Source organism: Anguilla anguilla, chromosome 7, assembly GCF_013347855.1.
Source record: "Anguilla anguilla isolate fAngAng1 chromosome 7, fAngAng1.pri, whole genome shotgun sequence".
Classification (NCBI taxonomy): Eukaryota; Metazoa; Chordata; class Actinopteri; order Anguilliformes; family Anguillidae; genus Anguilla; species Anguilla anguilla.
This window is the reverse complement of record NC_049207.1, coordinates 49,343,855-49,482,458: the sequence shown is the minus strand read 5'-3', so window position 1 is coordinate 49,482,458 and position 138,604 is coordinate 49,343,855. Positions and strand designations below refer to the sequence as shown.

Here is a 138,604-nt window from a genome sequence, read left to right as displayed (position 1 = left end):
CGGAGAGGTTCTGCTACCCCTTTGAAAATTATTTGCAATTAATGGGTCAAGATCTCATTTGCAATGCTGAACAAGCTGTAAATTATGTGTGCACTTAGGTGCACCTTCAATTATGTAGCCAGCAAACTGAGCAAGCACAGAAGGTTATGGTGAATGTTTGCTCGCAGCTGCAGAGAATATTCTGTTATTCAGCTGGTGCATCCCCCAGGAAACCATTGTCACCGGGTCTTATTATAAAGAGCACAAGTAATGAGACAGGTACGGTACTGCAAGGTCTTTGCAAGGGCTTTTTTGCCATTAGTGTAACATGTGGCTGAAGCAGGTATGGATTTTCTTTTTGGTTTGTCAAGCGACACATTTCCAATAAGGGACTGTGGGCAGAATGCAGCTTTGACTATGCTGTTCACAGTGTACCAGGATAATGTCAACTTCCCAGTGTGGATATGAAACCTGCTATTCAAGGACAACCAGGATAATGTCAGCTACCCAGTGTGGATATGAACCTGCTATTCAGGGAGAACCAGGATAATGTCAGCTACCCAGTGTGGATATGAACCTGCTATTCAGGGAGAACCAGGATAATGTCAGCTACCCAGTGTGGATATGAACCTGCTATTCAGGGAGAACCAGGATAATGTCAGCTCCCTAGAGTGGATACGATCCTGCTATTCAGAATTGAACCAGGATAACTTCATATTTCATCGTAAAAATAATGAGCCGTGTGAATGTCGCATTCGCTCAGCTGTAAAAGCGCTCCGCGGCGTGTTGCTCATCGAATTCCGAGGCTTCTCCAGTCTCCTCTAAATCATATCAGGATGGAATGTGATGGACCGTGATCACGTGACACAGGGTCACGCAACGCTTGCTTTTATGCGTCCGCACATGGACAGTAATATATGGCTTCTGAATCGCACTGCAACGAGATCAGGATAGAATCAGTGAAAATGATTCGTTTGATTCACTGTGCAGGGAGGAAGTGGCAGACAGTGCTTTTAATACCCTTGCATAATATTACCTGACACTTTTCATTTATACAGATTTACTGCACTGTGTGAATCCTGGAGATTATGTCTGCTAGTTACAGTACATTTTAAGACTACTTTAATATCCGCACGTCTTTCTGCAGTTGCTGCAGTTAAACCAAAGGTTATACTTTTTGCCAGTCTGTTTAAATTATGTTTGGAGAGATCAGGTATTCTTGCACTAAAGTGGACATTGGATCTTCTCATTTTGGTACAGTCACTGAATTCAGCTTGGCAGCTTCTTCAGTACATATAATATTTTCCAATACAAATTCAACAAGAATATTGAATTAGACCTGCACCTTCATTCTTGCATAAAATTGCATTTAGAGAAAAATAGAGAAAAATCTATTTTTCAATTCACTTAACTTCAATGAATTAAATTGAATCCATCTTTAATGGTATCGCAAGCCGTAAATTTGTCTCTATGAATAATTTACAGGAAAAAAAAACGTATAATTCAAAGATGTATACAAAGTTAATGAGTCTTAGGACAACAGTGAAGGAGCACAGCAGTATTGGGATGCCCGTTTTTCTCTGCAGTTTTGGAATGCCCGATCCTGCTCAAGCCACAAAGCTCATCACAACCTGTCACTTCGGGAGGAGTGCAAACAAGCGTGTTCTGTCCTCCGAGGCGCGTGACATCAGCCTCCACTTCTGATCATGCCGCAGTTCGCAAGCCAGGCTCACACAGACACGAGTCTGAGGAAGACGCTTCTTGTGCAGCACAACAGGCGAACTTGGCGGCATTAGATCAATCCACAAGGGGGGTCCCTCGCGATCGTGAGCCATGCTATGCAAATTGTGCATCACCCTGCTGGGCCGTCAGCCACAGTCAACACTGGCAAGCAGCTCTGCCATTTTGATCAGATTGTGACTTACCACCAGCGGCATGGAAATTGCCGGTCTAACATAGAGGGGTGGGGGTTCCACCATATGCGTAGGTTTAGGGGGAGACAGCGTGACATGTCACCCTCGATATTTTCATACAAATTAATTGCTAGACGTGCTAATTTGGCAATGCGAGACTAGGTGGTCCAGCAGCGTGTCTCTCCCAAAGTTGAACTGAAACCTACGCCTACAGGCTCCACACATGAACTGGTTTGTGAGGAACCTGAGCTCTTGTGCAAAAGCGATGATCATGCAAAAACCCCACACTTCTTAAATTACAGATCAGCATCGATTACCATTCAGCTTTCAGCCAGCGGTAAGCTTACAGAAATCCATTACGACAACATATATTTTACTCTTCGCAGTTAGCCTGTTTGAACGATCTGCCACTGCTTTTACCAAAGAAGTGTACATGCAATTACCATATACTGAGCTCTCAACATTAGCATATTACTCCAATTATCTGAAATCCCAACTCCAAAAACATGGATAAACTGTTTGAAGCCGGACAGCGAAACTGCCCGATGGTAAAAAAAACAAAAAAAAAAACAAGCGATGACACTAATAAGGTCACTGAATTATTCAGGCAATCTTTATGTATTTTTTTTCTTTCATGAATTTTTCAGGAGTTCCGTATTGTTCGCCAACAATGCACAGGGGGGTCCGGCCTTCAGGCAGGAACAGATTAACTCTCCGAGGCCCACCATCCCCAGTTAAACTCACCGCAGACCTCCCCGTGAACAGCTCTGGAGCTCTCACTGCCTGCTACCGGCCTGTGGAAGCATGCGGAGGGAGCTTAACTGAGATTTACGGCCCAGCGTTTACCCTCCTCACTCTTTATATGATAATATAATGCACACAGCCAGGTAATTCGCCCATCAGTATTGCGCCTGGAGGCTCCTGGAAGCCTCTAGTAAATTATGCATTCGGGTGTGTCGTTACCCGGAAGCAGTGACCTCATTGCTCCTTCCTAAGATCACTGTGAATTGGGGGGGGGGGGGGCACTTTGGGGGGGAGGGCGCTGGTCAGAGATCCACGTCTTCCTCACATGCTTCTGCCTTGGGGGGGGACGGTCGTGTTATTAAGATGTTCTCGCCTACTTCTGGAAGAACAACGGTGTACAGTCACACTTTCCCTGAGCATCTCCTGAAGGACACAGAGAGCCACACAAATGACAGGATGGGGTGAACCTATCAGGGAAGAGGGATAATAGACATGATATATAATCATCAATAGTGTGTATTTTAGTGTCTATAATACGCAGAGTACGCTGTATCGGTTGTGAATTCATAATAATAATAACTTTATTTTTTTATGTAGCATATTTTCATACAAGGATTGCAACCCAAAGTGATTCACATAGAAATAACATATAAATAAGTCATATAAAAGGGAGGCATGGCAAACCAGTAACAGAAACATAAAAGAGATTTTTTTAAATTATGGAATAAATAAATCTAAATAAAAGAGGAAAATAAACAGAAGTAATAACAGAAGACAAACAGACATTAAAATAGGAAATGTATACTAAAACAAGAACAAAGTTAACTGAATATTCTACTCTGTGTGTGTGTTCACCCATTTTCCAGAAAAAACAATGAAAAGATGATAAGAAGCTGATGGCAGTGGTTTGCTGATTAAATAAATTAAGCATGTCTACCTCATTCCGAGAAAATGTGCCAATTATGTCCACTGTGGTTGTGCCCGTTTGTTTTAATGGCTGTGGACAAACACAGACACAGACGTGACTTCAGGTGTGATGCGCCGAAAGTAAATTGGATATCGCTTCAGCCCAGTGCACCCATCTCAGCTCTGTGTCCCAAGGAGCAACTTAAGAGATGGGGAAAAAAAATGATCTACATATCAACAGTCTCCGTCTATCAGTCCTCAGGTGTGTCGTTTCAGTTTCCAGAAACTTCCACGGTAGTCTGTTTGTGTTCAGTTAATATTTCGGTTATGATATTAACCAGCTTCAGGAGACACAGAGGCCCAGGCCGGGTATTAAATGTATTTTTAGAAACAAGAGGCTGCGTTTTTCATAAACAGACTCTCCTGCACCCTCACCTCCAAAATTGTATTGTAAAAGTGTTTGGTTTTTTTAACCCACAGCACAACAGAGAGTTTTAAGTTGTTGAAGCATTCAGGCCTGTTTGACGACATTGTCTTAAAAAAGTTCCGGGCACTAGGCATACTCTTTGCACCAGATGTGGACCTCCTCCACACCTGTCTCAAGTTTCTTAAAATTTCTTGTTGGGTCAACCACATGCAAACAGTGATGGTCTTGCCAGAAATAATTGGCAATCTCAAAGTTACTGTAAACGCAAATCCCAGTAATATTACCGTACCACAGCAGATTGTTAACCTGAACTGATTCAGTACATGTCCAGCTGGATTCCCTCTATAGATGAAAATTAAGCTGTGTGAGTTCCCCTGGGGGAAATAAAGTGTGAGAAAAATGTACGTTTAACTTCACTAATGACCCATGTTCACGATCAATTATATTCCTACCATTCGTGAACTTGTAAAGGCTTTGAGGTTTAAGCAACACAACAGTTGTGACACATTTTCCACAAATACAGTACATACATTTGCCCTTGACGGTATTGTTTCAGACCAGTCCTCTAAGAAAGTGCCAGGCCTAATTCTTACGCTCGCAGCCGACGGTTCGGTGCCAGCTTTGCTCTGGAAATCTGGTTAAACGGACACCATATGGGCTGCTTCACAGTCGCCGCGCATCGCCCGCTAAAAATTAATCCGGTCAATCCGCCGTCTGCCTGCAGCTATTTTGAAAGGCTGTGACATCACTTCCTGCGCCTGACCCGCGCTCATTGTTCCCTGTTGTGGTCGGCAGGCTCCTCTCCGTGGGCGGCGGCAGCTGGGCCAGGCAGATGAGACGGAGAGCCCGGTATTTGGGCCAAACCACGCTGTTCCTTCATTAACACTGCAACCTTGTGCTCCCGCTGAAGACAAAACTACTGCCTATTTATGTATTTGTTTTCATTTGCTTATTTAATGTGATATTACTACTAAAAATAATTATTTTTATTTTTATTAAATTATAATATTTTGTACTTAAGCGCTTGGGGCTGTGGTGCCACAGTAGTTTTCATCCAAATTTTTTTTTTCTCTCTCATTTTCCTGTTTTCATTTTACCTGTGTTAGCCATGCTTGTTTTATTGTGCCTTCCATCAGATGCAGAATACTGGTGAAATTAAGACTCAGCCCTGCTTAATAGGAATTCTATTACACAACTCAGCATTAAACATGTAAATAGCGTATTAGTATGCAGAACAGTGCATTTTCTTTGTCCCCTTCTCATCTTTTCAACTGATTAATGAAGCAAAAATACTGAATGCAGTAGTATTATTATTACTACTACACATGCTGTAGTAAACTGCACTACATACATGTCCTCTCTCGTTCTCTCTCTCTCTTTCTTTGTCTCTATCTCTCTCATACACTCTTTCTCTCTTCTGCTCTCACCCCCTCTCTCTGTCTTGCTCTGTCTCTTGTGCTGTCACACTTTGTCTCGTGCTCTCTCTCTCTTTCTCTCGACCACAGGTCCTGAGGTAGTGGAAGGGGACATTTTGCAGTCTAATTTAGGCAAATTACTATATAATACAAAACAGAATTTCTGTCAACGACACAAAGTACCTCACAGTATGCCAGTCTGGGGAGATGTTTCACTATAATGGAAAAGAGTAAACTTCCCTATAATGTGGACAAATGGGAAATGGTCTGCATTTATATAACGCTTTTCCCAGCAACTATGGCTACACAAAGCGCTTTACAATGAATGCCTCTCATTCACACACACACATGTACACATGCGCACACACACACACACACACACACACTTACATGCCCACACACAAACACACACTCACACACACACACCAAAGGCAAAAGGCAGCCATGCATGGCGCCAACCAGCTTATCAGAAGCAATTAGGGGTCAGGTGTCTTGCTCGAAGACACTTCGACCCTTTTTGCCCAGTGGACCAGGGATCGAACCGGCAATGTGTTTGACTGCCAGACAACCGCTCTATCCCCTGAGCTAAAGTCGCCCCAAATGACACACATCCAGGTAACTTGCTCAAGTATTAGCACCCAGATTTTGAATCTAAAGTGCAAACCTCAAGTTACGAGACCTGTTAAATACCAACCATAAAATATGTAGGTCTTCTGTGTGTTCACATCAATAAAAACAGATGGCAGAGCTTGCAGTCTAAATTCAGTGTTCATTTCAAAAATCAAACTGCCTCCACAATGTATGGAAACAATGCCGCATCCCAAGATTAATGCCACCCACGCATGGTATGTAAAAACATCTAAATAAGGTTCTTCTCGCATTTATTTGAACCATTAAAAATGACTGGGTTTTTGCATTGAAGGGCCTGTTACAAAACCCTAAGACTGAATTTTACATACCAAAGTAGGACATCACATGGACCCATTTGTTCAGCTATGGAGTACAGTATGCATGGTTTCCAAGACCCGATCAATGAATATTCTCAAGGCTGACTGGATAGCCCCAGATTCAGTATCGGAAAGGTGTCAGGTGACAATCTCTGTTCACTGTGTATTTTTCATTTCCCTGTCTCCACTGGATGTCAGTCTTGCACACCATAAACGTCTATTTTATTTCTCCCAAGAAAAGCTGCCTATATCAGTTCTCTATATCAGCCACAGGCAAGGGGTCAACCCTAAATTTCATCCTGGTCTCATTCCGTCCCAGGGCCACACTATCCAAGAGGTTTTGTCCTTTTCTGTTTACAGCAGCTTTCTTTAATTAAATACAATTTAATTAAATCAGACTGACATTTGCATGCCAGTACAAGCACTACTGCCTCAACAAGCATTGCAAGTACTGCATTCATGAAATCCAATTGTGCTTCAGTGAAACTCATCTTGGAAAAACTATAATAATCTAAATGGCAAATAATACAGGTAATGCATAAATATTACTCATATAACTGAAATAATCAAGAATAAATGTCATTAGGCGATCGACTGAGTCCATTATAGTACTATGCTATTTTTACAACACGCAAAAATAGAATACATTTCCTCCTTCATGGCCGTTAATTTATGGATCAATTTCACCAGGAGATATATATTTTAACTCATAGCCTACATTACAGTGATTTAGATTCAGAGTCATAAATAGTGGTCCAGGGCACATAGGAAGTAATTGATATGCAGTCACTGGAACTTACACTTCAGAGCACAGTGTTAGGCAGTTATCTACGGACGCATTGGCATGTAGAAGATTAAGAGCAATGATGTATTAGTAACGTGTTGGATTTCAAAATGCCACAAAATCTCCATCCCCTCCTCCTTCCTTCCTTCTTCTTCTTTCTTGTCATTCCATCTTGTTGGGTCAACTTGATGGCAGTACTTTTTAACTGTTTCTTTATTTTTAAAAAGCACTAAATAGAGGTCCAGAAGGACTATTCACTGTTACCAGAATGCCATCGCCAATGGCAACGGCCAAGCTTCGTCGAACACTTCCTGACAGTAGAGCTAACTGTACAATACAGCAAGATTTGAATGAATAAACAAGTGTTTTTTCTCTAAATTTGTGTGGAGGGATTTAACCACAGGCCTTCATCAAATCAGCCGAGAGAGAGACAATATGATGAAGTTATTTTTATTATTCTTTTTTTACACTACCATCAATTCACCCACTCCACTGGAGGAGAGATGGTCTTTGAAGTGTGTTTCAGCAAACATGGGGCTCATTTGAATCGCTTATTTTCACACCTTGCACGTCTTCCTCCTTTCTTCCTCATTTCTTCACTCCTTGCTTCATCAATTGTTTTCCATGTCAGGCGAGGGCCGGAGAGACGAGGACAGATAAAATAAGCGATTGAAATGAGCCCTCGGTATTCTCAGGCACTCCACTCCCCTCTATTGCCCCCTGCTGGCTGGGAGTTTCTGCATGCAACACACACACACACACAAACCTGGCTGACAACCAGCAGTCAAAGCTTGGGGGGAATTGGGGGTCTCATCTGGACCAGGCAGCAGGCACCCGGACAGCTGACTGGGGCCCAGACGGGACGTGCGAGGCCAGACTGCCTCTCTCAGCCGAAACACATTCTCCCTCTCCAGAGCCCCGAGGGGACGGGACCGCCCCTCCTACACACATGTCCCATACTCAGGCCAGGGGACATCTGAGCTCATGTGAGTCTGTTCCATCCCGCCATTCCATGTGCTTGACAAATTTCTGCTATGCATACACAGTACTGGCACAAACTACGGGAACACTGCATTTATAAACAGATTTTGACAACTGATTGAATATTAATAAATGTAATATGTAATAAATGCATCGTCAACATAAAACAAAAATGAAAAATAATTAGCATTTCTGTTAAACAGGTAATAATCACTACACCATACACTGAACATTTGTTCATACCTACATAATTAAGCAGTCTATCTTACTGTTGGAAATTGTATTATCAGCTGGAACGTGTATTTCTTTGTCCAGTGTTTTTCCACATAAAATGATCATATTCATGCAAAGAAAATCGTCAAAAGTTTGAACAGTACTAAACTTCTTTAAGCACAGTATTTCCATAATTTGTGTGAATGCTCTAGCTAGACCTCTTCATAAGTGATTCACAGTGAGTCTCTAGTTAGCCTACCTGCATGTATTTGGACTGTAGGAGGAAAAATGAATTTAAGCATACAACAACTCCTGTTGTCTCTAATCATTCATGGTTTATTTATATTGTTTATTTGGCTGACTTAATGATTGTTAATTTATTCAGTAGTGGTCAGACTCATGTACAAATCAAAAACATAATACTGACTTAAATGAGATGCATGTTGTTCTTGATGTAGCGCAAGTTATTAAATTGCCAAAAAAGTTCAACTTTATATCACCATCACTTCACTTCAAATGATTAATGAATGCAATTAAGATGCCAATTTAGATGGCTGACTGCACAACATGCACAAAGTGATAAATTGCAGAATCCTTACTGCGACAAATTCAGGATAGGATAGATCATATGTCACTCCATGGAAATGCCAAACCATTATCAGGCTGTATGCCATTCGGTAAACATACATGATTAAGCAATACTAGGCCTGATAGACAAAACACCTCTCGAGCAGGGGTGGGCAATTCAATTCCCGCAGGGCCAGTGTGCATAAAGGTTTACATTTTCCCCAATTACACTGGCCAAATTAGCCCATTAGCTGAATACACTTAGGCGGGTTAAAAGTAGGTTTCTACACTAAAAAAGAGTGAATTATTAAGCATTAAATACTATTACAGGCAATATGCTCAACCCCAGGGATTAGACCACAATAAGATGATTCATGTTGGAACACAGGAGCAGTCATCAGTTGTCATTCTTGAACTTCATCATGATATGCAGCTGAAACATCCATCCATCTACTACTGTATCTATGGATGCTTCAGTATGTTTCTGTTAAAATAACAGTGATGTATCAAAAATTGATTAGATAACACGATACAAGTTTGCTTGGCTAATTAAGTCACAACTGAGGATCTTGAAGCAAGAGGCTCCAAAAATAATATTTGGGTTGTATGGCAACAACATGACATTTTTTCAGGAGATTCCTTTCCTTCTCTCAGAAATTCTGTTCTGGAAAAGAGCAGAAGACAGCCACCTTCATTTTCTGCACCCACCCCAAGCTCTGCAGCAGCCCGGAGCGCTCTTAAACTGTCACCGCGGTTACGCAGCCACTGTTTCAGGAGCCGATGACGAGCGCTGATCGCTACCCCTCCCCTAGCCGCGCGCTCGCGGTCCGTCTCATCGGCGAAGTTCTCCGGGTCGGCGTCCCGTATCAGGCTTCACCTTGTCTTCCGTCAAACCTCATGACTCAACGCTGACAGAAAATGCTGAAGTCTAATGTTAGCATCCTGCCAAGAGCGGCTCAGCTTGCCGGCAATTATTTTATATATAGAACACGGACCGCTGAGCGCAAACTTCACCCCAGTGCAACTTCTCATTATCCAGCCGGAAAATAACGGAAACAACGACCGTAATAATCATGACTTTATTAGCGCAGCACCTTAATTAGCAAAGTGAAGCGGTTCACAGAGGGTAAAAGGAGGAGCAGTATTTGCAGTGTATGGTAAAAGAAAGACTGGAAAGGGTGGCAAATGGTTTAGGGCCTGAGTTTTTGACAGGGGTTTTGTAGACCATTGGAGGTCCATGAAGGTACTGTAGGGGGTCCCTGGCCAGACTTGATAAGACTATAGATTGGAGAAAATATTGCAAAAATATAAAACCTTTTTTTAAATATAACCCTTTATCTTATGATGGGGTTCCCTTGGATGCCTTTCAGCCTGGATGGGAGTGCCTGGATCAGAAAGGGTAAAAAAAACCCTGTTTAGGGGGCTATTAGGCTTTCTAGTAGCTGTAAGATAGTTGGTTTGATTCCCAAGGAAGTGCACTGCTGTTATACCCTTGAATAAGGGACTTAACCTAAAGTGTTGCAGCAAATATGCAGTTGTATAAACTTATTGTATCTAAAGAAGAAAAGCTGTATAAATTCCTCTGGATAGGAGTGTCTGCTAACACCAGTGAAATGCGGTATGGGGCATAATAATATGCTGCTTTGACGTGATAAAGTAGTACAGTCCAGATGTGTCTGTGTGTGTGTGGGGGGGGTGGGGGGGGGGGGGGGTCAGAGGGACAGAACTGAAAGCACAAACCCAAAATTACACCATTTAAAATGGTCAGTACTTACTGTACGTCCCAGGGAGTAGAGCGTTGGGGGTGTGCGGTGAAGGCGTGCCTCTGGTTAGAAACTGAAATTGGGGGGAGCGTGGGGTTGGAGGGGTCTATTCTCAGTTGGCCCGGAGCAAGTTGGCCCGGAGCAATTATAAATCCGACCGTCTGTGAGGGATCTGAGGCTCGGCATCCGCGGTTCAGCCCCGTCCCGCCGGGGGGCGCGGGAGTCAGTCCTGGCAGATGCGCCCCGCCCCAGTCACCGATTGGGAAAAGCCCAAAGTTGGCTCCGCGGCAAACAGACCTGCCGGAATGTCCGGAAGAGGGATGGGAAGAGCAGCTAATCCGAACCCTTTTCCGAGCCGCTTTTCCGGGGAAGGCGGGAGATCTCCTGCTCGTTAAGCACCAGGGGGCCGGAGTAGGATCAGCAGTGTCCACCTCCCCGTGATGCCCTCTCTGGTTTGCATGCACAGCCATGGGCCATAGGCACACACTAGCACTGCCCTTAGCGTGGTGCTTGTGCAAACTAACTTCAACTGGATCCATTCAATCTATACAAATTGGGATTGATAGAGATTCTCTGATTCTGTGACAAATCCTGAGCACTAGAAAAATGAAAGGGGTGAGTGGTTATGTTTGACATTCCTTTTTGTCGTTTTGTAAACCACTTCTCATTGTAAATGAGCCCAATAAAGAAAGGCGAGAGAGAGCTACACCAGACAGCCAATTAGGTACAACCAGGAAGCAGCCCATTGACCAAACCTGGGTAACTCCTCCCACCTGTTGTTCCTCACAAAGCTGGTTGTGTTGCTTCCTCCCTGTTTTTTTTTTTTTTGTTTATTACACAAAATATTTACCTGAACCTGATTAAATTAATCATTGATATTGCTGAATTTATTTACCTGTCTTCTTCTCCATATTCCCTTAACTTCCTATGGCTTCTGATATGAAGTACGCACAGTCAGCAGTATCCCTACACCCTCCCTGAAATAAATTTTACTTAATTGTCAGGTTATGGCATAGTGACTTATTACCTGAATCCATTAACAATGACACTTCAGTCAATCTAAATAAGATCGATCTTCCAGGAAGCAGTCAGTCGGCGAAGGCACCAAGCTGCCAGTCTAGAGAAATGTGCTCAACAATAAATTTTTGGTGATGGATGTACCTCTTCTATGCATTAATACCCTAGATGATTGAAAGGAGATAAGACAGGAACTGCCTATGCTCATAGATGCCCTGATATTGAACACACAGCAGTAGCTTAGCTTTAGCCATATATTAATAATCAGCAAGAACTGTGGCACACACATAGTGCCTGATTTGCAAAGACTGTTAGCACATGCAAAACCGTTCAGCACAGATAAAACCAATAACATGACCAATGATTGGTACACTAAACCTCTCAATATGGTCTAAGATTGTCACAAAATAATCTGTAATTGTGAGTCTAATGACCAAAAAAAACCTTTCGATTCCCTTTAATTTAAAGTTTCACTCGATTCATTTTCGCTTACTTTACAATCAGTAAAATCACTGATGTAGAGATAAAATTGCCTTGTAATGTCAAATGCTTGAGGAGCATGCTAATTTTTCTAATCTTAAACCCATACGAGCGACCTGTTTCAGACTGTCCTGTGCAACAAAATGAAAACGGCACTTAATTCCTGTATGGAGACACACGAGAGTCCATGTTTAATATTCAATCTAATTTTCCGAACTGTTTCCCAGTTTACTAATGGAAGGTTATCCAGAGGTTTCATCAAAAACCAGGGATGTGATGAAAACACAAATGTATGAAAGTCTTCATTCGTCTATTTTTAAGACTGTTAAATATTTAATGCTGGCCAGCTCAGCAGTTTGTGCTGTTCTAAATGTAAATTTCAACAAAAGGCCAACAGTCAGCAAGACCCCAATGCATTATGTTTTCAAATTAATCTATGGCAAAATACATACGATTTTCCACAGTTGGATAAAAGATTAAACAAACTTGCAGAGAAAGCCTTGCACACATAGTACCCATTGCAAGGAATTTATTTATGGAATTCAACATACTTTAGACGATAAAAATGCTTTTGTGACCTTGCCACGAACAGCTGATTTATATTTCCTGGCCAGAAAACAGGGAAGTGTGAGTGAAGTCATACGTTTCCTTATTACACATTCACAAATGCAGACAAAGCTTTACAGGCTCGCCTAAGAGTGAATTTATTTGAATATGTAGACAGCAGTCCAATTTGTTGCCATTACAAAGTAGTCATAAGTACACACTCAACTTATAACAGAGATTGTATAACAGCTAACAGTCCATCGATGAGAATGGGAGCGTTAATTTAATTGGTCTGCTGGTCAAAGTCTTTCTAAAAAGTAATCGTGAATTACTGTCATTCCTTTATAGCAGGTCCAACACAGGGTGTACAGAATATTTAATACACTACGAATGCTCAGTGAAACGCTAAAGACGTATAATAAAACCAGCGACAAGGATATTCACAGGATATGAATGGAAGCACGGAGGGCACTGAACCAGCACATTAGCGAGATATTTTTCTTCGGTTTTGTTGGCGGTCGTGAATAAATGGGCCGTTCAACAGGGCAGCGCTGAGAAAATACCGTACCCCTGAGCCAATGAATAACGCTGACTTCAGTCACTTCTGCTCATCGTTCTTCCAGTTTCTTCCATAAAAAAGACGGCAGTGACTTGCTGTCGCTGACCTTGGTCCTGAATCCGTAATCCATGCTGTAATATCCATGCATTCACCAATAAAACAAGTCGCTCCAGGTTAAAAAAAAAAAAACAATCTCTGGACTCGTTCCAAATTTCTTTAAGAAATTCATGATTAGTTTAATATTACCATTTAACCTCATTTTAACTGCTGACACCAGACTAGTCATTCTCCTCTGAGGAGTTTTTTTTTTAATTTTTTAAAAACTCACTTACTGTTCTTAGCGGGGATCAGGCCTAATCATTCCTAATTTTCCTATTTTCCTTTTTTGCTGTTTTCCTCTAAAGTATATTTGTGACAGCGTGTCTGTAAAAAGCACTTTAAATATTAACTGAAACTTTTTTAAAAAGTGGACTGTGAGAAATGTTTACACAATGAAAAAAAAAACATACTTCAAGAAACCCATGCACATAACTTCCAATCTGGCTTCATATTTTCATCTTAATGATCTTAAATTCCAGGTATCCACAGAGGCGTCTGGCAGCAGATGCTAAACTGACGTAGCAGAGTCTGGGCGGGTGTCTGTTATGTTGGCACACATTAGCCGTGCACAGGGGAAGTCCCGCTTTTAACTGCTTAATTCCAAAGCCGCTGTGAATGATCTGAAAATCAATGACCAAAGCAAACCTTTTTTTTATGACTCAGAAAGCATGGGTTTCTCCCACCTCAACAGTGCATCTGCTCATTAAAATCAGTGTCACTACAAATAGAACTTCAAATGCTGTCGGGGTACAATCATCAGGAAGGGCTAGGATCTAAACAGATTTGGTTTCTACATATACAGTATTTGCGAATGTAGGCCTACCACTCCCACAGCAACCATTTATTTCAAGCATAACTTCTATATTGATTTAGGTTTTAGTTGTTTGCTACACTACCCTTCTGGGCTTCTCGTTTCGGGTGGATGACTGATATTTCCAAAAATGGCTAAGCTATTCCCTAATACTTTTCAGTCTTAAAGCTCAGTGTCCCATAGACAACTACATACACCTGTGCTATTACATCAAATACGTTTAACAGAGAGAGAGAGGTTTTCAAAAGCAGTTCTGTTCTCCTTAAACCATCAAGCAGGAGACAGCTCAAGCTAAATCTACACTCACTCAAATCCTCAGATGAAAAGAAATATTAGAAAATGATCATGTACTGTAGTTTAAACACTAATAAGGACATGCGGGATGGACACTAACCTTTTTATACTCTATACCTCTCCAGTACTTTTAGAGCACTGACCTATACAGCCATTCTTAATGTCCGGATGATAAAATATTAACATCTCCTCCAACGCTGAATGGTTAGGAACTGAAGGTGCACCATGCATACTAAAACATGTGACACAATTAACATATCCTGTTCTCCTCCTTACAAATAAAAACACAAAGCAGCTAATAAAATAAGGATGCTTCAGAAATAAATGGGGCAAAGGTTATCCCACTTCAAGGCAGTGTTTAAAAAAAGGTTTTAGTAAAAGCCTTCGAAAGACAAAAACCTCATTTCAGTCAATATGATTAGCTACCGGCTACAGACCCAAATTACCCTTGAAACAATACTTAAAATCAATTACTGACACAAACCTCACTTCAGTCAATGTCATTAGCTTTCAATTACCAGTGGTTCAATAATAATTTACAATTCAACAGAGGTGTGTTCACTGTAATAGACTCCATTATTGCTGACCCATCCATTTATTTACAATAATCAAATAAAATGTTAAAGCACTGGCAAACACACTCCGATGAGTCTCTTTCACTTAAATAAAGGCAAGTGACAGTTTCCTTAAGTGTGACTTAAATAGACGTAACTGCATAATATGTTTGAACTGCACAGCTGTCAACACCATACCTGCCAGCTAATGAATGAGAGCTTATATTGACCTTCAATATGAGGAAACAAATCAGGGGTTGACAGGTGACATTAGTCACTGATGCTGAAAAAACAGAAGCAGCTTACACTGATTCTGCACCGTGTATTACCCAAATTCTGCACTGTGTGTTGCACTAATTCTGCACTGTGTTGCACTAATTCTGCATTGAATGTAGCACTGATTCCACATTGTGTGTTACACTGATTCTGCACTGTGTGTTACACTAATTCTGGACTGTGTGTTACACAGAGTCTGTGCATACCTGTGGTTTACAGATTATGCACTGTGATGTAAAAGAATGACGGCGATGTATTCCTGAGACCACAAAGGTCAACACAAGCTTTAATAGCTAAGAATGTGCCGGGGGAACATCATCGCTGCAGATGTAAACGACAGTCACTTGCACTGTCACACTTCTCAGAGCAGACCAGATCTCCTGCATTAATTATGACCATAGGTCTCATAGATCCATAAATGCATAAATGATGAGCCCGTTCATCGCTACCAAATGCATAAATTGGTCTAATGAATATCAAATGAGCCTCTTTTGACAGGAGAAACGATTTGATCAAGTGGAAATGTGACCTGTTTTGTGTCAAGCATCCAAGTGTGTGACATGAAATATGAATCAATCAAAAATATTAGGCCAATATCTGGCATACTGTACAACAGAGACTGCAACAGAGGGACCAAGAATACTGTTTATTCACCAAAAGAGAGAATTACTCTCAAAGCCAATGAAGACAATTGCTTTACATTTTCATGCTAATTAGTATTTTTAACTTCCACAGAGTGATATGTGCGGGGACACCAAATCTGGAAAGAGCTCAAGCTTATTTAGTACATTGTAATGACTGAAAAGCCCAACTACAACCAGAACTACCATGCAGCTTCAAAGCAGACAACCACAACAGATTAGCTGGATTGGGCTAGGTTAGACTATTGCAGAGCTTTCCTCTGTAGTTTATCTGACATACTTATCTCCCCTGATGATAAACACATTATTTCAGTACTGGCTGCTACCAAGATCTCTACGGTGCTAGTGGGTACCACGAGTGAGCAATCATTGCTTTTAAAGAGGCAGTTGTGGACATGCACATCTGTTTTAAACGTAAACGTTAGCTCAGTCAATTAATTGGAAGTGCACAGTGCACACATATCTGCCTTCAATGTAAAGATTCCTCTTGCCAAAATGATAAAATGATTGATTTCGTGTGACTGAAACAGATTTCTAAAGTAAATAAAATTCCCTTACTTTGGCATGTCTCTCCACGACTGTCTTCCAAACTATCAGACTTCACATTAATTCACACAGTTCCCAACTTAATCAGATGGAAATCGACAATAACAACAATAATTCGCAGTTCCACACCGTCAAGAACTTTACGATAGACACGAATACAACCCAATCATGGACGCAAAAGTTCCCGTTTCTGAACCATGTCCCTGAAAAAAACAGGTTGACATGAAGTCAACTTTCTCACAAAGCCGCAACTTCACACCTCCGGCGCCCTCGTTGGAATCCAATCCAAATGTTCTATTAATTCGAGCGATTGACTAATTTTCGCAGTTAGAAGGCAAAAGTACTAAATGACTCGTGCAAAGCATAACTTTTGAAACAGCCTCAACAAGCATGCAGAGGTCGCCCTCCAGCATTCCACACGCATGCTTTTAACGGACAGAAAGTGCACAGCCGATCTCTAAACCAAATGAAACAAAAAGCATGCTCTTTCTGTCCTACCGCCTGCAGAACCTGTTTCGTCCAGCCGAGAAGAGATGCTTTCCACCCTTTTTGAGTCCATTATAATTTTGGTTTAAGCTTGTAATTGCCCAGCTGTGTTTCTTGGAGTTCCAGCGGCGTCTGACAAAGAGCGAAACAGGAATGACGCGCGCTCTTATTTGCCAACTTCCCAGGAGTAGACACCGCGCTCTTGCGCGTTCCTTGTGCGTCAGGGGCGAGCGAATGACAGAGTAGGGGAAAGAACAGTAAGATAACCCAAGCATTCTAGTGTAAAAAAAAAACGATAACTGACTCTGAAGATTTAAAAAACGAATCAAGACATCACCTAATGTATGTATTTGACATTAATTGAAATATTCATCAACGGTTTTATGTCATGTTCTTCTCCTATGTGATTGTGCTCATGTCAATATTATTTAATTATATGGTAACCAAGGACCACGTTTGCATATGGTAATAGTGTGCCACTGTATTTGTCCTTAACGTTGTCTAACACCAAACCAATTGGTAATTAACCAAACCAATGCGGTATACTTGTAGCACATTTCAAACGATTGCACAGCTTCTGCTTGCTTGACAGATTGAGGTTAAGCTTGATAGATAGATTTAATATGTCAGTGTGAAAACTCTTCAGATCAACATTCATCACCAAAAAGACTAGAATGAAACAATTATAGGCGATCTTGCCATAGGACGTAAGAGGGGTCTGTGCAACGGCAGGGAATTGAGAAGGGAACGGAGTCGCTGTGCTAAGTTATGACAATGGCTTATCTGTGCACTCAAGAGGTGCGCTTCTTGGTAGCAGTTTGTGTGCGGTTATGAATAAATACATGAGGAAAGATGGCACAAAGTTAGTTCGCAAAAGTGCTCGGGGGCAGCACGCGGGCACACACATACTGTAGGCACGCGGCGCAAGGCTTATTGTCAAATCAGCCGTGAAAAATGAAGTAGTGCTGAAATTGTTGGAGGGGGCCAGAGAGATGTTCGGGACATTTCCGAACCGCAATACAGACATTATTGCAGACAACTTTGTGTACCGGACCCATTGTTTGTTTTCCCCTTATATTTTACTGAGCAGGGGAAAAAACATACAAGATAAATAAGACTGATGCACTATTACAAGATGGACGATTAGACATTACTGTAGGCCTACTTGTCAGGCTTCAAAAACCTCCAGTAACATTGAAAATCTGCCTACTGAGCTTCACCCTGTTACAATGTGAATAATATAGTGTGCCTTGAGTCTCTTTACGGGTTAGCCTTTATGAAGATTCCCTGGTGAGGCACATTTTTTTCAGTCTTTTTCAGAGAACAGCTGTTTTCCTCCTGATTGGTCAGCTGGTCTGAGGCAAGCTGGCCCATCTTCTTTGATCCTCAGATTTGCATTTTCACCGGCACGAATGCACACTGATGTTATGTTCTGCATGACTAGGCCGCCATGTTGGTTTGAGCACAAAATTTAAGTAACCTATTCCAATGTTCGGATATACAGTACATCTCATGTGTGTTTTACACATAGCTGTTATTGAGATCGTTGAATGCATGAACCACAGACGTCACTGAAGAGCAGCTCTATTGGTATGAACAGTGAGGGCGGATCAACCAGTCTACACGCAGCCGAAAAGCCTGCGGCACAGTCTGTCCTCAAGTCACGGACATGTGCCCCATTGGAGATACACACTTGTGGCGTTAATGGCTTTGCATTGTATTACGTTAGCTGTCTGAAATCTTTCATAACATTTGCAGAGTTATTATAATGAATTCAATTCACTATTGCAGATTTCCCAAAGTAATCCTGATTGAATTTTAGTTGTGAAAGACCAGGGAATATATTGGGGCAGCTATTCATCCTTTCAGGGCATTGAGGTAGTAGAGTGCAGAATATTTTTGACTACATCAGGAGGAGAAATAAGTAGTTATTTTTCCACTTGGAAAATGTGGTGTAAAAAAGATGATTTGTTGGTGTAAGCTATAAAAAATGCTGTGGATAAAATGAACGTCATTGCAGTCAGTGACACTACGCTGTAAAGTGCTCAATGTTCAATTTTTATGGAGTACATTTTATTCTGAACGTTTGATCCCTGGGCTCACAATAACTCTGATAGAGCTGAATTAACGCAGGATATTTTACTATGTACCCAACATTGGTAGTCGTTCATTAAATTCTACATAGTCACTAAAAATTCAGAGATTTATCTTAGGAAACAATATTGACACAAGCAAAGTATGTTTGGTATAGTTAATGGGTACAGTGACCTCGACATTTCAAAATGTTAAAATCCTAGTCTTCACATATGCCCATGATTGAAAAAAAAAAAGAATTGAAGCAATGCTAACATATTAACCAGGTGATATACCAGCAACTTTTATGATTATAAAAGACGTGTCAGGTATGCATTGAACTTAGGTTCATAAAACAAAATGCAAATTTTAGCACATATTACCATGTGGTATCAAAACATGTCAACAAAAAAAAAAAACATTTTCCCTTGCACTGAGATTAAAGTCTTACATTTGAGTTCATCTCCTTCTTGACAGCACTTGCACTTTCTGTACTTCCTGCATGTAAAGATTTGTGAAATCAAAGAAAGAAAGAAAAAATTAGCTGGGTGAGCATTTTCACCCGAGTATGCATTCACAGTCTATAAATCATGAATTAACTCATTTATATGGATTAATCCACAGAGACAGTTGAATTTAAAAAAAAAAACAAGTTTGAATTAGCGTGATGTGGATTTGAACTAGCAATCTCCCAGCTGCCACCCGGGGAGTGGGAGTAGCCTTCGGGCCAAGTAGGGCTGAAACCGAGCGACTGTGAGCGATGGGCTTACGTAACGCTGTTCTGTCTCAGCACAGTTTAGGACGTGGCGCACACAAAAAAAAAGCCACTTACAGCTGGTGTGCCAAGGTCTGCGTTTTCCTCCTCCTTACTGTGTCTACGTACTTTTAATTGTAAGCTGCAGTATTGCTCCTTGCTCAGACATGTGGATATATTCAATGTGTTTTAAGAGAAATTAGGTTCCAGGCACCCCTAAGCAACAAAGAATATTGTATGGCATCAAACCTAGTGCAGTTGTGCATAAGTTTGTAAGGGGTGATGGACCTTATTCTTGGATTATTTCACACCAGCTTCTTCCCTTAAATATTTAATTATGCATCAATGCCAGTTCACTCATAGATTAGAGGACAGTAAAACACCTCATACACGAGCACTGCCATCAGCTGTCATTTGTGAGCTCATCAAACAAATGTAGCTAAAATATCAGATCACATGAATTATCTGGGTAATTGAATATCAGGCAGCAGGAGCTGGAATGAAATCCAGAAACGGACTTGGTCCATCAGGAATGGGGGTTCTCCGCTACTGCTATAACAGTGGAAAAGGACATTTCTGTTTGCTTGCTTGGGAACAGGAAAATTCTTGAAGAAGAGGACAAATGACAAAGACCAGGCAGTATATTAAATAGGCTCCTTTGGGAGTCCAGTGGACCACTTCCTCTTTAGAACGCACAGACTAAAGTAATCCACCACCGAGTGAGAGTCCGAGAGAGATGCTTAAATGAGCTGCTGAGATTAGTGAGGACACAATGTCCTGAATATGAGCGCTCTGAAGTGTAACAATATCATATTTGCAAGCCTAATTCGGGCTATAATGGCCCCAGGAGGGGCTTCTCATTTAGAATAATGCAATGAAATAAAATAAAATGAAAAGGGGAATCTGGCGTGGGAGAGTCAAGCGGAAATGGCGAGGCGGGGCGACAGGCAGTGATGACATTGCGGGGACCTTGCTGTGGGAGAGACTGGGGTGACACAGCGAGATTGAGGGTGGGGGGGGGGAGGGGGTTGACTGCAGATGGCCCCGGTTATGATGGGGGTCATACTGCCCTCAGCTGCAGGAGGGGGCGCAATCTGGCGGAGTCTACCCCATCGGCTCTGCGTCGCGATTGGGGCAATCTTGCTTCAGGAAGTTTCACTTCAGCATGTAAAGCGCAGACAAAGTGGGTCGGTTCAGAGCGCAAGTCGTGACTGACCGTGATTTAAATCACATAGCCTATTCCGGTTGGAAACACTAGTGAATGCACCCTCATATAACTCTTAATTTCCGTTTAGTTCACAGTGCTGAAATTTTCAACGGCGCACAACTTTGATTTAACGTGCTCTAACTGAGGATGCCAATTTATAGGCAACCTGGAGGAGCTTCACAATTTCCCATTGAACAGGAATTTCTTGGAATCGTGTTGATTTGTGTCCTCTTGTTCTTTATATAAAAGCTTTTTGATTCCACTCTGAAGGGCTTTGTTTAAAAATCATGTGTGGGATGTGGACGGTCTAGGGAGCCATATACCTGACTGGGTTTGTGTGCCAGTATTTTTCATTTGGTGTCTCTGGACCTTTGCCTATTGTTTAAAAAATTGCTTTCCTGGAATGACCATCTGTTCAGTCTACCAACTCACAAAAGGCTATAAATCACGGTTTGCTCTCCAAACACCTACACGCATTATATTCAGCAAACTTATTTTCCTGCATGCTTTTTTTTTATTTATTAAGAAAATAAGAATTCATTGTACTATTTTTTTCCCACAGTTAAACAAAATCAGTTACACTGGTCAGTATGTGCAAAAGCACTGTTCGGGGACCTATTTAAGGAACATAACAAACCCACATAATCAAGGCAACTCCATTCAGGTGTTCTCAGACGCACACCACTTTCAGACACGTCACCCCATTACAATGTATCGAGTAAACTTTGCTTCTGTTAAAACAGTTACCGCCATACTATAAGTTATTCCTTTTTGTTAATCGTTCCAAATTCACAGAGTCTGAGCTTCCGCTGTTAGCGTGCATTAGCCTTTCCCCAACAGTTGTTGTGGCTGATTTGAACATACGTGGTGATGTATGTGAGAGTCTCGGAAAAGCTAGCCCTGCTAATTTTATAGTGCACAGATGGCATGGCTTTATGGAAGATATCCATCTTAATTTCTGTGGCGAGGTTCCACCACACAGCCAGATGCTGCACAGGGAGACATTTTCTCCCGATTTAAAAAAAATATAGACGAGATTTGGCTCGGCCCAAAAGTTTTCTGTTGTCTGCTCTAACTTAGCGTCGGTCCTTAATGTGCAATGGTATTTTAACAGAGGCTGACCGTTCTCTGAAGAGCTTATTAAAATTGAGTGAAACTGTTGAAATGATAAACACACGCATTATGTCCTCATGATTCTAAAACAGTTATGTGTTGCCATGACTGCTTCAGCGCCTTCTGTAATTCCCCTTTAGAGGCAGATAAACACCCGGGACGTCTCATTAAAAAAAAAACCTGTTTCCTCAGACAATCTTTTTTTTTTTAAACCTCGGGTGCATTCATGTAGAGACTGCCTCTTGACATTTTAGCCAGGATAAAGTTAGTCCAGTAAAGCAGTCTTATTTTTTTTCACAGATAAATATTCTGAAAGGCTTATTGGAGGGATGGCCAGTCTTATTCAAACAGGGCCGATTTGCATGCAGGTTTTCGCTTTAGCCTATTGCTAAGGCTCGATTCCACTTATCAAGGTCTTGTGTGAAGACCAGGATCAGTTCATTAGTAGAATCAGGTGTCATAGTGCTGAGCTAAAACAAAAACCTGCACCCACACTGGCCCTTCTTCAAATAAGACTGGACATCCCTGACTCATTACTGTAAGCCAGCTGTGTCCACTCTTATCCTGAAAGTGTCAGTGTCTTTTTAACCAGTGTCCTTTTTTCTATTTATACATTTTCTTCTGCAGGTACTACTTCATATGATTAAATATTTCTGCATTCAGTCTACAAAGCACAACGCCAGAAAAAAGCAATGCAATAAGATGAGATTTAATAATCTGAAATAAAATCTCTTTCCTTAACACTGAGTTACGTTCTACTGTACATGCTCACAATAATAAAAACAGGAAGGTGTACATATATTGCCATACATTTCAACAAACGTTGTGATTACATAAATGGTAGCCATGTATGAGCAGTGTGTGTGTGTGTGTGTGTGCGTGCACGCATATGTGTGAATGAATGTGTGTGTTAACCATTTCTAAGACTAGGCAGTGAAATGGAAAGCTTTTTTTTCTCATGGATAATCCAGTCTCTTAAACCAATGTAATAGCAGCCAGGAGGAGTGGCAATCTTCCATGGAATTAATGTGTAATTGCTCAAGCATACAGTACAGCAAAGCTTCCATTTATACACATGACCTTGGAGAGACCCTGCACCACCAGGTGATTCTGTGCAAGCATTGCAGGGCATAATAATAATAATAATAATAATAATAATAATAGGGTTAATAATGGATTGCATTTATATAGTGCCTTTCAGCTCATGATTATAATGAGGATTATTTCAAAGGGGAGGAAGTTGTCTCAATCGGCACCAATGTACAACATCTACTTGGAGCCAGTCAACCAGAACCCGCACCCCATGCCAAGGTCAGGTCAAGAAGTACATTAAGCTGCTCATTGATACATAACATTACACTCTCAAAACGGCCATCTGGAGCCAGCACGGAAAGACAAGGAGAATCCAATGTGAGGTAAATAGGGGGAATAATTTTTATTTATTAGATTTTTCATTGAATGCTGATTGGAATATAAATTTTTCATGGCCTCTGAAGCTCTTTCTGACCAAGCAGATATTACTGCAAACATAAATCAAAGGCTTATTAATTTGCAATATATCCGGGATAGCTGTGCAATACATCTATGTCCTTGTGAAATCTGCATTAGATATATCATTAGTGGGTGGAAAATTGGAGCCCGATTTTCTTCTGTAGTATAGGGCATGGTCATCGCAATGGAAGATGACAGTTATGGATGGGGAGTGTTTAAATGTATTGCTCTTTAATTAATTTTTATCGAATGACCTTCCTGACAGAAAGATTGGGGAGGCATTCACCGCCCACACCGATGACAAAGAGCGAATCAGGACCTGCGATTATCCGTGTGTGGTCAAACCCATTTCAGACACGTGGGTGTGACAACGGAAAGAAATCATTGATGGTTAGGGCAGAACACCTACGTTTCTCTGAGTGTGGCTTGGTCTCTGGTCTCTTATATTTTAAAAGCTAATATGGGACAGCTAGGCTGCTGATCGAGTATATACTTTTACCAAGAATGCTGATTTACAATATACTGTGACCCAGACTGATGATCTATTATGCACTTTAACCCAGACTACTGATCTCGTACATAGTTTAATGTAGATTAATGATTTAGGATATACTTTAGTGTAGGGTTAGGGTTAGGGTTAAACCAAATCAACTGAAATCAGAGCACTGTTGGGGCACGTTCGGCAGGAGCTCGGATGATGATGACTGCTCAACTTCCTGACGATTCACGAGGAATGTCGGCATGGAACTGTGAGCAAAGGACAGAAAAGTAGACTTTCTCGCGGATGAATGGTGTCACATCCCTCCTGCATAATTCCAGGTAACTGATAGACTCTATATGCCACAGTAAATACACACTGTTCTGACCACAGGCCCAATGCCTCATTAAGACACTTCATATTTGTGTTTCCACTTTGTTCTGCTACTACCTGTACATTCACTGAAGTAGCCATCATAACAAAACAATTTTTTTTTTCTCCAGTAAGAAGCAGTAATGTTGTCAGGTGATGAGACCCCAAAGCAGAAGACGTTCTTCTCTCTTACGCGGGCTAATTAAGCGCTTTTGCTGATTTGACCTGAAGTGGAACCACAGTGCACTGGGTTACTTTCCAAAACATCAATCGTGACTCATTAGTACAGGGGAAAGGGGGGCGATCGCACGATGGCCTAAATTAAACTCACAGAAGCAAGCGTCATTCAGCAGCACCTGGCAGAACTCAGCTGAGTTTGGGAATACTTCTGCTAGTTAAAAAGAGTCCCTGTGCCCCCCCACCCCCCCACGGTGTCCCTGCTGTGGGGAGCTCGGAGGGCTTGGCGGAACATGATAGGTGGAGAGATCCCTCCAATTATCCTCTCTCTGCCATCGCCGAGGGCAACCTGGCCCCGCCCCGAGGAGCAGGCTGTCAGTCGATGCTCGACCTTCCGTCCAGACCCAACTCGTTCGGGCCTCCGTTCCCTTGCGCCGCCTCCGAATCGATATGGAGGGCGACCCCGGGCGCAATTAAACCGCGGCCCCCGCACACCTGCGCCCCCCCCCCCCCAGCCTCCCGCAATGCGATCTGCCATGTTGCTCCAAACCTGTTTAAACTGAGCATCTCAGCCAACTGAAACCCATTCCCCAGTTGATGCTAATGCCAACATTGCCACACAGGGCTGCCATATTCCCAGACTGTGGGACTCATTCAGGTACCTCCTATATTCATCTATTACATGAAGGAAAACAGCTTCCGCAGGAATGCATGTCATTTCCATTAGCTTGTAGTTCCATACAGGTATCGGTGAGCTAACATCTAAAATCTACATGGCCCTATGATCTGGACTCATTAAAAGAAGAAAGAGATGAGCTTCATTAGGTCAAATATGAGGCTTCATTAAAATTCAGTTTTGAGCGAGGTTACAGCACTTGCTTTCCATTTCAAGCGCTTCCGCTCCACGACATCCCGGTCGGCAGTTTTCGCCACATCTCTGCGGCAAAATTAATTAAATTCAAAAAAGACTTCAGAGAGTCCAGGCTTCCGAATTGCCCAGTGTGGTTACGCAACCAGAAACAGCTGTCACCGCTGAGGGAGTCTGCTTCGGAGAAAATATGGGCCGCTCGCAAGGTGGCAAGACGATAACCAAAAATAGCTCACCCCGCTGTAATTAGATGCTCAGAACTCCCCAGAAAACTCAATTTTCCCCCATAAATATTCATCATTGACAAAAGCAAACAAATTCAGCTGGCTGATTTAAAAAAAAAAGCAATTTCCCATAGATTATAAATCAAAAATGGGAGATGTGTAAAACTGCGACTGCAAGACACTGCAAATGACAGCTTTTCAACAAGCGAGGGAGCACACACAGTATTATTAGTTACTCATCTCTGTACGATGATGATTGAAACCACAGGGTACCAATGATGGCGCATTAATCTGGCTTCCATAGTTCTCAATGTTAGCTGCTGCAGCCGTGATGCAAACAATAACGACTTTCCTCTACCTATTAAATGGGACCTACAATAAGAAATTAACATTCATTTCAACACCTTTCTGGTCCGCTATCCTCCTCAAACATACTTTTAACAATGTGGTGAGAAAACAACAAGAACAATCCTAGGCACATGGGGAAGGTTTAATCATATTTGGCGTGCAGATAAAAATGGGAAATCTTCATCGTGCCCAAGTAGAATGTATGCAAGAGGAAGAGAGCTGTCAAAGAGAAGAGTCTTCCAGTCACATCAAATGACAGATATGCGTATCTGAAGAGACAAACTGCTCAAATTAATGCAAATGCAAAATGTAAAGTGCACTTTATAAATTTATTTCAGATATGATTTATGAAAACGTATTATAGCTAAATCAATTTGTTATTCTCCTGCTACTGATGGATACTCTTGAATTTGTGTTAAAGTATTGGAAGTAGTAGTACTACATTCTTGCTGCCTTTTTATGTCTCTCTTATAATTAATTTGTTGATTTCACATTTGCATATTCCTTTAAATGTGTTGCATGATTTATGAAGTAATTAACAACATTTGCCTGTCTACAATGTCTGTCAGTTACGTTGGGCAAAATGTGACTGCCAAAATGTCTTCAGAACATGTATACTTTGGATAAGAGAGCACTCTCCCCATCACCAAACTTAAGCAGCCCTATAAGCCTGATTAATTACATTAACAAGCCTTGTTACCATTAACATAATTGCACATTAAGGGTTACAGTGTAGTATAATGGTTAGGTTACTGGCCTTGTAACCTAAAGACTGTAGGTTCAATTGCTTCTGTATACATCCAGCTGTTTAAATGGACACTATGTAAAAATGCAAAAGCTGTGTAAGTCACTTTAGAAAAGAGCATTTGCTGAATGCCTGTTATAATAATTACATTGCAATCACTTAGCAGGTACTTTTACCCAGAATGCAATGGAGACCCCTGACCGAGTCCTACCTTAAGCAGGTCACAGATGCAGTCTTATATAACAAAGCTGATTTCCCTATGAATGGCCAAAGAACATACTAGTAAGAACATTCTAGATTTATTTTCCCGTATCTTGCCCGGTAAAATGACAGCGAATTGGGACTTCTTGACGGCCTCCTAAATTTTGAATGCAAAGACAGTTAAGAATTACGTCTGCAGTACAGAGTGGAAATGGGACACCAAGTAAAAGTTAAGAAATACATTCATGTTTAATTTACAGGAAAAGGGGGGATTTGGAGAGATAGGGAAAACATAACCACTCAAGCCTTTCGTAAGAAGTACACCCTCAAGTCACTGTTCACTTTAAATAGAGAGGTAGACTCAGATCACCTAAAATCGAATGCTTTGTGTTTGACAAATAAAATCCAACACTGGCTGTGAAGAAACCAGTAGGCCACCTGTCAGGCTTTCAGGTGTTTTTTTACTAATGCCTTGTGGCCTAGTGGGCTTATCAGCTTCTCCAGACTTTTGAAATTACAGTTTAGTCACTTAGTTGAAGACACTATCCAAAGTAGCTTACTGCAAATGCATTCAATTAAAGTGGGTGAGGCAACTAGATATGACAATAAGCTCTTCAAAAAATTGCTGCTCGCGGCAACCGCAGTCCTTTTGGGATGCTGTCCAAAACAATCAGCCGTATCTGAGCAGTGGCAATTTGGGCTTTTTACCCGAAAATAACAGTTGCAATCTCTCCTGAGCTCTCATTGGCTCCTTAAGCATCAACTCTAAAAGTTTAGAGACAGAAAACCAATTATTATTGCCAAGGTTATCTGAGGATGTACGCTTACATAATTGACAATATTTACAGGGACATTATGAGCTAGCTGGAATAACCAACAAGGAAGTACTATCCCCTGACTTCTGGTGCATTGTGGGGGATGTAGTTCTGTAATTCGATAAAGACCTGGCAGGGATGTTAATCTAATTACCCCTGCCCTTGCTGGGGCCTGTATCACAAAGCAGGATTACCAAGTTAGCTGGATAACTGCACTTCGTAAAACCCGGTACCCTCTCAAATCTGACCCCCTGCCGCAATGCATTGTGGGAGTGCAGTCAGATGTTCACCTGTGATGGCAGACGAAGATCACGAACAGGAAGAACGGATGACTGGAGGGAGAAGGTCAGCGCCGTGAAAGATGTGCATTCCATTATTAGCCCCTACAGCCAAAAATAAAATGGCCAATTTACTGCTAGTGTACATCACGTCCTGGCGCAAGACATTAATCACGACAGAAGAGAAAATACCTGATGAATACAGTACATAACTAACGGAATGAGCAAATAGGGAAACGGAAGACTCCACAGAAGTGATTCAAAGGGACATGTCTACCATCTTTGATAGCACAGGACTTGAAGATGCACCAAGCATGCCGAAAGACACAAAATAATTAATGGAACATATCCTAATTATCCAGGTTTTTTTATTATTTAAATTCAGGGTAGCAACTATTATTGAGATAATTATGTGTCTGATAATTATGTGTCTTTGCAGTGAGTCAAAATAAGTTTGTTAAATAAGACTGTTGGGGAAAAAAAGACTAAATTAATATTTATTATAATTTCAGGGGTAATTGGTATGTCAATAGGAACAGTACATGGTATAAAATAAATGAAAATGCTCAGACAATACACACACACACAAGCACACACACACACACACACACACATACAGTAGCAGTAATACTTCAGAGTATATTACACAGAAATCTAACAGAATGCAGAAAGATGCACAAGTGAGCCCTCTTGTGGAAAGGTTTAGCAATGGTACAATGAAACATCTGTTTATAGCCCTTGTTTTATTACTTTAGTTTGTGTTTTATTATATGAAAAACAGATTAGTGGAAAAATATTATTATTATTATTATTATTATTATTAATATTTATTTTTATTTATTTATTACAAGGTCACATTATTGTTATTACAGAGTGAATGTTGGCCTGTGAGAAGTTCTGAACAGAGATGATATCGTACTGTAGCTTCCAATAATCCCATAACATTACCTTTTGGCAGCAAACACTCAGACCGAATGCTGCCGGACAGGGAGGCTGGTTGGAAACTTTTCGGCACGTCCGAGCGAAAGCGGGGGAAACAGGAGCCGCTCTGTTTTCACGCCAGGCTCAGGTGGGCCGCGCTTCCCTGCGTCACCTCGGGCCGAGCCACAGGCTTCTAACAGCAGCCGCGAAAGTGGGCGAGCCTGAAGGGAGACAGAGCCCCACAAGGAGCATCTGTGGCTCTGAACAACAGGCTCATTCTTCCTCCTCCCCCCCCCCCCCACGCCGCCGCCGCCGCCGCCACCCTCCAAAGTCTCTTTTCAGCCAAAGGCCCCCCCGCCCTTACCCTGCCCCCCCCAGCGCCCGGTGCAGAAGGACAGCCAGTTGGCACGGGCGATGGCACATGAGCGGTTTCTGAGGAAGATGGCACTGATTAAAAGCCTGCCACCTCCATTAGGACGCTGAGCTGTGAAGCCACACAGATGCCCATTCAGCCCGCCTGGCGGTGTCAAAGCGCCAGCGGGGTCCGAGCGGCCGGCCGGCGGGGTGGGGGGGTGGGGGGGTGGGGGTGCATACCGATGAACAGCAGACACGCTGGAGAGGGTGTTGGGAAGGGGGGGGGGGGGGGGGGTTTGTTTGTGTTTGATGCTCCCCTTTACCACAGAATGGTGCTGTCTGTCTTTTGTCCATTGCTCTCTCTCTCCCTCTCTCTCTCCCTCGTCCATCTCACTCCCTCTCTCCCCCTCCCCATCTCTCTCCCCCACTCTCTCTTTCCTTCCCTCTCTCCCTCCCTCCCTCTCTCCCCCTCAGGCCCAAACGTCCGGATCGGGATCAATTTCGGCATTCACATCCAGTAAAGCATGTCAAATTCATTGCCCTCCTACCCTTCATTTATTTCCAATCATCTCATTTGCTGATTCATATTTTCACTCCAATTTTCTGACCTTTTGACCGATCTTTCACATCCCCATTTCTGCCCCTGTGGATGACGTTTCCTCAACTCTTTATTTTTTTACCCTTACCTGTATTTTTCATTCCCGCAGTTGCAATCCTTCTTAGTAGGAAGCGTTGCCCCATCTTTGACCTTTGCCCCCTGCACAACTCACCCCAGCAATGGCTCCTCTTCCTCCACTGGTTCCGCTGGTCCCAGCCATTTCTGCACGGGATGACTTTTCAATAGTCTTGGTTCACATTCAGGCAGGCCTCATCTTCATCACAACACATTGTGATGTGAAGGTCACCCAAGGTTGCCGGTGGTTGGGAGGAAGTTCTGCTTTTGCAAATTATTTGTGACAAGAGAAATACGCCTCTAGATGAACATCAGATTAACTTTACCGTATGTGACTATAGATATGTATGAACCGTGTTTTTACCAAGAAGCAAAAGTATTTGAATAATAATTTTTCAACTATTTGAAGAATTTGAAGAAAATATTTGCATTTTTATGAGCACAAAGGGCCATTCTCTCACAAAGGATTAGTTGTTGATAGATACCAGTCAAGTCAAATATAGCCCCGTTTTCAGTTCCTTTTAAACGAGCAGCACCATCAAATCGAAACACCTGAGAGCTGAGAGTTTCTAAAAAGGGTTTGGAGAGTTTTAGCTTGACTTTTGGTTTTATGAATAACATTAATTTATCGCCATAATTGTGGCGTAAACGCTTTCCATCTCGGTACTGCTACGTGTGATGCCATCATTAGCAACGATTACATTGAATGTAAGATATAAGATAGTATAGACTAACCTACGTAAAGATAAATGCTGTCTTTCTAAATTAAAATGAGTGGTGGGTTTAAATGTGCATGTGTAGAGGCGTTCACCTTAATCACGTGAAGTGGATTGCATCGTTTTTTTTGCCTTGTAATGTCAATTTATGGACGTCCGTGAAACCTAAAGCCTATTTTGTGAGTTTCATTTCATATTTCTTTCAAATGAAAACGAATTGGTGTGCGCCTTTTTACTTAGGAGGTAGCTTTTAATGTGGGAAACACAGGTGTAAAAGTTCTCATCCATTCCGTATGAACTGAGGTGGTTATTTCATTTTTTTGTGGGGCTAAACACACTGTGGTCTAAATGACGTGTTACGTTCGAACCCCGCTTTATGAACCCCGCTGTTGCTAAGCAGCCGAAGTTTTATTAATAGTCCCGTTTTCAGTTCCTTTTAAACGAGCAGCACCATCAAATCGAAACACCTGAGAGCTGTGACTAATTTCGCAAAATCAAGCATACAGGTGAACATCCAGTTGTATAGTAACGACTGAAGTAGCCAAATAATTCTGTAAATTATATGGTTTACACAGATATTTGTAGCACTCAGGTTCGCCTTACCTTAAAATAACTTACATGTGTAAACAGCGGCTACACTCCGCAGGAAAAAATACGCCCACATGTTAACTAATAACGAGAAATTGTTACGCGTGAGTCAGTTCACTGCAAGAGCTGCGCAGATCCACCGATCAGTATAACAACTGCTTGGCCAAACAACTGACACCTGTCTTAAGAATTGCGAATCCATGCACTATGCAAATTGGTGTAGCCGCGCAATGCCTCCGCTGATTTGATGTTCGTGAATAAAAAACTTTCGCTACTCTATATCAGGGGTAGCACAGAGGGCGTCTACTTTATACTGCAACTGTAGACAATTTGAGCTACATTTGAAAGAACAAGGAAGCAAGTGAAACATGTCATTACATTACTCTTTTGCACGTCCGATTATCCGATTTTCTTTTAATTTGCTTCTTTTTCCCCTCAATATAAATCATTCAACTCGGTCACCTGTATGCGGAATTGGTGCGGACGTATCCTACCGGTATTCTGAAACCCCTGGAATGTGTTGATCGCTCTACGTTGAAGACAAATACTGAAAAAGTAGCTGTAGACCGACAGGACCTACGTTCCCTTTGCTAGCCTACAGATAGAAACTGTCAAACATGGGGGAAAGAGGACGCTCGACGTCGGATGAGGAATTTAGCTTTGTCAGTCGTGTTGTAAAATACTTGCTTTTTCTTTTTAACATGATATTTTGGGTAAGTTTTATAAAGTTTTGTTGATGTTGCATGCTTAACTCAAGATATATATACTGTCGTCGAACTTAGCCTACAACTAGTATGTTCTTATGCCAAAAAGAAGGATCCTTTGCTGCGCAAGCAAATCGCTCCGTTCAATACATTTCCTTTTCATCGTAAAAACTGCCGGGAACTTATTTTAGAACCATCTCAAAAGATTGCACTGAATTGGTCAGACACGGTCTTTTTGTATGAGGCGCTGTTGAGAAGTTTCCGGACAGCTGTGACCAGCTCCAAGTTTAGCCATTCTAGGCTGCATACTTGCGGTCCTGTTAATTTACAGGAGCTTCTCGAACGTCAACACAAAGCATACAATGTATAAATATTTTACCCAGTAGAGGATGTTTCTGTGCTTCGCTCAAAAAATCTGTGATAAACATTAGTACAGTTTAGGCTGTAGTTGTGGTCAGTGTGAAAGATCTAACCTAGTTTCGTTGAATAATATTTGGTACACTGAAATGTGTTTACGCTCCGATATCTTAAGGATTTCGGAAAAGGGTTCAGAGAGTTTTAGCTTGACTTTTGGTTTTATGAATAACATTAATTTATCGCCATAATTGTGGCGTAAACGCTTTCCATCTCGGTACTGCTACATGTGATGCCATCATTAGCAACGATTACATTGAATGTAAGATATAAGATAGTATAGACTAACCTACGTAAAGATAATGCTGTCTTTCTAAATTAAAATGAGTGGTGGGTTTAAATGTGCATGTGTAGAGGCGTTCACCTTAATCACGTGAAGTGGATTGCATCGTTTATTTTGCCTTGTAATGTCAATTTATGGACGTCCGTGAAACCTAAAGCCTATTTTGTGAGTTTAATTTCATATTTCTTTCAAATGAAAACGAAGTGGAGTGTGCCTTTTTACTTAGGAGGTAGCTTTTAATGTGGGAAACACAGGTGTAAAAGTTCTCATCCATTCCGTATGAACTGAGGTGGTTATTTCATTTTTTTGTGGGGCTAAACACACTGTGGTCTAAATGACGTGTTACGTTCGAACCCCGCTTTATGAACCCCGCTGTTGCTAAGCAGCCGAAGTTTTATTAATTCATATGCTGATAGTGTAATTCTGCGCTTTGTAAGCCACTGGCTCCATCTTTTCTTGTTTCTCCCCTTTGTTTTGATCGTTTGATGTGTGCTGAGTAAATGCGTTTTTAAATATTCTGTTCATACCCCATGACCACATTAATTGTTAGAAGTATGGCGATTTCGTCTCCACGACGCAGTTGGTTACCCCCTTTCAGAAAACTTCTGGGTTCACAAAGTTAAGTTAAACCTGAGTGAAGTGGACACAGTCCAAGGTCTTTTGTTACACATTTATTTTCTCTAACATTGAATGGTGTACGCGCTCTAGTGTGGGTGAAAGGGAAAACACGTTTGTCTCCTGACAGGCCATTTAAAATTGTGTTAGCTGTATAGGCCAATATGTCATACTTATACATTTATGAAAACATTGACTTATGTTCAGAGTTGGTAAAACAAATATTTGGCATGTTACCGTCCAACAGTGGAAAGAAATATTTCTAAAAAGAAAAAAAGGAACAGAAAGTGCAGTTTCATAACCTTACTGCAGGACTGCCCAACCCTGTACCTGGAGATCAACCGTCCTATAGGTTTTCAAGGAGCTGATAAATAGTAGAATCAGGTGTGTGAAATCAGGGTTGAATTGAAAACCTAGAGGATGGCAGATCACCAGGAACAGGGCTAGCCAGCCCAGGCTTTCAGCTAGGAGACATGGAGGGAATTAATGCCCAACCACCACAGTCAACCTAAACATACCTCAATCTCGACAGCCCACAAGCAGCCCCCCCCCCCCCCCATTAATGCACCACATTCTTTCAAATGTTGCCATGTCATGCATAATTATAAAATACTCCAATTTGTTTCCTAAGGCACAAACGGAGAGAGAGAAAGATCCTTCTGCAAATACACCTTCTACAAGAACGCTCCTCTACACCCTTCTGCCAATCAAATGGGGTGTATGTGGTAGTCCGCTAAAGGCAAATTTCGCATGAATACCGGGTAGGGTTTATTTACACCCAGAGTTGTCGATGTGTGGAACAGCTTGTCTGGTCTCGTAGTAGAGACAGAGACTCTCAAAGTGTTAAGGTAAAGTCAGTCGTTCTGTGGTGTTGTAAAGTCAGAGAGATAGAATGGTGCCAATCCATGCAAGGCTTTATGTTAAAAGAAGTACTTAGGAGTCAGCTCTAGCTTATATTGGCAGCTAGTGGTGGGAGGACAGGAGTTATATGACATTTTCTAGTTTTTGTTAGGATTGTGGCCGCATGTTGAGTGTGTGTATAGGCTGTCTGTAAGGTTGAGGGTGTATCCTGGAAACAAGATTCGAAATAGTTTTGGGCAGGAGAGAGCATGTATGTTTTGATTCAAAGTGCCGTTGCATCCATTTTCTCATTTGCTATGATGGAATGAGGATCCATTCCTCTGGTTTTGGCGGGTTGACCATAGTCACAATAAAGAGTTTAACACTGCAGGAAGCAGAACTGGCTTTTATTTTCTTGTATGGCTGGGCCTGGCTTGTCCACCTCAATGTAGCCTATTCAAAATCCTACAACGGCAGTGGACCCCTCGGTTAAGCTACAACAAAGCAGGGATTGAAAATTATCCATCTGTACACAGTATTTACTCTTGGCATTTTTCTAGAATGTCAGGTGCCATGGGAACATGAAAACCTTTTTTTTTTTTTTTTAAAGAGATTTCTTATTGAAATCCCCAAACAACGGTTACTGTTGCCTGTGCTCTGTAGGACTGGAACACATTCAATCTAATTTCCTAAAGGGAATGTGGGGGGGTGGGGTGCACAGCGTTGTGTGTTTTTGACTGATGCTTTCTAAAAAAAACTTGCAGTACTATTTACAGGTACAATAATAAAAGTACAGTTACTTGCTTTCATATCATAAGTAAATATTTCAGTGTCCACAAATGCTCACCATAATAGTTGTACATTCCGTGGTGGATTTTACACCTTGTCAAAATTAATTGTGCAATGATCTCCTGTACAGTGGTTTGACAATCAATTCATGGCATATTTCAGCTTTTTTATTGTGAAGTTATTAGGTTCTGTGTTTAACAATGTAGAGATATATCCACTGATGTATATCCCCCACGGTGTAGGTAAATCTCAGCTCATATATAAACCCCGTGATTTAGTGATATATCCACTGATATATAGCTCCCATGATTTAGTGATATATCCACTGATAAATACCCCCCATGATTTACTGATATATCTGCTGATATATGGCCCCAGTGATGCAGTGATATATCCACTGATATGTCCCCCATGATGTGGGGATATATCCACTGATATATGGCCCCCCTTGCTGATGGCCAATGGCCATTTCATGCCAGATCGCTGCCTGCACTTCAGCTGTAGAGCAGTTATTTATTATAGCCAGTGAAACTAGGGAATGTGTGTGACTGATTGGGAACTGGGCCAGGACACCAGAGCTGAAACGCCTTTCCCTTTGTGATGTGGTCTTTAATGACTCAGATGGCCACAGCCCTTATCACTGAACTGCTGATCTAGGGTCAGTTTTGTTTTTAGCTGGTTGGACACGGATAAGGACAACCTGGCTCTAAATAAGCACACCTGTTTCAAGATATGTTACGAATACAGTCTCTGACTTTTCATGTGGCGAAAAAAAACGAATGCCACAGTACAACGCTATTTCCTTCGGCTGTGTTTTGTTTTTCCCTCGCAAATGCAGCTGCCGAACAGGAGAACGTGTTACTTTTCTGTGGTGACTAAGATCTAATCTTCTAGGAGCTCGTGGCCTACTTGTATTGCATGCATGTTGAAAGCTGCAGAGAATGCAGTGATTTTAAAACTTCAAGCCTCTTCTGCAATGCGGAGAATGTGTCCTTTGACATAGTTCTGAACCAGAAGAGCCGTGTAGCATGACAGTGAAATGTAAATATCTCTCGGGAGCACTGTTCCCAGAAATGCAGGCAGGTATACTGGGAAAATGTGTTTTTATGGTAAAATATTTTTTTATGGTAAAATATTTTTTTATGGTAAATGATTTTTTTGCATTGTTAATGTTGATAATCGCCTCAGTAATGGATGTGGGAGCTCACCTGCTGGATGTGTTGCCCAGGTGTGGCTCTCTTATGCAGGTGCTGTGCTACCCTATTCACTACGTAGCATTGTTTTACATTGTAAATCATTGAACCAAAATAATATCCCATCATGCACTTGGAGCACCACACAACAAAAAACTGTGGTTGGGCGGGAAACACAAACACACCTGGGAATTCGTAAATGCCATTTTATTTGATCTTCATTCTGGTGGCCTACATACTGACATTTGAAGAGTGGGTTCTGCTATCGGAACGCAAACATGCACTCCCTTTTCCTGAAAGAGACCAGCAGCACATACAGTGCTGAGACCAGAGGGCTTTTTGAGTGTCTGCCCGGCAGGTCTCTGTGGTAAAGCCGTCTCCTGAAATGTATCTCGCCGCTTTTGTCTGGCTAAATGCGAGCCTTCATTCACGGATATCGGGTGTTGGATTTCCCTTGCGGCCCCCTGCTGTTGCTAGGCAGAAACCGAACACCTGTGTACGGGCTGAGAGGGCCTGTGTTGTGTTTTGGAGGGGTACGGGAGTGGGCCTTGCGCGGTGGAGTCTGAGGACGGGGTGCGAGCGTGTGAAAGATGAAGTGCGGTGCACGTGACGTGCGCGAGAAAGGAAGTGTACAAGGACAGAGGGTCAAGGGTCGCCGACCCTGATTAAGGAAAGAACAACAGGATCTGCTAGTTTTTGTTTTCACCTTAAAATCAGCAATCCAATTTAGAAGTACCTGGTGAGGTGAGTTTATTCTATAACCTATAAGTAGTTTTTAGTTTATGGATCAATTAAGGGCATTAACCATGAATGTGCGTTAACCAGCAGACCCAGTGTCTCATCAAGGAGCAGAGTTGTGGGCCCCTGGTGTACAGCAACAACATTTCCCTGGAATTGGGAAATGAGTCAGTCCAGTAAAGTAGAATATCACAGGTATTTATCTTATCTTGTGCTCAGCTTACAGTCATTTTATGTGCACTTCATTTATACAGCTGGCTATTTTACTGAAGTTACTCAGGTTAAGTACCTTACCTTACCTTACCTTGGAAAGGCTGAACAGCTGTGCCCCTCCTGGGGGGGCCTGCTGCCTGAAACCTTGGAGTTGCAAGTCCAGTTCCCTAACCACCGTGCTACGCCGCTGCCCCCCAAGGGACCTTGATATCACGTAGCGGATAGGCGTGGGCCTGCGTGTGTGCGTGCGTGCTACCTGTGTTTACACGCGCTTCTTTTTGTAGCTCTGTGATTTAAACACACACCCCCCCCCCCCCGGGATGGGGGCGGGATGTGGTGGGTGGGACCGGTTCGACTGCAGCGCGTGCTGTCTTTGCACATCCGGCTGCCGCCCTGCGCAGCCCTGCACACGGGCAGGATGCGGCACGTTTTTTTAAAATGGCCGCATTCCTCCGCTGGAGCCGATGTGGGCGTGTGCTCCAGTCCCCCCCCCCACGGAGGGGGGAGTTCAGTTACACGTCTGTTAGGTCAAGTCAACACGTACGTTACTTTGCGAGATCGGACAGCAAATAATCTTGCAACTGAACATGAAAACTGAGTATTTATAATAGTATTTTCCCCTTCTCTGAAAACTCGGAGGACAAAAAAAAACAGCATTAAATGAAAATGGAATTTACTTATCTTTCTCAAATCTCTCTCTCATCCTCTCTCTCTCTATCTTTGTCCTTCCAGGTGATTTCATTGGTGATGGTGTCAATCGGCATTTATGCGAGGGTAATGAAACATGCCGGTGGGTATTTAAAGCTTTCTCTTACTTGACTTGATTTGCACAGTGTTTTTTTTTTTTCTAATTTTCTTTGGGGCAAACCAAAAACAGTTTACGTGAAGAAAGGAAATTCCTCATGAAATTACAGAAGGATGTCTTGAACCATTATCCCATCGCCCGAGGCTGAGTTTGAGCATTGACTGCTTGTAGGGTGTGTCTTGAAGCAACATATCTTGTGAACACATGCCTTATATACGCCACTTTGGAGCTTCCGAATAGTCCAGAAGGGTAGTACATCCTGTAGCCTACAGAGGTAGAGCTTTATTCCACTGGGTACCTCCCCAGGTTGGGAGAGAAATATATTAAATGGGCCTAAAAAAGTTAAATAATAAATGTAAAATTAATCATTATGAGGGCTGCTGGTTGACCCCCCCAAGTGGTTGTTTTTACAGGAGCGGCCCTGTGCTCACCTGTCTGTGGCCCTGTCCTTACCTGTCTGTGGCTCTGTCCTTATCTGTCTGTGGCTCTGGCCTTACCTGTCTGTGCTGGTTGTTTTTACAGAAGCGGCCCTGTCCTCATGCCTGTGGCCCTGTCCTTACCTGTCTGTGCTGGTTGTTTTTACAGGAGCGGCCCTGTCCTCACCTGTCTGTGGCCCTGTCCTTACCTGTCTGTGCTGGTTGTTTTTACAGAAGCGGCCCTGTCCTTACCTGTCTGTGGCTCTGTCCTTACCTGTCTGTGGACCTGGCCTTACCTGTCTGTGGTATTTGTTTTTACAGAAGCAGCCCTGTCCTACCTGTCTGTGGACCCCGCCATCCTGCTGATGGTCGCGGGGGTGCTGATGTTCCTCATCACCTTCTGTGGGTGTGTCGGATCGCTGCGCGAAAACATCTGCCTTCTACAGACGGTCAGTCGGCCTCCGCCCAAAATGATTTCAATTTTGTTTTTCTTTTATTTTTCCTGATGTATTGCCATTTTTTATCGATTGTGGAACTTGAGCGTTATTATTCTTGCATCTCATCTTGGAGTTGGTCTTGCTCAATTCCCACTACCTGTCTCCTCCCCCCTCCCCCCACAGTTCTGCATCTGCCTGATAATCATCTTCCTCCTGCAGCTGGCTGCAGGCATCCTCGGGTTCATCTTCTCCGATAAGGTACTGGAGTGCACTTCATCAGGACAGAGCTGCACTGCTCCCAATCACACCCCAGCTATATAGCTGTACATCCCTCTCTCTCTGTCTCTCCCTCTCTCTGTCTCTCTCTGTGTCTGTCTCTCTCTGTTTGTCTTTCTCTCTTTATCAATTTCAATTAATTTATTTTAAAGTTAATAACTTCATTTCCTTTAAAAATATTAAATGAGCTATTAAATACTATAATACACTATACTATGCTATGTTATGCTATACTACACTATACTATACTACACTATACAATGCTATATTCTCCATGTGACTCTCTGCTCTGGCCTTTCACTGCAGTGAAAGTGGAAGTGTTGGTGCTCAGGGTGCTGTCAGAACTCTCGCACACTGGGCTGCCAGACGTCGTTTAAATCCCTCAAACAAGAGGAGTAAATAGTCATTATAAGCATAGCTGCAGCTGCGGCTTCCCCCTGCCTTCAGAAGATGAGCGGAAAGCTAGGCACCTGCACATACCCCCGTTAGTGAACGTTTAATCAGGGCTAACCAGGCCGGTCTGCTCTCCACAGGCTTGGCCTGGTTAATTAATGTCCTGTGTATGTCAGCTGACTCTGTTGTAAACTCTGGTTTACTTTGGCTGTGCTCACGATGGTCTCCCGGCTGAGGCAGTTTACAAACCACTTGTTCTGTCCAGCAGTATACACAAATTGTTAGCCTTTTTTTGTTAGCCTTTTTTTTAAAGCAGTGCAGCTTGTGTCTTCAGTCTGACTTTAATTGAACTAAACTCACAGGAATCCTGTGAATTAGTTTGTTGGGCAGGAACCCACTTGTCACAGGAAACAAGGGAAGTGAAAGCGTTTGGCTTGAGGTTTGTCTCTGACGCCCCCTGCTGCCAGTGGCATGTAGTTACACAAAGGATAACTATTCCTGGGCAAACTCCTGTTTTATTGTCGTTGTAGTGCTAAGATCAATAGCAAACCAGAACATTTCAAGGTGACAGCAGGATATTTAGTCCATCCAGGTGTGTTGTATGGTCCTAAGGGCCATTGGTTCTAATGCATATCTTGGTAGATTGATTAACTAGTAAATACCTGAATTAGCATGTACCTGCACTTCCTAGTTTCACTGTGAAATTGAACCTTAACTTTTATACATATCTGCCCTCTTGTTCTGGTGCAATAAAATAATCCTGCCTTAAACTGTTTCGACCTTATGTTTAGCTTTGATAACATTCTACCCGTGGGCAACGATAATGGCAACTTGAAAAAGTTTAACTTAGTTTTCCGGACACCTGCCCAATCCTAGACTCTGTTTAAAACTTCCTGAATTAATTTTCTGTTTTCTTAACCTCTCAGTTTTGTGTTGGCTGCAGTTTTAACTCCTTCGCTGCTGATGTCCTTATTTACTGCTTTCTCTGCCCCTGCCCTTACCACTGCTGTTTACACACACACACACACACACACACACACACACAGGCTCTTCCAGCACATCGCAGTAGAAAATAATTTAATCCAGTTATCCTTGCTGGGATTTTGAGGGACAGCTCCTGCCATTTTCTCCGCGTTTAGGTTTATTTTACAGAGAGAGCCACCTCTCCTCTCCCTTCCTCCTCTCTGCCTCCCAGTCATGTTCAGTAGTTGTGTAGATACTGTAAGCAGCAGCGCTGTGTTTAAACTCCCTTCTCACACTTATTTATTTCTTTCTTGCGAGAAGATGGAAAGCAGAAGTCCGTACTCAGGCAGAGAGTCTGCTGTTGCAATCCAGAGTGTTTACTCAAAGTTGTCACTAACATTTGCTGGGATTACAGAGCAGCTCAGCACTTTGGCTTTGTTTAGAATTATGCCATTGCTGCAGATTGCATGAGAATTTCCCCCCATCCATAATAAATATGGATAATATAGTTACCGTGTCACTTCTATAGCTGGTCCAAAAAGCACAGCATTGTTGTTTTTGTTTTTTTATAGTCAGAGTTTGTTGTGATAGCAATAGCAATGTAGGTTTTGTTGTTGGACTGCTGAGGGGCATAGCTGTCCATGAGTTCACAGGATGCAGGTTTTTTACTGTTTTACCTTTGAGCAAAGGTACTTAACCAAATTTGTCGTCCAGCTGCATGACTGGATGATGTGGGGGAAAATACAAGCTGTGTAAGTTACCATGGATATGGGCATCTTCTCCGCAAATACTTGAAAATGAAAAATGTAATGAGTATCATCAGGGGGAGAAGGAGAAAGCGGGGAGCTGTGTGCTGATTGGGTCTTTTCCCCTCTTACAGGCACGGGGAAAAGTGACCGAGATTATCAACAGTGCCATTCTTCACTACAGGAATGACCTGGACCTGCAGAACCTCATTGATTTCGGTCAAAAAGAGGTACGGGTGCTCCAGCCGTGTCCTGTTCACGGCTGAAGTCCCAGTGTAAGGGTGGATTTATAACAGGGAGTCCTGCCAGGATGCCACTGTGAACTCCGTACATTTTTAAAGCCAGTGCCGTAAACAGTGGCTTTTTCGACTGCACGCTCAAAAAGCATTGATCTTAGTGCCTCAAGCAATGACTGTGGCCTTATCATCAGGGAAATTGTTTATTTTATTTTGTGTTGTGCACAAGGATATTTCTACCTTCATGCATATATACCTGAATGCACTGTAACAATTATTGTTTTTGGTACCTTCTTATACTTTATTTGTTTTAATACTTTTATGATGCATTGTTATATTGATTTCCCATAATTTGGAAAAACAAAAATGTAATGTTTGGAGATGTCCTGGATCCCCACCCCTGCAGTAACACTGGGGTGCTTGTTTCCTCAGTTCAGCTGTTGTGGGGGGGTCTCCTATACCGATTGGTCTCAGAACATGTACTTCAACTGCTCAAGCGAAAATCCCAGCAGAGAGCGCTGCTCCGTGCCATATTCCTGCTGCCTGCAGTCTAAAGACGGGGTATGGACTGCCTCATCAGCCTCTCTATCACTGCCTCTCCAACTGTCCTCTACACATTCCTGTACTTCTCTGGCCCATGCTGCGATTCTTATTTCTACCAGCAGGTGGCAGTGATTTAGCGAAGCGCTCACTGCAGACGTATGGTCCAGCCTGTCTGTTTTGGAATTTCATGTCAGCTTCTATCTATTGAATTTTTCCAGTCATATGCTTGATAAAACATTTTTGTATCAAGCACATATGTCAAACTCACTCACTTTACTCTGGTCCAAAGAGGACATAATCAGTGTTGATCTTGATTATTCTGATTAACAACTAGTCATGAAATAAAACCAGAATAATGGTTGGAACAAAATCTACACACCTTGCCTTTATAACTTGTTTATTTTTATAACTAGCTTGATCCAACATTTGAATCATTGCCGTGGCAGCTTGCCTGTATAAGTTGCGATGTAGATTCACGTCTGGCGCGGGTGAGTAAAAAGGTGTGTGTTTTTCCCGGCGCCTCCTGCAGAAGGTCATAAACACCATGTGCGGTCAGGGCATGCAGGAGCTGGACTACGTGCACGCGGGGGTTTTCATCCACACCAGCGGCTGCATCGACACGCTGGTCAACTGGATCCACAGTAACCTCTTCCTCCTGGGCGGCGTCGCCCTGGGCCTCGCCATCCCGCAGGTGGGTCTCCCCCCGGCCGTGTCCCAAATAGGGCTGCGCTACACCCTAAACTCTGTCCTGTTACAGCGGGGTTACAAGGGGGTCCCTGTTGGAATGTGGGCTAGGGGGGACTTCTCTTCCCCTTTTAAGAATGCTCTATTTACACAGTATTTTCAGATTTCATAAATTTCTATATTTTAGGCTTTACAATTAAATGAACCTTGTCCTTTGTAACCTGTCATCATTGTAGTTTTTTTAAATACCAGACTGTGGGGCCCATCCATGCAGTGTAAGAGTGCCTTAACAGGACAAGCCACCCAGCAGCCCATCAGCACGCTTTCCATTAAAATGTCATGACTACTCCCCCCCCAAGAAAAAAAATTTAATCTAATGAATCTTCGTTATCTTCAGAATGTGACGTGTTCTTTTCTGCTTTGTGCTCCCTCTGGTGGCAGCTTGTAGGAATGCTTCTGTCTCAAATACTGATCAACCAGATCAAGGACCAGATCGAGCTGCAGGAATACAACCTCCGGCATCGTTCGGACCCCTGGGGCTGACCCCCGCCCCAGACCGGGCTTGGGGGGTGGGGGGGGGGGGGGGGGTGAGGGTCGCGAACAGCAGTGACCGTGACGACCCAAGTTGCCCGCGGCACCACTGTCCAGCTCACGTCACGTTGGACTGAGCGCAGGTCGTGGAGTCTGACGCTTAACGTTAAGATTAACTATTAAGACTTTTGAGGAGTCAGAATGAATTTTGACCACTGAACTCCTGCTGGATCAAGTCAGCACCTGCGTTCCAGTATTTTTCAGTTTTTTTATTTTGCATTCTATCCCCCCCTTCCCCCTCCCCCACCCACCAAACAGCTGAATGCCAGGGATTCCTAAACGCGAACGGTTAAGTCTCTGGGAATCTTTAGAACACCTTAAGAACCCTTTATCACAAGAGGAAAATGCCCCTCTTCAGTGCACATCAGCATAATGCATTGCAATGAAGGAAGGGCGAATGTTTGCTCATCGAAGCAGACATTGGGAAATGACTCCGAAAAGGCACCAGATTACTGAGCAAAAGCTGAGTGTTTGGAACCGATTGTCTTCTCCTACCCCAGAGTTACGCCATCAGTTCTGTGATCACGTGACAGGAAAACAACTATGCTTATCGTTCTCACACTGTAAACTTCCAGATACTAGACTTCCAGCAAGGCTTAGAGAATGAACTCTTAATTTGTGTTTGTACTGACGAACTGGGAATGGATGAGATCCATTATAATCCTGTGCGGGATACTAGTTGTGTGACTGGGTTTGCGTCATTTCAAGATAGCATGCGTCATGACCATCACTGAGTTCCTCCCTTCCATTTCAAGACCACACTTGCCCAGTCAATATAATGCTGTTCACTTCATCATTTCTTTCACTTACTGCCATGATATTATGTCTCGTGCAAGTCCTACAGTAGTAGTAATAATTTCTGTTTTTTTTTTATCATGTTACCATTTCTTCTGATATCTAGAAGATGATTTCAGTAAGTTCAGTACTGCCATTTGTGTTTAGGAACTGTTGTTCTCTAGAAGTTAAATTGGGCAAAAGAAATTCCATAATTACCATGTCAGATTTTATTTGCTGGACAATGGGTTGATTAAATGAATATTTCCAATAGCAGCAATGCCATTTACTGCAGTGTGCACTTAGTGTTGATTGGGAATCGTTACAAAATGTGCACGTGCGCAAGTAGCAGGATTTTTCAACGCAACAACAGCCCACCTGTCACACGTGCTGCTGCTGCTGCTGCTGCTGATTTTCCCTTCGCTGTGACGCGTTTGGCACCGAGTCCTCGCCGAGGAGTTTCCCTTGAAACAACATAAACAAGCGAGGCCTGACTTATAATAAACACGTCTTTATTTTACGTAGCGGGATGGCGTAAATAGAACGTGTTTGGGTTGGCGAGCTTTCCCCCCTCTTGTGTTTACACGCACTGTCACACTCCGCCTGACGCGACCGTGTGTTTCGAGCTGAGCTTTGCTTTCGCAGACGGCCATTTCCGCGACCGTTCGTTCGTCGTAATCGCCGGTCGGTCATCTCTCCCGTGTTTGTTTGAGTAGCGGGAGGGAGGGTGAGCAGGGTTGCCCGTGGTCTATAAACTGTGATTCCAAAACTGTGGGACAGGGACAGGGTTCAGAGATCAGCGTGCGTCACCGAATGCAGGCTAGAAAAAGGACATGGCGTAATGCGTGTACTGTATACCTGCTGTAAATAGACACAAATGCATTTGTAATGCCAATCTAATGGATTGCTTGTTTGCGTGTATACACATGCACTTACAACCAGGTGTCCATTGCAGTTTGCTTGTTTTTTTTTTGGTTTATTGCCATGTGCTGAAAGTGGGCATGTGTCATTGAGCTGAGCATAGGCGCTTAATTTAATCTAAACTTTAGCATGAATGTTGATGCAAGCGTGGGGCACTTTGCTATATTTCTGCACGTCCAAACTCTAGATGCCCAAAGCCCTGGAAAAAATAAAAATGAAAAAATCGCACACCATGACTGGCAGAAAGTGCCCATAGAGATGGTATGGCAGAACTGTCAATGTACAGTGTTCATTTTCTACTTTTAAAAGCATTATTATAGTCCATGATTATATGGTTTATTTATAATATATTTTATATGCATGTATGTTTAATGTTTTAGGTCATGTACAGAATGTGTATGGAAATGTACTGTACGGATGGTCTGAAAGTAACCTGGAGCCACTGCTATGCAGAGAAGAAGATCTGAGGCCATGGCGGCATCCAGATTTGCAGGTACCAGGTAATTGTGCTAAGAGAGACAAGTAAGGCTTTTTGATCATGCGGTGGAGTTGGGGTATCCAGTTCAGCAGTGTGCACTGGAGATCCAGGACATTAGAAACTCCTGTGCCAAGCATCCCAGGTCACATGACCCATTCACCAGGTGCCAATGCTGCCATTACATTATATTGTGTAAGCCAATTCACTGTCTATTGGTATTCATGGTCTGAGGTACAGAAATATATCAAAATATGAAAAAAATGATGTCACATGATCTATATATTGCAACCTTAAATATATGCATGCCACGTCAGTTTTCATTTTTTCATGTTTGAACAATAAGTGGTTTGAAAATTATGACTATTATTTGATTATCATTAAAGATGAAACTTCCAATTTCTTCAGGAAAATAGAGGACAAAACCTTTCATTGCAAAATTAAAGTCTAGAGTACGTGTGTGTGTGTGTTTTACAAAAGTGCATCTCTTCTATGTAGTCTCAGCACTGTTATTTTAAAATGTCATCTGTTAACCACTTATACGGAAGCATGTCTCAACATTGCAACAAAAAAAAAACACAAGTTTGTACAACTGTTGTGAAGTGGTGAAGTACCACATCGTACTCTATAATTTTCATTTCTGGGGACTGAGCCACCCATTGGTTCAGCTCTGCTGGGTTTAACAAACTATTGTACGTCTTGGTTTTTTTTAATGCAGATGGAGACACCCAAACCACATCATTTGCATTGTCTCGACTGACTTTTTAAACATTTCTTCCCTGCAATGCTTTACAAATGCATCTTTGACATATTGATTATGAAAGGCTTAGAAACTCAAAACTTCTCTCTGCGTGCGTGCATGCACCTGTGTGTGTGTGTGTATGTATGTGTGTGTGCATATACATATGTTTCTGTGTGTATATGTATGTATTTATGTGTGTGTGTGTATATATGTAATATGTGTTGGTATACAGGTATGTACGTATATGTGTGTGCAGGCGTGTGTGCGTACACACACTGTTTTTTTTGCATTTTTGTGTTTACCCTCAAAACTGACTGAACAAAATGGCTGCACAAGTGCACCCCAACCTGACACAGACCCGAAGCCCAAGTACAGCAGACTGTTAAAATCAGGAATAAAAAAAGAGCAAAAATATAGATCTCCACCCCAGTCGTCTCACTGACAAATGAAATCCCCGGCCAAGGCACATTCCAGGCCTGAAATCTGATGCGTGTGGGCTATGGGTCAGAAACAGCCTTGTGCCTGGATGTTTAAGGTTTGCTTTTAATGCTGCAACCTCTCTGGCTTTGAATACTACCCCTGTGCATTTTCTGAACCGTTTCTTGGATTTAAACTAAACAAAATGCACATCTGCGGTGGATTTTATCTTTGGCATAGTCGCAGTTATGAGAAACAAACCAAGTTAAAATACATTTTTAAAGAATAAAAAGTAATTATATGGCAGAAATACATATGAACTTGGAAAGGAGGAAAAAATCTGACCAAATGTTTTGTTGTACAGGCTCACTGTAAACTTTGCTTATTTATTAATTTAGCCAGTCCCTTAAAAGTATTTCTGCTGTGTTGAACGCTGACAGACTTTAGCTTTCCTCTTCATTGGAACATGGTAACTGTTTATCCGGTAATGATGGATAGAGAGAGACGGACAGGAAGATGGAGGTAAACTGAGAAATGGGGAGAGAGACAGAAAGATACAAAGAGCGGCAAGAGAGGGAAAGATGTAGAGAGAGAGAGGGAGAGGGAGAGGGAGAGGGAGGAGAGTAAGTTGGCCAGCAGCTCTATCTTGGGGCCTGCATACTGCGTGTGTGGTCCCCAGTCTCCCTCATTCTTCAGCAGCCATGTTACACAGGATTTTTTTTTTTCTTTTAAGGTGGTCTGAATCGCTCAGAGAGGAAAGTAAGCGCCAAGAGAATGTAGCGCAGATTATACATAGATGTACACGCGCAGGTTAAATGTGTAAACAAGTATGCAGCCGACGTCGGCCTGCCGGGCAATTGTTTTAATAAAGTTTTAATGGTGGACCAGAACTCCCCCGGGTGATCAGTGACCTATGTGGCGTTATGGTTCACCTCTTCTTCGACTGCATCAAATTGATTCCATCTTTCTAGATGCAGTGCTCGACCAAATGGGCCTGTGTTTACTCTGCCAACGAGCAGGTTATGACGTGAATCGGAAAACATTTGCCTTAACTTGTACTGCTTTCATAGGTGTCTGGATACTGGCTAAATAAGGCTTGGCAATAACCTTGAACACAATGAACATGAGTAGGTTAAGGGCAAGGATCAGATTAAATCTGAATTCTTCATTTTTAACTTTATTTTTTTTTTTAAGGGCAGGGATAATTATAATTTTCCACCTTAACTTGGAGAGAGGAAGTAGATTTCCATTATGTGGGTCCCCAAGGAAACTGATTACATGTTGGTTTAGAGAAAACTATAAACAAAACAAACTTTTATTTTTGTTGGTCAAATCAGGTTGCCTGTCATTCTTGATTCAATTTAAGGTCCACACCCCTTGGATGGAAGATTCAACGAAAAAACCTAAAAATTCAACTAACGTAACCTGGGAACGTCTGGGACTGTGAAAAGTCTGTCAACGCAGAGGCAAAATTTTCACCGAAAAGGGCTGTCATTTATGGCAAGTGAAGAGCAGCAAGGCAGTTCTGCGGCTTATTTCCAGCACATAACATTTCCTGAGTGCTCCCTTGCGTTTCTGTGGCCAGCGCCGACCTGCTCACATATTGGTGGTGATGGGGCGAAACTGTGGCATAATGGTTGGGAAACTAGGCTTATAATTTCATGGCTGTAAATTCAGTTCCCTGAAGGACACTGCAGTTGTACTCTTGAGCGAAGTACTAAACCCAGACTGCTTCAGTTAACATTACATTTTTTTATGTACAATCCATTTATGCAAAGTGTGTGAGTTGCTCTTATACAAGTTTCAGCTAAACAACAAAAAACAATTAAGTAGAGGAGTTAAGGGATAGGTAAAGTCTTCAATAGTGATACATCTTATTCTAAAATATTCTAGAAATATTCTAAAATAAAATATAGATGTTACCAACTATCCAGTGGACTTGTATCTCAGCTGTGTATACATAGTAAAATATTCAGTGTTAAATTAACTCTGACAGAGTACATTTGATCTCTACTGGACTCAAACTGTGAACACTGAGCATTTTATTACAGCGTTGTGTGCAAGTTGGACTTGGCAAAAAAAAATGTTCTGTGTTTTACAGATCCATGGTTATAAAACATTTCTCTGCTTCTGCAAATGATTCTTTGGGAAAGACCATTACACCGCTAGGAGATTGCATTAAAAAATGAAAGAACTTGGTGGCAAACCAATCAATCAATCAATGGGTCTCATTCACGAAACATGCGTACGATCATATTTTATCGTAAACTGTGTAAGAACGTTTCCACGAACATTACGGCATTCACCATTTTTTCCCCCTTATATATCTGTTTCCTTATGCTAATCACATGAACAGGACTGTGAATAAAATTTACAAACAGTCAGCATTCATCATCTCATACACCTGGAATATGTACAAAAACAAAGGCCTGCACATGTATCCTGAGTCCCATATTGATTTTTCATAGGAACATTTTCAAGAACAAAAGTAAGAAAAATTTGAGAAAAGTTTTGTGAATGAGGCCCAGCGTGAGTATAATAATCCCATCACAAAAGTTTGATTTGGTGCTTAATTTGAATCTTGGAGCTCTCTGTTAGTTGTTATGCAGGAACGTTTGAATGCTTTAAAAAACTTCTATTAAAAAAAAGTGATAATTATATATTTCCTATTCATATATCAAGTATAACAATTGCTGGAAAAATCTGTTAATTATATCACAAACAAGAAACATGTCAGCTATTGCTGAAGTTGCTTTAAAGAAACATTTTACTTTACTGCAAGGCAAACATGTAATTACAGTATAACATCCCCTATAACTTGTGTAAAAAAGAAAACAAACAATTCAGGGATTTGTCTACTTTGGATTTGAGGCTATTTACCCGAGTTGGGCGTACTTGAAAATACCTGTGTACACCAATTAACAAACGTGGTTACAGCGCTGCGTGAAATCATCTTTGTCTGGGAGGGTGACTGTTTTGATATTACCGTACGGCGCATTCCTACTCTGGGACGTGGGGGGATGGGAGCCTTGGTTTCAGAAACTTTGGCTCTCCCAACATGTGCATTCCAGGGAGGAAGAGGGGAAAAAACAGCGGACACGGCAGCTAGAGGGGGAAAAAACAAAGGACCAGACCTCCGCATTATCACAGCCGCGACTTGAAGTGGGGATCCCCGATTTTTTTGGTAGTTTTTTTGAGGAGAGTGTAACTGTAGCTCGCCTTTTTTTTTGCAGCAAAATGCGAAAAGGAGGTACGCTGTAACAGGGGGATGGAGCGAGTAGTCCGGGGATCGTATTACAGTTTTTCAGACTTTTCATGTCAAGGTTTTTTTTCGCTTCCCAAAAAAAGTGGGGGGATGGTGGCTTTGTGGCTCGCTTTCGCCGTTTAAATCAGATTCTTTCTTTTGCAAAATACACGAGAAGTGTTTGGGAAAAAGTTTTTTTAAATCTTTTAAAAGTTAAAGTTTTAGTAATATAAATGGGGCGCGGATGAAGATAACGACGGATTTAAAAAAAGGATTAACGCACCGATAATGGAATACAAGAAATTTGCAAGAAAATATTTTTATTTTACTTTCGAGTTAAAAATATGCAACATAAGCCTGCGGTGCTTCCTCTAACAGTTTATTGGTAAAACTTTTTTGCTTCTTGAACAACGCTCCGAGTTACAGAAACAAGGAAAGTATTGGGTCTCGCGGACACAACGTTGCACCGATCCAGTATCCCAAGATGTCTTCCCGGAGCAACTCCTTTGTTGAAAGATTTGGGATGCTTTGGATATGGCTTGCCTCCTTAACGTTTACGTGTCTGGTAACGGCACAGAAAAACGAAACTGTGTTTAACGATTATTGCAAGAAATCGTCAACATGTGAAGCACTGAAATACAATACGTGTCTTGGTTCGCCGTTACCGTACACTCACACGTCCCTAATTCTGACGGAGGATTCGAGTACCCAAGAAGAAGCTTTTGAGAAGTTAGCCATGTGGTCCGGTAAGACTTGTAAACTGTGTGGCTTAATTAGTTTAGTAATTGCTACAGATGCTCTATTAGGGCAGATCCTGATTGCGATTAACTGATCAGGAACTATTACTATTGCAAAAGTTTTACGGATGAATTAGCTACCATGAACTAGGCTAATCATGAACTAGCTACCTACCAAAGTTGGTAGTCACATTATCAAGTGAACATTTATAATCGATGCGGTACTCCCAACAGTTAAGCCAGTTCCACTCAAATATTATAAGTCAACAATAATGTAAAAATTATAATTTAAAATATTTTTAACATCTTGGAGCAGTTTTGATTTTTTCAACGAAGAGTTGGCTATATGTTAAAAATGTCCTTACCTGCTTAGATACATAATAGCATTTAAACAAGAACTCGTTATGTATATAGTCCTATTTAAAATGATTTCATATGGATTACCTACTCTTATTGAAATGGTTACATTCATGTGCCATTTGACGTATTTCAGGGCTTGATGGAACTAATGCGGTTTTGCTTTACATCCATCACGCGTTACATTTAAGCTTCTAATAAGCTGTCACAACAGACTAAAAGTCTTTTTTTTATGTACCTAATGTTCTTAGTTAGTATTTTATTGCAGTTATTTTTTCAAACTTAAAGAAATGACTGCAATACTGTGTCGTGTAAAAGTTGATTTGCTATTATGGTTCCCAAACCCTTTGAGCCCATTACGCTACCTTCAGGAGAGACTGAATTTTCTGTTCCTATTTTTGGTGGAATTATATATTAATGGATACTTATTGGAACATCCGTCAAAACAATGGCAAGCACACTAACTGAGTGCAAGTAGCAAGCACAGTGTTTAATCGGACTGTTGTGAAGGTCAAAGGAAATGCGATGTACTGTATACACAGAATTGTTTTTCGACCCTATCAGTGGGGTCCCCCTGACCTGGAGTTTGGGGAACCCCCTTGCACTCACCGCCCTTGTCCCGTCTCTCCTGGGTGTGCGGGGGCGCCAGGTTTGAGGAACGCCCCGGGTTGCTGGGCGGTTATTCAGCCCTTGCTGTGCGCCGTGTACATGCCGAAGTGCGAGAACGGGCGAGTGGAGCTGCCCAGCCAGAGCCTGTGCCAGGCCACGCGCAAACCCTGCGGCATCGTGGAGCGGGAGAGGGGCTGGCCAAACTTCCTCCAGTGCACCCAGGACAGGTTCCCCGTGGGCTGCCAGGTGAGGACTCTGCGTCCCCCGGAGACGTTTTCACCTAAACACTCAGCCAACCTGCCACTCAATTACTTGTTAACTAATCAAGGAGGAGCCAACCTACCAATCAGTGCATTAGTCGGCCAATCAGCCAACCAATCAGTCAGTTAATGAACCAATCAACGTTTGTTTTTCGATAGTGTCATTTAACAAGCAGGTGGCACACATCACTTCTCAATGTATATTTTACAATTATTATTTCTTTGCCACCCGATATCATGCATGTCAGCTAATTTTCAAGATGGGCCACACACAGTGTTGCAGGAGTCAGCTTCACCTCAGTTAATTCAATTCAGGGAAATTAATTAAAATTCACGTGAACTGAATGAACTGAAAGACGCCCTCTTACGAGAAGTTACGAGAACTTTCAATTACCAGTAGTGATTGTTACCTCAGCATTAGAATGTTCAGGAACATTCTAACTGCATATTTGTGATCCTACACCTTAAATGGTTAATGGGGTTGGGGTTGGGGTTTTGGATTTGGGTAATGGGGTTATCCCCTCTGAGGTGTGTGGGTGTGGGTCAGTACTTACCGATCGATTGACCGGTCGATCGATCTACAGAACGAGGTGCAGAAGATCAAGTTTAACACCTCCGGGCACTGCGAGGCCCCGCTGGTGAAGACGGACAACGAGAACAGCTGGTACGAGGACGTGGAGGGCTGCGGCATCCAGTGCAACAACCCGCTGTTCACCAACGAGGAGCATTCGGACATGCACACCTACATCGCTCTCTTCGGCTCCATCACCCTCTTCTGCACCTTCTTCACGCTGGTGAGCGTGCGCTCAGCCTGATTCAATTCAATTCAAATACGCACTGTTCATTGGTGAGGACCCAGTTTTTCCAAACTCAAATCTGCATGGGTGAGGGCCCAATTATTCAAATTCAAATTCAGATTCGGCATTGGTAAGGACTAAAATAATTTTTTAAAAAGCTTTACTTTCCTATGAAATTAAGATAAAGATGCACCTTTCACTTCATCTAAAAGGAACTTTTCAGTGAAGTGGGAGAGATTCTAACCTTTACCACCACAAATGTGTAGCACCCATCTGGGTAATTTAGATGGGTAACTGATTTATGATCATTGTCATTTGCGATGCTTATTATATTCCTCTTGAATGGCATAATTATAATTGCAATATTTGTTTCAGCAATTGTACAGTGGCTGATAGCACATGTTCAACCGATACAAATAATGCAAAACCATGCGGAGTATGTGATTGACCCGTCAAATTACAGGCCACTACTTTCGCCCCTCTCTCTTCATGTCCCCAATCGGTTTAAGATTACATAAATCTGTCCAGCATCATTTGTATGAGGAAGTTGAGAAATGTGACAGGCAGGCCTCCTCCCCCCGCAATTGCCATTGGTCTTAATGATCTGTCAACCCTGCTGGGCATTGTGGGAACAGGCCACTTTCCTGGCGGACTGGAAGAACTCCAACCGCTACCCGGCCGTCATCCTGTTCTACGTCAACGCCTGCTTCTTCGTGGGCAGCATCGGCTGGCTGGCGCAGTTCATGGACGGCGCCCGCACGGAGATCGTGTGCAAGAGCGACGACACCATGAGGCTGGGGGAGCCCACGTGAGTCTCGCCGCTGGTCCCGGGTCAGGCTTCCCCTGGGCCGTGACTGTATAAGCTTAAAAAAAAAAAAAACAAAGAACTGATCCTAGATCAGTGTGTGTCTGTTCAGGAAGGTATGTCCAGTGTAGGAATGCTGATTTAGGGTCAGCTTTTTTCAAAAATATATTCCAACACTGGCTGAACAAGGTGTGCTTACGGATGGACACTAATCCATCCAAAAACGTGTGCGGTGTGTGTCGATGTCGGAAACCGACTTAATTTTGTGCACGGGGGTGTTCTAGTCCAGAAACGTGGCGTAAATGACCAAACATGGCTCAGGACACGTCTCAGGACAGGCCGTGAAATTTCAGTGCAGGCAGAGGCCATGAATTAATTGTGAATATCCGAAATCCAGAAATCCCTGATCACAGACGTGGGAGTGTGCACAAGTGAAAAAAACATTCCAACAAAGGGTTAATAACCCACTGGAAGATCTCCGCTATAGAGATGAATATAGAGACATTGAGAGAACTAGCGGTGTGACCGATCCACGGACTAGCGGTTGACGAGGTGTGATTTCTGTTCGTCCCGTCCTTCCCACAGCTCCACGGAGACCCTGTCTTGCGTCATCATCTTCGTCATCGTGTACTACTCCCTGATGTCGGGGGTCATCTGGTTCGTCATGCTCACCTACGCCTGGCACACCTCCTTCAAGGCCCTGGGCACCACCCACCAGCCTCTGTCTGGGAAGACCTCCTACTTCCACCTAGTCACCTGGTCCATCCCTTTCGTGCTGACGGTGGCCATCTTGGCAATAGCACAGGTAAGCACCCCATCCGTGTGGCCTGCTTTGCTGCACTGTTGAAGGTGGACATCAGTTTTATGGTCCATTTCAGTTCAGTCAATGAAGCATCCTGAAATGAAGCATCATTAAATTCAGCAATAAAAAAAATGTAGCATTGTGGGAATTTTCCAGTTTGTGAGTTTAATTTAAGTTCACTCCTTTGAACTGACTGACAAAGCTGTGGTCAATATGACAAAGCTGTCTTGAAAATTGCCTGAAAAAAAAGTACTTTTCTTCACACAAATACTCTTCCCAATTAAGCGAACACAAGAGCGAGAGTGATAAAGTGGCCTGGATATCAGCATGGGTAATGCGTGGATGTGCAGTAGTGGGTTTCTGACGAGGATGGGTCATGATGCGTTTCCTGTGCTGCTGCTGTAGGTGGACGGAGACTCGGTCAGCGGGATCTGCTTTGTGGGTTATAAGAACTACCACTACCGCGCGGGGTTTGTGCTCGCCCCCATAGGCCTGGTGCTCATCATCGGGGGCTATTTCCTCATTCAGGGTGAGTGTACTCTTTGCTTCAGATGAAAAATTTCACACATTTATATAGATTTTTTTTTGATGACAGACTCCAAATTTCAGTTACATTTTGAGAGCAAGGGATATGTCTCAGGTCAATAAATTCAGTAGGCCTGAAATTGATTGTGTTTGTTTATTATTCCTTGCATCACTGCAGGTGTCATGACGTTGTTTTCAATCAAAAGTAACCACCCAGGGCTTCTGAGTGAGAAAGCAGCCAGCAAAATCAACGAGACGATGCTGAGGCTCGGTAAGCCTTGGCCGTCAAAACCGCTAATATAAATTTATTATGCTTTGCACTGATTATGTGTTTCATTAAGCATCTCACTCGTGCAAGAACTTTATTAATTGTGAATTACGTATCAGTTTTGTCTTGAAAAATCCCTTCTCAGCAGCTGCCCCTTGTGTCTTCCCTCTCAGGTATATTTGGATTCCTGGCTTTTGGCTTCGTCTTCATCACCTTCGGCTGCCACTTCTACGACTTCTTCAACCAGGCCGAGTGGGAGAGGAGCTTCAGAGAATTTGTGTTGTGAGTTTCCCTCTCGCTTGTGGTGGCCATGAAACCTTTTACCCCTTTGAACAGTAGGTTTTTTAAAATGTTTTTTCAGTGTGTTCTGGAACTCCATTGCTTTCAGTCACCGGTAATGATTGGGACATCAGCATTGTAATGTTCAGTTAAGAACATTCTAATCACGTATTTATGACCTCACACTTTAAAGGGTTAAAAGCCATGTGACCATGTTAAATGCACTTTTTAAAACTGCCTTTGTTAAAGGTGTCTGCCGAAGGAGTAAATTGTAAATTGTAATTTCAACAAAACAGTCATGCCATTGTTGCACATCTTCCTCATTTAGAGCCGACATTGCCATGGATGAAAGCCTACAGGTCGGCCAATAGGTGTCGCTGTAGCGATTGTTAACTGCAGCACTGCCTGTTTGTGGGACTCCCTGAGTGTGGTTTAATTTCCTGCTTTTCTTTGGGCAGGGTTTAGGTGTGTTTTCTTTAGCTGTCCGTGCTCCTCTCCCTCACTATGTTAAGTGTTTTTCTGTGGCTTTGCTATTTTGAGCCATCTCTCCTTATAGCTCCCAGCCTTTTTATAGTCTTATGAGCCTCAAAATGAAGTAACAACTTCCTGCTGCACCACAGAAACAATCTGGCAAACCTGTAACTGCATATAATTTAAGCACCTGGTTTTAGGCTGGCCAGATGGCTATGTCCAAATAAAACAGACTGCAGTACCAAAGACATAAGGCAGTGGTGTAACAAATGTAGTATTATTTTAATGGCGGCTTTAGCATTCCATGTACAGTGTGCCGTTTTATTCATTAAAATTCTAACAACATCAAGCGTAAATTATGACACATTTTTGATGGAGAATTAAGTTGGTAAACCAATGATTGACATGATGTCATCCTGCCAGCCTGCCAGCCAAAGACTTGACAGGCTCTGTGTGTCATTCTTGCTTACAGCTGCGAGGCCAACGTGACGATCGCCCATCAGACCAATAAGCCGATTCCAGAGTGCACCATCAAGAACAGGCCCAGCCTGCTGGTGGAGAAGATCAACCTGTTCGCCATGTTCGGAACGGGCATCGCCATGAGCACCTGGGTGTGGACCAAGGCCACGCTGCTCATCTGGAAACGCACCTGGTTCAGGTGAGCAGGTGTCCGCTTGAGAGCGGGGCTGAGGGAGTTCAGTATGAGCTTTTCCATACTTCAGAGCCCACCAGTGCTGATTATCTATTATTAATAAGTGCCATTCCAAAAGAAGGCTGTACTGATGGGATTATCTGTGTGATTGACAGTACACCAAACCAATGAAAGTCGTTCAATAAATGCTTCACTCCAGTGTTGCTACTATGCTGCCGTAGTCTAAAAATTTGTGCGTTTGATTGGAACGTGACCGTTGCATGACGGAGGGCTGTTGTGGCGCTTGTACTGAAGGATCCTGGGACGCAGCGACGACCAGCCCAAGAGGATAAAGAAGAGTAAGATGATCGCCAAGGCCTTCTCCAAGCGCAAAGAGCTTCAGCAGGACCCCGAGAAGGAGCTGTCCTTCAGCATGCACACTGTCTCTCACGATGGACCCGTCGGTAAGGACCAACGGGAACGTTTACCGCCTCAAACCAGCCAACGTTTACTTCTGAGGTCAAAAAATGACCTTTAATATATAATAAATGAATTGGAGATGTAAAATGATTTAGTTTTTCCCGATTAAACTGTAAGCTGTGTTCAGCCGTGCCAGTGAGTAACCAAGCTGTGACCACGCCTCTCTGCCTCCCCCTCCAGCTGGTATCAACTTTGACCTGAACGAGCCGTCCATTGACATGTCCTCCGCGTGGGCTCAGCATGTGACCAAAATGGTGGCCAGGCGAGGAGCCATCCTGCCCCAGGACATCTCGGTCACGCCCACGGGAACACCAGGTGAGCTGTGCTGCACTCTGCAGTGCAGAGAGCGAGAGCCCAGTTAAACAGATGTATGGCTCCACAATGCTGGCTGCTGTAGTTAGAGACGGCTAATGCTTCTGAGTGGGTGCCTGCATTGGGGGTACACTGAGGATGAGTTTGTGTGGTTTTCATATACATTTTATCTCATTGTTGGCAATTATTTTACTCCAGGGTCTACAGCTAGAAATTAGCCTCTGAGCCAACTCAGGTTGTTCTAACATCCACATTGAAAATTGAAATAAATAAAACTCCCTCTCTTGCTCTCCCTATCTCTCTCACTCTCTCTCCCTCACCCCCCTCCCTCCATCCTTCTTTTTCTCTCTCTCTTGTGCAGTCCCACCCGACAATAAGAATAAGCAGCTGTGGATGGTCGAGGCAGAGATCTCCCCGGAGATGCTGAAGAAGAAGAGGAAGAAGAAGAGGAGGAAGAAGGAGGTGCGGCCGCTGGGGCCCGAGGAGGAGCCCTACGACCCAGACCGTCGCCGCGGAGACCGCGCCCCTCCGAGCTCGGTGCCTCGGCTCCCAAAACTGCCCTTCCACCGGAGCCTGGTAGCCAAAGGGAGCGAGCAGCCGCAACAGGAAGAGGAAGTGCTCCCGGGGTCCCTGCCCGAGTTCAGGCCCTCCCACCCGCTGCCGTACCAGGAGCGTTATGGCGGACTGGGGTTCCCTTCCTCCGCCGACCGCTGCCGATACTCCGGCCTCCGCCCGGACAACGGCGGCGGAGAGCCCCCGTCCCTCGGCGACGGGCGGCCCGGGGGGCGGAGCCTGGGCCTGGCGGGGGCCGGCGAGCGCGGCTACGGCTACAGCTACGCCCCGCCCTGGCAGCGGCCCGGTGCCGGGATGTTCCGGAACACTGCGGAGGAGGAGGAGCCCGCGGCGGGGGGTTCCGGGAGGGCGGGGCACCGCGCGGTGAGGACTCAGGGCAGGAGGGCGGGGCTCGCCCCCATCCACTCCCGGACAAATCTGATGGACGCCGAGCTGGTGGATGCCGACTCGGACTTTTGAGAGGATGTACGGTCCGGCCACTTTTGTACCAGTGTGTAAGCAAGAAGTGCTGGAAACTTTTTAAGACTTACAAAACTCCCCCCTCCCCTCCGCCACCTCCCCCCAATTTAGACAGTTTTACAAGAAGACAATTTAAATTTGGCAATCTTTTTAAAAAAACACACAAAAAAAGAAAAGAAAAAATTCAAGGGGTTTCAGGTTACTGAAAATCAGCTCTGTGGTCACATGGTCCAATGAGAAGTCACGAAAACAATCCCGGAGAGACAGTCCACTGATCAACACAGTCACCTTTTCAGGAAAGCAGCCATGTTCATATTTGAAAAGATTACTTTAAAGTGTCTTACAATATATTACAGAAATGTAATATATCAAAGATTCATGTTCTAACTTTGAAAAAGAAGGCAATATGCTGTAAGGACAAGACTGACTTGGGCTATCACTGTTGATAAATATACATAAAATCTATCTGATAAATATGGATTTTTTCATCAGTATTATTTCACCATCTGAGAGCTGTATAACGACCAGTTACACCAGTGTTGCCCAAGGAGGACTGATCGGTTTTGGGATGTCCTACCATATTCTATCATACCATTTATTTGACCTGAGCTTTTTGTTGAAGTCATGAGTTGCAGCTAGTGTCCTGGGTGAGTTTTTTTGGCTGCTGTCTGATATTGTAAATTTGGAAAGTTATTACAAAAACCATTAATCGATTAAGACAAAATTCAGCATATACACCGACCCTCCAGGAATGCAGTTGTGTAGCCCTCAGAAGACTGCTTCCATTTTAAGCATGGTCTGTCACAGATAACACATTGAGGGTGGGTGGGGGGGGAGGGGGCATCTGTGTGTCCCCTGAGTTCCGGAAAGGATAGACGGTACTTCTGTAAATAAAGCAAATATGTTTATTTTTTTAAAGCATTACCTTGTGCTAGCACACACGGGTAACCCTCTCCCCTCTGTAAGGGGGAACAAGAATGAAATTGCCTTTGTTCTTCTTTGGAATGAGAGCTAACCCTAACCCTAAGTTTTTAAAAAAAATATGTACTGCGCATGTCATTCATGTACTGGTTATTTCTGTACACATGTACTGAAAAGGGCTGTTTTTATGTTGGAAGAAAGTGTTTTTTTCCCATTGTTGTGATAATTGTACATATGTGTAGATAATTTCAGCAGGACTAAGGAGCTTGGCGCAGGCCTCTAGTGTTAATGCTTCAAGAAACAAGGAGAAGATGTGGAAATGAAGCCGTCAGTAAACTGTGGCACAGCGTGCTAACTCTCACTCTGTACTGTATCATGTACCTGTCCAGCATGGCAAAGAATGAGGCCCTTTACATTTTAAATGAAGAATCCGTGTTTGTTCTTCTTCTTTTTTTTACGTTACAAGTTTTCAGTGAGGTATTTCTCTGTCAGGACTCCACTGGGCGAGCTAACACAAAAACTGGCCCCTCGCATTGCAAAGAAGTGGTCTGTTAGTACTGTCATTGCTGCTCTCTGGCGCCAACTAGTGGGCCGGATGCCTGTCAGCAGCCTGTGACGTTGCTGGGCAGTTGCTGTGGTGTCTAAGCCAACCAAGTGCAGAGATTAAGGAAGCAGAGCTATCGGAGGACATCCATGACAGTCCTATGGCCTCCTAAATTTATAGAGGATGTTACAGTGATGGGACAGTCCTGCAGCTGCGACTGGGCATTCAGAATAACAGCGAAAAGCAGGGAACGGAGGAGAAAAAAATGTCGCTACAACATGAAAGAAAAAGATGGGAGGAACACATGGCAGGTGTGTAGCCGAAACGTCCCTTGCCACACATTTTCTGGCTGTGCTGCGGTGGAGCTGATTCCTTTCACGTTATTATACCCAGTTTGTACATTTTTGTGTTTCTGTAGTTTTTATTTGTTTTCTGAAAATCTTATTTTTTTTTTTTTTTGGTAGATCTAAAATGAAATAGTTCTGTCATAAAACATCAGACTGTACTGTGATTTTTTTCTCTGTAAGCCATATGCAGTATAGATGAAGTGCTTAGTGTCAGTATTGTCACATGACAGGTCTTAAATCTTTCTTAGGATTAAATGTACATGTAATCGTACTGGCCCGGAGTTAGTGAATTCACCATTAAGTTTAACCTACCAAAGTGGGTTAATTTTCATGCTCGTTATGTCTACCAGATGAATTGTTGTTGATTATAAGACAATTCTTTTTTTTTTTTTTTTTTTTACATCTGTCAGGTGGTTTCTGATAACCTTGTGTTTTTGATTCAGAACATTCTTAAAAAGTGCACTGTAGCAATGGTACTTGTCTGTAACTGGCTTTGAGTTCTCAGACACTACAGTTAAATAGTTCTTTATTTTTTTAAAAGAAGGCGGCATTAGCATTGTGCAGGGGATGGATTCCAGCGTGCGTTTAATAATCGTGCATTTAACTTACAGACGTGAGACCACAGGAACAAATGGCAGCTCTTGGAGAGTATTTTTAAAGAAACTTTTGTCTTCGTGTAAAAAATGGGCTCCTTGTTTAATATATTGAGAAAATATTCAGAGATTAATTTCACTTTTTTTTGTAACAATTGAATAGTCCAGGATAAGACAGCATTGTGAAATAGCCTGTTCCCGAGACTTCTGTTATAGCCTCTTTCATTCATCCATTCAGTAACATTTGTTATACAGTGTTTTTTTGTAAAGATATCAAGCAATTGTATTTTTGTATGTGTCAATAAAAGTATTACATGTAGCGGTATGTTTCTTTGCGAGTATTTGCATGAACACCATTGGCATTTTCAAGTCCACTCGTCTGAGGAAACATGAGGAGGAACTAGGTTTCTGCACACTTAAACTTACAAACTTTTTTTTTAGCCCTTAGCACTGAACCGTACTTCCTATTTTGACACTCATGAGAAGTTGCTGGTTTGCTTAGAAGTATCTTGACAATTATGTCACAATGACAGAAAAAGAACAGAAGCATGGGCTAAGACTTCACCTCGTTCATGATACCGCGGGTCTGTCCATAACAGTTTCTAATTATATTTTGATTTATTTAGACACAGGTGAAACAAAGACATTTTAAATGAAGCTTCTCGGAAATAAATGTCAAATTGTTGGCCTATTTATGGCCTAAATGGTAAAATTAATTTGAGTGAGCTGGACTGAATTTTCTAAATAGTCAGGCAACCAATTAAATATCACAGTGCTAATGCAGATCGTCAACACACGACTAATGTGAAATGAGGCGACGTAAAAAAGTGCAAACTGTGGAACAGGAATTGGTTTTAGGATTTCACTTGTGGGCCCGTTGTGACGTTTTTGCTTTACTCACTACGTTTCCCAGTATCCTTGGCGCTCTGGTACCAGCTTGCACGTGTCGTTTGTTTGAGGAAAGGTGGGTGTGCTGCTTCACACTTTGCGCGTAACCGCGCAGTCCTCTGTGATTGGTGTGTACGTGCCACATGGGAAGTTCTGACCACTCACAGGAGTGCGCGTTTCACGCGAAGAGAAACGCAACCTTTCCTACATCCCCGAACATGAGGGCTTAAATGGGAACCATCAACTAGGTAACAGAAATGTCTCTTCCAAGTGAAGATATGTCAAAGGATTCAGAAAATTGCAGACGGAGGTCGACTGCCGACAGCACAGGTAAGACATAACCAATATAAAATTCACGGGATTTTGCAAACGATTAAATCTCTCATCTATATTTCACTGGTCCTATATATAAATCTTGATACTCTTTACAGCGTTACACTACTGAATTACGACAGGCATCCCAGATATTCAAAGTTGTTACTGAGCTTGAAAGTAAAGTTTAATGTGATAGTTATTTATCTAAACATATGGGCCTAGCAGAGTCAAATCATTTTGAAAACCGGTTCAGTTGCGTCGTAGCCTGCAGCGATTTGTTGAAAAATTAGCTAGCACCCTGACAACACAAAAACAAGCCGATTGACTCTAGCTTGCACAACTAACTTAGATCACGGTAACATTACAATTTTTGTGCGGCATATTGGCACCTGTTTGCAGGTTTACACGCCTGAATGACTATAAACTGGTTACGTCAAATTCAATATTCCCGTGAAACCTACCGTGAGTTTGGATGTTTAGTATACAAAGCCAGCTTGCCGAAGAGTAACGATAAAAGCTCCGAAGTAAATCTGTTCCGTGCATTCGATTCAATGAACCGTCCGTGATTTCATGCTAGATAACTATAGACGGTGTACGACATTGAAGACTGGCTCTGAAAGCAGAAGTTGATACTTGACTTAAGGAGACCACGCTCGAGGTCTTGATTACACAGTGTCTGGTGTTTGTACATGATATGGGCAGTTTCGGATGCCAGAGAAAATATAGCCCAGTCGTGCTACTAAACTATGACATGTGATGAGATTTTTTTCGCCTATGTGTGTTGTTTCTCTAATTAAAAACTGTTGGTAACATGTAGGCCTGTGTTCGTTATACGGTGATAATTTCACTATGGAATATCTCATACCACTTCAAATAATGTTGACATTGTAATTTTCCCCTATTTATTTTAATAACAATCAGTATGCAGTTAAGACAAGTCACAGTACTTTACATCACAGTGCGCATTAATATTATTTTATGTACTCACCCTGTTTTTAAACACAGACTTACAAATTATTTCCACTGAGCACTTGTTTTGGCAAGGACGTGCAACAAAAATCTAGTGTAGTTCTGTAGTTTTTTGCTGTGCTCAGTGAGTGAGGTGGAGGCTTCCCCCCCCCACCTCACAATTCTAAATCTGGTGCCCATGAGCGCCGCCCCCCCCCCCCCCCCCCCCCCCCCCCCGCCCGGCCCAAATCACCTCAGCTGAGTACCAACAACATACTGTGTGAGCCGATGTCCAAAGTAAATATTTTCTTCTTTCACCCGCAATGGTGACGTCACAAAATGCCCTGATAATTACCGGTGCTACTTTCTTCTGGTGAGACCCAGTATGAAAAAGAATCTTTCTGCGGCAGTACCGGCAAGGCTGAAATTCGCTCTGTATTGGTTTTGCGGTACAGGTTCTGGATCTTGTTTTTTTTCTTCCGGACACAGCCTCAGTCATCAGTGCGCATGTCAGAAGGGAAGAGATAACTATCATGGCTTTCTCTCCGGCCTTTGGCATTTTTCACTAAAAGGGAACTTGAGCCCCCAACCCCCTCCCCCATTTTGTTTTTCCGGGGGCTCTAGCCTTCTGTAGGTAACATCTGCCTGTACGTGTCAGAGACCAGTAGGAAGTCATTGCATGGCTGTCTCGTGCCGTAGAGCCTGTGATGTCAGGGCTTGGGTGAGGAGAGGGAGGGGGAGATTTCAGATATGATCTGGCAGAAATTGTTTTGAATTTGATTTAATTGCGAGCTGATCCCCAGGGCTATGTGGTACTCTCTCCTTTTAACAAAAGCATTGGTTAAAGTGTCCCCAGAGGTATTAGATGTGGATCTGGCATGATTTCATTTTTAAAATTTTTTGTCTGATTGTGTGTACATTTTGTAAGACGGTGAGAGGAAGTCGGATGTGTCGTGGTCTGTTTGCTCTGGTCTGGTGATGGAAGTGGTGGTAGGGAGAAAAGAACAAGAAGTACTAGGGCATGGGGAATGGGGGGCCGGGTGGGGGTGGAGGGTTTTGTCAGTTGGTGGGTGGGGAGGGGGGAGGTTGGCACTCTGGCAGAGGAGAGACAGTCAGGCCCTGTCCGTAGGCTTTGGGGGGCAGGGAAAGGGCATTTTATCTGACTGTGGGCACTGCATGTTCCTCTCAGACCAGAGGGGTCTGGAATGGGTTAGAAGCAGGACAGGGGCATTCTGGAACTCTCCTTCGGGTCACAGGTCCCAGGCAATTTTATCCCAGGCCATTTCAGGTCCTGTGCTTGTTTTTTTCCCCAGCCTTGCTTTCCTTCTTCCACGTCTAAATTAGTATGAAATTCTCCTCGGTTTGCTTAGATTTGACGGACAGTTGTTAAATTTTGTAAAATATTGTTACTTGAAGTATTATTTAGTCCATGTGGGTCATTTGCCTACGTGCACTAAATAGGCAATGTCTGCATAATTCTCTTTGACCTGCTGATGATCCTATCAGTGAGCTGGTAGAACTAGAGGATATGTGGGCAGATTTTATGGCTGATATACAGTTGAATTTGCTGTTCTAAAAATTACCCAGGAGCATAGATATTTAGCCTGTATTTTGCATGTGTGTAACAGGGTGTGCGTGCGTGCGTGCGTGCGTGCGTGCGTGCGTGTGTGTGTGTGTGTGTGTGTGTAATGGGGTGTGCATATTTGCTCCCCTCAGATACTGTGTGGGACCCCGAACCCAGACATCACCATAGGGGCTCCATGTGTGACAGGCTGTGTGTGGCCAGCATGCACCCCGAGATTTTGGGCACCCCTTCGCCAAGCCTGTCCCATCAAATCAGCTTACTCACCCCAAGATACGCTGGACAGAGAAGTGTGGCGCTTCCTCTCTCTCGCTTTCTCTCTAAATAGCTCTCTCTCTCTCTCTCTCTCTTTCTGTCTCGCATTTGCGCTTTCGCTCTCCCCCACTCTCTCGCTTGCTCTTTCTTTTGCTCTTTCTCTCTCTTGCTCTTGGCATATCTGTTCCCTTCCTCTCTCTCTCTCACTCTCTCTCTCTCTCTCTCTCTCTCTCTCTCCCCCTCCCTCTCGGAGAGTCTCTGCTTTCTGCGCCCGGTTATCTCAGGAGATCTCAAGCTCCTCCCTGCTGCCTGCTTTTACCAGCCTGTGGGTATAGCATGGGGTTTGGTTAAGGCCTCTAGTGTGGCTCTGTGTCATGTGACTGGTGATTAAGCACTGGGAGTCACAGGGCAGAGATTTTCAGTCGATTGACCTCAGCAGTTGAACTGCAGTGGGAATGTAGGTAGTGAACACAGCCTTCCTACATGTGGAGCACTGCAGGAGGTCTGTGGGTATAGCAGGCTGGTGACAGGTGTGTAGAGTGGTGACTTGTGATGGGTGTACAGGTTGGTGACAGGTGTCAAGGTTGGTGACGGGTGCACAGGTTGGTGGCGGGTGTCCTGGTTGGTGACAGGTGTGTATGAGGGCGGACTGGTGACAGGTGTCCGGGTTGGCGACGGGTGTTTGGGTTGGTGACGGGCGTCCATGTTGGTGCATAAGTGTCTTATCGGCGCCCGCAGGACACTCCTTCCCCTCGAAAGGCGTGCCCGGCTCTGAGGACGTGTGGGAGGAGGCTGCCTGCAAGACCACCATCCGGGCGGAGAACGAGGTGGAGGCCCAAAAAGTGGCCAACAACTACAAGGTTGGTGGAAGGCTGTGAGTGCCCATGGGCGGCTGTGGGTGGCTGGGCAGTTTTGGGGGGAGTGCGTGGAATCACCAGAGCTTGCAGAGCGCACAGATCCCTCTCTCCTCCCTTGGTCCGAGATGCTTTCGTTTGTGACCTTTTTCAGTTCGGCTTCAGGAAGTGGAAGAGCCACATCACCGCCAGGCCCTTCGAGGACCGGTCGGACATCGTCAAGGAACTTTACTCAGAGCTGAACGTCGTAAGGACCCCTGCAGGTGGGTGGGTAGGTGGGGAGGGGGGGGGGGGGGAGGGGTCTGTATCTGTTTTCCATCAGAAGCACAGAAGAAGTATTTATTATTTTTTGATAGATAATTCTCGATATTTGCTTCTACCACCTTTGCAGGCTCTTTAATAACATGTGGAAATGTGGCATATGTGGTGCTGTTTGGCTGGTGGATATCTTTAAGCTATTTCCTGGTCAGCGTTCTGATGTTCATCACAGTTGTTGGAGTCCCGTATGGTATGTAATACTTCCTAAATCAATTCACTTTTCATAATGTTGAGGCACTGTAGCCTTCAGCTCTGATTTTGTGTCTTTGTTTTAGGGAAGCTCTGCTGGAGGTTGTCTTGCTATTTTCTGTGGCCATTTGGGAAGGCAGTTGACAAGGTAATGGCAGCTGCGTTGTTGAAGCGCTGAGTTGTGTCTATTAACAGCTCTTTCCTCCATCGCTATGCACTGGCTCTCCCTGTCTTTCGTTTCTCTTGTGGCGCACCACCTTGTTCTCTGTTGGCAGCCTCCTGTGTGCGCAGGCCGAGAAAAAGGCAGAAGTCTCAATTTTCACTTCCGTTACCGAGTATCCAAGTAACAGGAGCGCACGCTTTGCAGTGTTAAGCCGCGTTTCCACCGCAGGAACTATACCCCGGAACTAGGAACCTTTTGAGGAACTCAGTGCGTTTCCACCGCAGGAACTAGGGTCTAAATTTAGTTCTGGGGGCTTTGTTTTACCCCCCAAAACGTTCCTGCTCGGGGGGTAGTACTTTCCGAAAGTACAGGAACCTTTTGGGTGGAGCTTGCAGCGCTGAACATTTCTGATTGGTCGAGTACTCGTAGCATTTGTGTTGTATTTATTTTCCGCCATTACCCGCCATGTTTGAAAATATGCAGCGGCAAACCAATTTATTTTCATAATAACTTCAAATCAAACTTGTATGTTATGCGGCGCGGTAGCCTACTTTTGGTTATAGCCTGTCAACGTCTTGGAATTATAACGTGTGCTCTTCTGTTCTTTTCTTGCTTTAGTATTCGTTTTATAAAATGCTAAGCATTCGTGCTGGGACAGCATATTACGTAGGCTACCAAAACATTCAAACGGATTAATTCGGTTGCTGAATATTTTCTTCCGGATTTTCTTTGTTAGCCCGTTGTAATTGACTCAAAACGTTTGATACAGTTATGTGAGGTATGCGGTAGTTCTGCATAATTAACATTGGTGATACAGTACAAGCAAACTGGAAATCACCTTCCGCACTTTTTATCCGGGTAAAATAACAGGTTAATTCTAGTAATCTTCCCTTTAGCTTTTTCAGACTGCCGTAATTTTACTCAATTTTACTGCCATTTTTCAATTCCACGAAAAGACCAGGAAGACTATGGACTCATTTATGGTGCATGGTTCGCATCTGGAGGGCACACTTCGCTGCTCGGCTAGCAGTAACTTCGAAGGAAAGCAAACGGTGGCTGTACCACTACTAATTTACATTTTCACGCAAGTCCGAGTTTTCGTTCTATTCTTGTCATTTTGCGATTAGCCTATATGGAATTGACGACGAGAAAGTAATAAAACAGCAAATTGTTTACAACGTGTGCATGTTTTCTGCTGTTAATGAATGTGTTTCAGAGGATATATGAAAATCAATAAATACAAAAGTAACCATATAGTCATTGTTGGTAACCCGTTGTATATAAGTGGAATAAACCCCTCCGGGCTGTCCCGGTTATTAGAAAATAATGTAGGCTACTTCGGTGGTAGTATGGGGTTACAGAAGAAATCATATGACAGATGGACCGACGACAACGTCAGTGGGCTAATTTGCCTAATCTTCGCGGTACTTTAGACCCCGGTGGAAACGCAGACAACCATTGGCTGAAGGAACCTTTTAGTTCCTGGTAAAGTAGTTCCTGGGACTGAAAGTTCCGGGTAATTTTGGTGGAAACGCGGCTTTAGTGTGCTATGAAAGGGGCTTTTCAGATGTCACCCAGGTCTGGGGCCTGCGGCGTCATGTGAGAAATGCTCTGTGGGCCGTAGGACCCGAGGCTGTAACTCGCCATGGCCAATGTGGGCCTCAGGGAAAGCCACTTCACCTTTTGAACAATGGGTTTTGTGGAATGTTTTTTTTATTTTTATTTTTTTAATTCTATGTCAGTGTTCTAGAACTCCAGCGCTTTCAGTCAGCAGTAGTGATTGTGACATCAGCATTGGAATGTCCAGTTAAGAACATTCTAATCACATATTTGTGACCTCACACCTTAAAGGTTTAAGCACATTGCTGTAAGGCAAGGGTCGTCCCTGGAAGGCTGCAGTGTCTGCTGGTTTTCGCTGTCCGGCCTGCTTAATGGCAGGTGCTGGAAGGGGGAACCAGTGGCAGTTTCGCGTTTTGGGGGGGAACCAGAGCCCTGTAGGGGCCACAGCTGTGACTGTCCCGTCTCTCTCCAGACCACCGGTGCGGTGGGGAGGTGCTGTGTGATGTTCCCGAATTGCGAGGCAATCCCGGAAGTGGACGAGATGAAGGAGACGTGCCCCCTGCTGCAGCCCACGCCTGTCGAGCTGCCCCAGGACCCCCACGATCCCCAGCTGCCTCGCTATTGGGTGAGCCTGCCTCAGTGCAAGGGGTGGAGCTTTGTTATCATGGAGATTCTATAAAATCACCAGATACTCAGCTCCTGTGTTTCTTCAATGTACATTACACCACACAACAAAAAAAACTTGTTTGAAAGAGGTCATGAGGTCAAAAGAGCCTCCTCCTGACTGTGTTCTGACTGTATTTTGGGGGTGCAGTGTCGAGTCAGCACCTACGTTTGGCTCCTGCTGGGGTACCCCTTCTTGTGCTTGGCGCACGCGCTGGCCTGCTTCCTGTCCTGGATGCTGGTCTTCACCATCCCCATCGCAAAAATGAACGCCCGGACCCTCTGCTCCATCCTCCTCCTGGGCCCCGAGCAGATCCACGTCGAGGAGGTCAAGAAGGTGAGTGCTGATCTGGGATCAGCTGTGCCCCCTGCTCCTTTCTGAACCCTATCCATTACGAGCTAAAAGGCTCCACTGATCCTAGATCAGCCACTCCTAGATCAGCCAAGATTCGACTGAGAAACTTTATGAATGTAAGGAGCGGTCGGTCGGTTCGCTCTTTCTATGTGGGATCCTGTAGGCCCGGGGTTGTTCAGCCATGATGTGGACAGTCCCTAGGGTATGCACAGTTTTGCTCCTGTGTGGTGTTTTTTTAAAGTATCTAGTTGTCTTTGGCCCCTTTAAGTATTTTTTTCCCCTGTTCTCTTAGACTCCTCAGGGCTGTGAGTCTAGAGCTCTCCTCTGCTGCTACCACGCCTTCAACTGGTATTACTACAAGTACACGGTGGATGGGATCAACGTCTTTGCCGTCAGTATCCTTTAGAGATGGCCAGTCAGGAGGACTGTATCCAGTGTATCCGCACTTTGTCCTATTGGTTGGTACTCTGAGTGATGGCACTCCTCTCTGTGTTCTACCAGTGAGGTGATGTCATAACTGTCTTACTCTTTAATGTCCCGGGACTGCTGTGCCTGTCACCTTCCTTAAAGCCCGCTCTCTGAGACCTCCTCCCCCTGGTCATCGTTACCCTGGTGATCGGCTACGCCGACAAGGGGGACCACTTCATCAGCTCCGAGACCAAGTTCGCCACAGCTGTTTGCTCTATCATCCCTGTGTCCTACTACATCGGCATGGGCATCGCCAGGTAACGGCCCCCGTCTCCCAGGGCAACACCGCATCAGTACCGGCGCCCGTAATCTGTAATAATAACCGGTCCGCTCTCCGCTACCCCGCAGTATCTCGGCGCAGAGCAACTTCGCGGTGGGGGCGGTGGTGAACGCCACCTTCGGCTCCATCACGGAGATGACCTTCTACATCACCGCGCTACTGCGAGGACACAAGGCCGGGACCAAGTGCTTCGAGGAGATCGTCAAGTCCGCCCTGACGGGGACCCTGCTGGGCTGCATCCTCTTCATACCTGTGAGTGTTCCTGGGGGCCAGGGTCTTTTTTTGAAATTCAAAAAATAAATAAAAATGCTCCCTCTCCTCTCTAGGTCATTCAGTTTGGAATGGCCAATCATTTTCCTCCAAGGCACTCAATGCTCCTAGCAATTTACCATGTTGCCATAATAATGTCTCTTTTCCTTGTGGAATGGTGGGATATGTATGGGCAGCCTGACCTTCGAGTGTAAAGAAGAGCTGTGCTGATTGGTTGCATCTTCTCACCTCTCCCATGCTGATTGGTCACATCTCCCCCACTCACCCAGCTGTTTTGTCATGTTTCTTTTTCTCCCTGCTATGACTGGTTGCATCATTAGCCAGCGCCCCTGCTGATTGGTCGCATCTTGCACCCTCCCTAGGGGATCTGCATGATCATTGGCGGCTGCAGGCACAGGGAGCAGAGGTTCAACAGCCGCTCGGCAGGGGTGAGCTCGGCGCTGCTCTTCATATCCGTGGGAGGTGAGAGGTTGACCGGAGCCGTGTACCGCCGCTGTACTGGCCCCGCCCCCTGGTCTGTACTGGCCCCGCCTCCTGGTCTGGTCACACGTATTTCCTCTTCCCTGTCTCCCGCAGGCGTGTTCGCCCCCACGCTCTTCTCGAAGGCCTACGGTAACCTGGTGTGTGAGGGCTGCACCAACTCCACGGGGAACGAAAGCGGCACCTTCGTCTGCAAGAACTGCCACTACGACCTGGTAGCCCCGCCCCCTGCCTTGCCCCGCCCCACCCCTCTGTCCTGCTCCAACAGCATGTCTCGCATTAGTGACTGTGTGAATTTCCATTTGGAGGATTATTAAAGTCTGCCTGTCTATCTATATCTATATACCTATCATCTGCCTTGCTTTTCACAGAGCAACACAAAGATTGAATTTAGTGGTTTATATGTGTGTTTGCTGTACATTGGAGGAGCAGTGCAGGAAAGGATCATATTGCTCTGTGATAAATCTATATAAGCTTCCTCGGTTTCAGTCTGTTTCAGACTTTTTACCACCTGAACCAATTTTATTTGACCTATTTTGCTTATTTTAGCAATTTTGTTTGACCTCTTAGGGAGTTAATTTGCTAGACATTACGTAAATGCTACCTTTCAACTCCACTGATATAATATGTAATATGTTTAATGGAGCTTTTTTTCTTGTCTTTTTTTCTTGGCAGGGTGAAAATAACCACTCTCTGTTTCGCAGCCATATTGAGTGAGTACTTAAGCCCTGTCAAACAGATCAGGCCTTGGCAAGTTACATTCTGCTCCAGAGCTTAATAAATGTGAAATCGCACGCAAAGACGATGCAAGTTGGCCTTTTAAGAAATGTATTTATTTATTTTTAAGCTTCTTTCCTTCCAATAATTATGGAATTTCTTTGGTATTTCCGTCACTATGATTTTGAAGGTTGTTTTGCTGTCTGCTATAAAGAATGGAAAGGCAACTGCACTGTTTTTAGACGGCTGATTTTTAGCAGTGCCTCTCTCTCTCTGTGTGTGTTTTCGCGCGCGTGTGTTTGCGTGTGTGTGTATGTACATGCGTCAGGCCCCTGGTGAACACCATTTCCGTCCTGCTGCCTGCTGCCTATCTCATTGGCCTGATCTTCACACTGAAGACCCATACGCACATCTATGACATCCACATCAGTGGCTGCAATGGTCAGTGTGTCCTCCAAGCTTCGGTCATCTGCTTCTTCTCACCTGTCCCTTTCTCAGAAATCTCATCCAGAGTTTCTAAACATTATTCTCCCCCTTGCACGCGGCATACGTGTGCCTGTGGTTTCCATAGCTCCTGGCCATCATGACGCAGTGGTGCACTGGTCCCGATGGAGGGCCTTGATCATCCTCATCATCGCCACGCTGCTGATGTCTGCCTGTGCGGATCTGACCACCGAGCACATCAAGCCCATTCTGGCCTACTCCAGCATCTCGCAGGTAGGCCCTCATTCTCCAGAGCCACCAATCTACACTACGAGGCTGTTTCCCTCATGATATTGGCAGATAACCTTACTGTGGATAACTTGAGCGCCATTTCATTTGGTTAAAAATGTATTAACGTGTCAAATTTGGACCGTACCAGGGCCAACTGGAGCTAGCATGTCTGCAGGGCATCCTGTAATTGGCGCTAGTAATGATCAGTGAGGAAGGGATTCATCCAGTCGGGATAACAGGCCTCATTGTGCACTGGCTCCCCCTGCTGGTTTGTTGGGGACCTGCATGCTTGTTGAACTTTACGAGCGTCTTTGTCAGACTCAGTTTGTGCAACCCGACTTGTAAACTTACAGTTTTTCTCCTGGGACACCAGTACTTCATAGGTGTTACCGTGCTGGCGATGGTGCCTGAAATTCCGGAGATTGTCAACGGAATCCAGTTTGCCCTTCAGAACAACATCAGTTTGAGGTCAGATCCTCATGTTACCTGTGTTAGTTAAACAAAGAAAATCTGTTTGTTAATTGACTTAATATTTTTCCATTTATTTTAATTGTCACTAATTTAATTGTTTTCCCTGTCTAGTTTGGAAGTGGGCAGTTGCATAGCAGTCCAGGTCTGCATGATTCAGATCCCCTTACTGGTCTTATTCAATACTTTCTACGTAAGTGTTTTTCCATTTGTTATCTTAATTGTTATTTTTATCTTCTCCAAATATATAATGAGTGCATGTGTGTAACATTCGAGCGGAGACCTTGACGCTTGACGTATCCAGATTTATTTTAAATGTGTGTAAACTCTTCTTTCGCGCTTCCTGTTTCCCTGTCTGGGGTCTTCCGTTTCCCTTTTCTTCGCCACGGCTACAGGACGTCGGATTCGTGCTCATATTCAGCGACCTGCACCTGTGGGCCAGCATCTTCAGCGTGATCGTCGTCAACTACATCTTCATGGACGGCAAGTCTGACTACTTTCAAGGTAAGCCGTCGATATTACCGCAATTAGCGTTTCCACCATTGACGTGTTAAAAGGAGGGAAAAAGTGCATTTATTGATGAAACTGTCCTTTAGTAGTCACTGCTTTACACAGTTGTTGCCAGGAACCTGTCTGTTTTTTTTTTTTTTTTTAAAGAATGGCTCCCTCTAATGGAAAAAATAATTAAGGCCTTGCTGGCAAGGAGATGGTCTGGGGAATGATCAATAAATTAATTAATGGTGAAGCTGTTGTGATGATAATTGAAACATTTAAGAAAGAACAGCCTGTGTGCCTGTCTACGCGTGTGTGTGCGGGTGCATCTGTGTGTCTGAGTGTGCGTGTATGTGTGTTTATTATGTTTGTTATATGTGTGTGCCTGTGTGTATTGTGTGTCTGAGTGTGCGTGTATGTGTGTTTATTATGTTATGTGTGTGCCTGTGTGTGTGTGTGTGTGTGTGTGTGTGTGTGTGTATTATGTCTGTGCATCTGTGTGTCTGAGTGGGTGTGTATTGCGTGAGTGCGTGCGTGTTATGTCTGTGTGTGTGACTGGACTCACTGTGTTCTCTCACAGGCACTGCTCTGGTGGTGGTGTACCTCATCCTGCTGGCTCTGTACTTCTTTGCTCCCACACCTGCTGGCTGCTGATCCAGAGAGAGAGAGAGAGAGCGCCATCAGGAGCTGCTGTCCCAAGCACCGTTCCTACATCTTTCCATTTCTCTTTCCACCCCACACCCCCCTCCTCTCATGGTAGCCTTGCTGAGACAGCAGCTGCCCCTAGTGGTGACATGAGGGACAATGAGGAGGGGATCTGCTTTTTGGAGCCCCTGTGTAGCCTCTGGTGTTTTGACATACGATCACGTCTCAGATGTTTCTGTTCTCCCCTTAATCTTAATATTAAAACGCACTGATGAATATGTTTAAAAGGAAGATGTATACATTGTTTTTTATAGGAATTTAGCAATACTTTGTTAAAGGAGCAATACTGAATTTGTCATGTGAATGTCTATTAAAACCCAGTCTAATATTTAATTAAAAAATGTTAATTATGTACAGGCTCAGTTGATGAACTTGCATATTTTTTATTTACTTTTTGCTGTTTCTGTCAGAAACGTGGCAGTTTTCATGTTCAGACAGGAAACCCAGTCTAGAGGGGTAACTCAGTACAACAGCGAGCTTCAAAACATTGAGGGAGTTTCTCTGCTGCATTCAGATCTGTAAAATACACAATTTAGGCATTTAACAGACTCTTCTAGCCTTAAATCAATAAAATTGCTCACCAAAAAAGGAAATATTCACATCTTTACATCAAGTTTTCAGGTAATCAAAGAGCCATAACCATTTACAGTACAAGTTTATTGATTCATCAACAATGAAAACAGTTACACATACAGGTAAGTAGTGACTGCCTTGTTTGTACAGCAGTGACTTGATCCCAGAAGCCCCTCCCCTCCAACAGAAAAAGGTTAATTATGACATCATGCACACCAGTCTCTTGTCACATGCACAAATTAAAAGGAGAGGGGAAATGAACAAAGGAAGTCAAAGGTCAGGCACAGAATTCGGCATGTGCGATCCCTAACCATATAGTAGCCAAGCGAACAAAAACTGCTGTCCCCAAAAATGTTTTTTTTTTTTCAATTTAAAAAGTGCTAGAGGAAAGGGTTTGGGAACACATACAGTACTTCCGTTGAGAAATGGGACAAAGACGCGAGTTTGGTTCCCCTCGTCAGAACCTTGTGTTCAAAGTGTCTTACGTTAGCTTGTTAACTATGCTGGTGTAAGGGTTCAGGGGAAACAAACTCAGTGTGGCATCCCCTTTACGGATTCACCCATTGAGCAGCTACTCTAAGAACTAACGTGCAGACTAGACAACTTCTTTATCAACACTTTTTTTTATATATATACGCATGGTGAGAGGGATGTGGTGTTTAAGAACAGTGTCGGATTTTTAAAGTTGTTTTTGAATGGCAAAGGGAATTTTAAGGCCCCAAATATCCTCCACGTCAACATCGTCGTGTGCTGACATATTTGGCATTACATAGTTATCCCTTCTCCATACAACATCCACCCAGTGACCTTTGACCTATGTTATGTACTGCAGCACAGGGGGAACATTAACTTTGAATAAAGCAGTTTATATGAAAAATTGTGTTTTTCTACACAATTTGCTCAAGTTTTTTTTTTGTTTTCTGACGACCAGACCACTGCAAATAGTGGCCCTAACTGTACAGGCCCACAGAGATGGTTTAAGATGTTCCACAAACAAATAATTAAATAGGTTTCCTTAAAAAGGAAACCAGTCATCGCCCCACCCCATCCCAAAGACAAATTTAAATCCCAATTCTTCCAACAAGGCAAAACAAACTTTCTTAAAAGTCCAGACATTAAAAATAAATATTTTGAAATGAAGTCCAGAAAATAAATGAAAGGATGCCTAAAAATGTACGCAGAATAAAATTTTTCACCCAATAGAATAATAATCTCACTAGATGAGGCCAACACAATTATAAAGGACAATTAAAATTTAATCCGTAAAAGGCTTTTACACAAGTTCCATAGAAATGTCATCACACTGTTTTTAAAACTTGATAAAGGCAATCCTTTGGAATTAACCCTTAGAATTAAAAAAATATGAACAAGATGAGAGATGAGGAAAAAAAATCACAAAGGTATGTCCACAAAAGTAATCAAAATCAAATTTCTGAAAGGTGGGCGGTGCAGAACAAATTTGAAATACAATTTAAAATGGCGCCATGGATACGAGAAAGTCATGGTGCCAAGGTTTGGTTCGTTCATTTGAACGGGTAGCCTCTGATCACATGTTCAGGGTCATCGTTCATGCCCAATCAGGGATCAGAATACACTACATTCTATGTACATGAAGTAGCAGACAAACTGATGCCATTTTTGAAATTTATAAAGGACCTCATCCTTCATTTTGGACACCGTAGCATGAATTTTAAAATGATTTACTCTTTTTGGGGCCTTCTCAAGAGAGCCAATAATTGTTTTAAATATCACCCTGTTGCATAAAAAAAGAAAGTTACTTCATTACTGTTAAAATTAGTTATTGAAAAAAGGCACTGAATTTCTAAAGGAATATCATGTTTCTTGTTTAAATGGATATAAATCATTGCACTAGGATAGGCCTGATAAGTAAAAATAACTGGTCAGTGTTTCAGACTATAGGCAGATAATAAAAAAGAAAAATTAATTTCACATTTTAAAAAAGACTTAAGCACCATATTCACAGTGAAGTAACATCTGGTGTGTAGATGGCTGTACAAGTAAGTAATCTGAAGGTATACTCGAGGAAGACTGGAAACGGGCGGGGCAAAACAGAGTACGGAGAAATCGTGGGGCGGGAGTTTGAGACTCAGGGGCTTGATTTGTGTTTTTATTGACCTTTGAGGACCTGCGTCCCTCAGTCCAGCCCAACACAGCGGCAAAGGGGATTAAAGATCATAAATATTAACTCCTTCACAAAATTTAGCCAATCAGAATGCACTTCCTTTCAAATTTTCAGCATTTCAGCCAATGTACCAAAGGAAAAAAAAGAAAAGAAAACTGTAGAAGGAAAAAAAAACTATTTTAAATGATCGTGCAGACATTCATAAAACTAAAGATTTACAAGTGGGAAATGGCAGTCACAAGGTTCTGAACTCAAGAAACGACAGTAAATATTACAATAAACAACTGACCAACTGAAATTTCAAATGGTACGTTCAAATGAGAAGATACTGGCAAACTACTCTTAAGATTGAAAACCAAAAGTCTGATTTTATTTGAAAAAAATAAAAGGAAAACTGGAGATCCTATAAAGGACACGGGACAATGCTAGTCAAGTGATAAAACAGTTCATGCGAGCACTTGAAAACACATGACACATCCTTCTCTGCACATTTTATCTTATTTCTGACCAGATGTCTCCTTCATGAATATTAAAATATCTTAATAAGGATGTTGTTGTAAAACTCAAAAATACGAACTAAAAAGGAAGGGGGAATTTTAAGAGTTTGAATCCAACCTTTACCAAACCTGCACCATGCAGAGGCACACACACACACACACACAAACAGCAGAATAATCAACTTGGCTTCTGAGTCCAGCACTCTCGGGGTAAATCTTGGGGGCGAGCTGGGCAGATGGGGCTCTTCTCTCCTCACACAGTGTCGATAAAACCGGACTTAAAAACAAGATTCCGTTGGGGTTTAAAAGCATCTTTCAAAGTGCAAACAAAAGGAAAACCGAAAAAAATAAAATGGAAATTAAAAAGGCATCCAACGTTTTGGTTTTAAGGCGGGCTACATTAAGAGATCTCGGCAGGGGCGGGGCGGGGCGGGGCTGGGGCGGGGTCTGGAGCCGGAGCTCTTCGTTCAGTCACGCGGCCCCGGGGCCCGGGGGCCGGGGGCCCTCATTTCAAACGCTCGATGAGGTCCTGCGTCAGGCCCAGGTTGAGCAGCTGCATGGTGGAGAGGTGAGCTAGCTGGGGGAAAGACCGGAGCAGCCTCTCCCAGCACAGTTCCAACAGGCTGGGCACCACCAGCCAGATCTTAAACAGGGAGCCAGTCCGCTTGTTCTCGTGAATGTTCACCACGCCGCCGTGGATGTACATGCAGCCGGCCTGAGGAGGAGGGGGGAGCGGGGGAGGGAGAGAGAGAGAGGGAGAAAGAGGTAGGGAGGGAGAAATGGAGAGAGAGTGAGGGAGGGAGAGGGGGAAGAGAGAATGAGATGAGAACAGCCAATGCTTAGCTAGGTTAGCGCATGCAGTGGACGCCACCTGCCCAGAAACTGCTACACGTCTTTACTGTGCACGCGTTTGTGCTCAGTCTGTGCGAACACGCATTGGTATCTTTCATTTGAACAGCTCACCGGGGTTACAGCAGCACAGTGGAAGTAGGCCGGCTCGGGCATGACCGCGGGCAGCCTGGTCCACTGGAAGGTCTGCAGGTTGATCTTCCACAGATCGGCCAGGATCAGCTCCCCGTTGTAGCCTCCGCAGATGAACACGTCTGAGGAGAGCGGCGGCGGCGGCGGCGTTAGCGCAGAGACACCAGAGCGGACTAGCCTCATAAACGCCTCACAGCCATACAGGCTTTTACAGAACAAAGCAGCGCAGCCGAGAGCAGGACGGTGTATAAGAGACCAGCGTAACTCAACAGCTATTCTCAACGGTGACAGCTTCACGTCTTCAGCAAAGTACAATACATAAAACAAGGAAGACGAGAGTGAAGCGGAGGGCAGACTCACCGTTGCGTATCTGTACACAGCTGTGACACCTCCTCGCAGCTGGATACCCTGTCAAAGCAAAGCAGAGGCTGTACCAAACTTGCATCTCGGACCACATTTAAAGCCAGCATCCCCCCCTCTTTCATTTCACCACCAGTGTCACCTGATCATCCGTTTGCTTTAAAGCACACCGAAAGATTGCTTAGCAAAATTCAAAAGCAAGTTACTTTTACTTAGTTACGTGTGAATTGTATTTCTTGTCCATACGTTTAGCATTTCCCTCCCCTGAGCACATTAAACACAAACCTAGTTTTTCATGCGGCTTGGTGGCGATTTCCTCCCACGAGTTTGTCTCCAGGTTGTAGGCATGAATCTGAAGAGCAGACAGACAGACAGAGCAAAGAGGGAACCATAAATGATCCGCACTATCCAAACAAACTGTCTCCATGCCGACGACAAGAACGGAAAGAAAGATTTACATTCGACGCTTAACATTTTCCATCTCGACAACAAGACCTGCCTACGAAACGTTTGGCTGCATTACTCAGCATTAAGTTCAGGCAAACTTAAGCCTTGATTATTTCAACATTTTGCACTTCTACTATGCTTTTCTAGCAAATAAATGAAGTGCGTCTGGTCGATTTACTTTGGTGATCATCCAACTTACCAAACTCTGTTAAAAAAATAAAAAAAGGCCTTAGTCATTGTTTGGGATGGGCAATACCTGAGGGGGGCGTCCCAGAGCTCACACAGTACCTTGTCCAAAGGATATGACGTCCAGGAAGTTCCGCCTCCCAGGATAAATATCCTCTGCCCATCGTGTGCTATTTCATGTCTGTATCTGAGGGAGGAGAGAGAGCACGTCAAACCTGGATCAGGCTGTGAGACCACGCCTTCGACCCCCATCCCCTACCGTGAAACCATGCCCCCAAGCCCCGCCCCCTCTCCCGGCATTGGCCGTTCCCCTCGAGGGGCTGCTCACCGCTCTTCCGGGAGGTCGTCGGGCGGGTTGTTGGGCTTGAGATGAATCCACTCGCGGGTGGTGAGGTCCAGCCTGTGCAGGTCTGTGCTGTAGATGTATCCCGTCGTGCCTCCGAACACGTACAGGTAGCCGTTGATAATGGCCATGGCCTGAGGAGCACAGCAGAGCCGGCCGGATTAGTGCGGACTGACCCCTGACCCCTGACCCACAACCCCCCGACTCAGTGCCATTAGTCCTGAGTCTCTCTGTCGGTGAGGGCTCTTTTGTCTACCTGTCCATAAATCCTGTTGGGCTTCTTCCCCCGGCAGTTGAGCAGAGACCATCGCTTGTATTTGACGTTGCAGACGTGGACGTCGTTCCCATTGTTCTCGCCGAAAGGGATCCCCGTACCGCCGAACACCAGCAGGTTGTTCCCGTGTAGGACAGCTGAAGGAAATGGGAGTGGGGGGTGGGGGGGGGGAGGGCGTGTTGGAACAGATCAAAGTTAGGCAGCAACTAACAGCATGGAGTCTGGATCTCACCCAAAACCCCTAAAACAACCACACCCCACCGACCTCATCTAAACTTTGAACACCTTTAGCAGGCTCTTTGTAGACTCTGAAACCCGCTGGCTATTTAACACACTAGTACATGGAAACATTATAGGACTGATGGAATGCATCCATTTAGTACAACATAAATATCGCAATGTCAAAGTCACCAAGGGCGAACTACACAAACTATATTTCATCTGAAAGATAAAATAACTCACTTCAGCCAAGGGAATGCAAAATTAGCCTTATATTTTTTTACTTTTTTTTTTTTTTCCACGAGAAAATAATACACTGCAATTATCAAAATGTGCGAAACATTTTTTCCCCCATTTATCTGGAAGTCTATATGCCATTTTACATACAGAAATTTAAAAAGAAAATTATAGGAAAATCTTATTTTTAAGAACCCACTTAAACTCCATTGCAGTTTCCAATCAGGGAACCCCTGATGCAGACACAACACCGCCACCTGCTGGTGTGGAGGCAGCGGGCAGGGGGCGCTCACCGGACATGGAGGCCAGCTCCGTGGGCATGTAGCCCTCGGTGCGGATCTGCTGCCAGGTGCCCGTGGCGAAGTGGTACCGCCACAGCTCGCGGAACAGCGGGTAGTCCTCGTTCTCCGAGCCGCCCGACTCGTCGTAGTCCGGGTTGTAGCCGCCGAAGACGTACAGGTTAGCGTTGTCCGCTACGCAGCGGTGTCCGCTTCGGGCGGGGGGTGCGCGGTGACCTGGGGGGGAGGGGGGGGGGAGGAGGCGGGGAAAAGAGGGTCGCGGCCGTGTTAAGAGAAGGAAGAGTGGACGCTGCCCTAGCATCTTTTCAGGGAGGAGCGATTTCCACTGAGTGTCCGTGTTTCACAACTCATGGGAAACATTAACTGAAAGCGCAATGGCGAAAAAGCCTCTGCGCTATTTTAGCTTACAAACCCACCGGTCGAGGAAATTAAAACGAATAATTAGCATCTGTGGGCTGTGAAATTGAACACGTATTCCCCTCTGGAAAAAATGTCAAAACACAAGTTGGCCTCTGGAACGTGGACGCTCGCACGGAACTCGCTCGTCCCTGTCGTTTCCGACGGCAATCGCGGCGCACGCGCGTCTCGCCCGCACGGATGCTCGGTGACTGACGTCCGAAAACATCCCAATAACGAGATGCTAATCTGGGGCTTTTAATTGGGGAAAAAGCCATGAGGAGACACGCTCTTAATTATGGTGAATTAACCATGTGGTGCCCTCTCCTGGAACACCGCCAAGTTCTTTTTAGCCATTCTGCGGCTAACAATTTCAAAAAATAAAAAATCTAAATCAGGAATAGTATGTGAAGTCTCTTTCCATAAGACTGACAAGAAGTTGTACCATCTCATGGGTCCTTAAAATATCATTTTACTCAAACGTCATTTGATAACAATGCACAGGTTTCAGTGAATGCACACATACTTTTCATTTAATACAAAGACATACTACGTCTTTAAGCCAATGTTATGCATTTCAAATGACTGCTCAAAAAAAAAAAAAAAGAGCAGAGTCAAATTTTGCTGACTTGGGAGGAAAGGTTTAAAAGTGGCATGATTTAAGTAAAGTTTGTAAAAATTAAAATTAAAATTAAAACACACTGCCAAGAACTAATACAGCAAATTTCTGGAGGAAAACGACACAATATCAAACAAAATACCAAAAAAATGCATCTGGAATATGCATGTTAAACAGTGAAAACCACTCTTCCCCCAGATTATTTTCCAGCCATTTCATACAGACAAGGATCACATTCTACTCTCATCCATTACTTTCCGGAACATTCTGTGACAGATTTGGCAGCTGTTCGTTTTGCAAGAGCGGACATGACAGTAACAGCAAAGAACACACTATGCATTACAAAGCAACAGCCACTCATTATTAATTATTATTAATATTATTATTATTATTATTATTATTATTAATAAAAAAAAATAAAAAAAACATTTATAGGCTTATGAATTTCCACTCAAGTGAGCAACGGTCAAGTTCGGAATATGGGGGAGTGTTTTAATTTTCTTTTTTATTTTAAGCTATATGCACAGTTTTACATCAAGCTGGACACAATTGTTGCTGCTCACTGCCAAATACCAGGGCTCCATGACTAAGACTGCTGTGTCATGTTACTTCATTCAATCAATTATTTCTAAGGTTCTAGTATGCTGTAAATCTGCAAACCAACAGCCCTGAGAATTCCAGAAATGTCTCAAAATCTCCAAACACAAAATGGAAGTGTCTAAACCACCATGACTTTGCACATGCAGTTGCATAAAAGATTTCAAAACAATTTAAACATCATAAGTCCCAAATTTCAGGTATAGATCAATGATGCCTTTTTACGATACACCTTATTTGACATTCAAAAAAATATATATATAGCCTAATGTTAAAAAAATAGTTCTGATTTGTAAAGTACATACAGAACATAGCACATCACCAAACCGCACGGCATCAAACTAATCACCCAAATCACAGTATTTACAGAGGGTAGCTGCTCCGCTCGTAAACTGAGTTTATGACAAGCAGTGGAATCTGGAGAGGGGTTTGTGATGCAAGACGATGATTAAAACCAGTGATTTAAAAAGGCTATAGCCTTTCTAGCCATCCCCTCTGCCCAAACGCACATTCACACACACAACCAAAAAAAATAAAAATTAAAAAAAAGGATTCTGGTTATACAAGCTGGAGTGAAAATACTGTTAACGAAGTGCCACTGAAAAGCCACACGCCTTAAGTCCTGAAAAGTGTGTACTCGCTGGACTTGCAATCACACTGTTATGTGGACAGTAACAGGGTGCTTAAGTCACACAATCATTAACCATCTTTCTTTTTTCCACCCTAATCTGTACCCAATGCAAATACCAGTACCAAGTCTCATTTTTTCTATTTGTCCATGTCATGGTGCTCCATGATCCTGAGTACTGTCAGTTGAAACCGTTTTGCATAGCAGTGCTTTCAGTGAGTTCTAAGGTTTTTCAATGGCGGAAATTTGAAAATATTTAAATGGTTTTTTTGGGGGGGAATTTCAGTTAAAATGAGGACCATTCCCCGTTGGAGATTGAGGGGGAGCAACATGTTCCTTTTCAATCACCACAAAACCAACCAACTTTAATCAAGCCTTTGGTCAGGCGTTTACACGATTACACGGTCAGAAGGGAACAGTAAGTCCACCTTACTGCTGCGGGGGGGAAAAAAATACATTATAATAAAAATTCAAGCGTTCATCAGCTGTGGTCAAAACAGGATGTCCTCACGTATCTCGACGCTTATGAATCACTCCAAAAGCCCACACAGCAGCCGACTGAGAGGGACACATCACGAGTGAAAACAATTCAAAACAGGAAAGACTCCACAAAAAAAAAATGCAAAAAAAAAAATGGAGGGGAAAGCAGATGTTAAAATGCCACACGCCAGAACAGACACTGGACACTCGCACCCGTGCCCCCGACACAAACACACAGTCGCTCCGATGGAACCACACCCAACAGGAGGCCAGCCTGAAGAACCGGGTGCTGGAGAGAGGTGGCCTTTCGCCTCGAAAGCCAGAAAAGAGTTCGGGGAGCCAAGGGAGAGAGGAGGAGGAGGACGACGGACAATCGCTCGGCTCCTACAGGTCGCTTTGAGCCTTTTGCTTTAGTTCTTTTTTTTCAGAATTTTTTTTTTTTTTTTTTTTTTTTTTTTTTTTTTTAAGAGTTTCTGAGCTGGCACATTACCCACCTTCTCTCAAAAACCTGTTAGGGATCCGCAGGCTGGGGCAAGGCTGGCTGAAGATGCGTCGAGCCTGAAGCCACCGTACTCTCTTCTTTGAGCCTGTCGCCACAACCACCAGTCATGAGTCAGTCACACAGACAGCGCAAGACAATGGCAAAAAAGAATAAACAACAGTCAACTCCGCACACTCGGCTAACACCCGCTGCACCCGCCAACTCTCTCCCTAGCCTGCAGCCCACGGGGAGAGAGGGACAGACAAAACAGACGGACAGACAGACAGACGGACAGACACATGGGACATGAGAACAAAATATGCCCTTTCCCAGAACAAAAAAAAAAAACCTTTAAGAGAGGCGACAGAACTTTCTTTCCCTTGGAAAGCAAGTGGAGACCCCCTCTTGCCGTCGATTTTCAGACAGGCACCGCAAACACAGTTTCTCAAAAAGCAGACCCGGAGCGAGGCTGTGCACAAAACACTCATGGGACATCAGAGTTTGATTCGCCAGTTCTTATAAGAGATAGAACAGAATAGAACAGAGCACAATAGAAAATGCAGTCCAGGGAAATGGAACTGAATTTAATGAGAGAACAGAATTTTACTGCACCCTTTCCCCCCTTCAGTTCCTCTTTATCACTTGAAAACATTATGGTCCCAATTAATTATCACTTATAAATATGTATTTATTTTTCATAATACAGTAAGTGCATCATCATACAAATGAATAATGAATGGCAAATACAAAAAAATAGATAAATAAATAAAATGTATTCTTCTTCTAGAGGTGAATAAAGAATTTGCATTACAGGTCAGACGTGGAAAAGCAGTTACAGGTCAGACGTGGAAAAGCAGTTCTGTCAGAACATTACCCATGGTGCCTTGCAAAGTCAACTCGCTGCAGAAAGCTGATAAGACCGAGCAGACACACACACAACTTCAAACTGCGATATCCAGCACGTGCAGGAGGAGGAGGAGGCCCCCTGAAAAAACTCTCCCAAGATCAGGCCTGGAGAATGGGTGGGGGTGGGGGTGGGGGGGGAGGCTGCAAAAAGCCTGCTAGACAAAGACCCCATTCAAACAGTAAACCCAACAAAAGCAAACACAACGTGTCACCGTTCTAACTGCAGCAAAATGGGGGCCTTGGATTCCACGTGGACCAGTCACCTCACCCAGCGAACACAACAAGGCATTAAACGTAAATGCCGTCTGTTAAGCTGTTATGCTCAAGTGCAAACACAAGCCACAGACACCGTGACCTCGCCTTAATCGCCATTCAGTTTTCAAACCTCCTGTTCACAACACGTCTGTGTAGCCAACTCTCAAGCACCCTCGTGTAATCCATTCACCTGGTTCCCCTTCACTTTATAGATTTTTTTTGGCTCCAGCTTGGTCTTGCCTACTTTCCTTCTGCTTCTCCTTCTCCTTCTCCTCCTCCTCCTCCTCCTCCTCCTCCTCCTCTCCCCCCTTCACATTTTCTACTAAGCATCTCTGTGACAGTGTCTCGGTAATAGAAATTGCCTACAGCTCAACTGAATTGTTTGTGGTTCTGTGGGTACATGCATTTTTAAATGTTCCATGGATGAGAACACTGTGTGCATAAAATCAGTCCACACAGGCCGATTATTTATTAAATGGCTCTTAGGAGCTTGGTGGGTTGCCAGAACAGATTTCTGCTTTGTTCTGCCCGGTTATTCAGAGCTGCTCATAATTGGTGCTGGTGAGCAGTGAAACATGGAAATCCACCTATCAGTGCAACTGGCATCCCAGTGCGGTCCTCCTGTGCATAGTTAGAGCAAATAGGGGCTGACTGCATGTTTTTCAGAGGATATCATTCTAGTCCGGGGGGTCCAATCTTATCTGAAAAGGGCCTATTTGCGAGCAGGTTTTTTGATTTAGCTCAGCACTAAGACACCCAATTCAGCTAATCATAGTCTTCAAAGAAGACCTTGATGAGTGGAATCTGGCATCATAGTGCCAGGCTACAACAAAAACCTGCACCCAAATAGGCCCTTTTCAGATACGACTGGACCCCCCTGGACTAGTCTGCCTTCTCCACAATTCTTCTCCATGGAGGGGACTCCAGCAGAGAAGCAGGCCAGCGGGCACAAATGGGACTTCCAAAATCAGGAGATAAAACAAAACAGGGACAAGCAGTTCAGTGAAAAAACCTGTTTAGTTTTTGGGACGGTTAGCTGCCTGACATTGGCCCGAAGCCGACGCATTAGTACATCACAACATCATAGAGACCAGAGCAGAAGTATAAACGGGTCCCTGGGTTTGGCAAGGTCAAGAAGCCTCCTTGTTCCAGCTCACTGAACTTACTGATTCAACCAGTCACAGGTTGTACCTACGGTACCTGCACTGCAGAATTTGCTAAACTACCCATGTGTGAAATGAGCTGGCATACAAAAGGATACAATACACCGTTTCCTACAAACTGATCATAAAACTTAAGATTTCACACTTAGCTTACCGTACAGCAAACTTTAAGGATTGACCCTCCCACCCTCCATTCAAGGTAGAAAAAAAACATGAAAATCAGAGTAATTCTGCCTGGTTGGGATAACTGCTAAACTAAAAGGCCACTAATTCACTCATACGGTTGGCTAAAAATGTGACGACAGCTGTCATTTAAAATAATCAAACCAATCGCACAGAACATCAATACAGCACAATGACTCCCTATGACATTGAATGCATAAGCAGCAATTACTGCACACTCTCTCTCACATCAGCACAAGGGGAGCTGTTCGAATTGGATTCTTGGTCAGTACCTACAGGCTTGTACTTTATCCACAGGGGCTAAAGTACAGATTCAAGCTGTATAGGTTTTAAGAAAGGCATTAAAAATCCAAATCAATAAAAAAATAAAATAAAATAAAATAAAAAAAAAAACACCGACATGACACTTGGCAAAATGCCACTTCTCATTTACCTTTAATGCTCCAATCTGCCCAGGGGCATAGGTACTGACACGTACACTCAGTACACTCACGTGCATGCGTCATGACCAAGCTTATGACAAATAATCAATCATTTTTCTCCTCATTTTATCACTGTGACCTGCACGAATTTAACACCAGACTTCCATGCGCTGTGTGTTGGTGTTCCCGAATCTACCTTTTACGGAACTGCTACAATTCCCAAATCAAGCACAAATTCATCCTTGCGTTCTAGCGCAGCAAAATCAACACGGTGTTTCAAAAATCAAATCAATTGTCCCGGGGTTTGTTTCCGGTTGGTGCGGCCGCGTTTAATGTCCCATTGTTATGCGACACGACTATGCTCTTTTGACCAGTCGCTGCAGCAGGATCGTAAAATCACAGAGGTTAGGCTGCGTTTTTTTTTTTTTTTTTTTTTTTTTTTTTAATCTTGCGGAGAACAGATCCAGAAGGCAAGCAACGGCAGTTTTTTTTTTTTTTTTTTTTTTTTAAACAGACGATTTCCACATCCCGAAAACAGAGCAGAGAAGGCCCTAATAAACGTGGAAACCAAATGTGGACATGCCTTCACAAATACTATGGCAAACAATGATATTAAATCAAAAGACTTTTATCTGACGTTGCATTACTGGTTGCATTTCCTCAGTTATTATCCGCGCCACAGTCCTGCATGTCGTAGGCATACATGAAATGCGCACTGATGTGTTAATCAAGCGGACACCCGCGATTAACAGTCGGGTCACTCAATAACACGGCCAGATAAAACGTAGCAATACATCCAGCCGATTTGCTAGCTAGTGCTCACCGGTCGTTAGAGCATCAACTGGTCGAGCCAGTAAGAACTAACGTGGGTTTTCTCCAATCAGTTGCAATTTTAGCATGTAAACAAACAACCAACACAAAACGAGACACCCAGCTACACAGCAAGCTTAGTATAAGTTCAACCATTTGCTTTGTTTTGCTATTAAGAACGCAGACTACGGGTAGTCTGAATAAAACACAATTCTTTTTCAAACGCGTTTAACAAATGAAGCCAGTACACTCAATCTAATGTTTACATTACGATCAAGTAGACTAACGCTGGGTTAGCAGCATTTCCTGCTACCTTGGCCAAACCGCTCAGTGGGCAATGCACAGAAACATAGTCAGCGTTTAAGTTTGCCCTGGTCAGTACCGGACTTAAAATCCGTTACCTACTTTGTTTTCCCTAGGGGTTGTTTATTAACTTGCATATCTACTAGCTATCACTAGCTAGCTACCAACCTTAGCACCAGCAATGATTTCATAATTTCTAAACGGCAAGATCGAGCTAACCATAACTAGGTATCGGCAAATTAGGTCTATCCAACAATTCAAGTTTTAACGAGATGAATGTCGTTTGTCTACAGTCAATCGAACCCATGCATTTCAATTATCTCTGCTTTAGAAAATACGTTTGCCGGGCTTTAAATAAAGCTAGCTGCTAACTATAACAAGCTAGATGCAAATTCATGTTAGCGGTCTAGTGAATTAGCTAGATTTAGAAATACTGCAACTGCACGGTTTTGCTTGTAACCACAACGTCAACACGAAACCTTTTATCAACGTTTTAGCCAGGCAGCTAGTTAGCAGGCTAACAGAGAACCAGTGTTATGACAACGGATTGTTTTTAACTGACCTGCTACTCTGAGTGGAGGCCTCCCTGACAGTTTCTCGAATTTATTCAGCTGGTCCAAACTGCGAGTGTTTTCAGCGCCTTCTGCGGCTGACATGATTTCACAAACGAAATTAAACAAACAAAATGTTATTTAGGTGAACTTAAGCGTTGAACAAAACCTTTAAGGTGCTGGTTTTACATTCCTAATACTGTGCTAAAACGACATCGCTTCTCAGAGAAAAAAACCCATCTGCCAAACTGCGCGGCCTTTAAATACCGCCGATCTGTCAGATAAACCGGTGCTGTGAGTTCCGCAAGACGGGAAAGAGAAGAGATTTGTGTGCAGAAAGCGGAATGCGACTACATTGCTTTGGAGATATGGAAACCTCATCAGAAGATGGCAGTACACAGCAATGAAAGCGAAAAGTAATTATTTTGGGACTGTGCCATTCAGATGCTGAAATGACAAAATTGTGTATTCTGTGTTTAAACCAATCAGAGTGTTGAAGGGCCGTCCACCCGGTTTCATACGTACCAGCCTTACACACAGCTTGGTGAGCCTGGCAAAAAGGTGCAAAAGGAGACAACATACTTTACACTTAGTGTAACAAAGATTTCTCCAGACAGTCTAGAATTGACTTTTGGCTTGTACCCAGAAATATCAAATATCAAATGGCGGACATTTCTGTTAATGTTCTTCCCACTCCATTCGCAAACCACTAGTAATATTAACATACAATTTTATACCTGTCCTGGTGTTACCAAATCGTCTTACTGGAAACACAATTCGTTATGGAAGATTTAGACTGTTAAAGCAGAGATCACTTATCTCATTACTTTTTACAGAAGGCTAACAGAGAATTCAGTAGTGTACAAACAGTGAACTTTTTTAATTTTAAGCTTCCAAGTATTTTAAGAAATTACAGTAGTCATTTTGTCAGAATTTGAAAAGATGAAGATGGTTCTATATTTGGTATTGCCTCACTTTATCAAAAAAGAAAAATAGTCAAGACAGCTATACAGAAACAGATTGTACAAATATGTTTGATTTGCAGAACAAATTAGATTACATTTACTAAAGAAAGGTTGGAGGAACATGACAGGGGAAAATGACTTGAGGAAGGCGAACATAATTCTTTTTTTTAAATTAGGGCATTATTAAACATTATATGTACTTATAATTTCTTAATTTACCGTAAGATGATGGCGTTTAAAGCTCTTAAAAAACAAAAAATAATAAGCTCGTAAAGCGGAACTTCATTAGCGGAGACTTTGAGGGACAGGGGAGGAAGAAGTTTAGGACGGACTGAACATGGCGACGTTTGGCGGTTGTGGGAATAATCGTGTTGATAACTTTGATGGCAAAAATAAGTCTCCGTTAGTTACACCGCAAAAAGTTCGTGAACTTCTCAATGAAGGCGTTGTTTCTGAGGAAAGAAGACGGCATTGGTGAGTTATTTGGAAATCCCTGCACGGTTTTATTGTATAACTATGTAACTGAAGGCAAAGGGGCGTGTTGGTAAGCTAGCTGAGCGCCCTATAGCTAGCTATGATAGGTAGCAAGTAGCTGCGCGCGGCTATGATGAAATATGTTCTTGTTTTGCAGTTTGTGAGCTCAAGATCATAAATCGCCCAGCTGAGCTATCGCTATCTGGCGGCTTCAGCTGGTGTGTGGCTATGGGCTGTTGGTAGCGGCGTGCTTGTTATGTAACCAGATAAAATAACGCGAAGAATGTTTGCAAAAATAAGCACATTTGAAATCTGTTAAGCAGATGGCATTTCTGAACGCAAATGTGGCCATCCAATTAACTTGCGAACTTCATTTCTTACTTGACTGACGAGCGTTATGTAATTTATACATGTGCACCTAGCTCGTTAACTTTGCCTGGCTTTATTAGCTGACTAGGCTAACATTTTTTGCTGTTCTTCTTTCCTCCCTTCATCCAGAAATATACTTTGCCCATTAATTTGCAAAAGTAGTTGGTATTCCTTGGCTAGTCCTTATTTTGTTAGATAGATAAAAGTTTATTTTTAACAGTACTAGGCAGAGTAAAACTTTTGCCAGCTAACTTTAATACAAGAAAGTACACCGTTATTGTGCAGACTTAGTTGGTACGGGATATTGAGGTGTAAGTTAATGCTTTGATGGAAATAATGTTACAAATAAATGTCTAATTTATAAAAAAAATTCACGTAACATGTTACACCTTGAGTGCCGTAATGTGGCAGTCAAAGCATTTATGGTAAGGCATAAGAGAAGGTATACCTAAAAGCTTGTATGCACAGTTGGAAGTAATGCAATGGAGATGTTTTGAACTCATGATTGCATTTACATCCCTCAAATGTACACATGCCCCAAAGACTAAGATTAACCTAAAACTGTCAACAAATAATTCCTGAACCCCGTTTCTGTGTTTCAGTGTGGAGCAGGAAGCAGAACCAGTGAATCCCAATGGCCTTGGAGCGGTCCCCTGCGAAGCCGTGAGCAAAGAGGCCTTCTTCTCACGAGTGGAGTCGTATTCCATATCCTTCCTCGCGTGCTGAGTTTTATTAATGTACAGTGTGAGACAAAAATGCAGTACAATCCCCCAAGTACTGGGTATGTACCAAGTACCAGGTAAATATGTGCAAAAAATAGAGAATAATTGGGTAATTACCACTGGTAAAAATAGTACACAATTACCCTGGGGCTATAACCAGCCTAAGCATTTGATAACTACGAGATAGTCACTTGAATTGAGGTGTTTCGAAGTAGTTCAGTGTTGGTTTCTTAGTATTTACCTTTTTTTTTTTTAAACCAGTGGTAATTACTCAATTATGTGGTATTCTCTCAACATATTTACCTGGTAAGGGCTAGCTACAGCTAATTTGACAGGATCTCACTTTCTCATTCTATATTACAGGCATTCTATGACATCACAAAAATGTGACATATGTTATCATTCTGTAGATTGTTGAAAAAGGGAGGTGGGGCTAAAAAAAAAAAGTCAGCTATTGGATCTTTTAGAGCTTATCTCTTGTCTTTAGTTCAACAAAAAACATTTTTTTAACCTTGTGAATCATGAAATCGGACGCCGCCTTCCAGTTGGCTGGTGTATGTCATTTGATGTAATATCTGGCGCTTGCCCTTTAAGTTTCTCACGGTCAGTGTGTTCCTTTACTGTGCGCACTGTCTGAAATGGGCTGGGAAGCCCGCTGTCCTGTCCCCCCTGAGGTGTGCGAGGTACGGCTGGATCAACATCGACTGCGACATGCTCAAGTGCTCCAGCTGCCAGGCCTTCCTCTGCGCCTCCCTGCAGGCCTCCCAGGACATAGAGAAGTGTGAGCCTTTCCTCCGTCTCCATCGCTTCCCTCGCCGCCATTACATTACAGGCATTTAGCAGACTCTTACCCAGAGTGACTTGCAAAACATTTTACATAGCATCTTACTTTACATCCGTTTATACAGATGGATATATATGGAAGCATTGCAGGTGAAGTACCTTGCTCAAGGGTACAACAACAGTGTCCAATGTAGGAGTGGAACCTGAAACCTTTAGGTTACAAGACCAGCTTCTTACCCATTATACTACACTGCCGCCACCATCGTGAAGGCAACCAGCTGTGGTGCTGTGGTTCATTTTTAAAAGCTGTGATTTGGGGTTTGAGTAAGTGGGATTGAGATCAAAAATATATTGTACGTACTGTCAAGGTTTTGCTTTGTAAAATGAGCGTTTTATTTGAGAGGGTTTATTCTCCTGTTTACAGATGAAGGACGGATACTAGAGTTGACGAAACTACTGCAGACGCAGCACGAGAAGTTCTGCTTCTGGCCTGATTTTCCCTGTCCAGGTAAAGAGTCTGTTTCGGGCTTGTTTTCTGGAGCTTGTTGGAACCGTGCCTTCGAGTCTTGAGTGGACGTGGCTTGGAGTTGAGCGTTTGCCTTTTTTCGCAGACCGTTTCTGGATGGTTCCGGTGAACGAGCCGGGCGTCCTCCTCGCCGCCTTCCTGGAGCGCTTCAAGAGCTCCTGCCTGCTGGAGCTGCAGCTGCCAGCCATGAAGCCCGAGCACCTGAAGAGCATGGTGAGCCTGGCTGCAGACCCACTCTCAGCGGCCCTACGCTGTATCTACGGCTACAAGAAAACCGGCTCTGCGAATCGGAGAAGATATGATGCAATGCTAGAAGAGTGTAGCTGGAAGAACGTGCAGTAACTGAGGTCCTAGAAATATAGCAACGTTTTAGAAGTGCAAGATCCCTTTTTGTAGTGTTGGCAAAAGTATTGTTGAGCAAAGTCTAAGCGCAGTGGCTTCAAACTTTTCCTTTGTTAAACGGGAAGAAGGCAGATAGCGTTGCCATGGCAACCAATGAGCATTGCTCCTGCCGGGAGGCCGCGCTTTGATTGTGACGTGTGCGTGGCCGCGCCACGTCATACTGAGGCTGTGCTTTGGCCCTTCCCAGTCTCTGACGGAGGAGGTGATGGGGATCCTGCTGCAGCTGATCGAGGAGGAGCTGAGGAAGGAGGGCCGGTCACCCGCCAAGCTGCTGACTGAGCCGCTTTCCATACAGGTGGCCGCCTGCATCGTGGCTCTGTGCGGATGGGCTGCCAGGTAATGAGGGGCATTTTACCCATAATGTCCTTTTAAATATGATTTCCTTATTGTACTACAAATGCAATGGTATATGAATATTTTATTTACAATATTTTACTACTACTATGCAACTTCCTGTTCAGTCTCCCATAATGCATTTCTTCCCCATGTTTGCAACAATTCAGTTGTCCAGCATTGCAGCCTGGGAAAATGAGAACTACAAAAAGAACATAATCACTTCAACGTGTAAAATTTGTGTGAACTTCCTGTTCATGTTGAAACTACAATCCCCATAATGCATTTCTGCAGCTGAGCTCTGAACGTCCTTCATGTTTTGTCATCTGAAACTTCCTGTTCATCTTACTGAAACTACAATCTCCCACAATGCATTCCTCCAGCCCCACCCTGAACTCCCTGCACCTGCCTGTCCTCACCTGCTCCTACTGCCAGCGCAAGGTGGGGCTGTGGAGCTTCCACCAGATCGAGGGGATGGTGGGCGACGGGGACGAGTCCTTCAGCACCCCCTCCACCCCAGGCCCCGGACCAGAGGGCCGGGCGGACCGGACCACGCCCTCCTCCCCTACGCCCTGCCGCATGAAGCTGCGTAGCCAGGACTCCGGCCGCCCTGAGCAGGTAGGCCCGTCCCTCAGCCCTGCGTCAGAGACGGGCGTCGGTGCTGTTTTGGGCTCTTAGAAGATGCCTGTGAAATTAGAACACTCTCCGGATCTGTAAATCCCGCATGTGTTACCAACCATGACGTGTTGTCGTTTGAAATAAGAATCGTGGTCTGAATATACTGGAGATTTATTTTTAAATTGTTGGTGATTAGCAGGGTTTTTGCTTGCATTTTAAGGATTAAAACTGGGCTGCCCTGCCCTGTTCCTGGAAATCTACCAGCTTGTAGGTTTTCGTTCCAACCCTAACAAAGCATACTGCATTCAACAGTAAGAGATGTCATTGTGCTGCTAATTAGTAGAATCAGGTGTGCCGAGTTAGGGTTGGAATGAAAACTTACAGTAGATCTCCAGGAGCGGCATTGAGCAGCCCTACGTTAAAGTGTTTAAGTTTAAGTGTTTGACCCAGGTGTGTGTGTCTCTGTGTCTGTGTGTCTGTGTGTGTGTGTGTGTGTGTGTGTCTCTCTGTGTGTGTCTCTCTGTGTGTGACTGTCTGTGTGTACATGTGCATATGTGTGTCCCTGTAGCCGGAGACCTGCCCGTCCCCAGTGGCTCGAACCCGGAGCAGAGACTCCCCCAGCCCCAGCGAGGAGCCGCCCAGCCCCCTGCTCCGGGGCAAGAGGCCGATGACGCGCAGCCGCGGGCAGGGGGAGGCGCCCGGGGGGGAGGTCCCCTCCAGCCCCCAGCGAAAGGCCAAGCGGCCCCGCCTCTCCTCCACCGGCAGCCCGGTACGGAAAACACCGGCAAATACCGGGCAATACCGGGCCTGCCCGCGCGAGCGAGCGATTAGTGCAGGGGTACTCTGACCTGGCCCTCTGGGCCTGTGCTACTGCTGGGTCCCATATGTTGGGTTTTGTGGTCCGTGCTGCAAACCAAATTTCCTTTGGGGCAATAAAGTTGAAGTTGGTTTTCATTCAGGGACTGATTTAAACCCGACACGCCAGGCGAGTGTAAACTCTGACTAATCAGTGACATTTTTTGGACTATGGACTGTCAGGCAGAAGAGAAAACCAGCAGTACTACTGACCTCAAGGGCCAGGTCTGAGAATCCCTGGATCAGTAAAGGTGGGAGAAATGTGGTAGACTAGCGACTGGGCCAACCTGGCCAGGATTAACAGGCAGTTGTGTTTGAGTATTCAGATTTACAAGAATGAGTTGCAGGCAGCCATTCAAAGCTTTTTTCTGTGGGGATTCTACAGTGACAGAGCATGGAGAGAGGGACGACGGCTGTCCTCTGGCTTTTCTCTACAGCTTTGTCTATATATTTACTTGCTTATTTACACTCATCAGAAGTTGTAGCAAGTTGAAGTTTAGACGTTATTACACTTTAACCATTCGCTAGCCAATGTTGACTTCCTGAAAACCCACCTGATTGAAAATGTGCTGCACCTTCACCATCTTTTCAGACAGATATAAACTAGAGTGCTTGTAATATGTCTTGGATTTATATAACGACTTGCTAACATTCAAAGCGCTATAGAATGAGGGGGAAACTCCTCAACCACCACCATGGTGATGCACGGCAGCCATTTTGTGGCAGAACACTCGCCACCCATCAGCTGAGGTGCAGAGGGAGATAGTGATTTCAACCAGTTAAACTGGGGGATGGTTAGGTGGCAGGATAAGGGAGCCAGGTTGGGAATTTAGCCAGGACACCAAGGAACACACTACTCTTTGCGATAAGTGTGAGAGGAATGAGTTTGTGCTTTTCATCCATTTTGTCCATCTCGCTAGGCTGTGCTCTGACACTGCTCGTCCTCTCCCCCCCCATCACAGGAAGGCCCCATGCACAGGAACGTATTTGACCCGGTGGCTCAGCACAGAGACTGGTGCCCCTGGGTGAGCACTGGGAGAGGTGACATGCACCGGGAGGCTCCGCCCACAGACCCCCAGGCTCCACCACCGGATACGGACGACCCCCAGCCGGGCTGGAAGGCCTCGCTCTCCCTCTTCCTGTCCATGAAGAAGTGTCTGAGCCCCACAGGAAGCAGCCCGTCTCAGGTACACTTCACCTGCCGCGCAGTGCTAACGCTAACATGCTTACAAGTAAATGAATAATGATAAGAACTACAGCAATAACAAATGTTAAACTACAATATATACAACTAAAGAGGTGATGAACCAGTCAAAAATATGGAATGCATACATTAAATTGCATTTTAAAATGCATCTTTAAAAAAAAAAAAAAAAAGAAATCATGCCTGTCTTTGATCGTCAGCCATTTTGATTAAGAGCTGAAATGGGCCTCCTCCTGTGCAGTCACTGCTGGAGCCCAAGTGGTGGTGCACAGTGTGTGAAGACAATATGGCTGACAGAGTTTCAGAACGGAGCTTGTACTTGTCTGCATCCTGAACTGATGGAGTTGCAGTTGCAAACTTAAAATTGGCTCACGAAAGCAATCAGTCATTCCAAATTGACAGAAACATGAAAAAAAACTAAAATTCAATAGAATACTGTTGTCACTTCATACCGATTAGTTGATAGAGGGTTATTGACTCTTCACTCGATACCTTTCCTAAAAATGAAAGGATAAGTTTCCAGGTATTGGCTTCAGTGTGTGTAGTGCCAAACAGGAGGATGGGTAATGTGTAAAACTGACATTTGTATGTTCTGTGCTAAAAACTGGTGTGGTTAGATAATATAACCTGTCGGCTCAGCAGTAGTGCTTAACTCATTTATCGCTTACACTCTCCGTCTGTCCTCCAGGGTCTTCATGACAAGTCGAAGAGGGTGTTTAAGATATTCCGCCAGTGGCAGGTGTCTTCCTCCCAGTAGCCCCTCCCCCTCCAGCCATGATGCATCGTCACATCTGGTGGAATATACTTTTTTGTGGGGGGGGGGGGGGTTTTTTCTTTTTTTTTTTTTTTTTTTACACGTAGAGCTGATGCCTCTGGCATCTGGTAGTGGATTTGCTGTGTGCATTTTTTTTCCATGGGGAGGTAAATCTTGTTTACAGTGGGTGGCACGGGTGAACGGGGACGACGACAAACCCAAAATGGAGGATTGTGGTAGTGGGTGGAGCCTTCCAGAGGGCAAGGTGACAGATCGGTGTCACTTGTCCGTAATTCCCTCACGTGTCAGAAGGGGGAGCCCTAAGGAGGACACAGTTAAACTCATCGCCTCAGAGACTGGCTGCTGGAGACGCAGCATGCTACAAGACACAAGGAAGCCACAGCAGACCTGGTACTTGGACAATGACCGGTGCATCGAGCCCCTCGCTCCGTTACCTCACACGCAAACCGCCTGGTTGTTTCGAACCCGAGTCCTGCCCCGGGACAGAGAACTGTCTGCCCAGGAGGCGGAGCACAACGGGGGTACGATGACAGTCTTAACCCAATATGGGGGGCGCAATGATCGTTTTAACCATATCTACAAGGACACAAAGGTAACCGATTGCTAATACTGAAAGAACAGGCTTTGCTCATTGACTTACTCCAGTGAAACAAGAAACAGGCATTTGAAAGAGAAGCCATGGAGCCACAGGGAAGTGTTTGTGTTGACGTCAGATTCTAAACTGTGAATAAGCAATTCAGCGGTGTTGGAATTAGACACTTTTTAATGCTACAATGCACCTGTACTGACAGACTGTTTATTTTACAACCCTTCCTCCTGAACATTAAGAGAGGTTTTACTGCTGTTTGAACAAAGGGAAGGGCTTTTTTTTTTTTCCAGACTCGATGTGTTTAAAACTTTTGAGTATTACTCTTGTCTAGAGAACACAACTGTGCCATTGAATATTTTTTTTGGTGAAAAGCTGTAAAATATTTTGACCGAGCTGCTTTCTCTGTAACTGCTGTTTTGTAGGTATTGTAGCCCTGATAAAAGTGCATGCATTTTAAGTCATTTCTTTTAATAAAGTTTTAATGCCACAGGTGATTAACTACGATTGCTATCTTTGCAGTTATTTCCATTTTGAATTGGCGCATTGAATTGGGGATCATGGTCTTTGTGGCCTGGTCACATGGTTAGCAGTATTTGTTTTTCTATGAATGACCATCCTTGGCTTTTAACTTTAAAATGCATGTTTTCTCTTATTTCTGTTAATATAAGGGCCGTTCATGTCAAATTAACCATTTCTGTTGGGCGCGATAAAACCAACAGTAATGGGTGGGAAATACATTCAAATGTGTGCCATTGAATGAAACTTGAATAAAACAAATTGAATGACAAAAAACACTTAACTGTAATATGACGGACGGATGATATTGTCTTAACAACATGGAGGGGAAAACCCATCCTTGTCAGGGGATGACCTTTCACCTCTTTCATCACGAGCAGACCGAGTCTTGTTGGGGCTTGTAAATCGGGATTTGAAGTTGAATAGGTCATAAGAGCCCAAAACAACACGGCAATCCTCTTTAAAAGCGCGGGGTTGTGTACGTCCGTACAGGAGAGCCTGGCTGATTAAGTGTTTATGGTGTTCTCTTACTGTGTTAATCAGTGCCAGTGGTGTGAGAGCATGCGCCAGTAAGATTCCTCCAGTGGAAATGACCTTGGCTAATCCGCTGTGCTCTGTGGGGTGGCGTTGCCCCCCACCCCCACACCCCCCCCCCCCCACTCCCCGTGTTCTGCTATGGCCTGAGACGTGAAGGTGAGCTGCTATGGTATGGTATTTCTTTGTTTGTTATTTGTGTATGATTTCGATTACCTCCACACATTCAGTATTAAAAGCAGACTAACATTTCTGTCGCTTCTGAAGGAGGAATGATTTGCTGTGAAAGAAAAGCTGCATTAAACTGAGACAAACAGTGCCATGGTAAAGGCCATCGGTCCAGGGGAAATTGCATTTTAAAAGATGGCATTTATAGCTGTAGCTTTTGTTTTGAAGAAACTACAGGGACATGATCAAGGGTGAAATTGGGTTTTAATATGAGGACTGCCTCTGATTATTTGATTTGCAATTGATTTTCTTGGTAAAAAAAAAAAGTTCAATGTTGAGGCATTATATGAAAAACAGATTCGTTCTTATTGGGGATTTGAGGTGGTAAGTGCTTGAGATGCAAAGGGTTAATTGTGAGCAGTACTGAGAGGTCCTTAAGTCCGTACAATGTCTGACTTGGGCCTAGGCTGCGGCGTGTTGCTGATTATACTGTGTGAAGTCATAAAATATTCATCGCAGCGGCGGCGGCGTGTTAGCCTTCCGAGGCCTATCTGGCGGCCATGTTGTGTAATTACATTTATAAATTAGACGGCGCCCGCTGTGCTCTTGATTTTCAGAATCGGGTCGGCCTGGTCGGGGGGACTGTGGAGAGAACAATGAAATGCCCAGCTGTGAGAACCACGGGGACCTCTCGCGAGCCCAAGAGCGGGGCAGTACCGCAGGAAAAGCAATCCCTGTGATCAGTAAATATGCGTCCCTGGCTGCGTATGGCTAATCACACCCACATCGCGAGTAAGGAGGTCAATAGCATAAAGCGCGTTTGCATATTCACACAGAAACACAGCATATAAAATCCAAGGTCTTAACAGGGAGGAACGTGCAGATGGGTTCTTTGGCATGTCTATTTCATTAAAAAGGCTTTTTTAGATATGTATGTGTTTCTATGTGTCTGTTGGTTTTTTTTAAATTTCCCCTCAACCAGTCCATCTGTACTGTGTCTTGTTGCTGTTGGCTGCATGACTTCTTCAGGCTCCACCCCCCCTTACAGTCTTGTAGTGAGGAAGGAGAGAACCTGTGACTATCTCTCTCTCATCTTTAAAGGCAAGAGTGCTTTCAATATCATTTAGGCCTGTGCAGTGAGTAGTGCAGTGTGTGTGTGTGTGTCCGTGTCCATGTCCGTGTCTGTGTGTTTCTGGTTGTCCATCTGCAGCTGCTAAGAGAAAGGGAGACATCCATTTCCTGTCAGCCATTTTGACTGCATTTGAGGTGGAGCCCAGCATTAGCCCTGCAGGCTACAGGAGCATAGTAAAGGTATTACGTTCCATTACGTTATGTTCAAAATGGCTTGCACGCTAGCCTTTTGCGTGAGTGCGGCAGGCACCAGGTGAGCCCCGATAACACAAGACTCCGCTCTTCAGCAACAGCTTACCGCAGGTAAGGGATCCCACCTTTTTGTACTCAGGTGTCTTGCTAAAGTCTGGCCGGTGACTCATCATATCTATTTCAGCAATGATTATATGGCCATTTTACTGAGGCCAATTACTCACTTTGGCTTGCTGCAGTGCATTACCCCATCACCATCCTTGAGGAGCCAACGTTCCCGCCCCGCCACACCCCTCCTCGAAACGTCTCCTGAGGAGTTACAAAACCGTTCAGCATAAACTTCCTGTTCAATAGGTGGAACATTGGAAATGTAACAAAGCATTCTGCCCATTGAATAAGCCCAGTGCCTTTGCCTTTGACCCCTCCAGTGATGAGCCGGCTGGGGAGTTGTGTGGCAGGGATTGTGGAAGCGCTCCTGAATGGGCAGGGCTGAGCATCATGGGAAATGGCGGTGAGAGGAGAGTCTGTCAAGGTGCAGAAAATGGCCTGTGGGGAAGGTGAGCTAGTCTGCAGTACACCCCCCTGCCCTTCATTCAATTGCCCAAATCACTCAAACATTCGTCAGCAAACGGAGCTGAACGAGTCAACAAAATGGCTGCCCTCAACACAAGCTCAGGGAATGTTTATGGACCCAATTCAACACACAGTTTAAAATATTGACCACATTGCAGTGGCTCTCATTCAGGAAGGGATAAAATTGAAAGCATGGAAAAAAATCTAATCTGTTTTTATGGTCAGATGCCTTTCTCCTTAGTTTCCATCTGCACGGTAGGTTTTTTCCAAGTGAATCACTTTGCCTGAAAGAGTACCTTTGTTTTGGCAAAGTCCTGTTGAAGCTCAGTGACCTATAATTCAAGAATTATGATCACTGAGGTTTAACTGATGATGTGTCATCCATTTCACATACTGTTATACCATTGTGGAATTTAGAATCCTACTATTTTCCTGTTCAACTGATTACCCATTAAGAAGCCCCTGAATAATTTCCCAGTCTTTCTCTGCATTGTCTGTCTGCTTTTTATTGTGTTCACTCTGAAAAATGTCCACTGTTAGCCATTGAGTAACGTTCTGCGAAATAAAGATTTAATTTATGACCTTTAAATCTTGTTGTTGTTCTTACATTTATATATTCAGTGGTGCTTATGTTTTTACCTGGTTGATGTGTAATCACAGCATTGAGTTCTGATGTTGACAGTGAAAAGTGCACATTTACTAAACAACTGGTGCCCAGTGACTGACTGAGTGGTGGTATTTATCTGCATACAATGCTATTGTGCAACACAGAAGCTTGAAGATAATCTTTAACTTTTATTTTAGAGCCTCAAGCATTCTTTAAAATGTATCACAGCTCTTCCTTTTAGTTTAAAAAAGACAAAGTATCATACTGTATATCGTGAATTGACTGTAGCTCCAATTCATCCTATTACACCTTTGTTACATAAGTTATCAACCAAAAAAAACAACAACCAAGAATCAGAATGATACACTGATAGGTTGATTTACTTTTCTTAAAAGTGGCCGGTTGCCTAAATAAATCACTTTCTAACAGTGAAGCCTTTCACAATAAGGGAGTGAGTACCGATTTCCAATTGAAACGTGAGTTAAAGATTTGCGTAATGCATGACTAATTTTACTGAGGAGATCCACAACAGGCGTATCTGATGTTAATGCCCAATCTGCACCCACAACTCAGCTGGTTTATATATATATATATATATATGTGTGTGTGTGTGTGTGTGTGTGTGTATACTGGTTTTTTTTTGTTGTAAATAAAAATATTTCTGAAATCCTTACTCTTCATTTGGATTTCATACAGAAAATAAAATCAATTCCCTGGAAAAGAAGTGAAGTATAAGAATTCAGGGAAATAGGGAAATCTTGTATTCGACTTCCTCTACTGCTTAGGCCACTATCAGACTTAGAATAATGTGATGACCATCCGCAACATTTAGGTATTAGTCACGTTACTTATATTGTTCATTAAAAAGGCTTCAGACCATCTCCTCTAAAATCATATAGGCTAAAGCTGGCAATGCTAAAGGTGGTGATTAGTTTTACAACCAGTGAAAATTCAAAAAATGTAACTTCTATTTGCTTGTCATGCTGTAGCATACTCATCAACATGTTGTTTTCAAACATTCGCTGTGAAAAGCGCAGAGAGGAGCATTGAAATCAACGCTCAAATTTATCCAGACTACAACTGAAGCATGCGATTTGTTTTGACGCTTAAGCCCTCCTCTTCAGTGCTGTCGATGACATATGACGTAATCGGCGGAGGGATAGAAGCTTCAGGACAGAGAGAGAGAGAGAGAGCGAGAGAGAGAGGGTACTGAAATAGAGAGAAATTGCAACGGAGAGAAAGTGGGGGGACCGCGTAAAGATTGTATATTGTCTGCCATTTGTGCAGGCCAATGAAAAATAACAAGTAATATAAAAGTCAAACGTTCGAGCGACCGACAGAGGAGATTATTGCACTGTTATTCTACAGAGGAATATAAAAATGTCGTCTCCAAGTCCGGGTAAAAGGCGAATGGACACCGACGTGGTGAAACTGTATCCTTTTAAGAACATAAACAACAGAAACAGAAGAAAAGATATTCCCTTGTTATACCGCATAGTAATGACAGTTGTTTTAAAAACAGAGTTATAACGTGTAATCTGTGTATGGTATTTGTTTGCCTTGTTTACATGTGTGAGTGAATAATAATGTCAGAAAGGTTGATGTTTAAGGTTTTTTATGACAAAAGTGGAAATGCTGTTTTGATGATCGCCAGATGATTCCACATCGGATTGCCCATAAAAATACCTAGCTAGCTAGAAATATGGATTGTTAGCTAGCCTACAGTCATGGGCTTACTGACGACCTAGTCAACATTATCAAGCTGGTTATCTAGCCAGTAAAGCTAAGTCGTTGAAATGTTGAAAACGTCAAATATGTCCTGCGAAACGCTTTTGTCATTTTGTTTGCTCAGTAGCCAGCTAGCTGGATAACCAATAAGAAAAATTACAGTTATTGTTGCACCAAATTAAACAGCTGTCGATAAGTGCTTTACACATAGCTAGCAGGCCAGTTTTTATTTTTGCTTTTAATATAACGTTACTTGGCTATTATTTTTTGAGCATGTAAACTGGCTAGGTATCTATGCGTCTTAGTTGCTAGTTAGCTATTTGAATTTTATTGATTTGGAACCATAGCTAGCGTTGTGCTAGGCTAACTAGCAAGCTACAGTGTTAATGGTGGAATGAAATAAATAAATAAATAGATACATAGATTAATCGGTACACAGCCAGGCTGTTTCTACACAATAGGTCAGCAAGGGACAAGGTAATTTCTGGTTAGCTTGCTAGGTACTCACTTCGAAGAAAATTTAGTGAACACAACGCCTGGTTGCTAACGCCTGTTTACAGGCCGTATTTGGATATTTCAACTGTTGACTAGTACTGGCTTCGTTTGAGACAAAACGTTTGATTTTCCCCTTCAGTCCATGAGATCTTGTTTACTGTTTGGAAAGATAAATAGTTGACTTCTGAAATGTTAGGGGGTTGGATTTTACGCTTTAATTTGGCTGACGTGCTACTTACTGGCTATCCTGACTACAGTAATCTTGTTTCACCTTGCTAGCTAGATTAACATTAAATATTTGTGTTGTTTAGCTAATAACATGATGTCATTGTGAGAAATATTGGTGAACTAATTAGGATGACTCGCTATACTTCAATTTCCAAATAGATTGTTAATCTGCTCATGCATAACAGGGAGTGGGAACTAAAAAAAAAAATGCGTTTCTCACGATATGGCACTTAGCTAGTTTTATTCTCCTCGATCAGCTGTTCCAAAGAATTACAAGTGATTTCAGACTATGTTGCTTATTCTCGTTTTGGGTTCTGTTTTCGAACCCACTCAGTGTCGCCATTACGTCTTCGTCGTGAATAGAGTTGTAGCGAGAGGACAACTTTTTTTGCGTTAGATAAGTTGTTTTTCGTCAGCGCAACTCTCAACCATTGTCTTTAATATGCGTAGTGTTGCATATCTATTTTCAACCCATTCGATAGTTCAAATAACAGTAGAACTTATATAGCTGTATACTTGTGAGTATAGGGCAGAAATGCACTCCATGGCTAAGTAGCCCACTTTATGTAACTACAATGTGCCAAAATGTGGCGATGCCGTTTTAGCCTGTAGCCCTTGTTGCACTCATGTAATTCGAGATTTAGCTAGCCAGCAAATTCAACCTTAACTTTTGGAATGCACGATGTTAGGATGTATCCGTAGTTAAGCATGTTGTATTTTTTATGTATTTTAGCACACCAGATTCGTTTTATGTGTACTCGTGATGTTTCATCACATCTTCATTGCATTGGTTGGCTTCTTTTATAACTTCGAATGCAAATCCCCACGTAACTCAGATGCTCTGAGATGGTTATGGCTTCAATGTATTCTTTTAGCAAAGCAAGTTATCTAGGTGCTTGCATTTAAATAATGAACAAGTGCTTCGTTGTACTGAAAAGTTTCCACGAACCCGTAGCCATTGAATGGTTCTCAACTAGCCTAGGTTATGCGGTCTACTTCCCACTGTGATGACTTATTTCCGCAGTTGCCTAAATGTTCTAGAAATGTGTGCTGCAATGACTTGAAAAATATATATTTGCATTTTTTCACTTTATAAGGCTAAAACACTCGACCGCAAAATATGTCACCTGGTATGTCTTATATGGGGTTGACAACTGAAAATGCGCTTTCTTTTCCAGACATCAACAAATATGTAACAGAAAATTAGTTTAACCCAGTTATCGAGCTCTTGTTAAGGTTCAGAAGGGTGAGAGCAAGTTTTGTTTTTGTCCTCTTGCAGTGAGAACTAGCATACTGATTGGCCAGGCTGTTACTACCCGGAAACTGGTCGAGGGTGGGACTACACCAACAGCTGATACAGTGACAACAAAGCTGCTTCGCCTTACGGGTGAAGTGGTTGGATTATAAAATGTTGTCCACCTTTTGAACCGAGTAATTTAGAGGTCTTTTAACAAGACACCTGATCCCGCATATTTAGGTTCTCGTTTTATTCTCGACACTGATAGATTTGGGGATGCTTTAATGTTCACAAAATTAATTCAATATTTGAAGTTTTCCCAGGTATAATAAGTTGAGTGATTACAAATACGCAGTTATTTGGTTAAACTTAATTAAGTTTTTAGGATCCTGTATATTTTCATATTTTGGAAATATTGTTGATATGAAATCATCTGTGTGTATTTTACAATCATCATTATGCTCTTGAAGTCCTAATACTTAGTTTTAAAAAGCTTTAAGTTTTTATTATTTTAGCACCTGCTGGATTTTTATTGCTGTCTCATGCTTTCTAAAAGATTGTGCTTCCGTTTGTTTTTTTCTCTAAGTAGCGTCAATCAGAAATAACAGCCAGTTCTGAAAATGCCCTTAGAGCAATTATCACATTGCAAAGGAATCTTATGGACAGAAATGCTCCTGAATGAATAAGTTCTTTGTTTTTTCTCCTGTTGAAATTAATTCAGCCCTTCAGTTCATAAGCAAAGGAAGTGAATGCACTGAAATTCTTGAATTTTTTTTTCTGTTTTATCGGAGGAAATAATGTGATAGATCTTCTTTTAGGGTGAAGTGAGGTTCTCAGAACCGATTGTGCTTTGTCTTGTAGTCTCCCCCTGGTTTGCTGGACATTTCATGTATAAAGTAATATATCTGATAATAGAAGCACTGGCAGAAGAAGGTCCTCCAGCTTCAAGGACACCTGCATGCCAAAATCATTTATTTTTGTGTCCTCCCCCTAGGGGTTGGTATAATTGAGCTCTTTGCTGGTCACGGCAGTGTTTCTCTCTCTCTCTCTCTCTGTCCCCCCCTCGCTCTCTCTCTCTCTCTCTTTTTCTCTCTCTTGCCCTCTCGCTGTCTCACTCGCTGTCTCTGTCCCTCTCTCGGGGGTGCGTTGGGGCCATGGCAGCTGTGCTGTGGTGTTGAATACCACTAAATCCCCTCTGCCATTCAGGCCTATGGTGTGAGAGATGCGCCATTCAGCCGTTAGCCCCACAGCTTCTGTTGCTAACGCCGCTGCTGCTGTCAGTGATTTCTGGAAGCAGGTTTCCAGAATGCCAGCTGCTGAGTGGTGGTGTGTGTGTGTGTGCGCGTGTGCGTTCGTGCATGCGCGCATGCATGCATGCGTGTGCGTGCATGCGTGTGTGTGTGTGCATGCACGTGCGTGTTGGTGTGTGTGTGTGCAGGTACATGCGTGCGTATGTGACAGTGTGGCTGTACAGGAGCTCTGGTATTGCAGTGGCACACGCACGCACACACACACACACCTCCCTGTAGTCTGATCACTACTACTTTTCACGGTGTAACCTGACCCTCAGACAAGCATCTCCTGGAGAATACTCCTGTTCTGTGTGGCACTGAGAGCAATTTGCTGCCTGCAGAAGAGAGATGATTTATGGTGCACATCCAAGGGGGAATTCATGTAATGAATGTCAAGGCAACCTCTGTGTAACAATGGCTTAAGCTCATTCGTAGGAACCTCCTGTCCCCTTCCCCAGTCCACTGAACTGAACTGAGCTCAGGTGAGAGGCTTGGCTGGAGGCCTTAGAGCATTGTGCAGCTCTTGGTTTATTTCCTCACTTCATTACCCACAATCCCAGTAGCAGTGGAGAGCCGTCCTTTGTCCTTAGTTTTACTCATTAACCTGAATGCTTAATGGGCATTTACCCTGAACGATTAGCCCTGATTCAGAACTAAATCACTTTTTTCCAATGGCCAGTCACAGAAGGGCTTTTGTTTTACTGGTTTTGTTACGCCTGCACTGGGTAAATATTCATATCCACTAAAGGAAACTAGACTATTGGACAAATCATTTTATCCCTTCAATTTCAGCCCGTTCCTTGCTTTTCTGGTCCAGTTTTATATTCTTTAGAATATGGTCTTGATTTGACTTGATTGTGTCTGATATTTTCTTGAATGAATACAGTGTTATGACATCTTATACTTCCACAGGCACCAGTGGATTTGGGTTTTTAGGCTGCATGTATGCCCAGTTTTGTACATACTGAGTGTAATGAGAGATTGTTTGGTAATGTGTTCAGAAATAGAATGCCGCAGGGGAGATTTGACATTTTCATTACCAAACCGAGGCGGATGCTAGCGCTCCGCTTTAGCGGCTGTGCTTGTACCCCCGTTTTTAAGATGGAGAAACGTAGATTCAGTTCTGCTGATGCCGCGTCTGAAAGAAGTTGAGTTAATGCCACCGTCTTCCAACGATAGCGACTTTTAACTCTTTTGCAGAATTATAACTTCAGTTTGAATGCCACTTCAGTCTAAATTCCTGGTCATTATTTTAGTTTTTTTTTTAGTTTAGTTTATTTAGTCTGTATAACTGCTTTCTTTGCTCAGATTGTTGCAGGATTAGGCAGGGGTTGTAAGGTAATGTGTTTTTCCCAGGCATTGCTGGTAGAAATGTACTAATGGAGGCTGTGGATAATTGTATTGGTTGCATTTACAGTGGGCTTAGAATGGCTTGCAGAGTTGGTGTTGTCGAATAGCTGGCACTTCTCTTGTGGCCTAGAACCCCACAGTATGTGCTTTCAGGGTTGAAAACGTGTTTCCTCCTGAAAAATTTGCATGTGCTTCAATGGCTGGCTCACCAGAACTTAAGTGTGCACGGAGGGGGGGGGGGTCTCTTTACTCTGAGCGCCGTGTGGAGGTTGGCATTATGTTCTAAAGCCGCTTCTTTATTGCCCTGGAATGAATGTGCTCTTTATTCCGGCCCTGCCTCCGGTGTTTCACTGTAAGCACGGGGGGGTGGGGGGGGGGGGGTGGGGGGGGGGGGGGTGGGGGGGGGGGGTGGGGGGGGGGAGACCCCAGTGCTGTTTGTGTGCAGAAGGCCGCCGGGGGGCTGGTTTTAAACTGCAGGGCGTGACCTTTGATCAGGTCACTCCTGATTGGCCAGAAATGGGATGGTGCTCCGGCCTCTGTCCACCTGCTGATTGACCGGCAGAAACGTCAGTGATTCATCACCGGGGGGAAATCTGCTATCATTTTAAAAATCTCACATGATTCATTCCTGTGCTTAACACACCAGTTTTTATTTCAAACAGTTGTAGTTTTTTTTTTTTGGTCGTGATTATTATGAATGTTCAAACCATTCTTCTCGCTGTGTTGGAAGGGCGTGAGGGGCGTCGTGCACACGGGTGTTTATTTCGGGACGTCGTGCTCACCTGGTAGCGCCTCGCTCCTGGCCAGCGGTGGCATGGGATTGGAGGAGGGCGGCGACCGCGTTCGCGCCTGGAAGTGTGCGAACGCGCGGAAACTGGGTCCGCCGAAGCGCGTCTTTCACCAGGTCCCACGGGAGGCCTGTCTGTGAGAGCAGGCGCCATTTTGATCAGCGTTTCTGTACCGGGCTGGAAGAGAAGGGGAGGGGTCTTTTATGTCCCGTTATATCACTGGTTTGTGTAAGTTTGCTTGCTCAGCGACTGGCCTTCCACAGTAGTCCAGGCTATCGTCGGGTGTGTTCTAGCTCCTCCCCTTTGTTCTCCTGACCAATCCAGGCCCAGGCCCAGGATTTTGGCGGGTATCTGCTAGTTCTCCCCCCTTGTCATCCTGACCATTCTGGGCCTCCGGATTTGGGTGGGTATCTGCTGGCTCCTCCCCTTTGTTGCCCTGACCAATCCGGGCCCAGGCATTTTGGGTGTGTATCTGCTGGCTCCTCCCTCTCAGGGAGAACCGGTCTGGGCCCAGGCATTGGGCGGGTATGTGCTGGCTCTGCCCCCTCGGAGAGAAGCTGACCGATCCGGGCCCGCTCTTTTGTTGCGATGATGGCGCGTCGAGGTCCGATCCGTTTTCCGCCGCACATCCGAGACGCTGGCTGAAATGACATCTGTCTGGGGTTGGCCGTCACCCCGTGTCACTCACGCGTTTGCATGAGAGAGGCACAGAACCACATGGTCCCGCGGTATTGAGTTGCTTCACCGTTTAACAACCCGCAGTGCACTTTACCCTCCACCCTTGTTCCTGCTTCAGAGTTTGGGGGAATTCAGTTCCACACAGCTGCTGTGAATGAAGGCCCCCGTTAATCTGGAGGAAGCTGGGGTATTATAACCATCACTGCTCTTGTGCAAAGCACCACGGGATTCGACCCAGTGTGTGTGAGCAGAGGACCTGCAGGTTGTTAGGGAAGGCCTGCAGGTTGGTAGGGAAGGCCTGCAGGTTGTTAGGGAAGGCCTGCAGGTTGTTAGGGAAAGCCTGCAGGTTGTTAGGGAAGGCCTTCTTTTTACCAGAGACTCAGTCGCAACATTTCCCTCTTTCTCCAGATGGCCTACTTTGTTTCTGTTTATTTATATAGCTGATTTTCTCATTTATATGCAAAGTGGCGTATAGCATGGTACATACTATAAGGTTAGATCAGTTAAGAAACAGGAATTGACTATAACAAGTGAAATAAGGCATCATCTTCAGAAGCGATGCTGCAGTGCACATGCTGTCATGCTGAACTGTACATATTCAGGGAGGGACAGGAAGTGCCAGATCCACGTGTATTTTTGGCCCTCTCTGCGCACCGTAGGCCTTTGGCCTTGCCTGACATCTGCTCTGTGCACCCCCTCCCGCCTATCGCCTGGCACAAGCCGCCATTCCGTCACTTCGCATCAGGTGCAAGGCAGCACATTCCTTTAACATAGGATCTGAGATGAGCCAATCGCTAGCACACAGAGGAGCAGTCCTGCCCCATACGCTTGTGTGTGTGTGCGCGCGTGTGTGTGTGTATGTGTGCGTTTGTGTTTGTGTGTCTATGAGTGTGTTTGAATATGTGTGTGTGTGTGTCTGTCTGTGAGTGTGTTTGAATGTGTGTGTGTCTGTCTGTATGTGTGTCTGTGAGTGTGTGTGTGAGTGTGTTTGAATATGTGTGTGCGTGTGTGCGTGTGTTTGTGTGTGTGTATCTGTGTCTGTGTCTGTGTGTGTGTGTGTGTGTGTATCTGTGTCTGTGTCTGTGTGTGTGTGTGTGTGTGTGTGTATGTGTGTGTGTGTGTGTGTGTATGTGTGTCTGTGTCTGTGTATGTGTGTGTGTGTGTGTGTGAGTGAGTGGAGGCTGCCGTTACTTCAACAGGAAGGTCTCAGCCTCGGTTCTCAGAACTGACCTCATGTTTCCCATATGGCCTCCACTCTGGTGTCTCAATGTTGTGCTGGACTTGCATATGTGGAAAGCAGACTGTGCTGGGTCTCTCTCCAACCCCCCCCCCCCACCCCATGTGAGGAAAACATCCACCCTAGATCAGTTTACATTTGTTTACAGGGCCCTGCACAGAATGCACACGTGCCCCTATGTTGACAGATTTAGGAGCACACTAATGTGTTCCAATTACTACATGTGCTTCTAAATTATTTTTCCAGTTAGCACACATCGAGTTTCAGGAGCAGTTGCTACTAAAATGGGAGCTCTGTAGAGCCCTACACCATCTTCCTTCTGACTTTTTTTTGTGCCACCTCCTCTGATATGAGGGTATGATGAGCAGTTTGTCGAAGAGTTGTTGAGCAGGAGAGGGAGGTTTGAGTCGGGACGTGGGTCTACTTTGCGGCGGACTCCCTCTGACGGGGCGGGGTGAGTCCCCTGCAGCTGTTCGGTTGCGGGGTTCTCTGAACAGAAGATGAACTCTGAAGTTCCGCTCGCCGTGCGGGCTGATGTCACAGCCGCTGTCTCGCTCGTTCTGAGTGGTCCGGGCAGTTTGGAACGCCGTTTCGCGTCATTGTGCGGCCGCGTCCCGGATTACGCCCGGGAATTTTATTCGCGAAGCTTTTCCGAGCTTCGGTAATTACGTTCGGCCTTCGAGTCAGCGCTGAAGTACACGAATGAATAAGCCACCCCAAAACATCAGAGGTTTCCGTTTTTAATAAGCTTTATGTGGGTAGCCGTGTACAGTAAGTACAGCGGTACGACAAGAAATGTACAGTTAGAAATATCCATAATCCTCAGCCTTGTTTTGAATGACAGGTTTAGATGAATGTGAGAATCTGCATTGGTAGCAGTCTGTAGGATTCTTACGCAGCACTGTTTTCTGTGCAGTGTTGCTTACTTGCTGCTCAAAGATATGTGGACGGGGTTTTGGGTTTGTTGAAACTGTGAAGAAAGCTGAAGTTACCTCATGTGGTTTAGAAATGAGTATGCGATTGGCTGCTGTGGCAACTGTCACAAGGCGCTTGTCTTTTACAGCGAGTCTCTGCATTTATTGGTCAGGAGGGCTTTGGCCAATTGCATTTAATTGCAGTTTATTTGGGAAATGAATGAATAGGTTTAGAGTTTTCAATTAATAAATTGAATTGCAGTTTGTCTTCCTGAATTGAATGAACTGAGATGGAATCGAGCCCAGCTCTGTTGCTTACTCATGGCAGTCTTAAGTTGTGGTCGTTGGGTTCCTCAGCTCGGACGCATCATCCACTTATTTGCGCGTTTGAAATTAAATGGTTATAATGGCAAACAGCTATGGTGCTGGCGTGTGCATGAGGATCTTCCTCAGAGCCGCGTAAGGTTCAGAGCTCTGGGGAGCGGGCTAATTAATGCTGGTGGGGAATCGATCCAGAGTTGGCACTCGGCACCTGCGTTTCATAAGAGATACGTGTGGACACTGGCTCACGGCTCGCTCCTGCAGCCTGCGTCCAGTCTGTCATCTGGTCCTCCGTTCTCAGGGCTGTGGGGGGGGTCAGTCCCATTTAAATTTCTGTCCGTTCAGGAAACAAACAGAAATTCAATGAATTCGCTGGAAAATTTTTTTTTTTTTTTTTTTTTTTTTTTTTTTTTTTTTTTGCTTCGGTTGGTTAATTGAATTTCAATTTGTTAAAGCGAATTGACTGAATTGAATTGGCTTTGACCTCGAACCTCTTGTCTTTTGTGCGTTTCTCAGAATGTGTGCCTGTAGGGATCTAGTGCATGGGGAGGGGCTAGAGACTGGGGTCAAATACTTTATTCAAAGTACTTCAACCCTTTAGACGACAGTAACAAGACTGGAGGTTTCTTACATTTTTAAAGAAAACAAACGTCTATTTTCACCGAAATTCAGCAGTTATTTTGTGTGATTGTTGCCTGCGTTTCGTTCCGTTCAGTGGCACGTCCCATTGAAAATTATCAGGGGCCTCAGAGTGTTTTCAAATGTGACCAGCATTTAAAGAGTTAATGTTATCTCGAGGATATATTTGACCCAAGTTTGGCTGAGAGGGGTCCAAAGGCTTTATAACTGTGTCAGGTGCTCTGTGGGTAATGTAGTGTTTGACCCACAATCTTCCGGCAGCAGCTCGGTGATTTTGTTGAAGTGCGGCTCAGTGAACTTTAGAGAATGTTCTACGCCAGGATGAGGGCAGATGGCTTGCGCTGGAGTTTTCTGTCGTCCTCGTCGTTGGAACTTCGTGTTCTAAAAGCGTGCATTGGCGTAGACCTTGCGGTGCTGTCAGGCGCATCGCAAACACTGGTACCCGCAGGCTGTTTTTCAAAACGTTTTTTTTTTTGCGAAAGCCACATCACAGAAGGAGAAGGGGGCGAGAGGCAGGGCGCCGAAAACGCGTCCGCTTAACGGCCGACGCGCCGCGGGGATCGCTGCACCCCGCCCACGCGCTCCACCCGACGGCGACGAGGCTGCAGCGCGACAGGGCGGGACGTGGGTTTCGGGCTTCGCGCGGCGGGAACGCCGCCGCCCGTTCGATCCGTTAGCGGAGCCCGGCCGCCGCAGCACAGCGATCGGCGGTTTGGAAAGGCTCGGCGGCCCGGCCGGTGGATCTTTCTATCGTCCCTCAGTTTATCCATTAACTACGAACCTCCGGAGTGCTCGACAGCGGCAAAGTTGGTACTGTAGCGGAGCACTTAAGGAACCGCGGGTCACTGCAGAACTTGCCTGGCATGCGGTGCTGTTGTTACGCTGTACAGTTGATTACTTTTGTGCAGGAGAAGCTCTCTGGGTGTGCTTGCATGTGACTGGTGATGAATCGCACCGTGATTCGCAGGGGTTGTGTGTGGTCAGGGTGTGATGTCAGAGCCGGGCCTTTGCCCTGTTTGGGCCTTCCTGCGGAGCTCGCTGTGAACTGGGAACCCGGTGAACACAAAACGTCCTTGCAATGTTGCTGCCATGTAGGGGCTATGTTACCATTAGCAAAAAATTCCACTCACATTGCGAGGACATTTTTTGTGTTGGCAGGGTTAATGCGTTGGACTGTCAGTTCTTAGAATGTGGCCAGTGTCACATCCAGTTTGCTGGGGAATTTTACTGCATCAATGTGTTTGTTTTTTTTAAACCAGTTACTTTTCTCTATTTTGCATTTCCATTTAAATGAGCGACAAAATTATCCATTATATTTGTACAACTTCCCCGTTGTGTGTCTTTGGTTAACATATTTGTGTGTGTGTGCGCGCGCGCGTGTGTGTGTACTTGTGTTTGCGGCTCAGCGGCTCATGTTTTAAGAGCTCTAGAATGTTGTATCCAAATGTGGAAGTCACAGAACTCTGAGGGCGGAGTTATTACTGTCGCCGAGCTGGTTGCTAGAGCGATGTCAGGCTGCGCGTGGCCACGCCTAGCTGCCGTCAGTCATTCATTAATTCATTCACTCACTCATAACACGCTCAACCTGAGTTTCTAGGAACTTCATCACTTCCAAAAAAAAAAAAAAAACTAGTGACCTGAGCGATTCGCCATCGCGTAGAGGGCAGGTTTCAAAGACAGGAAGTCGTTCATTTCCATTTATATTCAAATCCTCTCTGACCCCGCCCCCCCGGCCCCGTATGTAAAGCGGGTTGGGGCTGGATGGGACGGAACGACCCTGTGGCTCGGGAGAGGCCGCTCGTCCGGCTCGAGTCCAGAGGCCAGGCTGACGCGGCCGGGATGAGTGGCGGGGGATTATCCCGAAGCTCCCGGAGAGTAATGAACCGGACGGAGGCCTCTCCTCTCTGAGGGCTCGTGGGTCGGGCCGCCGCCGCCGCGGCCCGCTCCCGGGACCGAGGCAAACGAAAGACGGCGGTAATGGAGTGCGTTTCGCTGAGGTGGCTGAGGTCCGAGCAGTCGTGGGACCTGGCTCCTTCGATACGCGTTTAGGGAATATTGCGACATTTCCACGCTTTTGCGCACCACCCCCCAGCACGCCAGTGTCACTCAGACTGGGCCACTCGATTCGTAATGCAGTGGAAAGACTCCTGTTGAACTGAAAGAAAGACCCCCTTTTATGAAATATTCAAGGGGGTGGTGCTGTCTGTAGAACCCTTACCATGTTTGCCGTGCGTGCAAACTTGTATTTTTCACTACCGAGACCTTTCTGAAATCTTTGTGCAAAAGACTTTTAGCGATTCGTCCCCTGGGGGTGGGGAGTGGATGGGCTATTAATGCCAGCGCAAAAGGTCTGTGCCATGGGTGGGGCCAGGACAGGGAGGACCCCCCCCCCCCCCCCCTCATATTCCATTTGGGCGTGGTCGTTTTCCTCCAGTCTGCCCCCTCCCCCCCAAATCCCTGTGCTCTCTATGTGTTCCAGATAAGGGACTAGGGGGGTGCAGGGGGAGGTCAGTTTGGACACGCCCCCCCCCTCCCCCCCAGGCTAAGGAAGCAAACAGAATGGCAAACAGCTGCTGAAGGAGAGAGGGAGGGAGAGATGGAGCAATAGAGGGAGAGAGGTTGCCCCTCTCTCCTCGTCCACATGCTCTTCCTGTTTGCCTCTCAATTCTAATATTTCTCTCGATTGGATCAAAGAAAAACATTTTTTTTTTTTAACCAATTTCTGTGCCAAAATCTGTAATGTCCCATCAGGTCTGTAGGCCCATCTCATTGCTTTAACAGCTTTTGTTGATTTGAGAGTGCAACAACCAATCATACACCCTGCTGTCATGGTTCACACCGGTACAGTCTGGATCCTGGGTCAGTAGGCCAGGATTGGACCCCCCAGCAGCCCAGAGAAAGGCATCTTTATTCAGCCATACCACCAAGTGATTCACCCTGAGTGACTGTGTGTTATCCATAGGATAACACAGTGCGCTTGAATCTTGTTTTCCCTTTGTTGTCTATGTGAGCAGCTCATTCGTGAGCAGTGGTGATGGCAATCATTTTGTGAGCCCGTTATTAGCAGGCTGTGAAATGATTTGGCTTTCTAAAGGTCATTAAGATCACATACAAATTGTGATGCTGTTCACCAGAGCATCGATGGGCCTTGAATGTTGCAAATCCATGGTGAAAACACAGGCTGAACCCTTATGGCTCTGTTACGAAGGAGCACAGCTATTCGGCAAAATCCGCCTTGCCCCCCAAAAGAACCGCGGCGTTCCACGGACTCCAGCGAATATGCGCGCGCCCTCTTTAGACCTCTGGCGGTAATGAGCGTCCTCGGCCTTCTGCCTGTTAAGTGAGCACATTTATCAGCACAGGGCTGATAGCCTAATGATGTGTGGTGAGCCTTCTGGCACAAAATGGCCGCCTCGCTTCAGCCAGGTAGGAGCTGCGCATTGGTGGGGGCTGGGAGTGTCACTGTAAAAGCGCTTTGAGATCACAAAGATCAAATTGATCACACGAAGATAAATTTGGCCTATTATTATCATTGATAATAAAAAATGATGATATCAATTGGGAAGGAAGACAAAGGCTGGGTTAGGAAACTGACAGGATTTTTCAGTGTTAAACCTTCATCCATGTTGTGTAGCCACGGGCTGGAAAGCCTTGTGCTTTTAAAGCGAGGCATTGTAGCAGGTTAGCGGATCTGGCTGTATCGGTGTAGCATCCCCTGAAAGTCGCTGCACCTCTCTCCCCAAAGCTGAACACAGTCTCACTTCCTGCCTTTGATTTCACGGGGGGCCCCAAATGTGATGCAAACGACAGCCCACATGCAACATTCGGTGCATTCAATGCGTTCAGTCTGCCCCCCCCCCAGAAAGTCATCCTTTTTCACAGTGACTATCTCGACTGGCCTACGACAGCATGCAACTATGGCCGTGAAGTCCTTTTTGAAACAGTGCAGCCGTGGAGGTTGTCTGAAATATCTTCCCACAGTCGCATCCTTTCCTAGAAGGAGTCTGTGCTGGGGTTTGAGTCGACGCTCTGACACGTCCCTGTTTAATCTGCGCCGCTGACCCACCGGGCCTTCGCTAAGACCAGAGTGACAAAGAGGAGGCTTACCTGGAGTCTGGTACAGGTAGCAGGCACATAATGAGATGTGCTGCAGAAGGGCTTAGATATTTGTCTGTGACATAATGGGGGTGATTAAGGCGTGTTCTTTTTAGGAAGGAGATTTGTCCTGTCCCGTTTGCAGGCTCCTGTTTCGTAGCTCTTGTCTAGCGGGCCCCAACGAGTGGCCCCTATGAGCGGCCCCTGTTTAGCGGCCCCAGTGAGTGGCCCCTGTTTAGTGGGCCCTGCAGATAAGGCTAGTACTGGTGTGGCTGTGGCATTGAGTCACAGAGAAACCGTAAAAAAAAACTGTCTCCACTGGGTTCCACTGGGGATACACCATTACTTTGTGAATGTAGACGCATGCATGCATACACACCTGCGTGCACATACGACCACACACACACACACACACACTCAGCGCAGAAGTGTGAAAAGAAGTGACAGAAAATTCTGTCGTATATAATTCTGGACGGGCGGACAGGCAGCGGATAATCCGGCACAGAGATCAGTCTGACGGGGGGGGGGGGGGGGGGGGGCTTTCATCGTACGCGCCTTACGAACCCTCGCGCCCGGCTCCACGGCGCGGCGACGTTAATCTCTTTAACGTCCGCATGTCGTTCCGTTCAGAGCGTCAGAACCATCGCTCTGTAAAGACGCCAGCCTCTGATTCATCTGTGTTTCCTTTTTCTCTTTTTTTCTCCCCCTGACGTTGAAAGGCAGCGCAGAAAGATGATGAAACGCGGAGAAACCGTCGGGGTGTTGTTTTTCTTTTTTTTTCTTTCTTTTGACGTGAGAAGTTTTTTCCGCGGCGAGTCGCGCCGTACGAATTCCTCCGCTTTCCGCTGAGCCGGCCCGGCCCGTCCCGGCCCTCGAGCCGAGCCTCTTTCGTACCGCCGCGTCCCGCAGCTCCTCCCTAACGGCGGACACGCCGTCTCGCGGCTTTTTTAAAGAGAGGGTTCCTTTTTGTGCCCGTTAACGGATTTTAGCCTTTCTGGAAACGAACATGTTTTCTTTCTGGCCTGAGATATTTTTCGCTCGGGTGGCCCGGGTTTGTGCTGAAGACCGCCCCTTAGCCGCAGTGCGGTGCTCAGGAGTGCGGTCACCACTCACTTAAGGGTGGTCCTGAACACAGCGCTAAATTCACACTGCTGTTTGGCCCAAACGGGCATGTTAGGGAAGGCTATCTCTCAGTACATGGAGAAATTCTGACTAAAAGATGAATTTGCCTGGGAGAGGACAACACTAACTCACTCTTAATGAAAACTAACTGGCAGATAACAGCTTGATATAGTTCTGCCAGTTAATGCCGTTCATTTGCAAATTATACATTAATTAATTTTGCGTTTTTCCAGTCAGGTTTTGTGTATTAACTATGAACGGATGGTCCACTCGTGAGCTCTGGTGTGTTCAGTAGAGCGGCCCTACAGTCGGCCAACGAGGTAAAGTCCAGCGGGGCGCTCAGTGGGTGGAACATTCGGTTCCTGGTCTGCAAGGGTGATGAAGCCAGATGGTTGGTAGGGCTTGTACGGTCATGGGGTCGTGGGGTCACAGGGTCATAGGTCAGTGCAAGTTGTTAAAAAGGGCAGTTCTGCTGATGGCAGATGACTCCTTACACCACAAGGATTCACCTCAGGTTCCTTATTCACTGCCGTTCCTTATTACTTGCCTATGGCTGAGCCTGTTTGCCGTTTCACCAGGAACCAGCACCCAAACCACATTTCCCATGTTCCCAACATTTTAAATCATTTTTAATTACAAGTGGTGTTGGAACCCTGTTAAACTGGGCCTCTTAGGGGGTGGAGTACAGTCGACCCTGCCCTTCCCTGATTGGGTGTCACAGGGCTCTACGCTAACTGTTTTCCCAAGGAGCACACGTTCTCCTAAGTTGAAAAATTTAGCAGCACCCTAATGCACCCCAATTCGTAGATGTGCTCCTAAATTATTTTTCCAGTTAGTGCACATCGATTTTCAGGAGCAAGTGTTCCTAAAATGGGAGCACTGTAGAGTTCTGTGTCATAGCCCCAACTTCATTGGTTTTGTAGTAGCAAATATTCTCCAGTTTCAGTAACGTTCACTTGCAAGAATCATAATGGGGTCATGGAACACTGGAACGCAGGTGTTTTGTTTTTTCTCCAGGAGCGAAAGTTTGTGTTGACTGTTTTTTTTGCCTTCACCTCATGATGTCCTTTAACCCTTACTCAGAAATGTTCAGTGTTAAATAAACAGAGTACATATGGCCCCTATTGTACTCTGATAGAGTTTAATTAACCCTGGACATTTTACTGCGTTGTTGACAGTAGGGGTGAGCTTCAGTTGACAGAGCTAGGCGATTAATTATCGCAATTCAAGATATTGAAATGTGACGCGGAGTTTGGCGCGTAGCGAGCGTTTGCTCAGCGTCGAGCGCGGTCGCTGGACACGGAGACGGACTTCCTCTCTCTCTCTCGTGGACCTCGTCCAGCGTTTGCGGTGCTTCCTGTTCGTCTCGTGTCTCTGTTGCCCGAGCTGGCGCTGTCAGATCTCTGCGGCTAAAAATAAATCCCCTGTCGTTTTTAACCCTTTGCGGGGGAGCTGTCGCGGCCCCGGAGAAAGGCGGCAGCTGCCGCGGCTCGTCAGCGGGAGAGCGCCGCCGCCGGTCGTTTGCCGTGCGTTCGCCGTGCGTTCGCGGGACGCTCGTCCCAGATTTCGCAGGGACGGAGCACGTTTTGTCTACCCCAATTCTGCGGGTTCAGAATAACGGCAGAACGCGTGCCCTCCAGCGCACGCCCATAGGAAAGCGCTGTCGACTCATTCCGATGAACGGCTCCGGTCTCCGGCGGTGAGGAGCGCAGGCTTACGGCGCAAACCGCTCGAGACCGAGATCTAAAGAAAGACGGCAGATTACTGGGTTTCGTGGGAAGTCCATAATCTCACATACCAGATGTGTCTGTCCGGGGGCATAGTGACAAGTCTGTAAATTACACAACGTTTAGAGCCGGGAACAATACCATAACCATAAACAAACACAAAGGGGTCACGTCTCCCTTTAAGGCGTGAGGTCACAAACATGTGATTAGAATGTTCTTAACTGAACCTTCTAATTCTGATGTCACAATCACCACTGGTAACTGAAAGCAATGGAGTTCTAGAACACTGATGTAGAATTTTGAAAAAACATTCCAGAAAACATACTCTTCAAAGGGTTAAATAGGCGCATTGTTAAAAGCTCTCCATTCAGAATAGGAATTCCCTTTGATTAGGCTTGTTTGCTCTGAAGCTGATTGGGTAAATGTGGGGGGGGGGGGCTCTCAGGCGTTCAGCTTTATGAAATGGCGCCGGCGTGGAGTTCTTTCGTTGGGCTGATAGCTTTGTGTCAGTGGAAGTCAGTTGGGACGCTTTTATTTATCGAAGTGTAAATCCAGGGCTTTGATATCAGAGCCAGGGAAAGAGGCTGCAACTTCTGGCACTCCAGTCATGAGTTTCACTTTAATCTCCCCTCAGATCCACTACCAGATCCTTTATTCTTTTTTTTGGGGGGGTATTTGGAAACGTGTTCCCCAGCTCAGTGGTTTCATGTGTGATGGTGTGCAGTGGGTGGGGTATTTTGGGGTTTCAACGTTGCCAAACCTGGTGGCTTTCGCGTCCGCGCTGTGAGTCTCTTGGCTTTCCCACTGTGGTGTCAGAAATGACTGCCTGACAGCAGCAGCTAATGATAGGCTAACGGCCACGGGTCACGCGACTGCACCCCCGCATGCGAGAGAGAGAGAGAGAGAGAGAGAGAGAGAGGGGGAAAGAGAGAGGGAGAGAACGCAAGAGCAGGGAGAGCTAGAGAAAGAGAGAGGGGAGACGTGTGAAATTTAGAGGGTGGGGGGAGAGAGGGAAACGGAAGGTGAGGGTGAGAGGGGAAGAGGGAGAGATGAAAATGGAGGGTGAGGGAGGGCGAAAGAAAGGGAGAACGGGAGAAAGACTGAGCGAGAGCGTGGTGGGGGGGGGGGGTCTCTTGGCTGCGAGCCCAAGCCCTCGGTGTTTGCTGTGCTTTTGGTGCCGTCGGCAGAGCAGTGCCTCTTTGGCCTCCCAGACTGTGCGAATGCAAATAAGGGCCCCGGGCCCCGCTGAATGAGAGCTCTCTTGTTGCCGGCCTGCTGGAATTCTGATCGGCCGCCAGCTCCCCCCCCCCCCCCCCCCCCCCGACAGCGGGGGCCTTCTCCCAATCCGCTCCTCCGGCTGCCTAAGCTCCGCCCCCGTCGTGAACAGGACCGCGAGCGCGACTCTGCGACCCAAAGGCCCTGGAGCCGAGAGATGAGACCTGAGAATGGGAACGCGAGGCTGCTGATCCCTTACTGAGAACTGCCTGATCGCTTACCGAGAACTGACTGATCCCTTACCCATAACTGATTGCTGACTGTTCTCGTACTGTTTGTTTACTGACCTTTGACTGATCTTTTACTGATTGCCTACTGATCGCTGACTGATCTCTGACTGATCTCTTGCTGATTGTTTGCTTGTCATCTACTGTTTGCTTACTGAATGCTTAACAAAGACTTCCAGATCGCGTACTGATCTCATACTGATTGCGTATTTGGATTGAAGTTTTTCCAAAGCTTTTTTTTTACAAGACGAGGGGATCAAATACACTTGTTTCATCATTTGTTCCATACTACGTTTTTATTTATCGCACAGACCAGTCACGGAAGATAAACATGTGGTTGAATACAGTAAATCAAGTGTTTGGGGTGAATTAAAGAGCAGATGTATTCAATATTAAAATATTTATGGCCTATTCTAAAAGCACTTCTTTATTTTGAACCACTGAAGCCAGAATGTGTAGTTATAACCACACCCTTTGGCAAAAGCAGGGCTGTAATATTCCTCACATGACTCTCAAAGCTTTTGTTTACACTAGAGTGCTTTGGTTGTTACAGCGCTGTATGGTTTTCAGCAGGAGAAGCTGGCTACTGTATAAATTGTTGGCTAAATGGAATTGGCTTGTCTTTGTTTTGCTTGGGCTTTGTACGATGGGTGTGGGGTTGTGCTGTTTACAGCTGAAAAGGAACTTTGTCGTTCATCTATAGTAGGACTGCCCGCTGTTGGAAGAGCGGTGGCTGTTTCCCAATAGTGTGTGTATGTGTGTGTGTGGTTGGGGGAGGGCAGGGCAGGGGGATAAGCGAGGGGTGTGTGTGTATTGGGGGAGGGTTGTTTGTGTGGGTTTTTGTGTGTGTGTGATAGAGAGATAAAATGAAGTTTATAAAATCCTGTGATTTACAGTCCGACTGGTTGAAGGCTGATTTAGGTGCTCTTGGGCTCAGTGGGATATTGATCAGTCTTCCTGCTCTTAGCTCCTGGTCTCCGCTCCCCTTGGTGACAGAACGAGACGCAGGGCCAGGTAAAGGAGCCTCTGCTGTGGATTAGGGAGTTACAGTCACAGGGTCACCAGGTTTGTGGCCTGGAAAGGTGATTTGTGGTGCTTGCTTACCCTGGTCTAGCTCAGCTGATTTTGGAGCACGCTGTTAGCAGCCTGGACCGTCCTCCCGTTCGAACCTGCAGCTCACACAGAAAACCCAGCATTCTGACCTGGTAGCGCTTTTCCCTGAGGGCAGCATTTCAGGGACGGTAGAATGACAAGCTATGGCAAGAATTTGCAGTAAGGACTGAAGGATGAGTCACGGATGGGAGGCTTTTCGGTTAAAAGAGAAGAAAAACAACCGAGCGTACTGTGAGAGGTTGTGTCTCACGCTGTTCCCCGTCTGAACAGAGGGGGAGCTCTTGTGCAGAAAAGCATGGGAGTAACCTGTCGACGAGAACCCTTCCTCCCTGGGCGATGTTAAGGTCACTCATGCAGTATGGGGCAGCAGTCAGCCCCCCCCCCCCACACACACACAGACACACGCAGACGGTTTCCTGTTTATGTCACTTCTTCTTCTTATGTCACTGTGCTTGGGTCAGATAGGTTCCTGTATTTGAAGTACTGATAAACGCAGTCTCGCAAAGTTTCCAGTTTCAGCCAGTTACTTTTAATATGTGCAAACCACAATGCATGTGATGTAAAGCTAGATAATCGAAAGCTTGAAATTAGTATGCAGTTTTCTATTGTTTTAGCCTCTGCTAAATTTGCATCAAAGGGCATTTATTCAAATGTTAACAGGATGAACAGAATGAAACAGGCTACAGGTGCGTGCAGATTCCATCCTTAACCTTCTCTCAGTATTGAAAGTAAACATGAAGTCACAATCTTGAGTGGACTCAACGAATTCGTAGTGAAGTTTTACGGACCACAAGGAAGTAAGTGTATTTTTATTCTCATATGTTCCTTATTTTACTTTTTAAATTCCTTTTGCTTCCTCACTCTGAAAGACTCGTCTGGAACTGTCAGCCATGAAATGCAAGAAGATCTAGCAGGATGTGAATCAATGTTATTATCACTGTAATGAGCATGTTTAGAGTTGGTTTGCCAAGGTTTCAGCTAAAAACAATTAGCTAAAATGCTGGCGGTGTGCCATTGTGTTTGTTTTTTTTTTTCTTTTTCTTTTTCAGTTTTTTAAATGCCCTATTATTGCCTCCGAATGTGTTGTTGGTTGTAGTTTTTATTGTATTTGAAAGCTGTTTGGTTTTGCGGCTCCATCCTGATTGAGTTTGGCGGCCTATTGTGTGTGCCTGCCGCTCTCCGAAACGTACTACCTGCCGCTGCCTCTCCGCCACCTGCAGTCCGTCTGCCCAGCTGCGCAGGTCGCTGCTCAGGTCACTGCGCGGCTGGCCCAGACATACTGCAGTTCCCCCAGCCACCAGAGGGGTCACTGTTGTGGTATGAGGAGTGATTATCCTTCTGACTCTAACCCCTTCTCCTTGGGTGACACTGTGGTTAAATGTGTGTCACCCTATGTAACACTGGCATGGTCTAGATTGTTCTTAATTGGGGGGGGGGGGGGGCGGGGGGGTGGTCACTGTACCCAGGACGAGTGCTCCAGCTTCACAGGGTCCTCTGGGGAGCTCTTTGAACCCATTTTTGCGTGATTTCCAGTCAGTTTCTTTATATTTCATCTCACACCTGTAATATGGGACCTTTGTCTTTGTGAAATTAGCACAGGAAAAAACAATGAACATACAATCCGATTTCTCGCAGTCAAAACAAATCCGTGTCACCCGATCCAGGAAGCGTGTGAATGTAACGTTATCGCAGTGGGCAGAAAGCATGGCTGGGTTTCAGTGCGGATGGGTGAGACTGACAGAAACTCGTCAAGCTCGTTTGTCAGGGGTGAAAAACGGGTTGGGGGCGGGGGGGGGCGGGGTGTGGGTGGGCGGGGAACTCTGTTTGCAGGGGCAGACGGCGAGGCCTGCGGGATGGGTGGAGCAGGGCTCCTGGGTTGGGGGGGTCGGGGGGTGGGGGGGGGGGGGGGGGGGGGGTGTTGCTGAGCAAGAGGAAAGGGCTCTTGAGTTGTCTTCCTGCACAGCTGTTGAAAACGCTGCTCTAATTTTAGCCATGAAAAGGAAGTCTTTCAGGCACCTTTGTATTATGCAGGGGTTAGCCCCCCTCCAAAAAATCCTTGTGTATTTATATATCTGTATATTTATTATATGTGTGTGTACGTGTGCACGTGTGTGTATGCATGTATGTACGTGTGTGTGTGGTTGTGTGTGTGTGTGTGCATGCACATATAAGAATATGGAGCTAACTGCGGTAGCTATGAGTTCTGATTAAATTCAGGAAATGAATTGAAATTTAGTTTATGGATTGAAAAGTGCCCTTTATGTTCTGTGAGGATTTCTCCATCGGATGAACTGCATTTCAGTTAGAATTTCTTTAAATAAAGTGGAATTGACTGGTTACCGGAACAGATCATCTGTAGCAGGGAGACTCATATCTGGGCCTCAAGGCTGGTAGTACTGCTGGTCCATAGTCCAATAAAGTCACTGATTGGCCGGAGTTTACGCTCACCTGGTGCATCAGGTTTAAATCAGTCCCTGATTGGAGGGGAGGAATGAAGGCCAGCGGTACTGCAGGCCCTGCGAGCCGGGTTTGAGTCCCCGGTGTGTAGGTGTGTTTTCAGCCCTGCCGATGATTTCGACCTGTCGTCGCCTGGTCTCTGACGCCGTCCCGCAGCCACCTGTCAATCAGGGCCCAGCCCCCCCCGTCACCTGTCAATAAGGACCCCCCCCCCCACTCCCCCCACACACACATGTGACCTGTGTAACCCTGTGTTTGTCTCCCCAGCACCGTACGAAGGGGGAGTGTGGAAGGTCCGAGTAGATCTGCCGGACAAATACCCTTTCAAATCTCCATCCATAGGTACTCTCACAGATCTCTCTAACGTCTCCGTGTCTGCCATGATTAATCCTGTCTTTTCTCTTTGCCAGTCTTTCCCCAATCTTTCTGGGCCCATGACCCGCTAAATGGACAGATAGCTTTCCTGTGGCCCCATGTAAGCGTAGACTGTCGCACAACAGGTTCACTTATTGAACTGAAGTGTATTGGCACGTTCAGAGTTCAGTTGAGTGAGTAGGGAGATTAATCACTGGTGTGAATGTCCATGGGGAAGTCTTAGAATAGACTTCGAGTACTTGGAGTTATTTTTGTCTCATGACCTCGTAACCCCTCTCAGCTCCTCCCACACCCCCCTAGTGGGTCCCAGGCGCACAGTTTGGGACCCCCCTGCTCTAGACTGGAGAACTTAGACACCAGCCCTGGGGGCGTGGGTGGAGTTTCTGCTGGTTTTTGGTGCGTTTTAGCTGTTAGCGATTACTTTTACTCATCGACTGACTGAAGACTCCACAAGCCGTGCTTCCGAAAGCGTAAACTGGCTGCTGGTTGAAAAGAAAGCACACAGTCCTGCAGGCCCCCGTGGACTTGAGATTGCCTCCCCAGCAGTAGGGGAATCGCCCTTTGTGCTGGGCCGTGGTTAGACAGTAATCCTGCTGGGGGGGGGCGTTAGAGCTGACCCCAGGGCCTGGTGCATCGGGCGCTGTTCGGTGTTATTAGAAGTCGGACGCGCCCTCGCCGATGCCGGTAATCCCCTTGGCCCTGGCGGAGATTAGCGGGGAGGCTTTCGGCCCGCGCGGTCGAATCGCGGCCGATGGCGACTCCGCTGCCGCCCTGGCGCACGGTTACCCCGGAGACGGGCCGAACCGCCCGGCAGTGCCAGACCGGTGATATCTGCTTAGAGGAGGGGGGTCAGAGTGCTCCTGTAATCCGGCCGTTGGTCCATGTGAACTAATTCGGGCCAACGGGGCAGGCCCCCGTAGACCCCAGACACCTGTCACCAGCACCATCACTGGGGAGGGAATGAAGATGTGCTTAACGTGTCCAAAGAGCAGACGCAACAACAGCAACTACGCGCTGTGGACAGAGCACTTCTGTCAGCGGTGTTCTCTATAATTACGAAACGCAAGGAAGACGTATTCAAAATGCAGCAGTTTATATGCATTGGAGATCGTGTTTTGCTGAAGAAGCCTTGCCAGTTTCCCAGCTGTCAATAAAAATAAATGTGTGCTTGAGAGATGGTAGCTAGTCAGACCTCAGTTTTAGTATTAATATAATCAGTTAGTCTGCACCTTTCTTTTAGGTGTACTTTTCTCACTGTCTTCTCCTTTCCTTCCATTAGTGAAGTGTTATTTTTCAGTTTATTGTTTAAGTCAATTTTTGTACTTTGCCGCAACCATAAATAAAAGAAATCTTGAAACTAATTTGCTCCAGGCTGCGCCATTGGTATAAATAACTTCTGTGTCTGTAATCTCTTGCAGGGTTCATGAATAAAATTTTTCATCCGAACATCGACGAAGCGTAAGTTGAACATTTGTCTTTGTGTACTGGCTGGATTTCCTGACTCCCCTATTCTGGTACTCGGCTGTTGTAATGGTTGTGATTGTACATTGTACATTGTACAATGTCAGTGGAATTGTACATATAAATGTTGTCGTTGTCATGTTAGATAATACCACTTAGCCAAGTAATATGATGTGTCAGGTTACCGGTGTCTGGGGCAGAAGAGAGCATTGAGATCGTTAATGTTGAGATAAAAAATGATTAATGGTGATTGGTTAACTCACTGTCCAAAGCTGATCACAAAAAAGGAAGTGATGACTTTGCCTTTGGCTGTGTGTCTAGACCAGCTGGGGGTGATGTTGAATAGCGTTCTCAGGTTCAGCTTCTCTGTGCCATTCTCTTTCAGGTCAGGAACCGTGTGTCTAGATGTAATCAACCAGACGTGGACTGCGTTGTACGGTGAGTTGGTTTGTTCTGGGAGAAGGAGGGCGGTCTGGTGTAGGCTGGGTGTGGGACAGGTACAGTGCTGCATCTGATTGGGTCTGAGAAAGAGACGGACAGAGGGATGGACAGAGACATAACGAGGGAGAGAGATGGAGAAAAGGGGACTGAGAGAGAGATGAACAGAAAGAGGGACTGAGAAAGAGTAAGATGAACGAAGGAGACAGAGAGAGAGAGATTGAGCAAGGGAGATGGAGAGAAAGAGGGACTGATCGACGGAGGGAGAGAGAAAGAGAGACGAAGTTGGGGAGAGAGAGAACAGATGGAGCGAGAGAAACAGACTGAGCGAGGGAATGCGAGAAAGAGGGACTAAGTGAGTGAGGGAGGGAGGGAGAGAGAGGGTGAGAGAGAGGGACTAAGTGTGGGACACAGAAAGCGAGAGCAGCCACAGCAGCTCTCTGTTACCCTGGCCCTCTACACGGGCAGCAGCGTCTAATCCTCTTACTTTCTGCTAACGCTAACGAGTTAATGCCTTGAGTGGTCAAGGTCGGAAAAACAGCTCTGTTTTCCTTGACAGACGGCCCGCTCCGCTAACGATTAGCGCCTCCTTCCCCGCTGCCCGTTCCGCCTTGGAGAGTGGCAGGCTCCCTTTTTCCGTCCTCTACTGTACACAACGCCGTCTCGCGAAAACACGTAGGGCAGGCCCGACGGTGGGGGACCACTGTCGCCTCGCCGTCCGAAACGCCGCAAACGTTCTTCGGTATCAGCGTCGGTTGTTGCTTTGGGTTGAGTGGTAGCGCGTAGCCTATCGTTCGCTGCTGAATTTTGCAGTTGTGTTGTAATAGTATTCTATATATAAACCTCCATGTCTAGCACCACGTGCTTGTGCAATATTCACCCCATTTACTGTGGGGGCGGTGTTTTTTTGTCTCCGCGCTGCTCTGCGAAGGCAGTGTGTGTGTGTGTGTGTGTGTTTTTTTTCACCACAAGATATATTACAGTTGTCAAGCGTCAGATTTCATCAGGTATTTCTTCATGTGAATTTAAATCGCTGCAGAACCGTGCGGCGAGCGCGCTGATAGATGGAATTTTAACCAGATCCACCTGCGAAACCTACATCTTGACCTACAAAATCAATCACAGTCTGAATTAGGGGAGGATCTGAGGGTATTAAATTATTCGGTTGTCGCTTGTGCCTGAGTACCTAACCCACAGTTCAGAATCGATGAACTAGTCCATGCTTATTTTGCATGGCAGCATTTGCAAACGGCTTGTCGCACGGTGTTTCACAATAGTTATATTTTTTTAATAAACAGGTACCCCCCACTGGAACCAACATTGGGGGCGGGGACTGAGTAGTGATTCCCTGACCGCTTGGAAAAGCAAACTGAACTCGTGGCAGTTCTATTGTCTGAAATGCTGGATTGATTGGGTGTGCTCAACAGTGACACCCAGCTGGGACCTGCGGTACTGCGCCCCCTGTCACAGGCTCGAGCAATGTGCGCCAGGGGCCTACCCGGAGAATTTTGGGCCTACAAAAAAAAAAGCTTTTAACCGTGACCCGTACTTTCGCTGCACATCCTTTACGGCGATTAAAATGGGCGTTGTGAAACTTATGATTGTGCTAAATTTATGAAATTTTTTGTGTTTGTGTGTGTTCCGTTTGTCTCTGGGGCAGATCTCACCAACATCTTTGAGTCGTTCCTGCCCCAGCTGCTGGCCTACCCCAACCCCATAGACCCGCTGAACGGAGACGCGGCCGCCATGTACCTCCACCGGCCCGAGGAGTACAAGCAGAAAATTAAAGGTGAGGCGACGCGCGGAAACCTCTCTTATTTACCCGTGTTTAATCGCGTTCCGAACGAGCGTCTTATTTACGCGACCGTAGTCAGCGAGCGTTTCGTTGCTGACCTCTAAAAATAAACCGGCGGAGAGCTGAGGCTCGTTATCCTGACACGGTTAGGTTCTCGTTGGAGATTTAGTCTTGTAAGTGGAGTATTTTATATGGGTTTTGTCCCAAAGGCTTTGATGACTGTGAGGGATTCATCCTCTTTGTAATATTCAGTGAGCCCCATAATGTTTGGGACTAATATATATATTTTTTTTCTTGTTTTGGCTCTGTTCTCCACAATTTTACATTTGTAATCAAACAATGCGCTTGTGGATAAAGTGTACGTTCTCAGGTGGGGACAAATGGTGTCTCAGGTGTTTCTGAATAGTCAGGTGTGTTCAGTTTCTTACTTAGTGCAGGTATTAGAGAGCTTTCAGTATCTAGGCTTGGTTTCCAGCCTTTTGATTGCCTTTGGAGTCCGTTATTGGCGTTTGTCAATGTGAGGACCAGAGTCGTGCCAATGAAGAAGCCATTATGAGGCTGAGAAATGAGAAGTTAAAACGGTCAGAGACAGAGGCCAAACCTTATGCTAATCAAAATCAACTGTTTGTGACATTATTTAGAAGAACGGGAGCACTGGTGAGCTGATTACAGATCTAAAATTGTGGAGTACTGAGCCAAAAAAAAAAGTATTTTTCCTGAACATTATGGAGCTCACTGTATGTTATACACCATGTGGTGCGGGGCAAGCTGTGTTCTGATGGTGCAGAAGTGCTTTTAGGAGTTGCAGTTGGTATTCCTGACCAGTATTAGAAGTTGACGATGACCTTTTGAAGGCTGCCAGTTATAAAAGAACAAAAAGTGAAAAGGAGTTTAGTAATAGAATGAAACAGTCCTCATGGATATGGGCACAGTGCTCTGAGGACTGATGTCACAGTGTGTCACGGGTTGGCTCTGTGTGGGTAAACTCTGATTGGCTGTTGCCTACAAGTCCCTGCGACACAAGCCGTATTTTGAGTGGGTAAACTGAGAGCCCTTCTCTTGCAGCCGGGCTCTGATTGGCTGCTGCTGTGGGCCCCTGTGACATGGGCTGAGTCTCTGTGGTGTCATTTCCCCGGGGAGTGCATGTATCTGTCTGTGTCTGTCTTCTGCCCCGACTCTTGGTCTGAGTCAGACACTGTGTGCGCGTGTGTGCTTACACATGCACGTGTGTATGTGCATGTGCAAGTGCGAGTGAGACATAGAGAGAAAGTGCGTGTGTGTATTCGTCAGTGTGCACGTGTGTGTGTGTGTATGCATGTGTGTCTGTATTTTAGCCGTGCACTGCCATGTTGAACAGGTGCAGCTCTTCTCAGTGCGGTATTTGTGTGTCCTCTCTCTCTCTCTCTCTGTCTCTTTCTCTCTTCCTCTCTCTCTTTCTCTCTCTCTCTTTCTCTCTCTCTTTCTCTGTCTCTCTCTCTGTCTCTTCCTCTCTCTCTGTCTCTTTCTCTCTTCCTCTCTCTCTTTCTCTCTCTCTCTTTCTCTCTCTCTTTCTCTGTCTCTCTCTCTGTCTCTTCCTCTCTCTCTGTCTCTTTCTCTCTCTCTCTCTGCAGAGTACATTCAGAAATATGCAACAGAGGAGGCGCTGAAGGAGCAGGAGGAGGGAGCCGGGGACTCCTCGTCAGAAAGCTCCATGTCGGATTTTTCGGAAGACGAAGCGCAGGATATGGAATTGTAGTATATAGAGTCACCCCGTAACCACAGAGACTATGTGATTTCCTAACCATGAGAAGCAGACTTAAAATATTCATATTTAAACAGGGCGATTTTGTTTTTTCTGTTTTTTTTTATTACTAAAAAACGAAAACAAAAAAACAAAAAAAAAACAAGGATTTTTATGGATATAGCGTCGGTGTATATCTCACCCTCTTAGATGTTCTTCACCTCTCGGTCATTTCTCTTCCTGCCCCCCCCACCCCCCCCCCCCCCACTTTAAGGCACACAACATCTCCCCACATTCCACTTTGGTAGCTGCATAGCTCGAATGCATGTGATCATCCCCCCCCCCCCTTCCACCCGGTCTACCGTACTCACGTGCGACTAAACTTCTAGAACAAAATGGAGGGCCCCTCCTGACGGGGAGGCCGAGGGGAAGCTCGACTCTTCACCATGTGACCCGTCGCCGTGGAAACGCTGTACTCGCGTTTGGGCTGCGACCGGAAAGTTCCCACTCCTTTAGCCCCCTTTTAAAGTTTTTTTCCCCCCTCTCTATTTTCCTTTATATGACAAAAGAGAGTGTTGAAACTTGATTGGATATGTGAAACGCCGTCTGGTCCACTCGCCGATCGTTACTACCCACTCAGCGTTGGCCTCTCTCCGCGGCTGTTTTTCTTTTTTTGGCGGCTGGTTTTCTTCCCTCTTTAAGTTTGTGGATTGTTACAGATACCGAAACGGGCGGCGGAAATCTGAGTGGTTGTTTCGTGCCATTATCGCGTTTTGGCCTTCCTCTGGATCGGACCGCCAAACCGCCGCCTGTCGTGGCACGTCCACCACCCGCCATCCTGTCCAACCGCCCGCGTTTCCCGCTTGAATTAGGGGACCAGCAGGCGGACGTCGAAACGTTAAAGGGGATGTTGTTTCTGAATACCAGGCCAGCGTGCTTGATCCGCTGATACTCACCGGAGAATAGTTTTCCAAACTCCCTCTCACCATAGACAGTGGTTTTCAGTACAGCACACCTGCTGACTCATGCTATTAGAAGCTACACGCGTGTGGAATCCCGGTGAATATTTTTGAACAAAGTTCCTGTCCGAGTTCCTCCCCCCGATTTCTCTCCCCTTGCTCTCTGAGCTCCAGCAGCCGTTCAGGGTGTCGCAGGGTCTCTCCTCCCCGAAATGAAAGAGCGGGGAGAAACGTCCGGTCTCCGAAACCCGTGGCGTACCATCGCCCTGGCGACCGGCAGCCCGCAGGACGAGCTGCGCAGCGGAGCGTCCGGTCGCGTGACTGCGCAGCATCCCCCTCCCCCTCGTGTCTGTGGGGGCGCGTTATTCCCCTTTAAATAACCACACAGAGTGCTGCCAGGGGCGCTGGACACTGTCCGTATCCATAAAGCACAATTATTATTTTTTAAGATGACATTTTGTTTCATGAAAAGAGAAATTTAAAAAGTCTGCCTGTACCCCCCCCTTCATTTTATATCCCCATCAGTTTCCAGAGAACTTTTTTCTTTTTCTTTTTCTTTCTTCTTCAGAACATCCTTTTGTACACTGTGGCATGATACAGAAGTGAAGTTGTGTAGGGCTTCGTTGAGCTAATATGATAATATTTAAGAGACGCTTCCGCTTGTGTGGCTTCTCTCTCGGGGTTAGAGGTGCGTACGTAGCGCGTGTTGGTTTTGCTCGGTTCTTCTTCACTAGAAGGCGGGAATCGCGGTGGGGAATCTCTGCGGGGTCCTCGTAAAACTCGTCGAACTTCTCAACTTGCCTATCGCTTGTGCTAAACTATATAAATAGGTGTTTGACTTACGTAGGGATAGTTAGTTTGCTGGGTGGTGAATTCAGTTTAAAAAAAAGTATGGTTTTATTACTCATAGAAATAGCTTTGTTTGAGCTAATGGGGGAAAAAAAGGTGTTTGATTTCAGTTAGTCTATTCTGTGGATTAAAAAGATATTCCAAAGATGTGTACATCCCTGCTTGTCCCTTTATGCAAATTCAGCAGACTTGTACAGGTCAACCGATCTCTGAGTTCACATAGGTTGCTTTTTTAAAATTTTTATTTTGGGACACAGATTAACAGAGAATTGCGTTTAAGGATTATAGCGTAACAACAGAGTGCGTAAGATCGTCTTCATGCAAATGCAGAGATGGAAAGATAAACCTGTAATATGTGATCAATGCCACACTGGGATAAAGGATTAACCTTGTTTTTTTTTTTTTTTTTTTTTAATTTTTTTTTTTACTTTTTCTTTTTTTCAGTATTCTCTTGAGGTCTGGCCGTTAAAGGTGGCTGGATTTTCCAGCCGTGGCCTCAGATTTTCGGATCAGGACCAGGTCGACCCGTCGATTTAATGCCAAACAGAGTGGCCTGACTCTGCTTCCTGAGATGGGGCAGGTGCAGCTGGCCGCTGTTGCTCGGGTCTCTTCAGTTTGTCCGAGTCAGCTTACCCTTTACCCCGAGCTGTCTGTCTATTCATGGTAGGAAAAGGGGCTATTTTAACAAATTTAAAAAATCTAATATTTAATGGACACCGTTGTTATAAGACGGGTAGTGGTGGTTCATCTATATTGTACCGTATGAGTACACTTGAATTATTACTTTTTTAAGTTTTTTTGTTTTGTTTTGGTTTTTTTTGCCAGTTTTTATATCTTTATTTCTTCAAATTTATGCAGTATTGTATTCCAGTCAAATTAAGAAAATAATTAAAAATGCGGCTGTGTGTTAACATGCTTGTGTTTATTCATTGGAAGGCACATGCAGTGCAAGGGGGAGGCAGTCTTGCACAGAAGAGAGAGACCCAAGCGCTGGGGTTTCTTAATTTTCCCTTTCTTTTAGGCTATGGGCGAAGCTTGTTGACCTGCATACACCAGTGTCTCGTGGAAAAGAGCCACAATGGCCGCCTGCCTCTCAACCACACTCTGTTGCTATGGTAGCAGCACATGACAACAACAATGTGGGACAATCTGTGTAGAAAAATGAAGTCAGTGGTTTTATGTTGTGTTCCCTGCACCCCCCCCTCCACTCCCCCTCCTGAACCACACTGACATGAGGAATATTTATAACCTTTATCAACCTTGTTTGTTTTTAACCCTCATGTCAAGTAATAAATGACCAGGCATCCAAAATTCTGAAGGAAATTTAAAATAAATGTGCTTCCCTTGTAACTTTAATAAAGTAATTAAAAGGCTGAAAAAATTACATTTCTTCTGTTCCAGGATTTTTATTCATACCTACAAAAAAAGGTAACAACAGGCTTTTCTCCCTGAGGATGTGACCCAGTTTTAATACACATGGCTTGTGTCTCCATCACGTATTACAAGACGATGGGTGCAAGTGAGTGTAACCTCTGTATTTTAACACGCACACGCGCTCGCACGAAGTCAGGGACAGCGCGAGCAATGTACAGTTCAGCCTACTGGCTGTGGCTGGTTGCCTCTTGTCTCTTAGCAACGGGAAGATAAATTTCCGTCTTCCGCCAGCAGCTCCGGAGCTTGCGGCTTCGCGTTGCTGTTCGGATGGTGCAAGTGCAAGCGAACCGAACAGGGCTGACGCTAAGTTCTGTCCGTTTGTTTTGCTTCTTTACCGCGGGGCGTGCAGTTTCGGACACGACAATAGCAACGTTACGTTAGCAGTCTTTATTCGGTTCCTCGTTTGTGCGTGATACTTGAGAAATTTAAAGGGCGGTTTGAATCCGTCCCGAGTCTATTTCTCGCCCCCCCCCTCTCTCTTCACCCTCCCACACTTTCTTCTCCGCTTGTTTCTTTTCCCCCCATCCCTACCATTTCTTTGCATTGTGATTATGTAGTGGGCATGAGTGTCGTAATGACAAATGCCCTCTATCTATAGGATTATAACCTCTTAAATAGTTGTGTACAAATAAACTGTAATAACTTCTTTTTTAATAAAAAGCATTAAATGTGTACAAAATATGAAGTGCAATGTCTTTTTATTGGTAGGCTGTGTTGGGAAGTCTTCTAATGGCTGTGGTTGCTTTGGCCTAAAGTAGGCTGGCCCTTGGAATTTTGCAGAACAGCCAGAAGCAAAATGACTAGAAATCAAATAGTAATTTGTGCAGTGCATTTATTTCCTTTTATAGACCATAACAACATTTTTCGTGTCTGTCTTGTCCATAAACAATTGGACAATTCATTGTGTTTCTGAGCAGGTACCAACATCAGCTTTGTATGTGCATTTGCAGACTGACAGCAAAAATTAAATTAAAAAAATTCTGGTCTAGTGTTAGTGCTGCTAGTTTCAGCCACTAGAGGGCAGCTCAACAGACGAAAACCGACGATAGGACGATATTGTGAAATTGAGATCACCGTAATTTAATTCGGTGAATATTTCCCCCATATACTACATTCACTGGTGTGCTGATTGTGCCGAGATTGTTACCCCCCCCCCCCCCCCCTCAAAAAGTAAAAATAAAAATGAATGATGATAATCGACCCATTATGAAATCCATTTAGTACAAACCAGAGCCCAATAGGAACGGTTCTAATTCGAACTAAAGCCCATAGGCCCTTGCATTTCCAATATCGTCCAGAAGATGGAGCTAGAGTACAGCTGCTCCAGTTTTCTGTCAGCATCCGCGTTCCATGTCACTGGCGTCAAATGCATCGGGAACTGCAAAAAATAAATTCTGGGACATAAGGCAATTTAATCCCCTCCACCGACGTGTTCTGTCACGCGCGAATCTGCTCCCTTCCGGTTTTGTTTCCCCTAGAAACAGGATATGTGGATTTAAAGCATGTAATGAGTATTTTCCTTCTTTGGGGAGTGATTAAAAGAGGTTCCAACGAGGGAATCTGTCACGGTGGCTGAGTGATCTGTCGGGGAAAATCTGCTGTAGGATCAGTTTTCCTCTGGCCGCATACCAAACTTTATCCTTTATAAGCTAAATGGGAAAACTGACCCAAGGTGAATGAACGTGAATATGAACCCGGGACACCTCAGAGATCCCAGCCCAACGCACTGTCCGCTCTCCTCCCACATAATAGATGGTGCATTTGGGAGCTAAGAAGTTCTTTGGGCGGGGATTCTGACTGAAAGCTCTTATTTTAAACTGGACCTGTTTTAAATTGAATCCTGCTTCATTTTTATTTTCAATTTGTAGCATCAAATAGCCAGCATTTCTGGGAGTGATGAGCATGAACACATTTTAAATTCATATTTGTCAATATATATTTTAAAGTTACTTCCTTTTTGCTCTTGAGTTTCCAGAAAGTATACTTCACATCCAGGCTTCCTTTTGTGTGAGGTCATGTGCAAAGTATTCATTTTGGAATGTGGCTCTGATCTTTTTCTCTCTCTCAAAAAAATTAAACCCGGCAACAAACACAATCATTTGGATCAGTCATTGCAATGTGAGCAAACACATGTATATATATACACACACACACACATATTTTATAAACCACCTTGTTCATTCATTTAACAACAGCAACTGTATATTAATAGCACTATTGCTATCGCTAATCACAGTTCATTTTGAAATGTCCCCACCCCCCCCCCCCCCCCCCCCCGTGAAATGACAGAGCCAGTACAGGACCCCCTGTCAAGCATCAGGAGAGAGGTGCTGCAATGTGTTTTTTTTTTTTTGTTTTTTTTGTTTTTGGGGGGGGGGGGGGGTGACTTTCTTTCCTTGTATTTCTTTTAGGAGCTGGTGTTGACTTTCTCTCTCTCTCTCTCAGACCCATGGAGCACAGTTTCCCTGCGGTGCGGCAGTGCGGTGGGTTCGGGGAGTGCGGGCGCTGTGCCGGTTTTGTTTGGTTTTTCGGGCCTGTTGTCTGCTGCACAAACTCAGCCCTCCTCTATACCCCAGGCTCCAGACTCCACCAAGCTCCAGGCTCTGCAGCAGGGAGGGGAGGGGAGGGGCTCCCTCCCTTTCCCCAGGAACCAGTTGCCATCCAGGGGGAGGGAGCAGAACTTTCCGCAGGCCCGGACTGCAGGGCTACGGAAACCCGATATCCTCAATGAAATATTTAGGGCGGATTAGCCGCAGTGCACCGGTCAGGTAGGCTGCGACGGGGCTGCAGGGGCTGGTGATGTAATGTCAATCTGAGGACGGCCCCGCCGATTGGACGAAACGGGGCTCGGAGATCATGTGACCTGCCCCAGCGAGGGTTCGGCGTGATGAAACGGCTTAAAAGGTTGCTAAGAGCTTTTGTTTGGCCGGCCTCATCGCGGATCCTTCTGGAAGTGTCTCTTTGTTACTCGCTTTCAGGAAGAATGAACGTACTCTACATGATTCAGATTTCATAGATTAAATTATATCTAATATGGATGTGTCAACATTGGCGTTTTAGGAAATATTAGCATTTTCAATATAGATCTTCCTTCTGTTTCAGTTCAATCTAAAAAAAAATGTCATTAGTTGTCATTAATATAAGTTATTCATAGAACATTGTGGTATTGTTTTTCATTGATTATTCTATAGATAGTCCTCCACGGCAAGCCATGGTTGTTCCACGGAAGGTAGTGAAATCATTATAATATTTAGAATGCTCTTGAACAACTGTAATCTTTAATGAAAAAAGCACCAATCAGATCTTCTCCCAAAAATATGAGTATTTATGTGGGATCTGTGTTTTAGGCCCAAGTCTGGTGGCTTGGGGAAATCCTAAATGCTGCATGCCCACACAGGCCAAGGAGGTGTAGCCTGAATATGACCTGCCCATACTGTAAGCCTCCACATTGTGACAGAGAGCTGCAGTGTTTCGAGACAAAGGCATGTCAGCATCGGTGTAGGCCAGTCTCTATACACGAAACTTTTAAAAAGTTGTGCTTCTCATATTGAATAAACATATCAGTTCTGTATAAAGGGATCAAGGCACAGAACAAAAGGGGTAAGGCTAAAAGTGGCCAAAATGACAATGCGTACGCCATCGACGTTCTTGAGAGCCATTTCCTTCTGGTTACTGAGAATATAAATTTTTTTTTTCTTTTCCATGATCTCCAATCACCTCCAATAAATGTGATTGGCAGGAGATGGCAGGCAGTCGGCTCCTCACCTGTGTAACTCCATCCCAGGTGATACCCTAGCCTCCTTTATTTTCAGGGTAATTGGTTGGCTGGGTAGCAGCGACTCGGGTTCCTGGCTCTGTTTTGTAGACGTGCAGTGATCTGGTGCAGTGCGATCTGCAGTCTTTATTAATGCATAACCCTCTGATTAAAAAACTATGCCTAGATGATAGAAGGCGGGGACAAAAACATGCAGAGGCTGTGGATGAATGTACTATGTACTATGCTGCCAGACTATCTGCCAAGCTTTACACGGTCACCATCAGTATTCTTTTCAAGTAATGCAATTTTTTTATCTGCAAGTCTATGATCACAAATTAACATCCATAATTTCTGTTTAAGGAAGGGACCGTATCTTCAAAAATGAATGCCTACTGGTAATTTAAGCCTCATGTATTGAGGGTTGACAAATCGCAGTAATGCTGTTATTTGGCTATTCAGTATTTTTGAGTGTGGGCGCTCTTGTATTTATGGAAACCATTTTCGCTTCCCAGAAATGCCCTTCTTTGAGTCATTACCGTTTTCAGTAGCTTTATTTATAACACTGGCAGCTTGATAGTTTCTGAATCTGATGAAGAAATGAATAATACAGAAAGACAGAAAGAAAAGTTCACGCCCACTCCACTATAGTGGGTGTGCAGCCTGCCACATTTCCCTCTGTAGAGAGTATTACACATCACAGTACACCTTAAAGAGTAACACAGATCAGAGTACTTCTTAAAGAGTAACACAGATCAGGGTACTCCTTAGAGAGTAACACAGATCAGAATACTCCTTAGAGTGTAACACAGATCAGAGTACTCCTTGCCAGCACAGTCAAACCTTTAGACACCAGCAGCCTCCACTTATCCAAATGCTGCAGTAAATGTAAATGAGCTCCAAACCTTCAGTCCTGTACATTTTAAAGAAGAGCTATTATGCAAATAAACTTGAATTGAACTGAATAAAGAGAAAACCCTCAGGTCGGTTCTTCCAGAGGTCATGGAAATGATTTTCAACATAAGATGATGATTCTCGCATAAGAATGCAAAACAAACGTGTCGTGTCCTAATATTTTCTATTCCCGTCGAGTTTAAACAAAAAATAAAACGCATACATTTAAAAAGCTGAATTTTCCAAACTGCCCGGCAACTATTACCTGGTAGCAAAGGATGGGCTTAGAAAAAAGTACCGATATGGATAGAAACCCAATGAAACTTGTTAGTCTATTTTTAAAAGGAAGGCTACTGTACAGTAGCACTAGCCTAACGCATGGTCATTAACTTGGTTGATAGCCCTTTTTTGTTTTAATCCTTTTACCTTGTGGTTAGTTTTTTTATAGTGAATTACTACGTACAGCAAGTATTACTGCATTTATTCCTTATATAGACTTGGATTACCAGATTGGCAGCAAATGAAATGAAAAAAAGAGATTAATGTATTCAAATAATTTAACAGAAGACATTAATAATTCTGGCATTTGAAAGATAGGCTATATTTAAAACGTTACCACTTATTAATATTCGCAGTACCCTACCTATATTTAACATAGGAAGCTTAACCGATAAAATGACCTATTTCTCGGCATAGGATATCAATTTAGCACGATGCTGTCTGTAACACTCATATATAAACCTCATTAGTTTCGTTTATTTGTAATAAATAAATAAAATGAACAACGGCAGTTTGTACAGTGCCTTTCATTTGTCTCGAAGCACATTGTTGTGAGATAAGGTCATGTTGAAAATGACAATTGGAATATGACCTTGTGTCGTTCCGGGAATGTTGTCATTTCACTTTACGCATTTACGTCCAGCAGCGATATATGAGTTTATGTTTTGCATATAAGCAGTCAATACTTAGATGTATGTCTAAACGTATGAACAGTTAATTACAATTTATCGAAATATTTGTTATTTGGTTCGGCGTATAACTATAAATGAGAGACCAGGCGTCGAGCGTTTCTCTGTTTTGTTATAAAATGCGAAAAGGAAGGCGCCGTTTCAGATGGCTCGCGCTCGCGGGGATGAAGCGCGCTGATGGATTACTGGCCTGCTTAATTCCCATCAGTAGCGCAACCTTCTAATCCGCCTGCATCAATATTGCATCATCGTCAGCATCCGATCCTGGAAAAAAAAAACATGCCGGAAAGGTACACCATCTCATGGCAGACACGGAGAATGAGAGAAGGACTAAACAAGAAGTGAGCCGAGACAGGCACGTAATTGAATTACATGTTTTACGTCTTATTAACTGTGGCAGTAAAGGCCACTGTGGGCAGCACTTTTATTGACAGCACAGCGGAAATTAAACAAACATTTTCACACAAGGTTGTGACTGAACCAGAGAAACTTTGACAGAATTAATACGTTTTCTGTTATTTCTACAGAAATAGGCCAATAAAATACTGCCCTTTAAAATGTAGCGCTCATATATTTTTTATTTTTATTGAATGATATTCAAATTTAGTGATATTGGGTCAAATTTTAATTATAAAAAGCCACTTTAAGCCATCCTCCCATTACGCTTCCACAGATAAATTATAGCAAGATGAGTTATAATTGTATTTTTATTCGCAATAAAATGATTAATTAACAAAAATTGAGTCATTTAATTCAGCTCAGTGTCTTTGGTTCAGCGCCGTGGTTAAGTGTGTACCTTGGACAGCTCCTCACCCAAGAAATGATATCACTCAGATGTTAATGGTAAACACGATACTCACGGCATTAGAGCACGTCAACTGACAATCTCCCAATGAAACCATGGGTTGAAAAGCATGCAGCCTATATATTCATTGCTGCATTATATTTAAATAATAAGGACATAATTGTAGATGCATACGCGGTTCGTGTGGCCTTACAATAAAATAATGTATGCCGAACAAAAAGGAAGGTCAGTTGATATTTCAGGCAATCATGTAGGCATATTTACTTCTAAGTATAGATCGAATAAATATT

The 138,604-nt window shown here is 44.4% G+C and overlaps 6 protein-coding genes across 9 annotated transcripts; 5 read left to right on the top strand and 1 right to left on the bottom strand.

Moving 5' to 3' along the window:
- The first annotated feature begins 31,551 nt into the window (after positions 1-31,551).
- Positions 31,552-45,854, top strand: tspan33a (tetraspanin 33a). 2 transcript variants are annotated; one of them, XM_035424324.1, is made up of 8 exons: positions 31,552-32,057; positions 37,866-37,923; positions 38,676-38,803; positions 38,975-39,049; positions 41,304-41,399; positions 41,838-41,966; positions 42,478-42,639; positions 43,074-45,854. In XM_035424324.1, the coding sequence occupies exons 1-8, from the start codon at positions 31,962-31,964 to the stop codon at positions 43,173-43,175; spliced, it is 846 nt and encodes a 281-aa protein (XP_035280215.1). In that variant the 5' UTR covers positions 31,552-31,961; the 3' UTR covers positions 43,176-45,854. The 2 variants fall into 2 exon arrangements, with proteins under 2 accessions (XP_035280215.1, XP_035280216.1); XM_035424325.1 differs by lacking the exon at positions 31,552-32,057 and adding an exon at positions 37,019-37,115.
- A 3,685-nt stretch (positions 45,855-49,539) lies between these two features.
- On the top strand, positions 49,540-60,885 carry smo (smoothened, frizzled class receptor). Its single transcript, XM_035425037.1, has 12 exons — positions 49,540-50,542; positions 51,540-51,745; positions 52,344-52,553; positions 53,192-53,364; positions 53,947-54,166; positions 54,569-54,692; positions 54,867-54,959; positions 55,130-55,238; positions 56,179-56,364; positions 56,653-56,801; positions 56,998-57,132; positions 57,491-60,885. Exons 1-12 carry the CDS (start codon positions 50,281-50,283, stop codon positions 58,159-58,161), a joined length of 2,538 nt encoding a protein of 845 aa, XP_035280928.1. The 5' UTR covers positions 49,540-50,280; the 3' UTR covers positions 58,162-60,885.
- Positions 60,886-61,565: 680 nt separating this feature from the next.
- On the top strand, positions 61,566-73,604 carry cax1 (cation/H+ exchanger protein 1). 2 transcript variants are annotated; one of them, XM_035425038.1, is made up of 20 exons: positions 61,566-61,784; positions 64,434-64,589; positions 65,293-65,414; positions 65,563-65,671; positions 65,800-65,916; positions 66,002-66,063; positions 68,111-68,263; positions 68,453-68,638; positions 68,949-69,051; positions 69,240-69,381; positions 69,473-69,656; positions 70,037-70,136; positions 70,251-70,369; positions 70,830-70,867; positions 71,200-71,312; positions 71,443-71,588; positions 71,959-72,053; positions 72,168-72,246; positions 72,449-72,557; positions 73,126-73,604. In XM_035425038.1, exons 1-20 carry the CDS (start codon positions 61,712-61,714, stop codon positions 73,197-73,199), a joined length of 2,280 nt encoding a protein of 759 aa, XP_035280929.1. In that variant the 5' UTR covers positions 61,566-61,711; the 3' UTR covers positions 73,200-73,604. The 2 variants fall into 2 exon arrangements, with proteins under 2 accessions (XP_035280929.1, XP_035280930.1); XM_035425039.1 differs by lacking the exon at positions 64,434-64,589 and having other exon boundaries at positions 61,573-61,784.
- A 282-nt stretch (positions 73,605-73,886) lies between these two features.
- Positions 73,887-87,990, bottom strand: klhdc10 (kelch domain containing 10). Of its 2 annotated transcripts, XM_035425040.1 has the most exons (10): positions 87,615-87,990; positions 83,024-83,116; positions 79,804-80,025; positions 79,037-79,191; positions 78,766-78,914; positions 78,540-78,624; positions 78,090-78,156; positions 77,805-77,852; positions 77,427-77,566; positions 73,887-77,178 (listed from the first exon to the last, which is right to left on the bottom strand). In XM_035425040.1, exons 1-10 carry the CDS (start codon positions 87,706-87,708, stop codon positions 76,969-76,971), a joined length of 1,263 nt encoding a protein of 420 aa, XP_035280931.1. In that variant the 5' UTR covers positions 87,709-87,990; the 3' UTR covers positions 73,887-76,968. The 2 variants fall into 2 exon arrangements, with proteins under 2 accessions (XP_035280931.1, XP_035280932.1); XM_035425041.1 differs by lacking the exon at positions 83,024-83,116 and having other exon boundaries at positions 87,615-87,989.
- An 872-nt stretch (positions 87,991-88,862) lies between these two features.
- Positions 88,863-96,719, top strand: zc3hc1 (zinc finger, C3HC-type containing 1). The gene is made up of 10 exons (XM_035424620.1): positions 88,863-89,042; positions 90,014-90,116; positions 90,764-90,914; positions 91,341-91,424; positions 91,528-91,655; positions 92,032-92,180; positions 92,561-92,795; positions 93,364-93,564; positions 94,613-94,837; positions 95,543-96,719. Exons 1-10 carry the CDS (start codon positions 88,906-88,908, stop codon positions 95,609-95,611), a joined length of 1,482 nt encoding a protein of 493 aa, XP_035280511.1. The 5' UTR covers positions 88,863-88,905; the 3' UTR covers positions 95,612-96,719.
- Positions 96,720-101,098: 4,379 nt separating this feature from the next.
- ube2h (ubiquitin-conjugating enzyme E2H (UBC8 homolog, yeast)) lies at positions 101,099-132,574 on the top strand. The gene is made up of 7 exons (XM_035425757.1): positions 101,099-101,372; positions 121,126-121,202; positions 123,130-123,204; positions 124,656-124,695; positions 125,084-125,136; positions 126,797-126,925; positions 128,542-132,574. Exons 1-7 carry the CDS (start codon positions 101,320-101,322, stop codon positions 128,664-128,666), a joined length of 552 nt encoding a protein of 183 aa, XP_035281648.1. The 5' UTR covers positions 101,099-101,319; the 3' UTR covers positions 128,667-132,574.
- Positions 132,575-138,604: the final 6,030 nt, after the last annotated feature.

Excerpts from the sequence above, each read along its gene's own strand:
- tspan33a (XM_035424324.1), top strand. The coding sequence starts at position 31,962 with ATGGGGGAAAGAGGACGCTCGACGTCGGATGAGGAATTTAGCTTTGTC. Across the intron at positions 41,400-41,837 it reads TTGATTTCGGTCAAAAAGAG|TTCAGCTGTTGTGGGGGGGT; the intron begins GTACGGGTGCTC and ends TTGTTTCCTCAG. Across the intron at positions 41,967-42,477 it reads GCCTGCAGTCTAAAGACGGG|AAGGTCATAAACACCATGTG; the intron begins GTATGGACTGCC and ends CGCCTCCTGCAG.
- smo (XM_035425037.1), top strand. The coding sequence starts at position 50,281 with ATGTCTTCCCGGAGCAACTCCTTTGTTGAAAGATTTGGGATGCTTTGG. Across the intron at positions 52,554-53,191 it reads TCTGCACCTTCTTCACGCTG|GCCACTTTCCTGGCGGACTG; the intron begins GTGAGCGTGCGC and ends TTGTGGGAACAG. Across the intron at positions 54,693-54,866 it reads GGGCTATTTCCTCATTCAGG|GTGTCATGACGTTGTTTTCA; the intron begins GTGAGTGTACTC and ends GCATCACTGCAG.
- cax1 (XM_035425038.1), top strand. The coding sequence starts at position 61,712 with ATGTCTCTTCCAAGTGAAGATATGTCAAAGGATTCAGAAAATTGCAGA. Across the intron at positions 65,415-65,562 it reads AAGTGGCCAACAACTACAAG|TTCGGCTTCAGGAAGTGGAA; the intron begins GTTGGTGGAAGG and ends GACCTTTTTCAG. Across the intron at positions 72,558-73,125 it reads CAAGTCTGACTACTTTCAAG|GCACTGCTCTGGTGGTGGTG; the intron begins GTAAGCCGTCGA and ends GTTCTCTCACAG.
- klhdc10 (XM_035425040.1), bottom strand. The coding sequence starts at position 87,708 with ATGTCAGCCGCAGAAGGCGCTGAAAACACTCGCAGTTTGGACCAGCTG. Across the intron at positions 78,915-79,036 it reads CCAACAGGATTTATGGACAG|GCCATGGCCATTATCAACGG; the intron begins GTAGACAAAAGA and ends TGTGCTCCTCAG. Across the intron at positions 77,567-77,804 it reads CTGTGTACAGATACGCAACG|ACGTGTTCATCTGCGGAGGC; the intron begins GTGAGTCTGCCC and ends CGCTCTCCTCAG.
- zc3hc1 (XM_035424620.1), top strand. The coding sequence starts at position 88,906 with ATGGCGACGTTTGGCGGTTGTGGGAATAATCGTGTTGATAACTTTGAT. Across the intron at positions 93,565-94,612 it reads TCTCCTCCACCGGCAGCCCG|GAAGGCCCCATGCACAGGAA; the intron begins GTACGGAAAACA and ends CCCCCATCACAG. Across the intron at positions 94,838-95,542 it reads CAGGAAGCAGCCCGTCTCAG|GGTCTTCATGACAAGTCGAA; the intron begins GTACACTTCACC and ends TCTGTCCTCCAG.
- ube2h (XM_035425757.1), top strand. The coding sequence starts at position 101,320 with ATGTCGTCTCCAAGTCCGGGTAAAAGGCGAATGGACACCGACGTGGTG. Across the intron at positions 125,137-126,796 it reads GACGTGGACTGCGTTGTACG|ATCTCACCAACATCTTTGAG; the intron begins GTGAGTTGGTTT and ends TCTCTGGGGCAG. Across the intron at positions 126,926-128,541 it reads GTACAAGCAGAAAATTAAAG|AGTACATTCAGAAATATGCA; the intron begins GTGAGGCGACGC and ends CTCTCTCTGCAG.